Genomic DNA, 144179 nt, shown 5'->3' with positions numbered 1-144179 from the left:
AGGAGCGAGGACAGATCAATAAGAGACACTGAGGCAACATTCACCGTTTCATCAGCCAACAAGAGGTGAAAAAGTAAATCCCAATTTATTCAGTTTAGCCTCACAGCTCATTGTTAAAACGGATCAAAACAACCACAGAAATTTCTCAAATGACTTCTGCAGGATAATCTCTCTCTCCAGTATTGATCTGTATGTTCAATATGTTTCAAACACACAGTTTCTCCACAACAGAGCTAAATACAATACTTCAAAGCACTCCAAAGAGCATTTTGCAACGTTTTAATGAAGCAACAACCTTTTTGGAACATTGTTCTTTGACTGCAAAGCACTTTGTGACTGTTGTCTGTGAAAGGTGCTATAAAAATAATCTTTGCTACTAAACAAATGGATCAACAGTGAAGAGGTGGATTAAGCTGCAGACATCTGTTGGTTATTTTCTTAATTAATTGATTAGTTGTTTGGTCTATATACATGTCAGAAAATGGTGAAATATGTTGATCACTGTTTCCAAAAGTCCAAAGTAACATCCTAAAATGTCTTGTTTTGTCCCGATCAACAGTCCGAACGCCAAAGATATTCAGTTTACTAGAAGATTTGGGAGCCTCTGAGCAGTGCTGAACTGAAATGAGAGTCAACCTCTGTGTTGTTGCCAGGGAAACTCCTGATAACGTAGCTCCTTTAAGGAATAAGGCAGCGCGTAATGTGTGTGCTTGAGCGAGTGGAGAGAGCGAGCGGCAGAAAAGTGATGGTGGATGTGAGCGGAGGAAAAGGTTGGCAGTAAATGTACAGTACAGACTACAGTATATAACTTAATAAATGCTGCATCTTCTCGAGACAAAGGAAAGTCTCATCTGTTGTTTCCCCAACTGCTGGAAAAGTGAAGGGTGTTAGCCCCGAAGTTAGTGACAACAGGTTAGCTTTACATTAAACCTTTAAATTGGACCTGCCATTCTCATTTTAGAGTCAATCTCAGCTGCTAAGACAAACGTCTGGCGGCTAAGTGTCTCTCGAGTTTTGCTGTAAAAGGAATGAAAGGAAGAAGCAAGATTGGGGCTTTGAAGGTTTTCCTTAACAGACCTTCTCCCTCGATATGACTCTTTATCCTTTTTGCGGACAGATGCAAGAAAATTGAAGCCGATGATACAAGCAAAGACAATATAAGAATACAGAAATAACAAAGAAGGGTTCTTAAGATTCTGAGTATGTTTGCATTTTTCTTACACAAGACAATTGATTTTAAATAAAGTTTTAATTCCTTATATTTGTCCATGTGTTTCCAGGCTACGTTGGGAATAACACTTCTTGGTTTCATTGAGGAATTTGACCACAAAGAAGCAGATGAACTGATGAAAAACTACAACTTCCTTTTACATGATGTGACAAGTATTTGGTAGAGAAACAAGAACCATAAAAGATTGAAAAATAACAATGGATCATGTTAAGGATTTTGGGCTTTAGACAAGTAAGAACATAAATCTATAAACTCAATGTGAACTATAAAATCCTCCAATCAAACTAGGGGTAGTGTGGACCACTCTGCACTACACCAGTCTATAAATGTAGCAGCGGATATGGATTCAGCACTTTAAATGTTTCATCTTCGTTCATAACAGTGTTAAAAATGTGTCATACATGTTTTATTTATTAAGACATTAGATCAATCTTGGGTTCATGTCCATTCAACCAAAACTCAAACCAACTTAGTCTCTCGTACAAATTCTACTCGGGATGTGCAAGTCGATATGAAAACCAGCAGTCTACTGGGAGTTATGGAGGCTAAAACCACCATCAGGATAAATATTAAGCTGTGTGTGTTTGTTACAACAGCTGAAGATGCTATTTAACTACTGACAGAATGAGTGAATGATGATTGGCTCATTAGCTGTTGAAGGGTTTAGGATTTAACCTTCAGTCAGGATCAGTGAGATAAAACTCCTTTAGTCTCCTTGAGGAGACATCTGAGGAGACATCTGAGGAGAGAGGAAGGATGGAGGCAGAGGAGATGGGAGATGAGGAAAAAAAAAGAAAACCAATAAGGGAAGAATAAAAATAGAAAATGGAAGAAAAAAGGACAGAATGGAGCAGTTGGGGGAGAATGGTTGTTGTACCTCTGCTTGTCATGAATAATGTAGGTTAGTGCTTTTTCACCACGTGTTCTGTGTTGCATTGTCACACCGCTCAACTGGTTAGAGCATAAACCACAGATAAAATAATAACTATTATACAAGGCAACTGAATATAAAAAAAAAAATACTGCAAGACAGTACAACATGCCTTAATTGCTGAATTCTACTATGGTTTTATTTTTAACAACAATGAATGAATGAATGAATGAAAGTTTTATTATTGTGTCATGCATATAACTATAAAAACATAATCCATCTTGAGGCTTTTGAGATAATGTGTTGCATGTATCTAAATTAAGCTGCCGAGACGCCGTCCATCTCACTTCCTGGTTGCCATCCTAAAGCCCCTGATTGGAGAAGGACCCAGTCCAGGTCTCCAATCCAGTAGGGCTGGTTCAGAACCTGGTTCAGAATTTATTATTCTGAACCAGGTTATTCGACTATTTGTTCCTTTTTTTTTTTCATACAGACTATTTGGCAATCAGAAAATCTGTTGGTGTGAGTTTCATTGATGATTTAATTAAAAGCTATTTTGTGTCTCAATTGAATGCTGAATTTACCAGAAGGATCCTGATTAGCAAAATACTTTCAATTATTCACTACTTGTACGTTATATGTGTGGCAACAAGCAATGCTTTATTGAACAGATTTCTGAACGGGGGTCGGCGTTCAGGGTGACAGCGAAGTTCATGTAATATCGTAAACAAGCAAAATTAGCCCTCCGAGCTAACGACATTTTTTACCAACACTAGATATCAAACTAAAGCCAGACACTATATCGTATGAAGTTGCTGTGAGCTATAAATTCACCACTTCTAAGCCGAAGGTAGAAGATAATCTCAGAGCCTAACCGGGAGGGCCTCTCTTCCTCTGGGCAGCTCTCCTCTTCCTGCTTCCCTCTCAGACTAACCCTGGGTCCAGGTCCACAGCCAACAGTACCCGTTGAAGACATCTTCACCGAGCAGATGGGTCGACTGGATGTAGTGGAATGATTTTCCCCCGGAGAGCAGCATGAAACCGAGGAGCGCTCACTCTGCAGCTACTTCTGGGGACTGAAACGTTCCCTCAAGTATTTTTCACACTATGGTGATCGTAGTGTCGTCATGTATTTTCCTTAAATTCTACTATTAGTGCTAAAATACAGTTAAATTACTTCACACTGTGATCGCCTTGGATTTTATTTGCTTTATATTGCAACTTTGTTGGACTCCGAGTAAGAAATCACATCAAAAACAGTTTAAACTCTACAGAAATGGACAAGAGGTGTTGAATGCAGGCCGGAGTCGGTGTGGACTGAACGAATATAACACTCTCCTCTTCTTTAGTCGAGTGAGGAGTAGGAGGACAAGATCATCATCGCTGGATGTGATGATGATGATGATCTCCGACTTGTGTTCAGCGTCTCTGTCAACAGAAGCAGCCGTCTGTCAGAGCTGAGAGGACAAACTGCCTTCACCAGGCTGACTGACATCATGTCGACTCCACGGGAAGAAATCAACAGTGTTTGTGTTTATTAATACATGATGATGATGATGAATATGATGATACATGAATCAATATGTTGATTCATTGGCTTTATTTCCCTGCCCACTGTAGATACAGTGAGTAAGTTCAAAACACATATAGCTGGATGTTTGTGTCTCGTGTCAACACCCAACGTGGGGTGATAAACAGTAATAAACAGTGATAAACAGTGATAAACAGTGATAAACAGTGATAAACAGTGATAAACAGTGATCAACAGCTGTCTGTGCAGATTACGCTTCGTGATTGGTTGATGCCTTTATTTGCTGTGCGAAAGCTCAGAAAAATCGACCTGTTACGAAAAAAATTGTCACTTAATATAATATTCGTGTTCCGTGTTAAAGTACTCATGACAAAAACAGCAGTTCAGAAAATATACTGACGTGTGAATTGATCGCAGGAGAAAAACTACCCCGGTGTGTGAAGGTCTTTAGTCTTAATCTAGTTAAGACTTTTGGTGTTTTTATTTATTTGATCTGAGCGGCACCACTGGGCTCCTCTTCCTCTGTAGTTCACCTCTTTTATTTCTGTTATTTGTACAATTAAGTCAATTATGACCAATTGTTATAAAGTTATAAATAACTCTGTTTTTATGTTGCTTCCTTTTCCCCTGGAGAGCTGGGTCAGAACACAAACTTTGCTAACTTAAACACAAAACAGCCATTTGAATTTTTGATGATCTGTAAACCACAATATTTCAAGCCTTTGTCGAGCCATTTTATGGAAAATGTGCCCTCCAAAGTCATCATAATTTATACAGTACAATAAAAAAATGGAACTCACTTTCCACTTCACCCAAATCACACAGCTCACTGTTTTCCTCCTGAATATTTTTTTCTTTACCTGAGAACGCTGATGTGTGACAGAGACAGTTACCCAGGCAACCAAATACTCTTTATAGACTTAAAGTCTTAACCAGTTAAAAATGTGGAAACTCCAAACTGAGAGTTTTAAACCAGCCGACATGATGATAAGCCGACTGTCATAACGACTACGTTTAAAAAAAAAAAAAGGTAGCAATACACAAAAATAGCAGAGTAGACAGATCTAAAATTAAACAGTCAGCGTGAATCTGTCAACAAGCTGCTTCCAAGTATTAAAGTTTCCTGGAAGAAATGAGCTTTTTATCTTCACATTTGCAAGTCTAATGGAACAATAAATCCCCCCGAGTGGGATTTCTGTTGTCAGGTAAAGCCTACTTGATTTTACTCTTAACTGCCTGAAACTCTAAACGGTGCAGCAGCAGAGAGTCGAGAGCTTTTCCTGTTTCACTTCTATTATTTGCCATAAAGTCCTGTTGTCTCTGTAGCTTGTATATACTGAGCTACTCTGACAGCTATCAGTATGTTTCTGCACCAGAACCACAGACGACGACTCATTTTCATCAACTTGCTGCTTTAAAAGTAAAGTTTTTCCAACACAAAAAAGACACAAGACGTGTCAGACTCATCGTCAAACCTATGATCACAATGTCATGTATCAATAATATGAATGAACGTTAATAATAGAAATATATGATGCATTCAGCTTTTTATTGATTAACTAACATGTTCATATCTGTCTGAATGGATTGTTTGTTTCAGATTGTGAGAGCAAAGAGTTGTGATTCATTTTCTCCAGTTTTTTTCATCTTATTTTGATCGTAACTCCGCCGTCTATGATGTGTTTTATCCAGACTGCAGGTAGCTGTTGAGCTAACCCGCCACATTTACATTAATGTTGTTAAAATGTCAATTTGATTAAAGGACATGTTCACAATTTTTCAAGTGTGTCTTAAACCAGCAGTCAGGTGTCCATATGAACGGTGAAAGAGGTTTTCCTCGCTGTAATCATTCCTCCTGTTCATACTGGATATTAAAAGATCCTTCAAATGTGCTTTAATGGAAGTGATGGAGGCCAAAATCCACAGTGTGTCCACACAGTCATTTAAAAGTTGATGTGAAGTTTATATGAGGCTTCAGCAGTCTGAGTTAGTCATATCGAGTGGATATCTGCCATCTGTAATTTGTGTAATTCCAAAATGTTTTGTGACGGCAATAATGCTATTTGCTGATGAATTGATCACTGATCATCAGAGGATGATGACTGATTGAGGAAATTGCTTGAAATCAGCATTCCTTAGTCCAACAATTCTGTAAATCAGCTGTTTTTGTAAAACAACGCATTACATAAAGAGTCTTTTGTTGTTTTTTGTCATGTTAAGCAAGGCTTGACATAGTAATACAGTAATAATGCATGTATGAAACTCTTCCCTCAGGCTGTAGATTTAGATTACCCTGGTTCACATGCAATAGGAGTAATAACCGTGCAATAACCTTGCTTCATTTGCACATGTAATTTAGTATTTCAGAGACTGTCTTATTGTAGTATTGTGTTTTGCATATATTGTATATAGAGGTAGCTTTTTTATACTTGTTGTTTCTGTCTTTGTATTTGTGCTTTATTTTGTGGCCCTGACTGCAGGTCAAGTTTCCCATTTGGGATGACAAAGTAACTAAACTGAGCTGAACTATTGCTTATATTTCCTAATCACAGTGATAGCAAATAGATTAGTAGTGTGAATGTAAAACTTCCTCCCTTCAAGATACAAGAAAAACTTTCCATCGACCCAAATCTGACTGACATCACTGTGACATCATCTACTTACTGGAGATGATAATGTGTTGTGTGTGTGTGTGTGTGTGAGACACATATTAAATCTGACAGTGTGTAGGTGTCACAGCAATGTGCGATACACCTATTGAAGATGACGCTGTGTGTGTGTGACAGCATGCATGTTTCATAGTGAAGACTTATAGTATCAAACATCCAGGAGGACAAGAGTGAGAGTCGGGGTCAGCCGGCGGTTAACTGTCACTGTCTGTTAGTGCAACGACACGGAGCTGAGTCTCAATAGATGTATGTAACACACACACACACACACACACACACACACACACACACACACACACACACACACACACCAATTCCAGTTATGAAGCCACACATGCACGCGCCTTTGTTCTTTTATAGAACATGACACCAAAAAGAGAAAATATACATCAGTATTTCACAAAATAAAAGCACTATGTCACCATTGATAATTGCTAGAAAAATCTAATTTTGTTGTTTTCAATAAACCAAGAAATGGTTGCCTCGCTGTTTGAGAAACAAAGATTTATTGTGCTAATATCCCCGTTCAGTTTTGCTTTGCACCAGAGGAGAAAGAAGCAGCTTCAGTGCTCTCTGAATATCTAAAGCAGGATCAGCAGCAGGGTGGTCTGGCAAGAGAAACCACCATGAACATAAAGGTCACATATTTAATATTTAATTCCAGCAGCAGCAGCAGCAGCAGCCATTTGTCCTGTTTAAATGTCCTTAAGCAAGACAAACAGTCTCTGCTTTTTCACTAACTGTAATATATTTTCCATAGAAGCATCGGCTCACCATGTTAGATGTAAAGGTGCTCATAAAGGTGAGAACAGGAAGCACCTAAACAGCAGCTCCTCATAATTATATTTCACCAATATTTACATTAACTAACCTTTAACTGAGGGAGTGACCCACTTCCCACACCCCCAGTACCTCAAGGCTTTACATCTAAATGATTTGAGATTATTTCAGAATTCCTTTACAGGCCGATAAGAAGAAGAACAACTGAAACTGAACCTCTGAACAGACCTGAGGATAATTAAACCCGATCAAAGCTGTGGTGACTGACCCGAACTGACCCAAAAAGAGAGAAAACTCTAATTCTGCAGCTGTGGTCGCAACGAGCAGCAAAATACTGTGTAAAAGTTTTAGGCACTTAAAATGTTCAGAGAAGCATCTGAGAATGAGAAGAACAAGGAGTCCTGCAACAGATCTCAACATCATGGAGTCAGTCTGGGATTAACATGAAGAGACAGAAGCAGCTGAGACGCCGAAATCCACAGAAGAAGAACTGTGGCAACTTCTCCAAGCTGCAGGAACAACCGACCTGCCGAGAACCTGAAACACTGTGAAGGTGAACCGAGGAGAACTGCTGCTGTTTTAAAGGCAAAGCTGTTCACAACAAATATTGATTTACTTTAGGTTTCTTCTGTTTACTCAACTTTGTATCAAATTAATTGATTAATAAAAAACTATTCAGCATCTTCACTTTACTTTTAATGCCTAAAACTTTTGCACAGTTCTGTACTCTTTGTAGTTTTTACTGTATTTCACACATCAAAAAACAAAACCTCCATGATGATTGCAGCTTATAGCGAGTCTGCACGGATCCATGCAGGTATTAGATGTACTGACTTTTGCAGCAACTGAGTAACAACCTACCCGACCCCAATTTAGTTTACAATGTCTGAAAAACACACACACACACACACACACACACACACACACACACACACACACACACACACACACACACACACACACACACACACACACACACACACACACACACACACACACACACAGCTTGTAACTCACCACTTCCAGATCTCCTTCAGGGGGCAGTTTGCGGTTGTCTGCGTTGTTTTCTCCTCTTCCTCCTCCATCATTGTGACTGTTGGCCTCCTTCTCTTTCTGCTCAAAGTACTCCAGGAAGGACGGCTTGGCTGGCTGCATTGTCTCATCTCTCCCTGTGTAGCACACAATCGACATTTACTTTATCACAGCAGACGCACGGTGATTTTTCTGAGCGATGATGGAACTGAATTATATTCATAGGTTAAAACACAAAGGCACAAATACACGAGGAATTTAGTATCACAAGTGTATATTCTCTTGTTTATCTCACAGTTTCAGTGTTGACACAAAGACACACAGTGCTCCTGATGTGTAGCAGCACTGGACAGGAGGATGTAGGCTTAGTTGGAGTATTGGGCTGATTGATTTAAATATTTCTGTGTGAGGAAATAAAGGGATCTCACAGAGCACATAATTTAAAAAAGTAGGGCTCTAAAAAGGTATGTGGACAGGTGTCTAGACCCTTTAGAGGAAGTGGTCTTGGTCTGGTTTCGGTCCTAAACAAATTCTGGAGCGGTTCACTTTTGTGGTGGCAACGTGATCAGACCTCGATCTGATCTAACTACTAGACGTACTGAGTGAAATCAACAGTAGCTAGCAGCTAGCCGGAGACTGAGACAAGATCCGTCCTGGACTAACAATGAAGTGTGTTGTTTTCTTGATATTTGGGCAGACAGGAGCGTGTGTTTACGTTTTCGCTCAAACCCGAGACATATCTAACCAATGAGAGGAGAGAATGTTGATGCATTTTGGTTCTCTTGATTTTTTTCCTTTGTGAAAAGAAACTGAACCAAGGGGGGAAACGCACCAAGTTTACCGACTTATCCACTGGATTTGAACCAGGTTTAGAAACACCTGTAGAATCGGCATTTAAACAGCGACTATCCTTCAACCAAGAGATCTGAGTGCCATGATGTCAACATGCATCACCAGTTCCTGAATGCCCCACGGTAACTGCACTCTAACATAAGCATGGATGAGTAAGCAAAAAGAAAATTTCCCTTCAGGGATAAATGAAATGTTGCATTATTAAAGCAGCAAGAAGTACAATAGAATAATACATCTTTGCTAACTTGATAGAACGGGTTGATCAATACTAATGAGTCAGTGACTACATGGTCAGATGCTGTCGTTTCTGGTTGTTGCAGTTAAAAATGACATAACATATCACTGGTCTACAAGACATATTGGACCCAGAGAGACAAAGACAGTGGGTCAGATTTTAATGTGTTACTGTGAGTGCACATAAAACCATTAAGATGCACCTTACTATCAGTTTAAGTTGGTTTGGCTTCATCTTGAATTGTTCTAAATGAATAAAATGCAGCAATATTAATAACGGTGACACATTCTTGAAGGCAACAGGTATTCATGATGGCCTTCCAGTAAATATTCTATAATCAACAACTATAATAACGGTGCTTCATTTGATTAAATTAACAGGGGTGTCGAAACTCGGGTGTTTCAGCTTGTAGAATCCATCTCTCTCAGCAGTCACATTATTCATAATGTTGTTTTAATTCATTTTAATAATTAAACACATTCAGACTGGCTGCACTTCACCTCTTTTCATATTTCATAATAATTACAAGGGGGATTTAAAAGCATCATTTGAATAATTAACATTTACAGTGTCACATCATTTAGGCTAAATACTGAAATGTTGTCGGCAACATTTCCTCTCCCAAAAAACACAAATAATTTTAAGATGTTAATTAGGGAGGTAAAGACGGACAGTTTGCTCTCTTTAAATGCAGAAGTAACTTTCACTAAGAGAATTTGAAATTGGACAGCGACCCAAAATATTTTTATTCTTGAGATTTTTTCGTGAAATGTAAACGTAGCTTTTTGTAATGTTGTATTTTCTCTCTGTGAATGAGTTCAAATGTACTTGGATAATAAAGCTGAGTATTACACTAACTAATTTACAGAATATGATAATATAAGTCAATCAATTAGTCCGTCGTTCGAAAAATCTGCAATTTTAATATTGCATCTTATCATGTTGCATCCTGAGCTTTGAGAAATAGTGATCGACATTTTTCACCATTTTCTGACATTTTATAAACCAACTATTTGATTAATAAAGAAAATAATCATAGGATTAATCGATGATGAAAATTATTGTTCGTAGTAGCCCTACAATATCATTATTAGAAGAGCACAATCAACAATCTGCACAGTTGAAACAAACGTATTAACACAAATGAATGTACCTAAAATTAAACATGAAATTGCAACAGATATCCTGTAAAATACTTGAAAAATAACTTTATTTCATGAACTTGTAGAGAGTGTGAGTATGGTAATGAGTGGGGGGATGTACTGTATGTGTGTGAATGTATATGTATGTGTACATGGAGAAGGCAACAACTACATAAATAATGAGTGTGCTGAGTGACTGAGACAATACTTGGTTCATTGGACAAATGAGAGCGTCAGTGCAGTTCAGTGTTTGATTCATGGCCTTAATAAGCTGCAGTGGTGTTACAGAGACTGAAGTTTCCACAGTGTATACAGACCTCCCTGCTTACATACAGCCGCACCGCTAATGGCCTGAAAAAAAGTTGGTGTTTCTGCCAAGCAGCAACTACCACGGCGAGGATGAAGCCAATGAGGAAGTGCCTTCTACCTCTCTAGAAATACTATCAATCAATGTTTCCAACAAGTCATTATGGTCTCAACCTCTAAATTCAGGCTGTCTAATAAGTATGCTGGTCGTCATTGGGTGGGTGCCGCTCACTGTTCCCAGTAAGCTAGCGTTAGGTTGGGTCTGAGGTAGCGGAGCATGTTTCCAGAGTGTGAAAGGCAACATCCTGCACTCCCTTATCTGGAAGGTCCTGACTCCAATCCAAACCCACAGGTAACGTCACACCTCGCTACGTACATCTTCATATACAGTCTATGGTTTCTGCTACCAATTCACCTTCTTGACTTTCTATTACTGTATATTAAGTTGACCCTTTCACTGTTCATTTGTAATATGTAAAAAAGCAAGAATGTGTTCTTCTTAGCCTTGTTTTAATTTGAGAGTTAAGTCCTTTGTTACACCACTGGAAAGGGAAAAATCTGACCTCATACCAAAAGGAAATTAAATATGATTTATGTGTGTGTTTTATGATCACAGACACATTCATCTCTTTTGTTTGCTCCCTCCAAAGTTCAGAGTATAATAAGAATCCAGGACCAGGAAGGGTTTCAGTATGTTCCAATATGCCAAATTTAGCAACGTTCAACCCTGGATCTACAGTTCCTCTGCTGGGCCGCGGTAGGTATTTCGGTAAATCTCAAAGTATTGGATTGCACTTAATAGGATCTTTAGATAAATTCCTTGAAATGTAAACGGATGTGAAGATGCATGACAAAGGAACAAAAAACATGATACGTCATAGAAAGTTGCAACGACAGCTCCAGTGCTGCTTTGAATAGATTCCCGAGTCTCTGAAACTATTCTGGAAGAAATATAAACACAAAGTTATCCAAAAGATATTCTGTCATTGAGTGTTTTGATGATGGTGCTGGTCCTGTATGTACATATTATTTTTCTCCGTGTGTGTTTTTTCTTTTGTTACCGAACTATATCATCATTATCTCCTGCTCTGTATTCAGATGTCTAACAAACACACTGTGATCCTGCTGCTGCTTGATGGTCAGTTTGAACAGAAGGGTTATTAGTTGTGGCAGCATTAGTATTCAGCAATAAATAGTATTCAGAATCTGTGCTACAGTAAGTGTTTCTATAAAGTGAAAGGTTGCCATTGCTGCTGATATATTTAAACGTAAACATAAAACCTACCTGGCTTTTGATTAGAACATTTTATGGTCATTATTTCTTGTATTTATATCATTTGTTTTACTGGATTCATGTTTTCAAGTGTTTTATTTCCTAATATCTATTTTTCATTGTCTTTTATCTGTTCTTATTCTTCTAGTTCTAGTTATTATGGTTCTTATTTCATTTTACATCTATTTTATTGGTTTTATTACATTTGAATCTTTTTCCATTTCTTGGAAAAAAATGTCTCAAATGTTTTTACTGTTTACATTTATTATGTCTTGTTATTTGCTTCTCAGTCACCTGTAAAGCATTTTAAAATTGAACTACCCTGTACGGAAAGTGCTGTACAAATAAAGTTTGATTGATTGATGGATTGATGTAATAAAGCTGTTGATCTCACTGAGAATCAACACCCCGGTCTGCTGCTCTATGTAGCTTTCAGTCATTGGGTTTCGGTTCATTAATCAATATAGCGGACTCCTAATGTCCACTGACTCTCTCTCATGAGTAATACGACCAATCCAGAGCTAAAACACCAGTGAACACTGGACTAACATTCAACCACATAAAGAAAGACAAGTGGGTTGGCGATGTCACGTTAGCTATGAACACTTGATGAGAATCGAGGTTATGTTGCCCCCAAGTGGTCAGAAACTACTTAATGCAACTTTCTCCAAGGAAAGACGATACGTTGTCAAAACCTTATAATTGTAAGAAACAAATAGACATCTGGTGACTATTTATACTATGTGTGCATTCTTAGCTTGGTAATGATATATGAGAAACACTGTGTGGTCTCTCATATTAGCTCACTTTATATTACCCCAAACATCTCATTGCTGATCTTGTGTGTAGCTCAGTTTTTCATTCAAGCACAAAACCAATTAAAGTATAGTATTCCCCTTACTGAAAAAAGAATAAGTGGCTATTTATTCTCCGCTTCGGCTGCCAGGTGCCTCCACACTTGATAAAACTGCCAAGAGCACGGAGCTAAGAAAAGTCAGTGTTTAAAAAAACATACAGCCACGGTTTTCCCAATATGGAGTTTTTTTCCCCCAACATAATCAGATGAAAGACCCATAAAAATCCATGATGTAATGTCTCTTTGATTATAGTTTGTTATCTACTGTTGTTGGGTAACTTGAGCAATTATCTGACTGGTCAAAGACTCTTTCCAACTGTGCTTCATATTCCTCTAAACTGTGACCTGCTGTGCTTTGTTGGTTGCTATGCCAACCCGTGTGGAGAAGAAGGAGCCAGTAATGTTTCTTGTGTCTTCAGTTTTTTATCCTTCTGCATGTATACATTAAGAGAAGAAGAAGTGTGGTATACGTGTATTCATAACTGTAATGATTAGCATGTTAGCTGTATAAATGTTATGCATGTTGCGTAACAGAAAGATGCCCTTGCAGTTATTAAAGGATAAAGCTGCTGATATTCTATATTTCTCTTGGAGTTTGGAGCCAAACCAACAATGAACTGATCTACTAACAAGTGTTGTGTGTGAACCCAAAGCCAGATTTATCTTATTCCTCTGTGGAACATGTCACCCAGTGCAGCGGTTTGGCTCATTGATGTATTTTTAATAGTTTTTGGACAACAACTGAGGTCTATGGCACAGAAGATAAGATATATCAGGCTTTGGATAAACACTCTGCACATGAGATTTGTTGACAATAAGAAAAACATAGAAAATCAGCAGCCATATCCTTTAAAATGAGATGTTCTACGCTGTAAAAATGTGCACACACAACACAAAGTTCTTCGTTTAAGGTTTTGACAATCTCACTGTTCCTATATTAGGAAAGTTGCTGCATTTCCTTCTTTCTTTCAGCTAATCTCAAAGTTATATAACTCAATTTGAGAAGGCAGCTTCTGCTCAAACAGGCTTCTTTCCAAACACCATACAACCACAACATGAGCAGGTGTTCCACTGGTGAGTATTTAAATGTTCTCACGCGCCTTGTTAGCGTTTTCAAACATGATTTTTCGCTTAAAACTTCAGCCTAAGACATCACTCAGTTGAGCTCTTTGACAAACGTAAGGGACACTTGATCTGCTTGACCTTACATGGTACTGGTTCAATTTTAATGTAGCCTAGTTTAAATGTTTCATAACATCCATCATGAACACTTGAGATACATCAAATTCTTGAGCAGATACTCAAACACATCCTGACCCAAATCATCCACATTTGGTCCGAATCCCATCTGTGTAAACGAGAGACACGCATTTAATGAGTGAGAAATAAAAGCTGTACTTGATGAACCAGACTGATAACTAAAACAGCTGGTGACTTCACAGACTACAGAGTGAACTAAAAACAATAAAGAAATAAGAGAAGAGTTGTATGAATACTTTTACTAGCCTGTAAGTGAATATTCTAGTTTTTTCTCACAGCATCTGTTTGAGAGACAAAATGAGTGGAGGTGAATGACGCAAAAGGGTTCAATCAAATTTGTGACATAATGATTTACCAACTGACCACTGCACCCACACCCAGCAATTCGCCTTTTCATAATCATATTATTATATATTATTGTTAACACAGCATGGTGAGGAAATGGAAAACAAAAGGGAGGGTTTTTTTTTCACTGGAAGCAATTAAGATAATTTATTGCAACTGGGTGAATAATTTTAATATCGAATCTATGGCTGCACAGACACTTAAAGATTTGGAAAGGCTGCCTGACTGGAACCACTCTCATCTGCTAATTAGGCCCACGACAAAAAGATTAAAAAAAAAGACATCACTGTTTGTCACCCACTGATAAGCTCATTATTTTCTTTTCTTTGTTCTCTCTGTTGTGTCTTCTCTGACCAATCAAAGCAGGTCACAGCAGTCATATCACTGTAGGGAGCAGTCACGGTGGTGTTAACTTTGAGTTAAAAAGTGTAAATGCTGCTTTTCTCTTCTGAAAGTTTCCACGTTTAAAATGGTGAAATGAATCAAGCTGGCTCGTATTTTTCAATAATACAGAATTAAAGAGGACCTATTATGCTCATTTCAGCTCTACTAGAGTAGCTCTGCATGATTCAAAATTCAAAAAACTCCTGGTTTATCTTATACTGGCCCTTTATGCAGCCCCTCAATATACACAGTTTCTCTTACACTCCGTTTTAGCTCCTGTCTCTTTAAGGCCCGCCTCCCGATGAGCCCACTCTGTTCTGATTGGCCAGCTTTATGCATCAGAGTTGTGTAACTTTACCGTCATTGCAAACCAAACATTTCCTGCTTTACTGCTTCAAATTAAAAGCTTTTACATGACTAACTAATGGGAGACTTTTATTGTGAAGAATTAGCAGGAAGTAAAAATGTGTTCCTCACTGACTTAGCAGAACTTTGTTAGTGGCGCTAAAAACTGGTTGAAACAACAACATATGGAGTTATTTGTTCAGTGGATCGGTTAGAAATAATGCAGGGAGGAAGAGTACAAGCAGAAACAGCCACAGTGATGATGATGTTTGAAGAAGAGCTGCAGACAACCAGCACACCTCCAACAGGTAAACTACTTATTTTACTTTGCTGTGCTGGAGTCGTGGCTTGGCGTAACTACTCTTGTAGCGGAGCAGCGAACTCGCTCGCTGTGCACGTAGCAGATGTCCATATAATATCCATGAAATCTGTCACAAACTGACGTCAGCTCGCGCTGAAAGTACCGTTGGAAACTTAGCGTTCAGAGTAGGGATGTACAGAGAGTTCAGTATTTGTATTTGTATCTGTATTTGTTGAGGCAGCAAAATTATTTGTATTTGTGTTCGAATAAAAGTGGAAAGAGGCTTAAAAATCCTGTTTTTGCTTTTATTACACTTTTAATTTTAGAAAATTAAAGTGTTTATGAATAAACTACCTTACAAAGTAAGTCCCCAAACTGGAGTCTCCCAGATCATAGACGACTGTGCTGACTACTGAGTTAAAACTTTACTCTCACCTCTTTGCAGACAGACCTCTAACTAACAAATACTTTAAAAAATATTTGTATGAAACAAATATTCGTGAAAAACCCCACTATTTGTGCTTTGCTGAATAATGTATTTGTATTCAGGCACACCCCTAGTTCAGTCTGAAGCTGCTGCTTTTTGCTCACAGGGATTACTTCTACATACGTTTACCTCGTCAGTTGACACGTCGACCACTTTTAACATGAAAATCCGACATTGTGACATTATATATATGTCTGACAATAAGAAAAAGCATAATACATACCCTTTAATAATACACAGTAATACAAACACAACTTTGGAGCAGGCTTCAGTAGGATTAGCGTTAATTCAGCCTCTAAACCAGTCTGAACAAAAACCACCAGTTCAGAAAAAGGAAGTACATACACAGCTTGAACTTAAAGTGAAGGCTAAAGAGGAGTGGACTCTGGAGAGACTGCCATCTGCTCCTGCAACTTCCCAAAACAAAATTAAACTTTAATAAAGTGAAGAGATTCAAGCGCCGAGCAGGTGCAGAGAGCTATTACATATTTTTAACTAGAATCCCTACAGAGAGAGAGTAATAGAAAATACACTTCTGTATTTATTTTAAGTGAGTACAAAGTTCACTGTGCTGTTTGTACTTTTTAAGTTTCTACATAAGAACATCTCAATTAAAGACAGTGTAACAGCTAAATGAAGTCCTGAGGAGCAAAGCATTTAAGCATTTTAAGATTAAGGAACATAGTTAAGGCTCAGAGAGATGGGAACCGTTTTAAATAATTCATTTAAGTCAACGTAATGGTTTCCATCTACATGCATCTCAAACAACAAAAGGAAAGTTTGGATAGCTCTCACTTCAGACAGCCAGCTGCTGTTATATAGTATTTATGTGAGATACAGAGCTGGTGATCAACGTCACTGCTTGTCTTGTGATGTTATTTTGTGCCTCTGTGTCTCTAATTGCTTGAGAGCGACAGCAAAAGGAACAAACATTTTAAAATAAAAACAACCTAAAAATATATCATATGCTTAGCTGCTATAAATGTCTGAGACGGTATTTTAAAACAGCATAATACTTATCTCATTAACAGACTTCAGAGGAGATCACTACTGCTTGTTCACGCATCAAAATCACAGCCTGTGACTTAAAATTTGAAAAAAAAAAAGAAGCTGCTGTCAAAGTCACAGTATATCATATCTGACTCAGGCGAATTTCAGTTTAAAAAGGAGCATTTCACAGAGTTTCCAACCTTGTGATTTAGCTCACTAACTGAGAAGAAACGTATTCATATGTAATATCAGATGAAAGTTGTTGGTAAGCTGACAGCTCTTAGTGGACTCCGCTGTACGAGGCGGGGACCTGAAAATACGCCATCAATAACACAGGAGTGAGGTGTGATTATTGGATGTGCCACTAGGTGGCGTATGGCTACAGCTTGGTCAAAACTAAAATTGTGAAAGGGAGAAGATTTGCCACCGTGGAAGAAACGCAGGACACGGCATCAAAAGATGACTACAGGAAATGTTAACAGGAACGAGAGAAGCGCTGGACGAGTACATCGCATCTCTAGGAGAGAACTTTGAAGGGGATTAGAAAGGTACTGCTGAAACATTTATAATAACTGCCTCCACTTGTACATACTTCTATCTCTGATTCATCTACGACTGACCCAAACACAACTGTTGAACATCAGTAAACCAAACAGCAGCTCCATTAAGAAGCCCTTACTTTAAGATTCTGACAGACTGACATCAAAACAGACCTTTAACCTTTTTTTTTTTCCGATAAATCAAAATATTTATCTAAATAAACTCTATTGCAGCTGCTAGAAATACCTACATAAAAAAAAATCCTAAAAACTAAACAGGCCCGTAATAACATTTGATTTTCTCTTTTGGGCTGCAACTAACAAATATTTTCATTATTAATTATTCTGCCTATTATTTTCTCCATTAATCATTTGTTCTATAAAACATTTCTAAAGGTCATCAAGTTGATGCTTGTTTTCTTTGAGCTACAATCCAAAACCCGACAATAAATCTTACTGTAAGAAAAAGAAAAGCAGCTAATTCCCCAATTTTAGAAGCTGGAAGCATCATATAAATATTTAGCTTTTTTTGCTTGATAAATGACTTAAACGATTGACTGATTATCAAAATAGTCGCTGATCCATTTTCTTTCAATCAACTAATCATTGAAGCATCCATCTTTAACAAAGATAAAGAGATTTTTGGGTGGATTCTTAGATCTTACCCTGATGGTCACATTAGTTTATTAATAAATCCACCCTGATTGTGAATGAGTCACTGTGCACAATGCAGAGGACAATAAGAGACGAGAATGACAGAGAGGTTTCTAGTCAGTGAAGGTTGGTGGCTAATCAGTGTAAATTAAAAGGCTTTTTATTATTCAGTACCGTTTGGGAGGATCAATATCTCATCTAATATCTTATCTCGATCCTCAGGGCCCCTTCAGCATCAGACTGTGGTCATTAGCTTGGGACACACACACACAGACAAATCCTCAAGAGCACAGGCATTAAAGGACACAACAGAGATACACACACTCACACTCACACAAAACACACAACTGAAGGATATTGGGAGTACTAATGTAATTATGAAGTCTAAATGTTCCTGTGTTAATGCGGTTGATCCTGCCAGCAGTGGAGATCTATACTAACTCAATAATAGGACATCAGACCGGAGACAGTGTGTGTGTGTATTTATGAGTATGTGTGTCACAGATTTATAAGTTGTCACAAAGTCTGACCCCTAATGTTGAATCATTAGTTAAGAAGTCGAATCGCTTTTTTTTTTTTTTTTAGCTGTGTCATTATAGCACGGTAGACTATAAAATTTTACAACCAAGTCTCTAAATCACCAAAATACAAAACTGTAATTAAAATAGAGAAGGTTAACAGAGATTAGAGCGACATAGAGCAACCTGACTGGTTTCTGTTGGCAGCTTTCAGCACCGGTGCTGAAGGTTAGCAAAGTCGGCTAAACGACATTTGAATCTACTGTTCAGCAGCCGACAGGAAAGACACTCTGTGGTTAAAACTGAACTACGACCAGGAAACACACTTTCTGGTTGTCTTACTGCCTATAAATTAGGGCTGTAGTCTGCTGGTCGACTGGTTGATATGCTCTCGTCTGACTGAATTCTCATTGGTCGAATAATCTCTGTGTTATTTTCATAAGGAGAAAAGTGCTACATCAACAGCTTTCCAAGATTAATCCATTATTTCCTGTGGCGGGAGGGACACACTAACAGATTACCTGTGATTACTTGTGTTTTCACAAGTTTGAACTCGCCCAACCTAATGGAGACTGCTGGGTCTAACTGTACTCAACGTTTACTGAATCAGTGTCTTCTATAATTATCACAACAAGAACCCCCGTCAGGGCAAGAAAATATTTTTTGATGCCAAAAATAACGCCAAATAATAAAAATAAATAACGCTGCTCCGGTACGCGACTAATCGATTAGTTGAAGATTATGTACGATTTCAGTCGACCAAGATTTCCTTCGGTTGACTACAGCCCTACTATAAATCAGGGCTGTCCCCGACTCCGGATATTCAGTCGACTCTAGAGTCGGCATGAGAATATGAGGCGTATTCTCATCTATATTTATATTTATCTTGTTACATATATTTCATTCTTATAGGCCTTCATACTAAATAACATTATACATGTCTGTTTCTTTATTCAATACAGCATCCTATGACAAATATTAATGTCTCCCTCCACTAAACTGATATACCAGTCTACATGAGTCTCATGTTTTACCTGTAAGACTCGTGTTTTAATGCCGTTGTTCATCATTTATGATATGAAGGTGTCAGATTTCCACAGTCAGAGAAATTAAAAAGTGTGCATAATGGTATTAGTTCAGTTAAAATCCAAGTGCAGCACGGAGCGTCTCTCCTGCCGGCTGCTGACAGTGTTGTCAGGTGAAGAGTTAGTCACACTGGATTAGAGGAGGAGACGTAGAGACGCCGGGACACGTCTGTTTAAACAAGAGTTTAGCTGACTTCGCTGCATTTCACACCGGAGCTGAGAGCTTGGAGCAGGAAACAGTCGTCACGCTGTCCTCCGTTTCCGACTTCCCTCTCTCTGTTCTCATCATGTTTATGTATTTTGGTCATTTAGAAATGAGAATCAAATAATAAAAAATACAAGTTAACAAGTGTATAATGACATGGCTAAAAAAAAAAAGTAACGATTCCAGAGTTGACTTTCAGGAGGCAGTCCTACTGTAAATGTGATTTTTTTCACATCACAAATGATGATCAAAGGCATTAAAATGTGAGTCTTACAGGTAAAACATGACACCTGACATGCAGTTGTTCTAGGAGTTTAAGTGTGGGACGGCGGCTTTGCAGGTGTGCAGGACTTTTCTGTAACTGGGTGGAGATCATGAATAATATACTTCTCATTGTAGATAAGGTGTATTGAAGAAAATCATCAGTAATAATAAAAAACAATCTGAAGTTTGTCTGTGCTTAGTGAACAAAAAGTGAAAGTGTTTTCTAAAATCATACTCTGCAGACGAAGGTGTTCTTTGGAATCAAGGGCCACGATGACAACAAAGCACTCTGAGTTCTGAGGTAAAATAATGAAAAGTCTTATCTTAATATATTTATATTAATATTAAATGGCTCAGACCAACGCGTTTGGCCGGAAGGTGTCATCACTCCATGTTCAATATTCATAAAAATAAATGCATAGCTATAAGAAAAAGTAAGAACCACAAGCACATGACAAGCTATAATAGAGAAGTCAAATGGAACAACTTCAACCCAAGACGTTAAATATTTGACCTCAACTGGTGACTCAGCATGTGTGTGCATGCATCTGTCTGCATGTTCATGTCTACTGTGTTCAGCTTAAAGTCTCATGCTGTGGTTGTATATTAAGTGGGTGTATGTGTGTACATTCTGCTTCTGCTTGTACGCCCTGTGTGTGTATGTTTAAATCAACATCATTAATCAGCCGGTGTTGAGTCCACCAGTACGTTGTTACTCTGCAGGCGGCTCATTACACTGTGTTTTAACTACAATTATCTATGACTGCGTTCAGTCCCCAGTCACCATCCAAATGCTGCTGATTCCTGTAGGTGGATGTTACTGCTACTACACTCCAATGTCCTCAATATAAATCTCATTAGATATTGTGCAGGAGCTGTAATATTATGACAATAACTTCAACAGTAGCTTTGCTTACATCAGGAAGGTATAACAAGTGTTTAGATGCTCAGGGGTTTGCATTACTGGAGTCACACAGAGCAAACACACACACACATCCAAACTTAATGTGCTCTAGTGTCTCATTGGGGTTAATTCTTTGTGTATAAAAACAAACACATAAAACGCACCCACAGACTGCCAGCACCAGTGAACTGAGTCCAACTCTCATTACGACTCCTTTCCAAGTACCCGATACATCCAACGCTTACAACTCCCACACTGCAATAAAAAAAGAGACTCCAAACAGACTGATACATCGCTAACATTATCTCTCAAAAAATGACTCAAAATCACTCCAGCAGAGGGTAATGCATTCATTGTATTAAGTGGGACCATGACATAATTTTGTTGGATCTGCTGGCCACCAAATTATCAACAGAAGTTGCTCCTCCAGCCTGATATAGTGCCCGTTTGTCCCGGTAATTGCATTCACCTCCAAGGTTTAAATTCATTCACAGCTGTGTCCTTACTCAGGGACAGCTCTTCTGATGTCTGCAAACACATCATGATGGGTCTAATGGTTCCTCCAAACACAGCCAGGAAATGTGACAGATGCCTGAAATTTGAGGACACAACAGGTGCGTCCTTTGCAGCCCTCTAAAGCCAAAAATCCATTGTGAGCTGGTCACTCGTTTGCATCGGTCACTGAAAAATACATAAAACTAGACGGATCAATTAAAAGTTACAGCAACATGTAAATCATGAAAAGCAGGCAAAAAACCTCCAGTGTTTGTTCTTGTCAACAGTCTGGATAGATGATATACTACATACACTGTTAATCTAATAACACTGGGATAAAGAATTTTAAGTTATAAATATTTACCATCACAAATTTTCCTTCATTTGTTAAAGGTAAACTTTGCAACTCGTACTGTAAACTCTGCTACCACAGACCTTGCCTGAGTTAACCTCTGGTATTAAACACATCATCAAATGATCGAGGGCAAGTTCCTGGTGGTGCATCATAGCCTCTAAGAGACCCCCCCCCCACCCCAAAATAAAAACCTCTCTATGCAACAGAAAACCAGCAGATTGTTGGTTTTGAGGGCAGGAGTTGATGACCACTGATGTAGAGATTTTTTACAATTCTGAAAACCGTCATTTTGCCATAAGTGAGAACAGATATATAACACTGTATAATACACATAAACACATGTGAGTATGCACAGATATCCTCCAGTTCACAGGTATGTCAGTGTGATGGTCACGCTGCGCCCTCTAGTGGATACAAAAAGAAACTCTACAGCTGCACCTGTTTGATGATTCTGAGAACATGCAGCTGATTCATAGAATGATTGTTATTTTTATTAAGTGTTATCCTAAAGAACTTCCAAATCATTTAATGTCAAGGATGTTAAACAGGTATGAACTGTTCAATGTTTCCTCTGGGGGTTTCGGAAGAGTCTCAGCAGCCAGACATCTCTCCATTCTCCGTTCAAGAGCAGCTGAGATTGACACTAACATGAGAGTAGCTGGTCCATCTTAAAGGTCAGTCCACCTTAAGTGAGCCAGGTCAGGTTAGGCTAACCCATTGTTGCTAGCTTCGCGGCTAACACCCTTCACTCTTCCAGCAGTTGGAGAAACAACAGACGAGACTTTTCTTGCTCTTGAGAAGCTGCAGCATTTATTAACTGACACACTGTACATTTACTACTAACTGTTAACCTTCTGCGCCGCTCGCATTCACCGTCACTTTTCTGCCGCTAGCTCAACCACACGCTCACTACGCACACACATTACGCACTGCCCTATTCTTTAACAGAGCTAGGCTGCTCTTATAACAGCAGCTTTCACGTAGATGTCCTTTATAGAATGAACATGTGAAATTTTAGCAGTGGTGCTGCAGAATGAATAGAGGGGAAACACTGTTGTTAAACTGCTTAAACTCACTGAACTCAAAGTCTTCATCACCTGTTTGATATGACGAGAGCAACTCAGAACAGTGAACGGGTGAATCTTAGTAATTAAGGTGATTAAGTATTAAATCTGAGACATAACCAGTAATTTTTTTCTGACCATAGATTCAAAGAAAGCTTTACACTCCATCAGGAAGGACAAATGTCATGACAATTGGCGTGATAACTCTAGTGTGTGTCAACGGTGTAACTTTTTTTGTTTTACAATAGTGACAGCATGTTCCTCATGAGCTGGTTCCTCTTCCACTGTTTTCAGTAAACTGGGAGCCAATTCCTCATTGTCTTTGTCAGACGTGATGATCCACAGTATCTGTTTGTTGATTGATATCTGACTGACACTTTTTATCGTACATGATTGATCACAGGACAGGGCGAAATGCAAGGAGATTAAAACATGAGACCTGCATCACCTGCAAAAACTACATGTTATCTCATACTGCAATGGACTGTCAGTACCAGATGCTTCAAGTAGAGCTAGCTAGCGTTAGCTACCCGGCAGGCAGGGACAGACTAAACTAAGTAGAATCTGCACACTGTTCATTGGACTCATAACCAGAGATGATACCTCACAAACAAACAAACTGAGAGCTCAGATCAGTGTCTTTTGTCAGTATATCACTCTCGTGGTTGTGACCGATAAATTCACTATGAGTCAGCCGGAGCCAGCTAACCACACGGAGTCACGACACATCTTGTAAAAACAAAAATTCAAATTCCTTTGCTTTAATGCTCGGTCCTAATCCATCACTACTGTATGTGAATGTTCTTAAAGGGTCTTACTTTTCATAGTACCAGCTTCTTCCTCATCCTCATCCTCAGGGTTGATGACCATGGTGCCGAGCTGTGACTGCAAGGTTCCCGTGTCCTCGTGTTGGATCATGGTCCGTGCCGTACTGCCTCGAGAACTTGAACCAGCGGCCCGGATGGTTCCTGAGTCGCCGGTGCCCGCTCGCACCATGGTCCCCTGGTCAACCTCATCATCATCCTGAAACGCACAGGCAGAAGGGAAGTGAAATAATTGTCCTGTAAACTGCAATATAATTTCATTGAAATGAGCGTTTGTATAAGTTTCAGTTAAGTTAAGTTTCCCGCCTTTTTAAGTTCTAGTTACTTGTTTTATAAGTTAAATCAGGTAAATGAATGTAATACAGAAGTTGATGATGTTTTAGGGTTGTAGAACATTTGTCATCAATATCAAAGTGCTCAAAGAAAATTTAGCAACCATCTCAAATTCCGTCTTTGAACGCTTCTACAGCCTCGGATAACTTCTCCACTCCCCAGTTGTCTTTGTTTTAAGATTCTTTAAGTCTGTACCGAGTTGTCATCATCTTCTGCGTCTTGTTCTCGCTGTTCTGCCTCCTCTTGTCTCTTCAGTTTGATCTCCATGGCATCTGTGATTAAGGCCCTGAGGATGGAACTGGACTTGGCTGACTTGATAAATGGATGCTGAAAGGAGGGAAGACAAAGAAAGAGAGAGAAAGATTAAACTGACAAGAGAAGTCGACAGCTTCCGACACATTTTCTGTTTTCTTTATAAGCTGCTTTTGACTCATTTTAATGGCTCTTAACCACATTACAAATGCAACTTTTCTCACTACAATTCATGTAAACGTGTTATAGCCAAATTAAGATTATTATGGTGTAATATACGATTAACACAGCTACTGCAGAATACTCAATCCCGAATTTTCCTTGGTAATATAAAGGCTTGATTTCTGACCAAATACAGGCTGCCAAATAGTCAAATCAGTAGCAGCAGCAGGGTTATTACATCGTTACCTGTAGAAGCTGCGTGGCCGTCGCTCTGTTTTCTGGGTTTTTCACTAAACACTGGCTGACAAAGTCTCTAAACGGTTGAGACCACTGATCTGGGTTCCGAAACGTCGGGGGAGGGTTGGTGGGAATCATGAAGATGGCCTGGAAGAGGAAACACAATTCAGTACATTCAAGATGAAGGTGTGCAAGCAGAGACATAAACTTAGCTGATAATACTTTAATTAGTTGATTGCTCACACTCAAACTATTTCATTCAAACACTCTTTCTGTCTTCATAAAGCAAACTGACTCTCTAACACACAGGTTCTCAAAGTCTGACCCTCGGGGCCAATTTCAAACAGTGATAATTTGAGTTTTTTGTCTGTATGTCCACTGTTGTTCAACATATAGCAAATATCTGTGCATGAATGGAGAGTTGAGAGTGTTGGTGTTCCAGGAATATAAGACTGACAATTAGTGATGTCATAAAGATGATAAAAGTACATATTAATGGATTTTGTCACTCCTGTTATTATCTTTGTTCCTTGTCTTACTTCGATTTGGAGGATATTCATACTCTCAGTTTTAGAACTACAGTTCCCATAATGCTTTGGGGGAATGTTAACACATAAAGCGTTGCTATGGATTCAGTGAGTTAGCTGCATGCTACAACTTTTTTTTAAACTTGTTTTTAGCATACATTTGTTTATATTTTGTCAAATTGGCTCCATTAAAAGCATGCTGAGTTAAATATTATCACTTCCTGTTTGTAACGTACTCATGGATGTACAGATGGATCACTGCGATACTGTAGAAAACTAAAAAATGTGATGATTCTCATGCCTCGTGAATAAACATCCATAAATCCATAAATCATAGATAAGAGACGCTCAGAGCTTGCCTATCAGAGATGATGATATTCTCAGGAGGTGCAAGTCACACTGAATCTAAAAATATGTGTCTTGTTTGTTCAGATTTGACTTCTGATGGAGTTGTGACTCAAAGGAGAACAAGTTTTGATGCAAATTACGGCTCACGGCTCTCTTCTCTCCCCCCTTGGACTCCCTCGTGTCTCCAGAGTTTGAAAACCTCTGCTCTAATGTAACTACACACTCTTTCACACAGTACTTCCTCTTTACAAACACTTTATTTCTCACCTTCACATACTCACACACACTCTTTCACACATACACACAGATACTGTACATGCTGTCTCACCCTCATGGGATGTATGTCGGCGTAGGGCGGCTTCCCCTCAGCCATCTCTATAGCCGTTATTCCCAGAGACCAGATGTCAGCCACGCAGTTGTAGCCGATCTCCTGTATGACCTCCGGAGCCATCCAGAACGGAGTGCCGATGACTGTGTTCCGCTTCGCCATGGTGTCCTGATGTAGAGGGGTGGAGGGACAGAAAATGATTAACACTGTCAAAGCCCAGGGGACGAAGAGCATCTCAGGAACACAAGGACAGAGAATATCTTTACAGATCTAAATGGGCGTTTGATTTATGTAGCATGAGCAGCTGCACCATACAAATATTTCTAAAAGTATTGTGCTATGAAGGTGTGATGTCACTGTTGGAGATACTGAATATCACAGTAAAGACATCATCAGTCATTTTCATTTACTGAAGGAAACCATCCTGATCCAGACTAATTAGCAGAAGTACTGAGCCCACAGTACCCCATCAGCACTGCCACTGGAAGTTTTTATCATTGTTAAGGTGGCTGTTTACTCCTTCAGACATGCTTGTCAGACAATAGAAATTCCCATTAACCCCCCCACTCCCCTCCCCTCCCTCACCATTCTGACTGCAGGGGCTGTGAACGGCCATTTCTGTAACTTTACGAAACAGACCAGCTGATATTTCACACCAACTTCCCGCGGTTATTGGCCAATTGTGGGGAGGTGAGAGAGAAGTCAGGGTTTCAGCCTCTATAGCTCTCCTTTTTCTTTCATTACACAACTGTTTCTGTCACTTTACATATAAACAACAAAGTGCAAAACTATGACTGCACTGAAAATATGTCTGAAAATATGTGCCTTTATCTCCGTTCAGAGTCGTTCAGACCAACTATGAACACATCTGATTTCTGACGTGGTCGGACAACATGTTGCAAAAACTTGTTCTAATCTACCTCAAACTGACCTTTACACTCTCTGCTGATATTTCCCAGTAAGATGTCCTTTTAACTATTGAATGCAAACATTTTCTGCTGGAGTGAAAGTGAGCTGATTGGTTGACAGACATATTATCATTTCAGTCAGCCATGTTTTTTTAGTTTAATAGTCTTAATTTCCCTAGAATTCATAGTAAATTAGTTTATCTTAAGATGCTCAAAAACTAGACAGCTCTATCAGGTCTATTAGTTAGATGTAATCCATAAAGAACACTTTGATGTGCCTATTTGCTCTCTCCCATTAGGCTTATTACACAAAAATACAAACATATACATTATATTTTTTTCCTTACTGTGAGTTGTCCAGCAACTCCAAAGTCGGCCAGTTTGGCCTGACCCTCTGAGTTCAGCAGGATGTTGCCTGCTTTGATGTCTCTGTGGATTTTCCTCATGAAGTGAAGATACTCCAGACCCTTTAAGGTAGACTGCACGATGGCAGCTATCTCCTCCTCTGTTAGCTGAATCACACACGTAAAGAAGGAAGAGAGATACATTAGTCACGGCACTCAAAATCATGTAGAGTGTGCTGCGGTTGAGTGTCTGTCTCCCTCGCTTTGTGACTTCATGCATGCAGATACATCAAAACACACTTACAGGAGGTTTACGCTATACAAACTGTGCGTATATGAGTGTGTTTGAGTGTTACGTTACCGTCTTGCTGCGTATTCGGATGATATCTAACACTGATCCGGCTCCACAATATTCCATGACGATCCACAGATCGCTGTTTTTGAAGTAGCTGCCATAGTACCGCACCACATGGGGACTGAACACAGAAATGTTTTTGTCACTTAATTTATTTCAGCCACTTTAAAATTCAAAGTATTTCTGTTGCTGCATCAACTGATAGCAACATTATCATTCATTTGGAGTCATGTTTCTGTCCACCTGGTGAATCTAAGTCCAATATTCACTCTCTTTTAGCTCTGTTTTTGTTCTCCACCAACTCCTGAGGGAAATATCTGGCTCTTCAGCTGCTAAATGCTCCACTATGTTCACCAGCTAGTCTTTTTAGAGCTTCTTCTCTAAAAACAGCTGCCTGCTGTGACTGAAAACGACGCTATGAGAGCGCTGAGAGTGAACCAAAACAGTAAAGTTGCAGCCGGACAGATAAACAATGAGCTGAAACTCACTATAAAGCTCCGTAAAGCTGAGAGGAGCTGCAGAGTGGCTGATAATTCTCTGTAGGTTCATCACTACGAGCCACAACCAACACATTACACACTGACAGCTCAGACATTGTTATTATAAGAAATATTGATTATAGCCGCTTTCACAACAGAGCGTTCTCAACCTTTCTGCCACCATGTTGTCATTCATGATAATATGAGCTTCTCTATGATGCATTTAAGTGAAATTCACTCTGAATTGGTTCAAATTTAGTTCCTAATGGAGTCAAAATATATTCAAACATAAATTATATTTAACATTTTACTTCTTTCACGAGTCCTTGTATAATAGATATAAATGTTCTGCTGTACATGTCACACGGAACAACAAACTGAGGCATGTTTAATGTTTCAAGCTTTCAGTTTAACTTTTAAAATCCCCATCAGGAGGAGGAGAAGCTATCAGGAAAACCACCTAACATATAAAAATGTACCAGCTGACTCCTTAGTAAACATGAGTGAAGCTGCTGCCATCACAGACCTACACACAGGTCATTTGTAAGAAATAACATTAAAAACACATGAACACTCACAGCACTATGTGAACACAATGATGACCTCTAAAGTAAAACTGAAAGCTCAGGAAACCAAACTGTCTGTTTGAATATGTCTGCATAACAAATGCAGAAACGTGTAACTCCTACATGAACTCACAGCTGCAGTATCACACTGTAGACTGTAAAAAAAACCAAAACAGTTTCATCACAAATAACTCTGATTCTTTGGTACTTTTACCATATAGCAATGACACTGTTGTACATTTTATGGCAGCAGCAGTTGAGTGTGTTTGTAGCTGATGGGAAACCCCCCCAAAAAAACCTGATACACACTGTTTCTGATTCCAGTTTCCACTAATAATGCACTTATTGTTAGTCAGATGGAAGAAATGATTGTAAAGTATCCTAGATTTCATAAAATAAAGCATACTTTAATAATGTAATGTAAAAACTAATGACTGGTAAGCTTTAGGTCACACCAGTAAAGCTGTTTTTATGGGTTTTTGTCAAAATTAAGATCACATACAATACAAGTACCTGTTACACTGCTGCATGATGGAGATTTCCTTGATAATCTCCTGAAGATCAGACTCCACGGGAACTTGTTTGATGGCTACAATCTCCCCCGTCTCTTTATAATGGGCTTTAAACACACAGCCATAAGACCTGCAGAGACATACAAAGACAGAGCTTTAAACATGCTGTGTTGCCTGTTTGCGTCACATGTGACCAAAAAGGGTTTGGTTATGTTCAAAAGGAAGTACAACGTAGTTCCTAACAGACCACAGACCACCGTAGAGGAGAGGAGAGAGGTGATATTGTTTAAATATATTGCACTGGGTTGTTCATGTTCAAACTGAAAGAAACAGTTGTGTAAAGAATGAAAAAAAAAAAAGAGAGCTAGAGAGACAAACTCAAACCCCTCGCTTCTCTCTCTTCTCCGCACGTGTGGTTTTTGTCAGTTTTGCAAACTTTTTGCCACTAACTTTCCACTTTCAACAGATGAATGAATGTGAAAACAAACATCCAACCAGTGTAACGAGTAGGAAACACATGTTTGAGTGGACTGAGAGGTCTTTAAGTTGGTCTCAAGTGAACCACATTTACTAAAAAGCAGGTTTGCTACATTTTAATGTCCCCACCTCACTGCATTGACACACATAATTCTTAAAAAAAAAAAAAAAAAGCATAACTAAAATTACATTTATTACATTTTCATTCACTAAACTAGGCTTGTATGATTCAAACTGACTCAAACCAATAATTATTCTAATAAAGAGACTTAAAGTAAATCAGGATCAGGAGTCCAAACCTTTATGTCATGTTGAGCTTTTAAAGCATGAGGAACTAAAGGTTATCAGCCGTCAACATCTGTCACTTTAAGTGTCCTTTCCTGTCGCTGGTTTGGATTATGCTCTTGTCATTTTCTCACAACTTGGCTTTGGTCATTTTCACACGTTTTTTTGTTTTGTTTGTTTGTTCTCACCTGCCAAAGTGAACTAAAACGGAAGGAAACGTGCAAAGGCTCCAATAAACAACTTTAACTGATACGTGGATATTAGTGTGATTAACAGCTTAGCTTATGTTGCAGAAAGAAACCATAGAAGAGTTTTACAGAGTATGTTTCTTTAAACCGGAGGGTCATTAAACAGTGTTGAAAAACGACGGTGTCAGCTCTAACACACACACGCACACACACACTCACACACAAATAGCGTCAATCAGCCTCGCTCAGAACAGGAAGTGCGTTGAGAAACAGGATATGAAGAGGCAATGTTTATGTTGATGGGCACCAGAGAAGGGAGGAGTAGCATTGATGGCTCAGGGAGGGTACGGCGAGATGTTTTAACACTGAATCGAAGCACGCTCTTATCATTTGAAATATCTATAATAGCATTTCTCCCAGTCAAAACTGTATTCTCACTAGTCAGAATGGTAATTAATAACATTCTCAGTGGTAGAAATTGTGTTTCAAGATATCTACAACTTTTGTTATACTAGTCAAAAACAAATTTAAGATATCTAAAAATCCTTAAAATTATAAATAGCAACTTTAACATTTAATAGACATCCACACTGTCATTCATCCTTGGACAAATGACGTCACCTTTGCACCAACTTCAGATGTCCACCATTATATTTTTGCAACTCTTACTAGGAAAAACTCCCATTGAATTAGCTATATATGTCATAATGGCCATGGGAGGGAGAGGAGATGAGACAGATGGAGAGACAGAGGGGGGGGGGGATTGTGCCTCTGTGTCATCATCTGACTGACTGTGCGACTAAATGACTCACCCTTCACCCAGCTTCTCCAGGACATCAAAGACTTCCTCTGGCTGCTTGGTGAGGCTGTCCTCGCTCAGCTTCTTAAACTGCCTGTAATGACAATCAAGAGACGGATATGAAATGTTGAAGGCGGTGGCGGCGGCATGCAGATGAGAAAAGAAAAAGAGACTGAAAGAGTTAAGGTGAAACTTTTCACTGTAAAAAGTTTCGGATAACTGCTTGTTCCTCTCGTTATCACCTTCCACTATCTGTGTGACATAAACTACTAAACGTTTTCAGTCACAAGTGATTCACTTGTTGCTGCACATTTATAATGATTTTGTCCATTACACAGTAGAGCTGCAACAGTTAGTTGAGTAATCTATCAACAGAAAATAAAAGCAATTATTTTGATTTATTGTTTCAGTCATTTTTCAGGCAAATAAATACTTTAACTTCTCAAATGAGAGGATTTTTCTGCTGTTCTTCATCATATACGACAATAAATTAAATGTCTTTAGGTTTAAGACTGTTGGTCAGACAAAAAAGCTAAATAAAGACATCAGCATGTGGTTGAAGATATTGTAAATGGCATTTTTATAGAGTTAACTAAATGATTAACTGATTAAATGATTGGTGCATGAACTGGTAATGAAAATAATCACCAGTTGCTGCACTGTTGCACAGTAAAAAATAGGGCTGTAGTCAACCAAAGAAAAACTTGGTCGACTGAAATCGTACATAATCTTCAACTAATCGATTAGTTGCGGGTAGGTTTGGGGGGGTGTAACGGAACAGAGTGCACAGTGAACTCACAAACTCCGTTTTGCCTCTTCAGGTTAGGCTAACCTATTGTTGCTAACCCAATTCACTTTTCCAGAACTTTGGGAAACAACAGACGTGACTTTTTAGCATTTATTAACTGTTACACTGGAGTCTGAACTGTACATTTATTGCCAGACAGAACTTACCGCTAACCTTTTCCTCTGCCCCGCTCGCATCCACCGTCACTTCTCTGCCGCCTTTTCCCGCTCGCCACGCAAACATACTAAGCACTGCCCTATTCCTAAACGGAGTTACGCTACCGATATTTAGCGTTACTTTTGGCATTAAAAACTATCTTTTGGCCTGGCGGGGGTTCGTTAATATTATTACAGGAGAAACGCTCAGTAAACATTCAATACGTTGAGTAAACACTCAGTAAACGTTGAGTACAGTTAGACCCAGCAGTTTCCATTAGGTTGGGTGAGTTCAAAGTTGTGTTTTGAATACACCCCCATTGTTTTCACAGGTAATTTGTTAGTCTGTCCTTCCCACCGCAGGAAATAATGGATTAATCCTGGAAAGCTATCGATGTAGCACTTTTCTCCTTATGAAAATAACACGAAGATTATTCGATCAATGAGAATTTAGTCGGACGAGAACATATTGACCAACTAATCGACCAGAAGACTACAGCCCTAGTAAAAAACATCTCAGAATGTCAATATTTTAGACAGTAATGAGGAGTTAAACAGTATCACCGCCATTTATTCTTGTTTCTACAGAGTCTTCATGCGTTTATTGGGGGACGTGTTAGCTTTAAAAATCAGAACCAGGCAGAATATTTAGTTCATCCTCCTCTTGTGTGTCGCTGATCACCTTTTGTTCCCTCCTACAAAAACTTCTCCAGATGTCTCACAAGCCAAGAGACAAAAATAGTCTCAGTGCACAAGCAAAAATAGATCCAAACATGTCTTGGATGCAGTTTGTGACAAGCCTTTCTAAAGGGAAACTACAAGAAGACAGATGGAAACATCAAATTAAGTTAAATCAAAGACGCAAAGCTTTACTGCTGCTCCACTCTCACATATTTGGAGCATCAACTGTCTGATTTCCATTCAGAAGTCTGTATCACAAAGACTTGCATGTATCTATTGGTGCTTATGTACAATATTTAATCTACTTTATCAATGTTTCTCATACACAGAACTAATTTGGACATTTTTGCCCATTTGGACGTTGTGACTAGGATAATAAATCTTTGAATTGTCACATTTCTGTAATCAAGATATTATGATGTCATCTCGCAATATTGAGATTAAATCAATATATCCCAGCTTTATTTGGAGAGATGCACTGTGTTAGGTCATGAGTGAGTATTAACATGAGGTTGATTTGAATGTTTACATAAGAACAGGTTTGTTCCAGTGCTGCAGGAGCATTAAAACAGCAGTGACATCTGACCTTTGGGGCAAATAAACTCAATCAATCAATCAATCAATTTCCTGTTGAGTAATAGAAAGAGATGGGAGCTTGTTACAGCTGCCCTTCTGATTCTGACACTTTAATATCTCCAGATGTTAAACATTGTACTCCTGAAGAAATAAAAACTTAAACCACAAAAAACGAGGGCAGCGAGTCTTTACTCAGTCCTGCAGGAACAGAAAAATGGTTTAAACTTCTTTTTTTAATCTTCTGAGAGTCTCTGAAACAGACTTTTCTTGTTTGTCACATGGTGAGCTCATAACAGAGCTCATTTGTCAATAAGTCTGCAGCTTTCTTTTAAGCCTCTCTGGTTCAATTCAGGCTGCCCAGTGTATAGATAGACTTCAAGCCACAAGCCGCAGAAAACACAGAGAGTGGAGCATTGAAACGGTCATCTAGCGTAGCAGCCCATAATCTGCTTTTCAAGTGGACTCTGTGAACTTCTTCGGTTTCATGTGTGTATCCGCTGCGGCTAGAAGTACAGGACGTGCTAAATGTTTACATTACTAAAATTAAAATGTTCTTTTCCTTGTTTAACTACTTCTATTTTTGATAGGAATGCAGCCTACATTCAGTACAGACTGCTGCTTGTAATGTTCTTCTTCTAAGATAAGACCTCATTTTTAATACGTTTCTAATTGTTCCGGTTGAAGAGCGATTTGTAAGAACTTTCTATATTTTTAGAAGATGATTCTGTGAAACTTACAGGCTTCACTGGAACGCTGCTGCAATAGAAATAACTGGAAACTACATTGACTTCATGAGGAAACGCTGGATGACTGAGAGGACATGATAACAAGAGAGCTGCTGTGTGTTTAACCAGCATCCTCCTGATGAGTGGACAGAATAGGAACTCCTCAGTTCCTACTGTCACACACACACACAAACACACACACACACACACACACACACACACACACACACACACACACACACACACACACACACACACACACACACACACACACAGCAGCTCAACTGAACAAACAAATCACTTTCTAAAACAATAAACCAACAGAAAGTGTCCCCGCTCGTCTTTTAGTTTTCTTTTCTTATTTCGAGCGTCACCATTACAACTCTTCATTGATTTCTGATAGTTTTTATACACTGTGTGTGTTTTTTACACCTTTAACCTTTAAGTCTACCAACATGTGTGTTTTATTCTTACTTTAATGGCCAGTTTCAACACATTTGATTTATTTTATTTGTATAACTACCGAGTTTGTTCACAGAGGCCTATTAATAATTGTCATGGTTTTAACAGCACGTTGCCATCGTAAAAAATGTATAAACTTCTCAAGTAAAACATTTACCTTCAGGTTAAAAGAGCAGAGGTGTTATTTCACACATATACATATATAATGAGCATGACTACTGTTTAGTTCTCTACTAACTAAACTGATCATGAGATGACGTGTCAGGGTCTTGCCGCTTCTGCTGAACTATTTCCTGGGGGAGTCTCTAACTTGGGCAGCAACTAATGCTTATTTTATTATTAATTAATATGCTATTTATTAAACTTAACTGATAAATTGTTTTTAGTACTCAATGTCAAATGTCAAATATGGCATTATAATTCATCAGAGCCTCAGCTGACGTCTTCAAATTGCCTCTTTTGTCTGATGAACTCTTTACAACTCAAAGACATCCAGTTTCCTTTCATGTAGAACAGAGATAAGCAGGTGAAGCTCACTTTAGAGAAGCTGCAAGAAGCAAAACTTTGACAATTAAATGGACTATTAGATCAACTGACTGATTGTTTCAGCTCTAATTCTAATTATTTGGATCTTAGGTAGAAGTATGAACCTAAACCGCAGAATTAACACATTTAAAGAAACCACTGACAGGATTTTGAAGTCATTATACCACATTTATACTCCTGTCTTGCATTAAACATTTCTAAATTGTACTCAGCTTGTTTGCTGACTACCTACTGAACAACAGAAATACAGTTAGCAATCAGTCACATACAGGAGTACAAAATGATTAATGAATGATTAATTCCACCAATCTATGGACAGAAGATTAATCGGCAACTACTTTGATGAGCGAATAATCGTTTTACTCATTTTTTTAAAGCAAAAACGCTTCAGATTTGCTGGTTGCAGCTTCTTGAATGTGAGGGTTTGAAGTTTTTCTGTGTCAAACATGACAGTAAACAGGATATCTTTAGATTTTGGACAGTTGTAGGTTGCAGCTCTATATTTGATGGTTCAAGGTTCTCAAATGTACTCAAATATAAGAATTTGCTGCACTTCATGGTCTTCAAGTAATTTTAATATTTTGGGGATTTGGACTGGTGTTCATTATTCTTCACCAAAACATCATAAGTCTTTCCAGCAGCTTAATTTTTCTGCTATTAAAAACCTGTGCTGATGTCTCTGACTCCTGTCGCCATGGAAACCCACCTCAAAAACCTGAGTGTCTCCCAGCTCTTCTAATAATAATAATAATAACGATGCACTTAATAGGTACTGCACTTACACAGTGTTAAAAACATAACATAAAGAAGATGAAAAAACATTCCTGAATAAAAAGGCTTTTAAGCCCGTTTTAAAAGGGTTTCTATAGATACACACACCTGATGACCGATGAGCATGAATTACTGCGTCTGCTCTAATCTGATTTAATCAAACATGTCCAGATTAAAGCAGCTAAACCCAGATTTACAAAGCCAATGAAGGCATTAATTGGATCAGCGGGGCTTTGATAGTGACAAGTCCTGGGATTAAACACAACACGCTCTGTTAATTCTATAAGGAGGTGGCCGCTGTGGGAACGGCTGTAAGTCATGACGGATGATGACAAGAATAAATAATGTTTAAACTAAACAAATGTGGCAACATTTTCTGACATACATTAAGAGTGCTACGTCTTAGAGAGGGATTGGAGTGATAGTTAACAGAATATAAAGAAACACTGAAATGCTGGGGTTGTTCTTTTTGACTGCCTTTTGCTTTCTGTTTGCCTGTTTTATTTGTAGATATAAATGGGAACTGTGTGTTTGACATTTAGAGGCTACTATATATATATATATATATATATATATATATTTCTACTTATTTCAGTGTAGAGGATGAATAAGAAGTGGAAACTAGAGCAGTTACCTTTAGTTCAGACATACAGATAGATAGATAGATAAACAGATAGATAGATAAATAGATAGATAGATAGATAGATAGATAGATAGATAAACAGATAGATAGATAGATAGATAAACAGATAGATAGATAGATAGATAGATAGATAGATAGATAGATAGATAGATAGATAGATGCCACAGCAGCTACTTAATATAAATAAAAATATAAAAACAATGAGGTTAACAGGTAAAAGAAACGAATGCAATTAAATGTAATTACAGAAACATTTTCTTGAGGCTCCGGTTGCCATGGCAAACCTCAACTTCAGATCAGCTGCATTTCACTAATATTGAAACAAACTGCTTCTCATTCAGAGAAGCAAGAATTGTGCAAAAAAAAAAAAAAAAAAAACGTTAACTGAAGGCGGCTCGAAACAATTTAAATAAGACATCCGGTAACAGAAAGTTGAGATGTTTTACTGTAATTTTCTTTAAAGCCAACTCGTTTCCACTGACAGGCGGTTATGTAATATTATCCCCTCTAAGATATTTGGCAGATTCTCAGCCCATCGACGGGCTGCACAGGTCGAATCAATGAGGATGTCAGGTATCTAAACCCCGTGTGTTTTCATTCTTTAGCATAACGTTACCTGCGAGGGTGACTCCTCATCTGTACTTTGTCCTTGTTCTCCATGTTTGTCCTCTTCTGTGTTTTCTCGGGGGGTACTTTTCTAGTCGTCGGTGGTCAAACTTGACCGAGCAACGTCTCAAACTAGACAGTCGACGCTAACAGTAACAGACCGTTAGCAGCTAGCAGCTAGCCCGCTACCGCCGCCGCGGGAAACATAACGTCTGTTTCTCATTTTGTAAAACGAGCTTGACACACTGATCAGACGTCGCCCGGTTGTCGTGTCCTCGCCGCCGGGTTCATCCTCCTCCAGTGTCGGGACAACTTTGGACTTGTTTGGCAGACAAACGCTGTGTGACATCCACTTGAACAAACCAGGAAGAGTAGTGAAGAGACGGCAGGAAGGCGGTCCCGAACAAAGACCGCAGTACCGGACCGGCAGGGGGCGACAGATACACCGAGTACTGTAGACTAGTAACTGAGTACATTTACTCAAGTACTGTACTGTCAAGACAGTTATGAGGTACTTGTACTTTACGTGAGTATCTCCATGTGATACTACTTATACTTCCACTCCACTACGTTTCAGAGGGAAATATTGTACTTTCTACTCCACTACATTTATTTAACAGCTTTAGTTACTTTTCAGTTGAAGATTTGACACAATGGATAATATAACAATCTTTTAAAATACAAGACATTGTTAATTAAAGATGAAACCAGTGGTTTCCAACCTTTTTGGCTTTTGACGTCTTACAAAAAGCAGTGTGTAGTCGGGGTCACATTTCACATGTCTATGAGTTGTTAACAGCTCCACCAAATAGTGATTTTTCCCTCTAAACTTCTCACATGCTTTCATTTCAATAAATGTTCAAATGATCCAATATAAAGTAGTGTAAACTAGCTCCACCTCCAGCAGCTACAACAGTAACATGCTGCTCTAACACTGATGCTTCACTATTAATAATCTAATGATGTCATATATAATAATATATCAGTCAGAGGGACCAAACCACTACTTTTACTGCAATACTTTAACTACATCAAGCTCATAATACTTATGTACTTTTACTAGTTTAGGATTTTTCATGCAGGACATATATTGCTGTATTACTACTTTTCCTGAAGTAAAAGATCTGTGTCTACTTCTTCCACCACTGGTGGTAGGCAAATAGTGGCCAGTGGGCCAAATCCGGCCCTCCAACAAAAATATTTGGCCCCATAACGAAAGCTGAAGTTTTCCTCTTATAGATACATCAGATCTTTTACATGAGTCTTCATAAATCTACAGTAGATAATGATGTAAACACAAAGCTCATGTAAATTCCAATAAATATGACCTTGTAACATCTTCTAAATGTACATAATTTGGCCGATCAGAACAGATTTGTGTCAATAACAGTACTTTGAAGTCATGAAGCAGCCCTCTGTTTATTGTGTGCAGATAAGTTATCAATTACATTTCTATTCTTGTAATGTAACACAGAGGATGTTTGTTTATGAGTCATTTTTTGCCACATCAGAAACAAAATCAGTCTGTTTTATTAGCCATATTCCCCTATTTAACATTTATAAGCAGCATATAAACAGTTAATTCATGTTTATAACAGGCTATGATGTAGTTGTAAGCATATATGAGTGTTTATTAATGTATTTGTCAATTACTATTATCTCCTCCTGTGGGCATCTTGCTGGTATATAAACAGATAATGAATATATGCTAAAACAGTTGTAATAATGTTAAATATTTCTTAATTGTTAACATGCTGCTTATAAATGCAAAATAAGGGGATTGAAGTTACAGTGTTTCCTCTCTGAAAAGAAATGCTACTGACAGCTGTCAAAGATTTAAATATTAAAATGTAGATGGTTGTGAAACAGCTCCAGAAAAAACAGATGTTAAAACATTGCTTTCGCTCTTTGTGAGGTTTAGTAGGCAGCAGCTTCTTAAAGCTGCAGTTTGAGTGACAGTCAAAGGTGCATATTGTGTCGTATCATATCCTATTAGGATAATATATAAAGTATATTGATTGTGAGTGCTGTGTCCCTCTTCCTACAACATGTACTAAACCCAGAAGAGAAAGATGTTAATACTCTTCTTCTCCAGAGATTTTTAGAACTTTGGGTACCTGTCCATATTGTACAACAACATACATGTATAGTAGTGAATTTAATATTACAAGGTTTTTTTTCTGTGCTAACTAGATCAAATTGATGTAAAAAAAAAACCCAAAACAAAACACCATATGTGACAGAGTGAATTATCTCAGCAACACTGTAAAAAAAGACAAAAGGGCTCTCACATTAATAGAATAGTTTATTTCAGAGGAACATAACAGCATAGCGACGTTCACATCTGATCAGTTAATTACATCCAAAGGGGGCAAGAAGGAACGTCATCTTCAGAGCGGGAATGAATGACAGGGAAGAAAATCTGGAACAAGAAAAACAAAATCACAATTAGATATTAAAACATTATTTTAAAGTTAAAGAACTTGTCCTTTCTTGGAGTAACTCTACTTGTATGGTCTGTCTGCACTGCATATGAGGTACTGGTTCTTAATGGTAAACCCTTAAACCCTATGAGTCACTGTGACCAGTTCCAGTATCTAACATGATAGGTTAACACATAGGTTGTTTGTACCTGCACTGTCTGGTTCAGTTTAGGCACAAAAACCACTTGGTTTGATTAAGGGAAAAGATCAAGGTTTGTGTTAAAATATTCACTTGAAACCTGGTTACTACTTCCTTAAAGTTAGGCAATCTTTGTCGTCATAGCAACGGTAAACACTGCCCAACCTGCCTCCTCCTAATGAGGAAGTCACCTTATATAGACTTCAGCTGAGCTGCATCACTTCTCCAGGTCATAACTACTACGGCCACTAGATGGCGTTTATCACTCAAACATAACTAAAGGTCATCTTTGGCGACTGAATTTATATTTTACTTAGGAGGACGGGCTCCTTTAATGGGACTTAAAGTACCAGTGAAATCAAAATACATTTTCCCAGATTTAATCCTGTGTCCTTGTGTTAATGGTTCATTTATCTCTTGTTATCTGCCAAATGTATGCCAAAAAAATCAGTATCAGACTATTTTTTACATCAAAATAAGTCTTTTCTCTTCCTGTAAATGGTTTAAAATATTTGATGCAGTGTTTCTTTTGTAATTTTAATACAGCTGTGGTGCTTTGGGCAATAATTCAAGCTTTGTCTCATGTGTGTCACAGTTTGGGTCCAAGTTATGATTAAAGTTGAGGCTCTAGTGTTTTAAAGTGTTTTTAATAACTGTATAATCAAGTAGTCAGCATCTGGACTACACTTTAGTTTTAGATAACATTAAGGCTAAATTACATTCTTTATTTTGATTGAACATTTTCTGTTGCAGTGGTTGTAATGTTCTTGCACTGCTGCTAAATGAATACAGAGGAAACACTGTGGTGACTCATCCTGCATCACTCACATCCAATCAAATGTGACTTTGGGCGAGTAGCAGCCACATCGGTCATATAAAACCACACGTCAACCTTTGTGGGTCATAGTAGCTAACAGAGCGATATGGAGAGAGACAGGAAGAGATGTGGGTTTGGATATCAGTAGGCAAAAACTGTGTTTTCATTTCCAAAACACTGTGACTGCTGAGGTCTAATTCATTCATCTCTCCCTCGTCTTCCTCCTGAACTAACAGGTGAGGAAGGTGTGTGTGAAGCCAACAGTCCTCCAACTCTGTAAGACCCAATCAAATGTGAAGGATTTGATTTAAATCCCTCTTATAACTGTACAATGCTCAAATATTCCATTTCACTGGAGCAGAAGCTAAAGACGCTCTAACGTCCATTTTATTGGGACTTTAACGGTGCTCTGGTCATGAAGAAATAATGTTTCATCTCAGAAGTATTTTCTAATGCTTGAATGGTTATGGTTATCCATTAATCCAACCCCGTCGCTGGAAGACTCACAGTGGGTTTACTCCCCAGAGGGCCGCACGCTCTCGAAGATGCCGGCTTCCCTCATGGCGTTGAAGTCTTTGACAGCGTCGTACTGCTTGTAGAAGTCAGCGTAGGCCTGTTTCCTGGGCTCCGTCACTCCATACTGTGGGGAACAAAAGACATGTCTGTTTTATTCACAAGATAAAGATATTACTGAAAGTCACAAGAGAAAATGTTAAATAAGCTTCAAAGAGCCACAACTGGTCGTAGGATACGATTCTGACGAGGTATTTTAAAGAAAAGCAAAGCAGCGTTTCCCTCAGGAAGTTGGTTAGTGCTAATAAGGTGGACAAAAGATTAGCAACATCTTTCTATATTATGTCCAACACAACCATTAATTATGGCCTCAAAAATGACCACTGAGGTTTTTTTTGAAGGACTATTTCGCTTATTGTTTAACAGGACTAATAAACTGGCACGTGGCACAATACCTAATTTTTGTCTTCACAGTACAAACAACTGACATAACATCAAAAATGTTATTTTGTTTCTCATGTCCGCTGATGTTTAAAATGGTCAAGATCCTGATCTTAAATATTAATAAAACTGTGAAGTGTTCCCATCATGTCTGTATCTTTTCAGTCATAACTGCAGCTGTGTGTCTCTGCTCTCACCTTGAACCCGAGTGCAGCCACCAAGGACAGAGTGAAAGCGATGGGCAGGTGAAACCTCAGGCGCTTTCCCAGCAGCCCCCTCATCGCAGGCTTTGCAAGAGACATGTTGGATCACCTGCAGAAACAAGACGTCAAGACAAAAGTCCAGCTGAGTCATACAAACAATTCATTATCAACTAATCTGCCAATTATCTGCTTGATTAATCATTTAGTCTATGAAATGTTAAAAAATAGTACAAAAAATTGCATTCACGATTTCTCAGAGGCTACAGTGATGTTTTCAATTTGCTTGTTTTGTCTGACTAACAGTCCAAAACCTTCAAATATTCAAGTCACTGTCGTACATGACAAAGAAAAACAGCAAATCTTCACATATAAGAAGTTGGTATCATAAAATGACATTTTATTTTGCAGACTACAGGTAGCGGTGGTTGTGAATGGCTTGAGCTCCTTGTGTAAACACAGATAAAACACAATAGTGAAAATTTAAGATCAGTCAAGCAAAGTCTTTAAAGTTGTGCCATCTGAGCCAACGATCATTTCTTGAATTACATTCTGATGCAAATTGCAAAATGTAACTCGACTGAATGAATCTAAAGTCTAAAATTGAATTCTATATCTGAAGATGACATAAAACTTTGAATTTGGGCAAAACCAAGGTGACAGTGGACCGTCAATTTATGAGTAGTTGCTTTTACAATTTACCAGTATAATCATGGCGCATATTTTTTTAAAAATTAGAAAATAGAAAGTAGAGTGCTGACAATAAGGGAGGAGGGAGAGACAACGTGAAAGGTCTCCATAGCAACACTGCTTTTAGGTGGTCAGCCTTTAAAAATCCTGTGACATAATCTTCTGAACTCATCAATGAATACAACATTATTGACGATAAGGTCTTGGATGTATCAGGAATTTCAGCCCTATTATCCCAGAAAAAACACCATTAAATAATATATTATAATAAACACCACCAACATATTGACAGGTCAGGTGCTCCACAGACCTGCTGCGTACAAATTACACTTTCTGCTATCGGTGAGATCAAAATTTATGACACAATTTGAGTATTAAAGAGTCACAAGTTTTGGTTAACAACTATTAAAATCTGTGAATCCATTTAATGGACAGGTTCAAAATTTTATTTCTGCGCTGTAATCATTCCTTCTGTTCATACTGGCTATTAAAAGATCCCCTTCAAATGTGCTTTCAATGTAAGTGATGGAGGACAAAATCCACAATCATTTAGTGCAAAAATGCATTTAAAAGTAAATGTGAAGCTTATATGAGGCTTCAGCAGTCTGAGTTAGTCATATCAAGTGGATATCTGACACATTTACAGTCTTTTTAGCATCAAATTCCCTCTTTATGTTTCCTTGGACAGTGTTTCCCCGTTGAGCTGCGGTGGGGGTATAGTAACAAAAAGAGGGACTTTGACACTAAAAAGACTAACGCTGAAAGATATCTACTTGATTTGACTCATTTGGACGCTGAAGCTTCATATTAGCTTCAGATACACTGGAGGAATGATTACAACAAAAACATGTTTCAATGTTCATTTGGGCTCCTGACTGCTGTTTTAAGACAGATTAAAAAATTGAGACCCTGCCCTTTAAATACTACTGAGGCTCCATATTTGGTAACAGCTGATAAAATACAGTTTGTGAAAAAGTAGCTTAGATTCTGACCCAAAGGTAAAATAACATCTATGACCTTGAAATGAAATTCTCTCAAAATAGTGACTTTTCTTTTGTTCCACTTCCTTCACACATTTAGAGGATCGTGTAATAGGCATGACTCATGGTTGTGAGAAAATATTGATAACTGCAGGTATGATCATCAGTGGTGGAAAATAACTAAATACATTTATTCAAATACTGTACTTATGTACATTTTGAGGCACTTGTACTTTACTTACTACCAGTGGTTTCCAACCTTTTTTCTTTTAACGTCTTACAAAAAGCAGTGTGTAGTCGGGGTCACATTTCACATGTCTGAGTTGTTAACAGCTCCACCAAATAGTGATTTTCCCTCTAAACTTCTCACATGCTTTCATTTCAATAAATGTTCAAATAATCCAATATTTCACCAAAAATGAAAGATTAGAGAAAGCGAATGAATGAATATTTCTTCTCTGTCCGTCATTGTGTCCCTGAAGTCTGGTCGGCTGCCAGAACTGAAACCACCGTGTGACCTTTGCAGGAGCGTAACGTTGTGTGTCCTGGTTTAAACTGAGCTATCTCACATTATTTTATGTAACGTTACACATTATTAAGGATTTTTAGAAGAATACTTACAAATATTGACAAAAAGGAAATGAAACCCCTACGTTATATATAAGATATGAACGTACAGGCTTCCTCTATGCGGATTATGATAGTTTTTCTCTTCTATAAAAACATTAACAAAAGCTTTACATGGAAGATGTTGTTCTGTGTAGTTAACGGAACATGTTACACTTATTAGTCAGATACGTGTACCGTGCGCCGGTTAGCATTACAGAGGCATGCTAAGCTAACGTCAGCTAACGGCTGACCAGACAGAGATATTGGAAGGAAATGTCAATTTTCTACGAAATTCGTGAAAACCCAGAAGCTGCTATTCATTTAACAGTTCAAACGCTATAAATTAGTTAACACAGTTCGACGAGCCCGTTTAAACAGTTCAGGATGAGGAAATACTCACGGATTGGACTCACGACCTTCACAGAAAGCGCTAACAGACTGTGCAGCTACCGGAAGAGCTTCTACTGGTGCCTCCGAGGGACAAACCTAAATTCTGACAAAGCGAAGTCAGGGCAGATGAGGTCATAGACTGCAATGAAGCACAGGGGAGGACTGTACCATCAGGAAACTGCGTGGGGCCCCCACGCACTTATTGCAGTATAATATTGCAGTATTTCTTTATATGTATTTAGCATCAGGGGGTCCCAAACAGCTACAGATTGATTATGATGTTTAGATATGGAAAATCGATCAATCAACCAATCGATCAAACTTCATTTGTACAGCACCATAGTGATAGTAGGAACAGTAAAATAGGGTGATATAAAAGCTAGACCGAAAAACTAGATTAAATAGATTAGAAACAGAGACAAATAAAATCAATAATAGGGATAAAATATATATGTGAAAATACTGAATTATGTTACGATTCTAACTCATTATACCCCAAAATAACTTACAAAAGCCCCCAAAGCACCTTAACATTATGCTAATGTACATTTCCACTGAAAACACTGTACCACTACATTTACCTGACACATAAATGTTACTGGTTATGCTGTAGATTCAGATTTTACTCACAATATATAATTAATAAAATATGACGCATTTTTATTTATTAAACTATCCAGCATTATGTAAGAATTAAATGTTCCACCTTTAACAGACGTTAAAATCATTGTGCTGATAAAACCTCTTTTTCACTCTTTACTATATATATGTATAAATATATATACATATGTCTATCTACATCTACTTTACATGAGCTTATTTCTTTTATTTGCATCTTATATGTTTACATATATGGTTATTTCTTTATTTGCATTTTATTGCACTTGTTTATATATGAACTTGCACTTTCATTTGTTTCATGTATGGACTCAGTGCTGCCGAATATGTTCTAATGATTTGCTCTAATGTTCCTATTTCCTATATGTCATATTCTGTAAATCATTTTTAATCTGGAAAACGCTTTGAGCTTACGCATGAAAAGTACCAAATTATTATTATTATTATTATTATTATTATTATTATTATTATTATTATTATTATTATTATTATTATTATTATTATTATTATTATTACATGTTTTGAACCATTTTCAGGGTCCTTGTTGAAACAGTTTAGCCCTGGTCCAGAACCACTATAATACAGGCGACTAGAAATAGATTTGTTGGAGTCTAGAGACCCTCACACATATATTATACACACAAACACATACAGACTCACATATACACACTGTGTAACCACACATCATATTGTAGTTACACAGTCCGACCACCAGAAGGAGGCAGAGCGACACTGAACTGACCTGAGTTGTTCTTCTCTCCCTCAAAGGTTTTTATGGATCTGTTGATGACGTTGCAGTTTTTGTTTGCATGAAAACATTTTAAATTATACCTTATCTTGTCATTTTTTTTAAGGTTGAATGCACCATATGAAGAAAACATAATTACACTAGATATTTGCTTGATTATAATATTTTTCTTATGGCCTTTGTGGTTTTTAAAACAATGACTCAAGATGCACAAATGTGCTTTTAAGATGGAAATCATGTCTGATTTCAACATTCAGTCCTTTCAGCTGATAACCGACACCAATGTGCAGCAATCCGAGTGGAAAAAAGGTTGATTCTCAAAACACTGGAATTTCCCTGCAAACACAAAAAAATTATTTTCTGATTTAAAATTATGCAGTTCTGACTCCAGCAATGGTCAACATAAAAGAAAAATAAATGAATAAACATAAATAATTACACCGGATCCAAGTGAAATTACTTATTATTATAATATATCAGTGCACCCCAATTCATTGCAGCATTTTCTTTACATCTATTTAGCATTAATGTAGTGTCATTGGATGTAGGAATGGTTTTGGGTTCATATCTATATTTGTAATTTACTTCCATGCTCCCCTCTCTATTTTTACTAAAATCTATTCATTTATTCATCCGGGATAACACACATGAATTATTTATTAATATTATATAAATGTATCAGATTTTGCCTAAAGGCTCATTTTCATCTGCAGTCCCACCTCTAACTGTCTTCTCTGTGGTTGTTTAAATTGTTGCTTTGAATAATTGCACACAACACCTTAAAGTCCTCTGAGTTGTTAATATTTAATAATATTTTGTTTAGGTATCAGCATCAGTCTGTTAACCAAACCTAAAATGCATTGAAGAGGCTGAAATGTCTTCACATAAAGAACAAATGATAATGAAACAATATTGAATAAGTGTAATTTACTGTAGTTTCAGTGTAATATAATTATATTTAACTTATAAAAATCACATTGGTTCAAAGTTACGTATGAACATAGAAAGACAGTGAATCAAATTATGCAGAAATTTAATACATTTACAATCATTTTTGAAGAGATTATTTTGTTCCAGGTCTTTTTTTAACAGTGGACACATGACATCACTCCTGTTAAAACACCACTCAGAGCGGCTTTATTAACATGTTTTATTGTACAAAATACTGCAGACTGTTTACAATTGAGTGGACAAGCTTTGCTACACATACGCAGTAAAAAAATTTTTAAAAAAGAGTTTAATCCTGAAAGAAAAATGCGTTTATGTTTGCAGTATCATGAAGCAACACAGAACAACATCCAATAAACTGTAACACTGAGAGCAAAGATTAAGACTCACTCACCATTTTCTTTCCATAAAGTGCATTTAACAAGGGTGAAGTACAGACTTCTTCACTTTGACAAAGAAAAACATGGCAACCTCAGTCTTTTTTTTAAAAAAAAAACAAAACAGAATTTATTTATAGGCTACATAAACAAAACTGTATCAACAGTTATTGGAAGGATAATCCATCAATCACTGTTATCATATGAAAAACCTCTCTGAACGTCAGCTTCTGAGGAAACTGAGACCACGATGCATGTTGGAGATTATTACATGTTTTTTTTAAGTATTGTAAACCAAAAGCTGGTTTCTGAACCCAAAGAGGAACATTTATGATTCTGTAATACGTCATGTCAGCAGATCATCTAATTTACTTTTTGCAGCATTGTAGTTTTTTCAATCACTGTTTGCTCCATTAAAAAAATCATTTCCACTGAACACCTGATATGTGAGCAGGAGGAGCAACGCTGTGATTGACTTGCACTGTCTGTACGTACAGATGCAGTTTTTATTTCGTTGTTTGGAGTTTATTTTGCGTTTTGAAGTCACTGTTGACCACAAAATCTTTAAGAACATGTCATGTACTGTACATTCAAAAACATGTAGGCCTGTCTTTAATGGTAAGAAAACCTACAGCACTGTTGTCATTAACACCTTTAGTGCCGTCAAGAACCCCTAAACTGACACAAAGCAGACCACAGACCCCCATCTGATACAATTTTTGCTTTTAGATGTGTTATTACAGACAGTTTATGAAACCCATGACCAACTTTTTTGGTGGGAACCCCCTCACGGACCCCTGGGGGTCCCCAAACCCCACTTTGAGAGCCACTGTTTAATTCTAATCATGCCTCTACTGGAGCCTTCTCGCTCTCTGCTGCCCACTGACATAATATCACCATTGACATTAATATGGCGACTTTGAATTCAGCAGCTATGGAGCAACATTATCATTCATTTGGAGTCGTGTTTCTCACATTCTGCTGAATTTAAATCCAATATTCACTCTCTTTTAGATGTTTTTGCTCTCTATCAACTCCTGAGGGAAATATCTGTCTCTTTAGCTGCTAAATGCTCTACTATGTTCACCAGCTAGTCTACAGCTAACTGTGCCTGTTTCCTGTTTGGTGCTGAGCAGGTAGTGTACAGTGGCTTTTTAGAGCCTCTTCTCTGAAAACAGCTGCCTGCTGCAGCCGAAAATGACGCTATGAGAGCACTGAGAGTGAACCAAAACAGTAAAGTTGCAGCCAGACAGTCAAACAATGATCTGAAACTCACTATAAAGCTCCGTAAAGCCGAGAGGAGCTGCAGAGTCTGGTAATAATTCTCTGTAGGTTCATCACCATGAGAAATCTTTAACACATACATGTGATCCATTGTTAATATTGATTATCACCACTTTAAAAACAAAAATCAATCAGGCTGAAGTTATTTGTTACCTTATCAGACGGTAAATATCTGAGCTATGCGTTTCTGGCTCTTCAGCTTTTTTTACGATTCAAAGAAAACACATTCTTCTGAAGCAGGTTGATAAATTACACAAACATTTTTTAATCAAAGACTGTCACTCACTTCCTTGACTGTGCAACACACACACACACACAGTCAGACACTCACACACACACTCCAGTCCAGTTTTCACACTGTGATGCCAAAAAAAAAAATCCTAAACCTTAACTACTAATGAGACATGAGCTCTGACGTGACGTTACCTGACACACAAAAAAGGACACCTCTCTGTAATCTCACTACATGTATGTGAGTGTGAGCGTATAAAAAAAATATATGAGAGACAGAATAACACGGTTCAGATGATAACGATGACAATGCAATCCATTGAAAAATATAGACATGATCTGTAACTCATTTGATGTCTGTATGAGGGCCAGTGAATGAGTGTGTGTGTGTGTGTCTGCCAGGAGAAAGTGTAGACTCCAACGAGAAACAAGAAAATAATCAGGTTGTTTGGATTAGGAGGATAATTAAAGCAACATTTCTCTGTTTTTCTGGAATCTGTTAAATCACAAAGTCCCTCTGCTTTGCTTATTTCTTCTTGTGTTTTCATTCTTTTTCTTTCTTCGGTCCTTGTCCAGATTTTCTACCCGACATAAAGCGACTGAAAGCTGGACTTTTTTAGTGTGTTATTTTTCTGTCTGTCCGTTTCTTTCTTTTTAAAATCTGTCCTTCTCTCTTTCAATGTTCAGAAATACAGAGTAGAGGCTACAGTATGTTCAAGATTTAAGTGTCGCCATGTCCATCTTCTGGCGTTAGGTATAAAAATCGATTACTTATATGTTAAAAAATTCAGTCTGCATGCTGTTACTGTTCCCTTTCCTTACAAATGACTGAAACCAGGATGTCCAATGTCTCTCTTAATGGCGTCATCATTTTCCATTTATTACACACAAGTTTCATTTGTTAACAATATACACAGTAAGGAGTTTTGTCCTGTGTCCACTTTGTCTTTTCTCAGACGTCCAAAAACCACAATCAACTTTGTGATTCTAAAGTGTCTTTGAGTTTGAACACAGCGTGGTCCTGTTTGTCCAGTCGCCTGTTAGCTCCCCTCACCGAGTCCGACCAGTCCTCCCACTGCAACAAAACCAAACGTGGGGAGGGGAACAGGACACCAGAGGAGAGTCACCTCCTGCTGTGGCTCATGATCTCATTCCAGCTCTTCTACAGCTGTCAGTCTGGATGTTCTGGATGATTTGACACAATACTGTTTCATGATCTCCTGAAGCCACTTTCATGTTCCACTTGTAGAAGAATTAAAATGCACATTTTACACAATCATCCATTTCTTATTCACTTGAACAGTCTAATACTTTCTGATATGTTCATGATAACATGAAACTTTGCTTGATTTTTAACTGTCTGTGATCTGTGTGCATCAGCCTTGCTGCTGGTCAGCCAGTTTATTACTGTAACCTTTATGAAAAAAGCAAAATAAAGTCAACAAGTTAATATAAGCATCCTTAAAAGAGCCTCTAAAACATTATCAGACTCATGATGGACAATAAAAAAAGAGTAAAATTGATGCAGCAAAACCAGAGATATCATCTGTTTTTATTCCAGGCATTCTTCTTCCTTGTCACAACCTGGCGCCTACATTACCCACAATGTAGTGTGACCACCAACAGTTCAGTCAGACATTCGGTTGTGTTATGCTAGTTGTGGCTAATGTAGCCTTCAGCTGAGATGAGGAGCTACAGAGGTCTGCTAACCTCACTTCTTTCTGACTCCACAACCCCAGATTTTCTTCTTTTTTTAAACTTGTAGTCTTCAAACCCAACTGACGCTGAAACAAGTGACATCAATTGAAGCCTAAAACTATTTTTACACATGCTGTAGAGCCTCCCAAACACCTGGAAACAATGAAAATCTATGGAGTTCCTTTTTGACACCATCATCTGTCATATTTGGTTCATATATTTGCGTTTTCATGTCCTTCTCTTTACCAGCTGCCTCTGTAAGCCGACAGCAGCTGCAAACGTTGACATCATTGGCCCCTGAATCACTGAACATTATGCACCACTCCTTTCTTTCACAGCCTACATGTTTGTCCAAAAAACTCCCCCAGGGTTTGTGTGCATCATCTCTGATTTGTACAAAGAGTATGATGACGTTAGAAAGACAGTTTTTCATGCAACAGAGGACAGCGTGATATGATCTTCTGCCAACAGAGTGACCAAATTTTACTGAAATCACTCCTGACAAATGAAGTTAAAAAAAAAAAGAAGAATTAGCCTGTAATTATTAGACGTTCTCGACACTATCAGGTGCTGGACAAAACCTACAGGTCAATATGGTCGTATCTACTAACTGCAGAGGTATTTTGAAGTCTATGGAATGAATGTATAACTGAAGAGATGTTCCAGAGTTTCACATCATCAGGAAAGCGTTTTGGAGGGGTGTTTGAAGGGTTGTACCATCATGATACCGGAGGGTCTGGCGGGTGTTGTCAGAAGTCGTAGGGCCGCACCATCATGGAGGTGGACTGCAGGGAGTAGCTGGGACCTCTGAAGTGATGCCACTTGATGCCGTTGAGCTTCCTGATGTTGTGGCCGATGGTGTAGTAGATACCGTTCAGGTTGGAGAAACCACAGGCGTCGAACCACCAACCTGATGGCCAGAGAGATACAGGGAGAGAGGGAGATGAGGAGTAGAGTAAAAAAGAAGGGAGGAAGGAGTTGAAAAGAGGGAAAGATGAATAGATTCATGGATAAAGGTAAGTTAGAGTTCAGAGAGAGGGAAGAGAAGTGAGGGGAGGCAGGATCAGGGAGATGAAAGGATGGAAAGGTGGAATGTGAAATGAAGGAAGTGCAAACAACTATAAACGTTCAAAAGACACCTAACCTTCAAAACATGATCCAACTACTCTGTTCCTCTCAATCTGTCTCTTCATCTCTGTGTGTTTCTTTATCTGTTTCTCTCTCGTCACATCTTTTCTTGTCTTTGTCCAGTAGTGGAAAGTAACTAGGTAGTACATTTAGTTAGTTCTCAGTACTTAAGTACTGTACTCACAGTAAGCACAATTTTCAGGGAAATGTTGTACTTTTTGCTCCACTACATTTAAAGTATCTGGCAGCTATGGTTGCTTTGCAGATTCAGATTATTAATATGACCTATAATCAACAAATAAATGATTATCATAGATTAAGATGACCGGCAGAAAATAAAGTAGTTAAAATTAGCTCCACCTTTGCCAGGTGCAACATTAAAGTGATGTAATTATAATCCAATAACATAACATATATGATTCTGAAATGAGTCATTCTGCATTATGAGCACCTTTACTATTCTCTTATTCTTATTCACCTCTGTGACTAAGATTTGGTAAAGTACAGGCAACTAAAACTATGTAGTTAAATTGAGAGAAAGATGATTTTCATGCTTAAAACAAACATTGACATCAACAGTGATCTGAGGTGTCGAAAGTTCACTATGTTTTGCAGCTGTTTAAAAAATTGTGCTACTTCCTTTATTATTCACACGACCACAAGAGGAAAATGCAAACATACTTTGTTTTAATCACTCGGACATAAAACCGCTGATTTATTTCTAGTGAGGATTCTTCTGACAGAATAACACGACTATAAAAATCACAGCGAAATGAGGCAATAAAATGACTTTTACATAAACAAGCGCATCTCAGTAGACAGCTTGTTGAGTTCATGACACAATTAAAAGACATGTGGCAATGCATTTTTAAATCAATATGATTTTTTCGCAAGATTTCTCATTATTGGCAAATTTGAGTGCAATTTTCATACTTAGACGTCAATTTCTTCCTCGGGGAAATGCTGTGAATCAGTATGCGGCTGCTTTTTGTTCCTATCTTTTGTTTTTGTTAATTACACAACTATTTTTCTCCTTTATTTTTGTCCTCCCACTCTGTCTCCAGATCTTTTCTTCATTCCCACTTTGTCCATTTCTCTCTCTCTCTCTTTCTTTTTCTCCCTTTTCATCTATGTCACTCTTCCTTTGTGGGTTTTTTTTTTTTATTCCCTGTAAATTGCAGTAATTTTAACTGACTCACTGACTAATGGTGACTATCGGAGTCTTTTCCTCAGAGAGCTCGAGGTTTTGCCGGAACGATTAACGTAATCGGCGATCACAACCCATCGAGGGGGGAGAGGAGGCTGCGGAGAACTAAAGAGCTGTTTGTTTTGGCTCTTCGGGAAAATACCACATAAAAATTTTTTAGAATTATGATTCCGCATGACGTATTTGCTGGTTTTGTGAGATTTATGACAGAGAAATATTGTTTAATGAGTATTTAATAAACTCCCATTTAGAGCTGTGACAACAAGAAACTATTTTGATCAATTCTTTAACTAATCTTTTAAGCAGAAACACAAAAAAAACTGCCAGCTGCAGCTTCTCGAATGTGAGGATTTGAAGCTTTTCTGTGTCACACATGACAGTAAACTGAATATTGTTTGATTTTAGGCTGTTGATCAGATAAAACAAGACATTTGAAGACGTCACCATGAGGTCTAAGAAATTGTAACAGACATTTTTCACTATTTCCTGACAGATTTCGTCATAGACACAATGGTTAAACTGTGAATTTTCCTCCAAGGAAACACTGTTATCATTTTTGTGGATCCAGCCTGTGAAATAATATTTTAATGGAAAAATGTTTCTTACCATTCTGTGAATTAGAACACTGGTTTATCTTAGATATATTGATACTATATTGATCTCAGGGGGAAATTCAAGCATCAATGCAACAAGATACAGAAGATTTCACACTAAAAGTCAGTAGTAAAAATAAAATACAGAATAATGTCAGAGACAAAATTGATGTGTCTTTTCTGGGAACAGTACACTTCCACCTATTGTACATTTAAGATGTATTTGACATGAAGACGCTGTAAAGGAGAGACGTTACCTCCGGTGAGCATCAGGGCACATTTGCAGTGATCACAGTTGTCGTTGTCCTGATCTCGGGTGCTGAAGCCGGTCCCGTGGGTGGCCAGGCTGCTCTGCCTCCCCGCTGTCCCGCTGTAACCTCTCAGATACAACCTGAGAGAGAGGAAACAGCTGGATAATAAACTGTACTGTACTGCGGGTGAGAAGTTATACATGTGCAGTTTATGTACATGTGTGTTGAAAGTGTATCATTATGTGTAAGTGTATGCACAGACACTCACCAGCCACTTTATTAGGAACAGCTGTGTGATCTAATTCAATCCAATACAGCTCTGCCATAAATTCTCCTTTATGTTTATTATTGAGGAGGTGATGCTGTACTGGAGGGTGTTATATTGAAAAGTGCTCCTAATATTTTTCTCCCTACATGCATATAAATGGAGTAGACAAACATATTTCTGTACTTTTATATAATTCTTATTCATTTCCCAAAGCACGAAACATAATTGCTGCCTGAATTATAATCACAAGCAACTTTTTTTTTTTGAGGAAGTACAACAGTTTTGTACTTCGTTTGAGGGGGAGGAGGAGGAGGTGGTTGCATACAAAGTGAAGGAGTGTGACACTGAACACATCCTGAATCCTGCGTGTAGTTTCCCAGATAGCAAATTTACTGTGGACCAGATCCGGCCCTCATACCGCGTGGAGTGATGGGCGATCTGCTCCTGTTTCCCAGATCTGGGCCACAAGCAAGCCGCACGTCAACCAAGAACAAACCAGATAAACCAGAACTGGCCCACATCCAGAATACACATACCTGAGAGCACCGCATCTTTACCAAAAAAAGGCTCACATTTGATTTGGGATATTTGCTGCTTTACATGTGGGCCATTTCAGACTCACATCCATTTTATCCGGGCCAGAAGAAGACCAGCAGTGCTGCATCATTGCCTGAAGGTTGGTTTAGGCAACAGGTTTAAGTTCAGGGAGAGATAGAGACAACAACCTTTCCCTTATCTTGAAAGCATCCTGCACTGATTTAACATTGCACTACCTGTGTGTGTATATGATAGGGATGCACAGAGGGCCCAGTATTTGTATTTGTATCTGTATTTGTTGAGGCAGCAAAACTATTTGTATTTGTATTCGAATAAAAGTGGAAAGAGGCTTAAAAATCCTGTTTTTGTTTTTATTACGCTTTTAATTTTAGAAAATGAAAGTGTTACAATAAGTGTTCATGAATAAACTACCTTATGAAGGAGGTCCCCACACTGGGTCTTGAACTGGAGTCTCCCAGATTATAGACGACTGCGCTGACTACTGAACTAAAACTTTACTCATTGCCTCATTGCAGACAGACCTCTACCTAACAAATATGTTTTAAAATATTTGTATGAAACAAATATTCATAAGAAACCCATTATTTGTGCTTTGCCGAATAATGTATTTGTATTCGGGCACACCCCTAGTATATATATTACATACATTATGTACAGTATGTTGCTGTATGTGTATATAACAGTTACCTGTACTGCTGTTTCTCATTGGCCAGTGTAAATCTGTCATAATGGGAGTGGGCGGGGTTTCCCTCCCAGTCCCTCAGCTCCACTCTCAGAGAGTACTGGCCCTGACTGGTCAGCAGATACAAAACTTCATTCCCCAACCAGTGCTCCCCGAACACGTCCCCGAAACCCTACAGGAGGGGAGGAGGAGAGGTATCGTTATAGTTTGATATTATTCTTTTTCTAACCTTTATTTCGATCGACGGCTCTCATCGGACGCACGGACCATTTTGTACTCCCTCCAGCTCCTCTGGAAGTCCACGCTGCCGTTAAACCGCCTCTGGAAGACCGTCCAGCCTCCGCCACTCGTCTCCATGTCACAGTACACCTTCAGGAGAAGAAAAGAAAAGAAAGAAAAGTCTGTCATTTTTACAAACAGCAGCCTCCTGTATCCATATCAGCCTTAAATCAACTTAAAACTGATTCAAACCAACAGGCACAATATTAATTGGGAAATAAATCTGCTTCTTGTAATAATCCTTAATTATCTAAGTAATTTCATAAGGTGACTGAAATGATTTATGTTAATTATAAAGACAAATAAATGTAAGAATAAACTGCAGCTTGTTCTGACTTTTCTGTTTGGTATTTTCAGATGTTTTATAAATAGTTTTTGAACTGAAAAGCTCAAACACATCAGTGTCTTTAACACACTGAGCCACTGTGGACTCCACCTACCAAATACATTTTAAAATGTACAATAATTGAGTTTAATTTGTTCTCATCATTTTAGGACAGGGGTCACTTGAAAAACTGGATGCCTTTACTGTACACTGATTCAAATCATTTCTCCTCAGTTTCACAGTGTTGTGACTCTGCTGAATGTAGAATGTAAAAACTGAATTAGCTTTTTGTTTTCTTATGAAACTGGCACCAAACAAAACACTTTTTGTGGAGCAATTTGTGTCAAAAATATAGTGATGTATTTATTTTTTTGTCAGTATATCTCAGTTCTTGAGAGACTAATTTCTTACTTTTTAGGCGATTCAGTTCAGTCTTTATCGGGTCGACAGATTCTCCAACGTTAAAAACACATAATGTGTCTCTTCTATAAATCAGTAAATGAAAATGATATAAAGACAAGCTTTGTTTCGTACAATAATTACAGTTATCAGGTTATGATTTAGTGTTGAATGTGTTTGTTTGGATAATGTAGTGTTTTGCATTCATTCAAAATTCAGCAGCAAGAATTTTAACCAAAACTAGGAAAAGGGAACATATTACACCAGTATTAGCGTCATTGCACTGGCTAACTGTGTTTTTAAAGCCCAAAAAGGTCTCGAGCACCGTCATACCTTCTAAGATTGCTTGTAAGAATATGTTCCAAACCGTTCGCTTAGGTCGCTTAACGCTGGCTCGTTAAATGTGCCACAAACAAAATGCAAAAAGTTATGGTGATGCAGCTTTTTGCTGCTACGCACCAAAGATCTGGAACAAACTCCCGCCACATATTAGACAAGAAGCAGCTCAAAACTTATTTTTATGGTCTTGTTTTTAATTAACTCAACCTTTTATTTGCCTTTAACTGTTATCAGCTTATTTACTATCTGTTTTATCTTTTTTATCTCATGATTTCCTTCTTCTTACTGGTTTTAACAGACGACATCACATCACCTCGATTCTGGCTTCTCTCCATTGGCTCCCTGTTGGTTTTAGAATTGATTTTAAGATTTTACTGATCACTTTTAAAGCATGTCTGGGTCTGAAGCTCCAAGCTACATAACAGATATGCTGACCCTGCACGAGCCAACCCGCAGCCTTGGATCCTCAGGTGGGGCCCTTTTGGCTGTTCCAAAGTCGAGGCTTAAATCTAAAGGTGCTTTTTCCATCAGGACTCCTCGACTTTGGAGCGACCCGTCTGAGGAGATAAGGCTCGCAGAATCAGTAACTTCTTTTAAATCACTTCTTAAAACCCATTTTTACAGACTTGCTTTTATGTAATGTTGTCTTTTGATCATCTTTCTTTTAAACTTTTTATCATCTCTTCATTGTCTTCCTTTGCCTTTGGCCGCCATCTTTTTAAGGTCAGGTCTATTTTCTGTTTCATGTCTTTGCTTTGCATTGTGCTGCTTTTGCTTTGTCTGTCAAAGCACTTTGTAAACTTTGTTTTTAAAAGGTGCTCTAAAGTTATAAAGTTATTATGATGATTTTACCTCCTTTTATCCTCTTATCTCTTTTTATCACTGTAGTTTTTTATTGTTTATTATATTTATCTTTCTCCTTTCTTTTAATATTATAAAATATCTTTTTTTTGCCTGTTTGTTTTTTGTTTGTACCTCTTTCTGTAAAGCACTTTGAGCTGCATTTTATGTTTTGAAAGGTGCTATACAAATAAAGTTTATTATTATTATTATTATTATTATTATTTGTAGTTGAGCTTTGAAACAGAACTTTTGAACACAATGATCAATATGATTGAATTCATGTGTAAAAACATGGCTGCAGGTCAGATTTACCTGCACAGGTTCAGTCTTGTTGCCGATGTAGATGTGATACAGACCACTGACAGAGTGACCGGCCTTGTAAGCATCTGCACAGTCTCTCCACATCTGGTTCCTGGGGGGTGAGCCTGCACACACACACACACACACACACACACACACACACACACACACACACACAGAACGCATTTAAGTCTTATTTTCATGTAGGCTGTGGATACATGCGGTTGTACAGTATGTAGGTGTGTGTACCTGTAGTGCTGGACACCATGGTGATGAGTGTGTGGACAGACTCCATCAGCTGAGCCTGCTGCCTCTGCAGAGCCGTGGTGTTGCTGCTGGCGACTCTCAGCTGCTTCTCTAAAGACTCGATGGCCGCCATCTGAGTCCTGATGACGGACTGGGAGGGAAAGATTTACTGCTTACTCACTTTTTAACAACAATCTACCTCTGTTTTGTTAAAGCAGCTATAATCAATATTTTGTAATGATAATATATGAGCTGTCAGTGTTTAATGTGTCGGTTGAGGCTCGTAGTGATGAACCTACAGAGAATTATCAGAGACCTTAGAGAGCTTTATAGCAAGTTTTAGCTCATTGTTAATCTGTCCAGCTGCAACTTTACTGTTTTGGTTCACTCTCAGCGCTCTAAAATAGTCTCTCTGCACACTTTGATTTGTAGAAACATTTATGAGGTCAGTGACTCTCATAAATGTAAAATACATGCTGATTAAATTGTCATAAAAACGTCCTGACATAATAAAATGAGTGGACACACAGACACCTGCTGGGCTTGACGACGTGTTTTATTAATTGTACCTGCAGTCTATTTTTCTCCTCCTTCATGTCCTCCATCTCTCCTCTCTGCTGAGACTCCAACATCTTAACTTTACTCTCCAAACGACTGAAAGACACACAAAGAGAAAAAGGACAGAACATTAAACACTTGATCCACAGCAGATTCAGACACATTCAGACTTTGTGTGTGAAACTGCCCAGAGTGCACTCTTCTTCTTCTTCTTCTTCTTCTTCTTCTTCTTCTTCTTCTTCTTCTTCTTCTTATAGGTAGCTGCTTAATGTAAATAACATGATATGACAGAGAGATATTTACAGATGAGCTACAGTGGAATTTGATGTCTTACTGATCTACAATATCAGCAGTAATTAATCAGTTCATGATAGAAACAGCAGGAACATCGACTTCTGCAGTCCCAGAAATCAAAATGCAAAGCTGTGATCATTTAAACATCAGTCTCTCTGTCCATGCTGACATTTTCTCACCTTGTTAAACTTTATTTCTACTTTACTTTACATTGCTTCTCCACCTGCATACATGCAGCTCAAACAACGGCTTGTTAGCATCTGGCTGAAGGCATTCTGTGTTGTGCAGGAAATCACTAAATTACGAAGAGGAAGAGGAGGCAGGTTGAAGGAAAGTGGGTGAACCAAAAAGTAAACAACTCCTGGAATGTGTCATCTTGTTTAACATGAAGACTGTGTGCATTGCCAGAGGGAGGACACAAATCTAAATTATTTGTACAACAAATCTGTGTGTAATGGACCAGAGGTTGAACTCCTGAGTTACTCCCTCTCGTTAGAGAAGCCGTAAAACAGTGAAATATAGATTAATAACCCGACCATTATTCTTTCTGTCAGAGCAGACTGCAGTCTAACGTTATCTGTGCAGCTGAACCAGCAGCACAGCTGCTGAAAATAGACTCCAGTCCGCAGTTAGATCAACAACGTAGGAGCCAAATTAATGAAACCCGATGAAGGAGTGGCAGCGGCTTCAGAGGAAAATATAGGACACTGAAAGTGGCTGAATGTCCAGTTCACACTCACTTTTCTGGCTGAGTGCAGCAGCGGACAGTGTGCGGTGGGGGGTCTGCATGAGTCAGGTGGGAAAATGTGTCTTAACCTCTGTTTGCCAGAATAAGTCACAGTCTCTAACGCTTTTCATCAAGTAAATGGCCGACATGTCAAAAAGCTAGATATATAGACATCACACTGGTTACATCATGCTGACGTTATTATATGTTCAGTTCATGGTGATAAACGGGAGGAGTTTGCTGTCGTTACTTCTCCAACCAACGAGCTGCTCAAGTAACAAAGGAACATGTGTGAAAAAACAACTCTGCAACATTAAGCTGAATTCTGGAAGAATCTTTATCTCACAGACGTCTTCTGGCAGCTTCATCAGTCTGATTTACAGAATGTGTTACAGCTTATATACACTGTACAAGGAATCCTCACCAGTCATCCAGTCAGAGCTCGACAGCCTCCAGAAGATGAAGCAAACCAGCAATCAGCAAATCTTTCTGGAATTTATGCTTAACGAATGACTAAAATTACTAATCGATTATTAAAATGTTTGATTTTTCTGTCGATAAACTAATAGATGAATCATTGCGGCTCTACTTTTTTGTTGTGGACCACGTGGAAGTCTGACATTTTGATATATTTTTCCAGCATAATTTAAAACCTGAGTAGATGTTTAAAGCTGTTATATATTTAAAAAACAGCAAAACCTTTGTTATATAATCAAGACGACACTTGTTTTTCACACATATTTTATGTCCTCATGCATCCAAAAAATTGTCGTTTCCTGCAGCAAAATTACACTAATTCTAGATGTAAAGGTCTCGATGCAACAAGCTCAGCTGAGAAAATGTTTCCTGTTACAGAAAGTGAAGAGAAAAATGTTGTGAAAATGGAACTGTTCACACATATAAATATATATTCTCTTTTTTAAAAATAAAAACTGAAATTGATTTTTCCTACATCTAAATATTTATTAACCTTTAATCAGTTATTATACTGTACAATAAAATATTTACTTCATAAATACCAGACCAAAGATTTCTGATCAGTCTTAGTCTGAGTTTAGATGGTATAAGACTCTCTTACAGCACGTTAAGACCCAGAGATGTAATATAATATCTGTTAATATAATATCTGTAGCTTTTTTTAACCTGCAGTCCAGTTTCAGCTGAAGTGTAGCTGACAAGAGTCAGACATGACCCTCCATCATTCTCATATGTGCTGCTGTATCGTGTAGCTCTTTTACACTTGCGGGTGATATTATTTTACATTAGTAGGTGAGACTTTGGTCAAATTAAAAGCTGAAACACATTATCAGCTCCTGGTTTTGATCACTTCAATATGCTGACCTGCACGTGAACGAGGGAACCTAATTTAATGTGATGTAGACGGATGAGGAGTCACTGATTGTTGTGGTGCTGCGGTTTGTACCGCGTGTGTGTGTGTGTGTGTGTAGATTTAAGAGTTTGCACATGTCCCCGACCACATGCAGACAGTGTGTATATGTATGTGTGTACATTTTACTGTTTGCACCCTAATTACAGCTGGAAATGTGTGTGTGTTCTTCATGTTATTGGGATTTTAAAAACATATATTTTAAAGCATAAGTCTGGTGATTTTCTATATTTTTCCAACAAATCTCATGTTTGGAGTCAAACCAACAATGAACTGATCTACTATCAAGTATTGTGTGTGTATCCAAAGCTTGATATATCTTCCTCTGTGCCGTTGACCTTTGTTGTTGTCCAGAAACTATTAAAAACACATCACTGAGTCACATTGCTGCACTGAGTGACATGTTCCTTCATTATGAAGAGTTTGGACACGTTAGTTTGTTTAGAAATGACTCAAAAGACAAATGACAGCGATCAAGTTTTCAATCTCCAGAGAGTAGTTCTGTGTAAGACGGACGCCATTGAGCTTTTTATAGCTGTTTATAGCTTCACTAGATTGTTGTGCTACAAATCACAACCTCAGGACTTTGTACTATAATGTACATTGTAAATTTACTAAAAAACTTACAACTTTTTTCAAGAAATTACAACAGCATTAGATTTAGTGATAAAACTGATCAAATAAATTCAAGTACGTAAAGTAGGATAAAATTAAATTAAATTAAAAAACAATAAAAACATGGATACAAGATAAAAGTATTTTTTAAGATGAGATTTAAAAGATGTTACTGACTCAGCCAACCTGATTATTACTGCCTTACCTCACAACCACAATGTTTCTTTCTTTTGTTTGTTTATTTACTGTCATGTTTCTGCATTTGTAAGATCATTTTCACAAACTGCTGTGAACAAATTAAAAGAAATAATACGTTAAAAGAACAATAAACCAGAATTTGAAAAACTAAGCCGTCAAAGTTTTTTTTCCAAACAGCCTATTTCTGTTTAAATGCAATTAATGAAAGTTACGACACTATAAAGCTGCACTGTAAAAACCAGTAAACCAAGAAATGAAGAATTTTGAGGGTCATGAAATCCAGTTTTTTAGACATCACCTGACTTAATGGAACACGATTTCCAGTCATTTAATGATGTTTTAGTAGTTTTGTGAGGCCATAAATGTATTTTAGACTCTGAGTTCTGCACACAGTTGTGTAAACGAGACACAGAAACTCAGCAGTGGAGCTGCAAACTGGTAACCTTTGTCTTTGTTTATCTGGACAGACGACTGCTGGTGAGAAACTCATCTGTTCATACATGTTTCATAACAAAACTGGCAATGTTGAAACTATTCATATCAAGTTAAGTAGTCTTTTGGATTCTACAGACGTATTTATTTATTTTGATGCTTTTATTTTGGTGTGATGATGCAACATTTCTAACAGAAACTGTATCACGTAGTGGATCATCGGCACATCGGCTTGATCTTCATCCAGAGACAGTAAATCCAACTTGTTCCAATGAATTAATTCACTCTGGTGTGTTCAGAAAATAATCAGAGCCAACGTTCTACACAGCAGCACCAAGATATCCAGAATTTTAAGTCTCGAGTTCAATAAAAAATTAAAATTAAATGACCTTTCAAAACCCTTTAGATTATCTCAAGTGTCCAATGTCACCAAAGCATGTGGCTGTTTGACAAGTGGAAAAAAAAAACACACACACACACACACACACACACACACACACACGCTTACACTCAGTTTCAGCGTCTCTGTTTGTATTATATCTGTTACTGTAAACAGAGAACACGCTTGATAATTACTCTGCATGTTTCAGCACACACTGCACCGTCCAAGTTCACCTCACAATGAAGAATAGTAAAAATATTGTGATTCCAAATATTAGTCGGTCTCGCAGCAACAGCTGTGGACGTATTTCCATCTTCTGTAATGACTTGCTTGTATTTCAAATACTCTCACTGTCAAGTTGTGAAATCACTGATAAGCCTCCGCTCAGGGTCGACTGATATTTGGGTCAGGGGATTATAACAAAACGTGTTTTTATGGAAAATCACAGAAATGTTACTGTTAATGAGGTTGACTATAAACATAATAAACAGAGCTGCAGTCAAGACACTTGAGTTGTTTCCAAGATCAACTTCACACAAGTTTGATTTAAAAACAGGGAATCAAATTTATCAAACTGCTCAAAGTGAAATTTTGGATTTACGTTAAATTTTTCACTTTTACCTGCAAATTTAACGATTTCTCGAATGTCTTTGGACTTAAAAATGCTCTTAAATTTAAGACGCCTTGTCTTACATGCCTGCAATAGAGAGACAGAGGAGAGGACAGATCATACAATGTATTGATGAACAATATGTTATCTGAAGCAATATTCAATCAGTTCAGATTAAAGTCATTTTATCTCATTATTTGCTGCAAAATGCACATTTGATGGAAAATCCTCATGAATGCAAACAACAAAAATAAAGCTTAGATTTGTTTTTGCACTTGTAAATGTGGCCCTAAACTCTACTTATTATTTGTTTTCTCTGATATTATTATGATCATTATCATATTCCATCCATATGTATATATTCATATATATTAAATTGTTAATTACAGGTGTTAATTGCTACTGGAGAAAGTGAAGATTTCACACAAAGGCATAAAAAATTAGAAACAAATTAAAGTCATTTGCTTTTGCAGAATAACATGTCGCTGGATCGATGATATAGACACAAGTAAATAATTCAGACTGTAGCTGCAGTAATTATTACAGGGGCAAAGGAGGAAATCAGGTGATGTTATTACAGAGCGATAAAGTCTCAAAGTGGCAGGATGAGTCAACAGATCATCAGATTTTAACACGCTAGATCACCCTCCATTTCCTGTTTACAACATTTCTTAAAGGTTACCCCTACTCTTCACTTGATGAATGTGTTTTATCAAGATGCCTTTTAGATGGTGTGACATCAGCGATTGTGTAAGTTTACTCACATTGTGCCACACGGCTCTACTAAGATCTTTGTCACGATCTGTCAGACCGCACAACATCCGTCTGCAGCAAAAGTCACATAAACTCCTTTTTTGTTTCACCTCCATCATTTTAATTTTTGTGGATGTATTAAAGAGAATAGGTGTGTTTTTTCCCCATAACTTTATTTAAATAACTTCACGTACAGCCTGTCTATTCTGTGAGATTTCATGTCGTATTCTGATTGGTTTGCTTGTCATGAGTCATATTAGCAGTCAATCTGTGAGAATTTGGTCTTAAATTTCTGACTCAGGCCGTTTTTGGTCTCCAAAGACTCAAATCTGTCGACACAAGTCTCACAGTGAGATCCAGGAGCAGCGTTTTGGATTGACGACCAAAGGTTTCACCACTTTTCTTTCACAGCCCAGAATCACACAGTGTAAAGGGGCCTTAAATTGGCTCTTTGAGCATCATTGAGAGTCCCAAATCAAATAAGTGTAGCCTTGCATATTCCAACAATTATTTTTCTACCTGTTCTTGTCTCGTAGCCGGCTGATCTCGGTCGTCTGCAGTAACAGCTCTTTCTCCAGCTTGTTGGTGGACAGAGAATTCTCTAGAAGCTGAATCTCAATCCGAGACGTGTGGTTCAACACCTGGTGGAATGAATCGCATTAAACCCACAAAATGAGCTTCAAGTGACAAAATCAGCAAATGAGACTGAATCCGTCCACACATCAGTTTCATGCACTGTAAAACACTCGTCACCTTCGCTTCGACCACGTTGATTTTACGTGTCTGCTCCGCTGTGTGCGTGAGGAGGTTCGTTCCGATCTCCAGCATGGTGGCCGTCTGGTTGTGAACAAAGTGTGACGGTATGTTCGCGGTGTCCGACTTTATGCTCCTCTGAATGAAGCTCTCCAACTGCAGAAAAGATACAAACAGTAGAAAGTATATGATGTGATAAGATAGGAGAAGACAGATACAGTGATTTATTCCTTCATTAATAAAACAACTGTCACATGTGTTTCGAGTCTTTCCAGTCTAATTCTGAGCTCTGAAACCACCCACTCAGTGCCCCCAAGTTCCCCAAATCAAACATGTCAGGATGTCTGGTATATAAAGATGCAGGTCTCTCCATCTCTGGGAATATCGGCCGATGCCAGCTCGCACTGCCATGCCGTGACCTTCAACCCCTGACAAATAAATAATCCATCCATCCAGCCATCCATCCGTCCCTCAGACTCCACGTCCCCAGGATATCACTGCCACTGAGAAGCACAGGCAGTTGATAAATATACCACTGGACCAACAAACAGATTGGCCCCAGTGGGACGACCAGTGAGGCTGTTTGATGGGTCACCGGGAGGGAAGTTCAGGCCACAATGACAGATCACATTTGAGTCACTTTTCTCAAATGGATTTCATCACAAAACTTTATTTGTGCTCTTAATCAGGACATTTTAAAACATCTTTAAACCTGACGAAGATCAGATTTAGGTTGTGTATCTAAAATGTTGTGCTTTAAAGTCAGTCTGCAGGTGTTTCGTTCTCATCTAGTTATCATTTTCACTTTAAATACACATTTCTTGGATAATCTGTAGCTTTATCTATCAGGTGATCAGCGTAAAGATGCCAAAAACATCACTGTGTCCTCATTATAGTTTGTTCACTCTGTGTTTACATACATTTATTAAGTGGCAGCAGGCAGGTAGCACAGTCTGAAGATGAGAATATATAAACTATGTAACTACACACTCAAATTTTGCTAGCTCCTCCATCCCTGCATATCTAAAAAACGCAACGTGGCCTCGTGACCATGCAGAGTGTGACGCGGTGTTTAGGGGACACCGCTCAGTGTAGCATGAACAGCAGTACAGTGCTGGTAGTCAGAACTAACCAGCCACGAGCCGCTGCTGTCAGACTCTCGCTACCAGCAGCTCTGTGTGAGATGACGATGTGGCAGCTGATATATTCAGCTAAACTGAATTTTCAAATCCAAGCAGACAGAAATAAGCACAAACACAATATGTCTATAGTGGAAAAAAATCACCTGTATTAACATCATATGGGTGGGTTAGGGTTAAGGGTTAGGGTAAGGGTTAGGGTTAGGGTTAGGGTAGGGTTAGGGGTTAGGGGTTAGGGTTAGGGTATGGTTAGGGTTAGGGTTAGGATAGGGTTAGGGGTTAGGGTTAGGGTTAGGGGTTAGGGTTAGGGTAGGGTTAGGGCAGGGTTAGGGGTTAGGGTAGGGTTAGGGTTAGGGTTAGGGTAGGGTTAGGGTTAGGGTAGGGTTAGGGTTAGGGTAGGGTTAGGGTTAGGGGTTAGGGTTAGGGTAGGGTTAGGGGTTAGGGGTTAGGGTTAGGGTAGGGTTAGGGTTAGGGTTAGGGTAGGGTTAGGGGTTAGGGTTAGGGTTAGGGGTTAGGGTAGGGTTAGGGTTAGGGTAGGGTTAGGGGTTAGGGTAGGGTTAGGGGTTAGGGTTAGGGTAGGGTTAGGGTTAGGGGTTAGGGGTTAGGGTTAGGGTAGGGTTAGGGTTAGGGGTTAGGGGTTAGGGTTAGGGTTAGGATAGGGTTAGGGGTTAGGGTTAGGGTAGGGTTAGGGTTAGGGTAGGGTTAGGGGTTAGGGTTAGGGTAGGGTTAGGGGTTAGGGTTAGGGGTTAGGGTTAGGGTTAGGGGTTAGGGTAGGGTTAGGGTTAGGGTTAGGGTTAGGGGTTAGGGTTAGGGGTTAGGGTTAGGGTAGGGTTAGGGGTTAGGGTTAGGGGTTAGGGTTAGGGTTAGGGGTTAGGGTAGGGTTAGGGTAGGGTTAGGGTAGGGTTAGGGGTTAGGGTTAGGGTTAGGGTTAGGGTTAGGATAGGGTTAGGGTTTGTGATTATGTGTACAGTGTAAAAAAGACCTTTACCCCCTCCAGACATGCATTAAGACGTATAAAAATACTCAGCTTTGAACAATATGTGTGTCTGATGTCCTTCTTCCTCATTAAAGTCTCCCTCCACTCACTTTCTTTTTTTTTTTTTTTTTAAATAAGCTGAATACATTTGGATCTAAAATGGTTTTTAATTAGTTTTGATCCTGTATGTATGGGTGTTTATGTATGTATGATGTCTTTATTTATTTATTTTCCACTGTTCTATCACTCTGTAAAGCACTTTGAATTGTTTTTGTATGATATTGTGCTACACAAATAAACTTGAACTTGAGTCTAGGTTTGACACTCGATGAAGGTTTTCTGCTTCTTTGATAAAGTATACAAATCCTTTCTCTCTCAGGAAAACCTTCCTGGATCTGCATCAGAATGAATCACTCATTCCTCAGCTTAACTTTTCACCAAATATCAATGAAATCTGTTGACTAATTCTTGGCGTTCACTGTTCATCCTGCAAGCTAGGAAACAAACTGACAAACATACAGGAGGTGGTGAAACGCAAAATGTCGGAGAACGCTCCTGAAAGCCGGCCTGCAGCCTGATGCTAAAGACTGTTTGGCTGAAAGGTATTTGTTATGACTGCTGATTCATTTTTCATTATCTTCCACTTTCACCAGTGTTATGTTTTTATGGTTTTATTTCTTTCAACCACTGATGTTATCCACATTGACTGACTTTATCATATTCATCATTCTTCATGCATGCTGACAGCACTATTACTCATTTTCACTACCCAATTAAGCTTATTCAAGTGTTATTATGTTTAGTCTGCTTCAATTCAGATTCAGATTAAACAAGCATCGCTCTGTTCAATCAGAAAATGATTTTACGAGAGGCGAGATACAAATCAGTGGCATCAGATCCAAGTGGCTTTTTGGAGTGTGAGTAAGTAAAATGGGCTAACCTGGAACAAAGAGCGAAGAAAAAAAAAAACAAAACAGATGTTGTGACGCAGCGAGAAGTTAATCAAATAATCAAACAGAGAGAAAATAGCTGGAACGAGCTGATTTGTTTCTCCCTCCTGCTCAGCTTCCTGTGATGCTGCACAGATAAACTCTGATGAAAGCCAGAAACTCCACCTGGCTGACGCACAGTCAAACCAGTAGAGACAGAAATAGAAACATAAAATAGCTGTTGGACTGACAGTATGAACAAATATATTTTATGTGTGTGTGTGTGAGAGAGAGAGAGAAAGTGGGAGGTAAAGGAGGAAATAAGAGAGAAGAGAATTGAGATTAATTGAAACAAGAAAATCAAAGTTCAGCAGGTTCTTTTTTTGGACTTTTTTTGTTATTTTTTGTTGAGTCTCCGGAGACACAATGTGCTGACTTTTTAATTGACCCTTACTTCCTGCTGTAGAATTACAACTACACACACCCACATGCACGCACGCACATGCACACACACACACACACACACACACACACACACTACATGAAACCTCTTCATACAAACCAGACACACACAGAAACTGGCATTCACTCATACACAAACACAATTAGCCGTACGCACACACACTCACAATTATAAACTATACAAGCCGAGCTTGACCAGCGAGCTCTGGGAGAACGCGGTCAACCCCACGTATGGAGGGCTTGTTTCTGAGATGCTAACTCAAACCACATGTTGGCTTCACTGTGATCTGGCCCTCTGGGTGACTTCACAGAGAGAGGGGAGGGGGGGAAACCGGGTGACCAAACAGCCCCGATAACAAGACTGACGCACAGGCAAGTAGCACCGATAGAGATCTGGGGTAACAAGTGCACTGTGTGTCGCTGGAGTGTGTCGGGATCTGAGCTGGCAGCTCTGGACTTGAAGGGGACACTGAGTGAGTGTGTGAGGCTGAACTCACCATAAAAGTGACAGAAGTGGTCGTTTGGGCAAAAAGTTAAAAACCAGAGACAGAGCCGTGATACTGCAGGGAAAAGTGAAGTTGTGGAGTGTTAACGGGAATATAAGCTGCTTTTTGTGATTTTCTGTTATTACTGTTATGATGTTGGATGTTAAACACGTTCAAACTTCCAAGACTTCCGCCTTCTCGTTAAAAAGCCAGAGCTTCAGCCTGCTTTTAACGTTCAGTTCCCCACCGAACCAGGACGGTCCAACCGCAGATCTCACATCTGGGGACCTCAGGTCTCCGAGCCAATGGGAAGAGAGTAGCGTCCCCAGATGTGAGGTGCGTCACTTCCTTAAGCGGTCTTTTTTTTTTGTAAGTTTTATTTTACTAGATTTGCAAACAGTCACATTTCTCTGCTCAACAGAGTTATAATAATGTTTTTGTCATGTAAAAAAGTAGCTAAATATTTGTTCTTGTTGTGTGTTTGGTGTTTATATCTGCCCAGTAAAACCTAAACATTTACCTGAAGATTCTGTTACCTTCCCATTCTGAGCGAAAAAGAGTTAATTTATCTGTAAAAAAATAAATTTGCTCATGTACTTTTGTGGCAGAAAAGGAAGTGATGGACCTCACGTATGACCCTACTGTCTTCCCATTGGCTCGCAGGCCTGGGGTTCCCAGATGTGAGGTTTGCAGATGGACCCTTCTCTACTGGACTGACGTCAGATTGTTCACACATGTCCACCGATGGTTGTCTATTCTGTAGCCTTTGTTGCTGACGTTGTTCCATGTGTTGATCGGGTTCTCATATTTCGGATCAGAATGGGCTCAAAGACGTATGGATGTATTTGAGAAGTTGACATTTGGAGTAAAGAACAGGACATCCTATAGCGCTACGTTACTATTGTTACTATTGTTCTTGCTGTGGATGTAGCTACAGCTGGCTGGCAATGTAGAAAAATGACGTCCACATTCTTAACCCTCCTCTGACTGTTTCTCTAAGTGGTGAAAACAACAAGCAGAACATCAGACCTACAAGAATCACCAGGCGAATACGAGATGTAGAGGTCTGGAAACAGGTTATGTCTTCATCTCACTGAGGTCGCTAGAAACATTTGCAGGTCATTTTTGGGACGCACTAACTTATGTTGTCAATTAGGTATGAGGACGTTTTGATCAGTGTGCGTCCTTGACCAACTGAAACCTGGAAATCATGTCAGAGTGTATCAATTCATCAGTGCTGGAAGAGGTGAAAAGGCAAGTTCACTTTCATATTTCATAAAATGACTAACAAGGAATGGGAAAAATGCAGTACATACAGTACTGTGCAAAAGTTTTAGGCACTAAAAGTAAAGTGAGAATGCTTACAAAAATATTGCTATAAATTGTTTTAATTTATCAATTAACTTCTTACAAAGTTGAGTAAACAGCAAAAACCTAAATGAAATCAATATTTGCGGGGAGCAGCTTCTCCTTGGTACACTTTTACAGTTTTTCATGGTAACTTGCAGAAAGGTTGTTATAACCATCCTGGAGAAAGAATGATCTCCTGTGGATTTATTGTTTAGGCCGTCTCAGGTGCTTCTTCATGTAATCCCAGATTGACTCCATGATGTTGAGATCAGGGCTCTGTGGGGGCCAAACCATACCATCTGTTGCAGGACTCAATTGTTCTTTATGACTTTAGCTGTATGCTCGGGGTCGTTGTCATGTCATGAATAAATTGGGGACCGATCAGACACCTCCCTGATGGTATTGCGTAATGGATAAGAATCTAAACATCTCGGGTGCCTAAAACTTTTGCACAGTTCTGTATATAAGTATATAATATATCAGTATAAAATGTGTGATTTTTAATATCCTCTCTTGTGAAAGAATACCCTAAATAAATAAAGCTTAACTAACTAACTAATAGGTTTACAGATTTAAAATTGCAAAGTACTTAAATGATCCTTCGAGCTCAATACTGAGCAATTCAACATTCCCTCGACATTGAGACACACACCACACACGCACACATTGCTGAACCATTTATTGTGGGTTTGTCTGTTTGTTTGTTTGTGCCCCCACACAAGTCATCATCATCATTATTTAAAAACTGAACCAGAAGTCCCTGAGTGACAGTAAACCACCAGATCCTGCTTCTGTTGCATAACAAATTCTATTCATTTGATTACATTTCTTGATTCCACTGAAGCCTTCAGTTTATGCAATGATATAATTTGACTTGGAAAAAACATCATGACTCGGTCAATTTGAACAGAAGATTCAAGAAGAAAATGCACATGCATACTTGCAGAGCTTGTTATTTTCTCTAAGTATCAGAGAGCCCAGATGTTTTGGCTGAATCTCAGAGTGTTATGAACCAGCACAACGAGCCAACGGCCTCAGGCTCCGTTTCAGATCACCGCTCCACTTGACACACTGTAGGGAAATATCGCTCTGCACGGTGCCTGACCTGAACTCTCTCTTTATCTCCTCCTCAATACCCTCATCAACTTTCATTCACTCTCGCTTTATCTTTTGTGTCCCTCATGTATAAACCTTCTTTTTAACATTTTATTCAGAAGAATAATAGTAGAGATACAAGACTTGGTGATACTGCTTAAAGGGGACAAGCACATTTCCAGATCTATATTTTCAATCTGGAGCTCTACTGGAATATCTTTGTATGATTTCCAGTTAAAAACTCCTTATTTATCTTAGACTGGTCCTTTATGCAGCCCCTCAGTTCAGCCTCTGTCTGAAACAGGCCGTTTTAGCTCCTGTCTCGTTAAGGCCTCCCTCTGTTCTGATTGGCCAACTTCAAGAAGCTTTCTCCGGCTCCAGAAGCAACGTCAGCAAACCATGAAACATGAAACTACTTTTTCTCGTTCTTTACTTAAAATTTCAGCTTCTCAAATACATCCGTACAAGTTCAAGCAGAAATCCGAGAGTGGACAACGTGAGCAACACACAGAAAAACCTCAGCGAGGTAGGCAAGGTAGAAAAAAAATGTAGCAAATGAAGCTTTAAGAGCAGGTTGAAGCCCTGACTTTTGACTTACAAGGAACATCTGACATCAGAATAGTATATAAATAACAGAAAAACACAAAAAACACAACATGTCCAACATGAGTGACAGATGCCATCTAGCAGCTGTAATATTTATGACCCGGAGCAGTTCATATGATATATATATACATACAGTATGTGGACAGATTTCCTCATTCAGAGGAAGTCGGTGGTTGGAGGAATTAAACCAACAGCGGACTTTGCCACAGGAGACCACTGTTCACTTCCTGTTTCCAACCACAAGACGGGACGTTTTTTTTAAAAACTGTAACTACTATTGTTCCCTATCCTTAACACCATTGTTATTATTGTTGCCATGACAATAAAGATGGCTCAACTTTAAGGGAATAGTAACTTTAACCCACACCACATGTTCCTCAACAAAGTGATCATTGTAACCCAAACCATGATCTTTCCCTGAACCTAACCACGTGGTTTTTGTGCCTAAAACTAACCAGACTTTAACCACAGCGTTGTCACATCATAAAACCTCATTATTGTTCAACAGTTATGTGTAACGGTTTTAGAAAGCACAGACAAATGATGTCTGTACTTGGTTGTTTAATTTGGAGGACTTGTTGATTATCTGACATTAGCCCTTTCTGGAAGAAACAGATTTATGGACTAAATTCATCTACAATCCACTGAGATTTAGACAAGAGGCAGCAACAAAACAGCTGGATAAACTGTGAAAACATGCAGGCAGCATGGCCACATTTATAAAAAAAAGGCAAGCTAACGTAACATTATCACATTAACATTACTTTCAGTCGGCTATCTTTGCTGTTGCTATCAGAAGAAACGAGTCAGTTCCAGGATTCATGTCGGCAATCAGCCATCTAAATCTTTCTCTAGATGTTTGCTCTGCAGCTGTGATGTCCACCTTCGCTGACAGTTAGTTGATAAGTTGTTTAAAACCTGTCTCTTCAGTGATGTTATGAAGCTCTGTGCATGTCTCTGCACTAAAGCGTGAGTGAAACTGTCTCTCTGCTTCTGGGCCTAAGGTGCAACACCTGTTGAACTTCTTCCCGCCTTTCTGACGCAGACACGAATCCCTAAAGGTCGCCTGGACTGATGAAGAGAGATTTCAACATTTCATTTCCTCATTAAGCTCTGTGAGTTTCATCAGTGTGGTTTGGGCTTCCTTACAGAGCTCAGGTTCATCAGGATAAGAAATGCCACAATGTGGACAAGGAAGAAACTTTTAGTATATTTTATATTCAGATTAGGACTGATTTAGAGGCAAAATTAAAGAAAACAGAACTGTGATGAAGTAAGAATATATAATTGCTGTCAAGTGAAAACCACGTTTCTCTAAAATGTTTTGTTTTCAGGTCGTATGTTGGGCAGACACACAGTCCAGAATTTCATTTCTTTGAAAATGACTCTTAATATTTTATTCCTGCAACAAAAACAAATCTTTTACTGCGACAGAGCTGCAAAAATGATTTGATAAATTGCTTTGTTGACTGATAGAAAATTGGCAACTATTTCGATAATCAATTAATCATTTCAGTCATTTTTCAAGCAAATGTTCTTTGGTTCCAGCTTCTGAAATGTGATGATTTTCTGTTTTTCTTTGTCATACATGACAGTGAATTGAATATCTTACAGTTTTGGAAAGTTAGTCAAATAAAAAAAAAACTGAAAACATCACATTAGGCTGTGAGAAATTATGATTTTTTTCACTATTTTTTTAACGTTTCAAAGACTAAAAGAGAGTCATATTTGAATCAACAGCTACAGGATCTCTGTGAGGTTGTACTTGAGCTAAACGCTAACATCAACATGCTAACCTGCTCAACATGCTGATGTCAGCAGGTATAATGTTTACCACGTTCACCATCTTAGTTTAGCGTGTTCGCATGCTAACATTTGACAGTTAGTAATAAAGGCTGATGGGAATGTCTTTAGTTTCGCAGGTGTCTGAGTTTTGAAATCTTGACCTGATGGTGGAGCTAGAGAGCGATCAGGAAAGTCATTACAGTTGATCCTCAGGGGAAGGTGAATATCTGAACCAAATTTAATAGAAATCCATCAAATAGTTTAGAGTTATTGAAAAGATTTGGGGCACTCAAGAGGGTAATAAATATCAAAAAGCCTTTAATACGTCATGGCATGCATGTTTTTAACTATGACTAAGTAGCCATGAAGTATTAATAGCTTTTTAAATTTATTATCCTCTAGAGTGCCTCAGATCTTTTCAATAACTCTAAACTATTAGGATCCCCAAACCGAGGAGGACCAGAGGGATTCCTTTCTACACCCAAGCAGCACTCCATGCATCTGGTTTCTGACTGTCCATCAAATAGTTGCTGAGACATTGAACTAAAAGCCAAAAATGTCAAACACATGGTGCTACTGGAGGAAAAGTCAGAAGATCCGCTAATGCGAAGTTCAGACTACACAATATTTTTGTCTGATAAGATGTCACTGTGTCAAATTAGGTGATTATAGTCATAAATTCTTAACGTGACTCGGCCAAGAGACGTGACAGACGACGCCTTGATAACCGACCAATCATAGCTTGCCGTCTTTCAAGACCTGTGTGATGTCATCGGAAGGAAGTGCCAGGTACCAACTTCCAGGAACGAGAATATAAAGAAACAATGGCGTCCGAAGCATGAACCTTTCCTCTGTTTCACAGCTCCACCTCACAGTTCGAGCAGCACCAACAACAACGTTCCTCTTCCGCTTCGGTAAGTTTACTGTTCTGCGTTCTGTGCTCCTATTGGTCAACGTCACAGAACACGTGGAAGTTCTTGTTTTTAAGATGTGGCATCAGTTGTTGTCTGCTATGAAGCACTACATGGCATAAAATGATCAACTGTAACGCCTGATTTTGATGCCATTTTCAGTCCAACACTCAACATCTGTCAGGCTGTTACTGAGCTGATGTCGCGTAGTCTGAACCTGGCATGAATCAGTAGGATTTATCTTCTAGTTACCACAAATATCTGACAATCCATCCAATGGCTGTTGAGATATTTTAATCTATGTTAGAACCAGAAAATGATACAAATCAAATTCCTTACCGCTATCTTGTAATATCTAGAAATGTTAGTTTCATAAGATTCTGAGCTTTGTTGTTTCTTGTTCTGACTGTGAAAACCTGGAAACCATCAGACTCACTTCATACCACATTAATTTTATTTCCTTTTAATCTATATATCTCACATAAAACATTCCTGACGCCATGTCTATCATACAGGGCAGATACTGATCATATGTAAGTGTTCCTGTGTTTTTTCACCTGTCTGCGTTTTTTGTGGACGTTCCTTTTTTTAGCTTACATCGTAAAACTGACCTGCTGTTTTCATTCCCCACGCCTCATATGCTCCATCTTTAGCACATCTCCTGACAGGTGTTTTCTAAAACACCAAACCACTGCGGAGATGCTTAACACATGTTCCTCTGGGGAGATATTTGAGAACAACGCCACGACTATGCCCAGGCTGATTTTTATACTTTTTTATAGGATTGTGTAATTTAAAGAACTCAAGTGGCAGGAGATGAAGTATAAGAGCAGTACTCTGTCAGTCAGGATCAGGGTCACTCTGGTGTCTTTTAAATCCTTCGTGGACTTCACAGTTTATTGTTTTGGTACCATGCAGCGAGTGTGATGGAAAAATCTCCAGAGGATGACGTTCATTTTAGCCCTCTTTAACAAACCCTAATATGTTTATTTTGGCCGTCTGCAAACACTGTCACGCCTTCAAAAATCTCTCTCCGAGAATGTGTGCAGCCCACAACTGTGTAAATGTTATTGATATGAGTGTAATGACCAAGATGATGAAATTTGAAACTTTTTGAACATATTACTCAATTTATTCAAACCCTTTCTTCATGAGTTTAACCCTTAATCTATATTAAAGTAAAGTTATGCTGGATACTTTCCTTAAATACCTCTCAGGTCAATCAATAAAACTTTTATTATTATCTTTATTAGAGTGGATATTTATGCATCTGTTTGAACAGTAAGCACATGTTCCAGTGTTTATTTCCAGCTTGCATTTATAAAGCGCCTTTCCAGTCATCTGACCACTCAAAGCTCTTTACACTACATGCAAACATTCACTCATTCACGCACATTCATACACTGATGATGGAGGCTGCTGTGCAAGGTACCAACATGCTCATCAGGAGGAATTTCTAATGCTAATGCTAATGCTAAATAACACACTGATGGCACAGCCTTTGGGAGCAGTTTGGGGTTCAGTATCTTGCCCGAGGACACTTCAACATGCGGATCAAACCTCCGATCTTCCAATTAGTCTTCCTCCTAGCCACAGCTGCCCCCGAGAGGAGAATCAAACAAGAAACAGATGCAATTTTAACTCTCACTTTATCAGTTTTGGTTTTAATGCTCTTTATGGGAAAGCTCATTTTGTGAAAGAGGTAGGAGTGGGAAAATAGTGAGGAGAACCCAAGTTAGTCCTGTTATTTTGAATCTTGTTCCCACAGGAGCACTCCTCATCAGACGTGGGCCAAATACAAACAAAGCATTTCCTACAAAAATTTTTACCGAGATCCGACAAGTAGGATCAAATCAAATCCTCCCTGTTATGTTCTCGACAATCTACGGTCAGCTAAGTTGATGGTTGACTCATCTGTGGTCACTAGAGATATGATTTCCCAAACATGAACACTCATGATTGTGGACCAAAGCACAAACAAACTCCTTGAAACCAGTAGCCAACTTATGTGAAGCCACTCTGTGTTGAATTAATTTGTCCCCCAGTGGTGGTACGGGTCATGTGACATCTTGGTATCCGGATAGATTTTGTCATATTGGGCTTTTCCACCAGAGGAACTTTCCCAGAAGACCAAAAACCTTTTGAGGAACTCAGAAACAAAATCTAAACACAATCTAGTTCCAGTTGATAAAAGGTCCCTGCTGCTCTGAGGAAGCAGTACTTTCTAATAGTTCAGGACCTTAAAGGTTTGCAGGGCTGATCATCGCTGATTGGTCAAACAGTTCTTAGTAGTTCCTCTGGTCTCATAGTGAAACTTTTGGGTCAAAAAGTGCTAAAAAGGCTAGAAAAAAGTAAACAGGTAACACTTTAAGCATTAAAGCATTTATAGCGTTTATACACAGTATATAAACAGTTAATAAATGGTTTATAACACACTATAATGCAGTTGTAAGCAGAATTAAGTGATTATTAATGTAATGATCAACATTTCTGACGTCTTCTGTCAGCAAACATAACTGGTTGCTGCTGTAGAAACAGATAATGAATGACAATATAGTAAAAAAACAGTTGTAATAATATGAAATATGTCTTCATAGGAAAAGTTATATTTGTCGACTAATACTGTACATTAATAAACATACAACAATCTGCTTACAACTACATTATAGTGTGTTATAAATCATTTATTACATGTTTGTATACTGCTTATAAATGTAAAACAGGGTGTTACAGCTGTATGTGTTGCCTGTATTTTTTGTCTCCTTCCTCTCCTGTTTGTTGCTCAGCCCAGGTCATCTACAATCAGTCCACAACGAGGTACACCTGGCCCAGGGAGGAAGAGCTTAAATGTGTGGCAATCAGAGGCTTTTTGATTGTGGACTGCTGGTCTTGCCTCTCTGCCTTGGATTTTGTTATTTTAGTTTTTCTGTTGTATTTTGATTGTTTATTGCACTTATTTAGTGTTCTTGTTGTTTTGTATCTTTTTGTTAATGAATCCTATGGCTTGGGTGTTTTTAATAAGGTGTTGGACTTTTAAATTGGGCAAATGGGGGATTGTTGTTCGTCCCATAGGGCCGACCAGGGGTGGGGTGTAACAAATGGGGGCTCGTCCAGGATTGAGTCTACCAAGGGTGGGGTGTAACAAATGGGGGCTCGTCCAGGATTGAGTCTACCAAGGGTGGGGTGTAACAAATGGGGGCTTGTCCAGGATATAGTCCACCAAGGGTGGGGCGTAACAAATGGGGGCTCATCCAGGATTTAGTCTACCAAGGATGGGGCGTAACAAATGGGGGCTCATCCAGGATTGAGTCTACCAAGGGTGGGGCGTAACAAATGGGGGCTCGTCCAGGATTGAGTCTACCAAGGGTGGGGCGTAACAAATGGGGGCTCGTCCAGGATTGAGTCCACCAAGGGTGGGGCGTAACAGGGGAACTTAAAGTAAAATGTTACCCCTGAGGCGACCAATCACACTTCAGTTGTGCCACCTGTTGCCACACTAAGACATGAAAGAAATTTACAGACAAGATTTCTGAATCTCCATTTAAGGTTTACTTCCTTGGTTGTTCTGGAGCTTTGGTTATATTGTCATTTTTAGTGTGATACAGTCTAAACCTCCAGAACAAGTGAGTAAGTGGACCTTGAGTGGACGTTGTTTTGTCAACTGCTGTTTCCAAGGTCCAGAATGAACGATCAAGCTCAACATTTCAGCTTGTCTGCAGCCACTTCTGAATTTTTGAACTGATCTGCAATTAGATTTTACAACTTGTCAAACTAATCATGCTGGGACCGCATAATTATGTATTTAAGTAATCCACATACAGAAACTTGTCAATCTTGTCTGAGGGAGTTTAAGTTGTTTCAGCCAAATCAGATTTTCACTTTTTACATCATAATTCACGTAAAATTACTGTTATTAACGATGAAGTCACTGCGGTGATAGGCCTTCTATTCCCACCAGGGACACCAGTTCTAAAAATATATTTACTTAACAATATGAAACAAACAGAAAAGACTTCCTGTGTCTGTAATATATATATCACAGCTTTATGTGTCCGTCTAACAGAGTTCTCTGTTGTGTCACTAACCTAAATATTACAGTCTAATGACCCTGTAACCGTCTGTGTGTGTTAGACAGTAAGTATGTTGAGGAGTCACAGCTCTGTGTGTGTGTGTGTGTGTGTGTCTCAGTTGGACTGCAGGGTCACCGCTACACCCCCGCAAACGAGCCACGACAAATATCTCAATCATCTCACCACAATCAGGACCAGATGGGCTAAGTCAACACAGCAGTGTGTGTGTGTGTGTGTGTATGTGTGTGTGTGTGTGGATACAGACATCCAAGACTGCAAGTGTGAGTGCACATGAATGCATATACGTGAAGGAGTGTGTGTTCTGCAACTTACTGTTGAACTAACAGTGTGTCTGTGTGTACATACGTTTTTCTTATCTGCTGCACTTATTTTAAATCTGCATTAACTGATGTTTTGTCCACCAGTTTTCAGCAGCAACATGTAGTGAACAAAACACTGACATCATATTGTCACCTTTTAAGTTGATGTGTTGAACTTGTCAGCAAACAGTTTCTTATTTCCACATCTAGCAGTTACGCAGAAACATTATGATTCATCTGGAGTCGTGTTTCTGAGTCCAGTATTCACTCTCTTTTAGCTCTGTTTTTGCTCTCTACCAACTCCTGAGGGAAATATCTGGCTTTGTAGCTGCTAAATACTCCACTATGTTCACCAGCTAGTCTACAGCTAACTTTGTCTGTTTGCCATTTGGTGCTGAGCAGGTAGTGTACAGTGGCTTTTTAGAGGTTTTTCTCTGAAAACAGCTGCCTGCTGCCGCACAGAATGACGCTATGAGAGCGCTGAGATTGAACCAAGACAGTAAAGTTGCAGCTGTCCAGATAAACAATGAGCTGAAACTCACTATAAAGCTCCATAAAGCCGAGAGGAGCTGCAGAGATGCTGAGGTTCATCACTACGAGCCACACGCAACACATTCTCACACACTCTCGACTCATACATGAAAAATACAGCCTCTTAATAGGCGAGTAAAACTACTTGCTTAATGTCAGGCAAAGATCTGTTTCATATTCATAAAAGGAACCAATGTTTCTTTTAATGGAATCTTGAACTCAATCCATTTTGTGTCTCAACTGGAAAATTAAACTCCTTTTACACCCATTCATTCATCCACCATGACCTCCACATCATTTTGAGAGAAATGGATTCAAAGAACACAAAACATCTGAGAAATTAATCAGAGCATGTAATAACAAATCTAAAAAGTTACAACAAACAAATCCAAGGCTCACTGAGTTTTGTTTAACTGGATTTGGTCAGAAAAGCAGGTTGATTTAAACAGATTTTTACTCAAATTTTAAGTTCCCTCACATCCCAGTTTTTACTTTTCACTGAGTTTACAGTTAACTACTTCCTGTTCCAACAAGGGCAGAAAAATGGAAAGAAAATGTTACTCAAGGAAACAAAAAAATGTGCCTGTAGTTTTGTTTTATTGTTGCTTTAAAGTCTCTAGTTTTATGAAACACTGATTAATGGGTACATTTAAATAATAGTGAAACCAGGAAGATGATTGATATATATTTTCATACATTCATTTAACCCTCACATACTGTTCGCTCATTATCAGTCTCTATTCCAAACTTTTGAACCACAGATCTATTTTTCATTAATAAATACCTTATCAGTCATTAATAAATGGGTGATTAATCCTTAATTAGGCTTCCAGGAGAGCAGAGTGTGTATTCTTTGTTTGTTTATGGAGAAAAAAACATTTACAGCCACTATATTATGGTCCAATGTAATTAAAACAGGGGAACATAACAGCCGTCATGATTTAAATGAATGTTACTGAATGTAAAGAATGCAACTATGTTTGTGGTTGGTGATTGTTGATTTTTTTAATAAAAGCAGAGCATGTAAGGGTTAAGAGGATTGGTATTAAAACAACATTTGTCATTTTTCCGTTATTAATTTCACTCGAGACAGTAAAAATTAGCTTTCTATAGTCCAACAATTTCACATTTGTTCAGAAACATTGACCAGATCCTCTAAACCTGCTCCTTGGAAGACTTCTACAAAAATACTCCCAGAGTAAACCTCCTCAGAGGGTTAATATTGTGCAAAATGGATCCTTGGTGAAAAATATTCATTAAGTTGTTTTTCCTTGTGTCTGGCTGATGCATAAAAGGGCAAAGACACAGCAGGAAGAGAAACGTCTGGTTGGGAAAGAAGTTTTTAGTGAATTACTGCAACAGGTCAAGGCCACAACCGGGTCCTGCTGTGTGACGTCTGGTTGAAGGAATATGGTCTGAAAATGGCCCCATAGGAGGTTAATGCTCTTATGTAAAAAAGAAGGTTTCAAAACCATCAAAAGAATGCAAACAGAGAAGAAGTTTGATTGGATACCGTGATACTGTGTTAGCTGCAGGAAAGGTGTTGGATAAATAAATGAAGCTCAGCGGCGTACAGATATCTAAATCTCTGTTGAGAGACAAGTCTGTAACATTACCTGTATGTCCTAATCTATTTACTATAACAATAAACAAAGCCGGTGTTTAATGAAGTATTAATGGCTGGTGTTGTCATAGCGCTCCTCTGTCTGCGTGTTTGAACAGATGGCGTTGGATGGACGCCACTCGACGATGGAGTCATTTTACCGGATGATAGACAGTTTGTTTGAAATGAGTTTAATAAACAAGAAGAAAAAGTGACTGCGTGGTTGTGGATGTTTGGTAAAAAAAAAGAACCAAAATGACCGCCTCGTCCTCTTATCAGTGCTAAAACATTTATCGAACACTGATGAGCTTTCATTCCTTTGCCATGACGAGTCAAACATTCAAAGTGTCGCCCATCCCCACCCACACACCTCGAATCTAATTTTCCAGTCAGTGCACGCATCTCCAAAGATAAAGGAGTTGGTCTTTAATGTGAGAAGTTGTGAGGATGTATTGTCACCACAGATATTTAGTCTTTATATCCCAGTGTTCACTACAGAAATCATGTAAGGTTACGACTAAAACTTTACCACGAAGAAGAAGCAGACAGGAAAACTAAACACTAAATTGTAATTTTATCTACCTCTACTGTTTGTTGTACAACCCAAATTTCCTGCCCTGGATTTGTTTTTACTGTTATTAAAGTTATTGCCATTTCACAAGAGCTTATAGAGGAAGACAAACAACTTCCATCTCCAGCAGCAGGAACATCAATTTGTTTAGAAGAAATGGGTAAAGTTATCACGCTGACACCTATCAATTTACAATCTATATTTACAATCAAATGACCTCTGGTGCCTGTTTGGATGCCTCTTTTTTTGTCCAGTTTCTACCTGTTTGTCATTAGTCCAGACATATAAGATTTAAATGTAACAGTATTAACTAATAATGCATAATCGATTAATTCTTCTTGAGCTCTTTTAAAACAGAGAGGATGAATACAGGTGGTTTACAGGTGTAGTAAAGTGCTGCTGTCAATCACCAGATTAGATTTTCAACCTGGTGGTTGTAAACAATTTCCCAGTGAATCCATATTATATGATCCTCTAATTCTACAGGTGTCATATTCTGGTGTTTTTGTGATTTTCTGTCATTTATTGACTGTTCTGATATCAGATGTTCCAAAACTTGAGGTGAATGTCTGTAGAAAAGCTGCCTGTTAGACAAGACCCAGGTTTCAGATGCCCTGAACGCTTCGTTTCCAATGTTTGTTTGTTTTTTTAACTTTCCTGACGAGATGACTTCAACTTATCAAGCTCATAAACAGCCGTCCGTTCTGTAGCCTTGGTTGCTATGGTTGTTGCTAAGGTGTTTCCATGTGTTTTTCATGTTGTCCACTCTCATATCAGATCTGATTTCGACTCCAACATGTACAGATGGATTTGAGATGTAGCCTCCGGAGCCAGAGGAAGCTTCCTGAAGCTGACCAATTAGAAGAGAGTTGGCTCATCAGGAGGCGGGCCTTAAAGAGACAGGACCTAAAACGGCCTGTTACAGACAGAGGCTGAACTGAGGGGCTGCATAAATGGCCAATATAAGATAAATAAGGAGTTTTTAACTGGAAATCATGCAAAGATATTCTAGCAGAGCCCCAGAATATAAACATAGAGCTAAACATGTGTAGAATATGTCCCCGTTAAGGTGAAACTAAAGTAAGTGCATCTGCAGTGTAGCTATAAGTCATTGCATTAAAAACTCTAATGTCTGCACATCTGTAGAAATCATTTTGATAAAAGTTGAACCAGAACAAATAGACTGAGTGAACTTGTTTTCTCCTCCAAATTTGGTTTGTTAAACCTGTTTTCCTGCCTCAGTGTTGTCAGCATCTCATAAAAACGTCCTCATGAAGTTTTAAGACCTGAATAGTTGAAGTTTATATTGGACTCATTTGTTGTAAAGTTGTGTTTTATCAAATTACACACAGAAAACTGAGGACAAGGTTATATTACTCCATCATAGGAGAACTATAAAGCTGCAACCAACTATTATTTTCATTATCAGCAGGTCTGCCAATTACTTTCTTTAAAAATCGATTGATTGTTTAGTGTATAAAATGTCAGAAAGTAGTGAAAAGTGACAATCATTATTCCCTGAAGCACCAATTAACATATTCAGATGACTTGTTTTGTCTAACCAACAGTTGAAAACCTGCTGACTGCTGCTATTACTTTGCATATTTTCAGTATATTATTCCCATATTGATTTGATTTCAATGTGTGATGCTTTTTGTTTTTTTTAATATCCGATTGCACTTGAAACTTTACTATCATGGGAAACTGGAAAAGTTAGCAAATACTCACATTTCAAAAGCTGCTCCCAATTTGTCATGGTTAAAAAAGGACTTTAAGGATTAATCAGTTATCAAATTTTCTGTGAATCAAGTAATCCATTCTGGAGTACTACCATGTATAAAGAGGGTCAATAGGGGCCCAACCACAAACTTTAGTCCCAGGGATCCATTGGTTGTTAATCGGGCTATGAATCTTTCCCATCTGTCCTTCTTCTCCTTGTACTCAAACTATTTTAGCCAAATATGCCCCCAACAGTGATTAAAATATGAAAAAGCTAAAAAAAAAAGAAGATTTTAATATGTCTGAGTCCTATCAGGGTTTTGGTTTTGACTACCGGCTGTCCCCAAAGAGCCGAGGACAGAGAGATGAGAGCGGAGAAAGAAAGTTTTGAATTCACTCGTTTTAGGGGCGATAAAAAGGGAATGTTTGAGCCCCTCAGTGGCTGTAGTGCTTGGCCTCACGCCAGGATATGTGTGTGTGTACAGTGTGTGTGTGTGTGTGTTTGTGTACAGTGTGTGTGTGTGTACAGTGAGAATCAGAGAGAGAGAGAGAGAGAGAGAGAGGAGAATGTGAAAGAACAAGAAGAGGTTTTCCAAGAAGCTCTGCATGTTCGTGGTCTGTTTGGCACTCGGCCACAAGTCACTGGGAATCTCTCCCTCCTCTTCCTCCTCCTCCTCCACTCCTCCCTTCCACCACTCTCACCCCCTTTTAACTTTCATCTGTTATTCATCTAAAATCTCTCCCACCATCATCACATTCATTCACACATCTACTAACCAATCTGTCCTCGTTCCCTCCATCGTCTTCTTTCCATCTCCTAAAAAATCATTCAGGAGCTAAAACGGCCTGTTTCAGATGGAAGCTGAACTGAGAGGCTGCATCACGAGCCAGAATAAGACAAATAAGGAGATTTTCACTGTAAATCATACAGTGCATCTGCAAAGATATTCCAGCAGAGCCCCAGAATATAAACATAGACCTGCAAATGTGCAGAATACGTCTCCTTTAAGGAAATAACTTAATTCATAAACATTTACTTTATATCTCAAAGTTATTTTTTTTCTATACAATCTGTCACATTTTTAACCCAGACATAAATATTTAGCTTATCACTTTTTTTTTGAGATTCTTTTTTTAAAAATTATTATTTTCTACTCAAATATGTGCCCAGGCATTCAACAATACAATCTATTTATATTTAATATTAATATTTAATAATATATAATATAGTTGTATATAAAAATTCATGTTGGTACAATCTATAGGTACGTATATATATATATACCTATATACCTATATAATACCTATATAATATCTATAATTGTACATTCTTTTGCTCTAAAAATCCAGTGGATATGTGAAATAAAAATACCTGAAAATACAGTTTTTGACATCACATTAATAACTTTTGCCCAAGTCTTGTATTTTTGCACCTTCACGAACAATAAATATGAATACCTTGAGATTCTTTACATTTTCAAAAATATTGTCATATTTAGAGTCTTTTTCTCTTTCTTGTCGTCCTTCTTCACGTCTTTTTGCCTTTTTATGACTCAGTCCTCACTTTACCTTCAGCTGCCATGGTAACTAAAATCTCCCACAATGCCAACTCACAGCTGTACAATGATGAATGATTCTTTAAACTGGGATTTGAAAACAAAATGAGCCACCATTTACTCTCTCAGTCACACACACACACACACACACACACTGAGGAGTAGTATTTTATCACCGTCCAGCTGATAACAGCCTGTCTGCTCTGCTGACAAATTCTGTGGCCTTTTGAACAGAAGATAAATCTCACTTACAGTCTCTCTCCGTTTCCTCCTCTTGGCGTTTTGTCATCTAATGTGTCTCAATGTCTGGCTCGGGGCCACAAACTTGGCTCCTAGATACACTGAACAGGGGTCTTTACTTCACCAGTTGAGGCGTTCGGACTCACAGCTCGAATATGTTTCATTAAAAGCAGAAATCTGTGAGTTTGTTTCTATATTTTTGATGTGAAGTGTTTCTGGTTTTGGTCTTTCGAGATCATCTGTACATCAAACAACGAGGGAAGAACTGTAAGATGTCTTTCTGCCTGGATTTCCTGATGATGATGTTTGACTTTTCACTTTTTTTTGTTTCCTCAGTCATAGTAAATACGCAATTCTTCTTCTGTTGCTGCCAAATAAACTTTAAATGCATAAAATCTGTACGCAACGCTACCAGCTGTCAGGTGTTTTTTAAAAGCTTAGAATAAAGAAAAATATCATGGTGTCTATCTGTGTTGTCTATTCTAAAATAATAATAATAATAATACTTAATATAAAATGTATTGTGCTTCACAAAACATAAAAAGACAGATGCAAGAGACAGGAAAATTAAAAACAAAGTATTTTAAAAAGAGATTAATCAAAGACAAAATTAATAGTAAATAAAATGACAATTAATACTGTAGGTGAGGTTAAATATAGTAAAGGTTTCTAGGTAAAAGCAATTTTAAAACAATGATTTTTAAGTTTTGTTTTAAAGGTTGTAGGTGACATTCACGTTCTCAGACCTTCAGGGACTGTTCCAGAGTTCGGGGGGTGAACTATGAGCTAAATAAAGCATCTTGTAGGAGTCCTGAATCGGGGACAGGACTAACAGGTGGGTTTTTTCCCAATTTGCTCATCGCAAAAAACGTTTTTACGCTTGGATGAGGTGGAAAATTTGAAGTATAAATAAAAGCTAAATGTGACAAAGTGCCATGGAAACAGATGACGTACAGGAAGCATATGACTTAAATGTCCGTAAGCTCTTCATTTCTGAGCAGCGTTCAATAGTGTCTGTATATCTGACACACGGCTGTTATTAAAACGCTTCCAAAAGAAAGAAGCTGTGATGTTAAAGATTCTCCATTTCCATCATGTCCATCTCTCTCTTGTTTCCATCGCTTCAGCTTTGACTGTCGCTCTTCTCATTACATCTTCTTCTTATTGTGGTTCTTTCTTTTATTGATTATCTGAAATTTTGGTTAAAATTTGTGCTACATTTGGATGGAAACCTGACTAATGTGAGAGTCAGCAGAATGCTTTCATCTGTCTGGGGGTCAGAGCGAGGTCCATGAAGTGATAATGAGAAAGACCCTTAAAATAAAAGTTTTATAGCTTACAGCCAGCTGGTTTTGGTGAGGATCCTGGCTGCAGGATCCTGGCTGCAGCGTTTTGAACCAGTTGAAGATGTTCTGAAGTGATTGAGACCATAAACAAAAACATGAATACGTTTTTCACAGTTGTCCCACAAGAGAAATGCATATATGAGTGCAATTATTCTCTTTATGTTGGAGCAACAATACAGCATGCGGGCATGTAAAATGTAAGACTTTAACTAGTTGACAAAGGTAACTAGTAGGAGGTGAAAAGGTTTATCATCAACAAAAATTTGCATATTTTACATGACATCAAAAAAAAAAAGTTCAGGAAAACATATTTAGATTTGTTTCTTTTAAAATAACTCTACAAATTTGCTTCTGAATACATATTTGACGAGCTAGAAAGAGAAAAGTTTGTGCGTCTAATGCATTTTTCAGTTTTATATTTATAGTTACTGCTGGTTTTGGTGAGGATCCTGGCTGCAGGATCCTGGCTGCAGTGTTTTGAACCAGTTGAAGATGTTCTGAAGTGATCGAGACCATAAATACGTTGTCCCACGAGAGAAATGGTGTGACTTTAAAACCTTATAATGCATATATGCGTGCAATTATTCTCTTTATGTTGGAGTAATAATACAGCAAGCAGGCATGTAAAATGTAAGAGTTTAACTAGTGGATAAAGGTAACTGGTAAGAGGTGAAAAGGTTTATCATCAACAAAAAATTGCATATTTTACATGACAAAAAAGTTTGGGAAAACATATTTAGATTAGTTTCTTTTTAAATAACTCTACAAATTTGCCTCTGAATACATATCTGACGAGCTAGAAAGAGAAAAGTTTGTGCATCTAAAGCATTTTTCATTTTATATTTATAGTTACCGATTGGTAACACTGGTAAACACCACACAGGTCCAACAGTACACTGAGCTCTGGCACCGTTTACATCAGCGTCGGTCAGGGAGGAAAATGTTAAATGATATCGGAGAGTAATGGAGGGGAAGGTAAATGTTTGTTCGGGCCACACAGTGATGTGATCACTGATGGTTTTGTCATCTGTTGAACTCCTGCTGTGTCAGATTTCCTTAACAGAGCTGTGGAAATAAAACAATAAAACCAGAGATCTGACCCAGAAACGTAACATATAACTTTACTGCTTCTGGGATTGTGTGTGTTATTTGAGGGATTTCTTTTTTTTAATTATAATTTTTTTATGACATTTCTAAATCTGCAGAGCTCCATGTTAAATATTTGTGTAGTGTAAACTGTTAATGTCTAATTTACCGCCATAAAACTCACTCATCAAACTCTCTATGAGAAATGTTGAGGAAAAGCAGATTTACACACAGTTTGGGAGCTGATGTTGTGTGTGTGTGTGTGTGTATCTTTAAATGTTGGACATATGTTGATCCACTCTGGATGTTAAACAGAAGTCATGTTTTCACGATGCACAGCATGAAGAATGCTTCTCTGCAGGATAGATTAGGTGAGACTGTGATGAATTTGATTTTAGGGCAGCGGGAGTTTAGCGGAGGGCAGATCTGTCCTCCAGAGGAGACGCTGCCTACAAAAATACAAAAATGTAGGAGCTTTATTATTTAGCTTTATTATTATCTGACACTATACCATGTACACAGCACCTCTAAGTAATTAACCACTGTTTAACAAGAACATCGAGGTGTAGATGCAGGCTGCTGTATCATTCCAGCACTACTGGGGGTAACACTGTGTCTGCACCTGAGGCTTTCAGGTTGAGTGTAGTTCCTGCATTTTTGGAAGCGCCCACACAATCGCTGTAGTTAGAGGGAAACTTGAAGTGTAAATACATAATAATACATGTCAGGTTACAGGTGTATAGTACGAGCCATTACGTGGTCTTTGTAAACAGCTGTGTTGATTAAAATTTTAGTGTATCTTTCCTGTCAGAAGTGTGAAACCGACGACGCAGCTGAAATGCTTTCCATGTAGACGTGATGTATGGGAGAGTAAATGTGTAAACGGATGCATGGGAGCGCTGGCTGGAAAACCTGCTTTACAAAAACAGTCCTCTCCCTGGAAAATGCATTACACTCATTTCCACCAAACATATCAACCTCCGCTTTGGAGCTCTGAATAGATCACAGCGATTGGGTCTGCATATTGTGTTTACCGTCACAGAAAAGGTATAAATCTTCTGTTTAATGTACAACATTGGCTCTCTGCGTCTCTCCTGTGAAAGGCTCGCTAACATTAGCAGCTGTTAGGAGTGAGAAACGCAAACAACGATCAGTCAGTGCTGTGGCTGCTCATTATCCAAACAAAATACACCTAAGCGTCCTGGCTATTTCGCCACGGTTGAAGAGGAATCACAGAAGTTTGAAATCCAAGCAGACACATACAAGCTAGTTTTTAGCTGTTTCTACTCAAAATATTCACCTGTATTAACATAATATACCAACAGTGCAAAATCAATCAATAAATAAATAAAAATCAGTGTGGACTTCATCTTTGAAGTCTCACTACTCTCAGCATTGGCACCGAGTGGTTTTCTTTAATCACGTCCTGCAGAACTGTCAAATATGAAAACAATTAACTGGGAGACTGGACTGAGAACAATGGGTAGTAAACTGGATATAACTGTAAAATCGACTATTTTCGCCAAAAAAATCTCTTAAAGGATTAAGTGTTAGTGATTTTTATCTGTTTTTTATAGGTTTTGAAGTTATAATTTGAGTAAGGATGGAAAGAGTTTGCTCACTGTAGAGGGACATGATTAGAAGCAAGTGTCTGTCATTTAGAAATAACAGATCTCAGCAAATCTTCACTGGCTTCTAAGATCTGAGTTCTCAATACAGAACAAACAACTGTTCTGTGAGATCTAGACAAAGATGGTGAGTATGACATCTAAATAATCACGTATCCCTTTGTAGCTGTTATCACTTATACTTGTTTATTCTGAAGCATCTTGTTTATTCCTTGTTTCCTTTGTTGGATGTTGGTGGTCTGTTAGTCAGAGAGATGACTGTTTGCTTTACCGCTGCAGCCGGCGAAAAGTCATCAAATCTACGGGAAGGAAGATGTTTGTTGAAATACACCTGTCAGCCCAAATTACAGAGTTGAACTGCAGTGAACTGAGACACCAAACAGTCAGTTTACTAAACCTTTACTAACCTTCATCTCGGTTACGTAGACTTCTGTGTCCACAAGATAAAGTAACTAAAATTTAAGTTTGAATTCCAAACCATTTCCACTTCCATCTGCTTTGGTTAGACAGCAATGGCTGGCCACACTGGCTTGATAGGCAGTATCTTCTTGAGCTTTTTTTTCTCCATTTTTTCTCTGTTAAAGAGGATGTATCATACACATTTCAAGACCTATATTTACAATCTGGGGCTCTACTGGAATATATTTGCATGATTTACCATTAAAAACTCATTATTTATCTTCTACTGGTCCTTTATACAGCCCCTCAGTTCAGCCTCTGTCTGAAACAGGCCGTTTTAGCTCCTGTCTCTTTAAGGCCTGCCTCCTGATGAGCCCACTCTGTTCTGATTGGTAAGCTCCAGCAACTACAATAGTAGTTAGATTTCTCCAAGCAGCAACCTCCGGGGCTGTAAAATGAAGCCAATGTGGAAGTGCCAAAAACTGCAGTTCCTTGAATGGCCACTTGAGGCTCCAAAAGCGAGTCAATCCCCACAGACCTCCATGTTATAATGCCCAACTTTACAGCAGAAATAAACATGTTTACAGCCTGGTACAAAAAATGGTTTTGGTCTCTAAAGCTAATTTCCCTTTTCATGACAACTGTACGGGGGGTGAATTTTTTTTATAACTCACCCATTTAAATTTTATTAAACCGTAAAGTTATGCATAATGAAGGGCATGGCTGCTTTGAGTGACAGGTCCGCCAGCCGCTAGGTGGCTTGTTTCGGCCATTCGGCTCGCCTCTTTGCCCATTTTTGATTGACTGGGAGTTAGGCAGAGTCACGTACTGCCAAGATGGCGACGGCCAGAGTGGCTCACTTTGAGCTTCAAAACTGCTCTTCAGAAACCAACGGGTGACGTCACGGTAACTACGTCCATATTTTTATACAGTCTATGGATTTCACTTATTTTTCCGGTTCTTTACTTAAAATGGAAACTTCTCAAATACATCCGTACATGCCTGAATCTGATCTGAACCATGCAAATCGACAGCACGAACAACAGAATCAACCACAAATCTACCAGCAAAGACTACAGAAAGGACGGCTGCTAGTGGGTCTGCATGAATGATCTCACGTTGGTTTGATGAATTAAATCAGAGATAACTTTGCAAATGAATCATTCAGAGCAGGTTGACGCCCTGATTTTCGACTTGCAGGCAGCATTTTACATATGTTCATCAAGTTTTGTAACTATCTTGTTTAACATCATCACAGGATATAAATGACAGAAATAAAAAAAAAGGCTACGTCCCTTTTAAAAGGTTTTTTGAATCGAGGGTTGAAGGATAGAGGATTTATGTACAGATCGTAGAGCCCTCTGAGGCTACAATCTACATGTGCTCAGGCTAAACTACAGCAGCTGGTCCAACTGGCTTGATAGGCAGCTTCATCTGAATTCTGTGGCTCAGTTGTCCAACCACCATCACCGTATAACTGCTTCCACTAGTCTTACCAATAACCACAAATTAACAACCCCTCTGGTATGAAAAACTCCTCCAATTACATCCCTTAACCTGTTTTACCATTATTCATTAACTTGTATTGATTGTGACGGTGGTGATGATGATGCCTCAAGTAAATTTTTGTTTCCTGAGAGCTGGACATTGTTCCTGCAAAAGCAAGGTACTATTGAGTTTTTCCATTTTTTTAAGTTTTGTTTTGGTAATTTTAATAACTTTATTCCTAAGTGGACAGTAGAGAGGTGACAGGAAATGAGGGGAGACAGAGGAGGAGTAATGTGCTACGAAACTGGGGACATTGTGATCAGTTTATAGGATATAAAGACGCCCAAGTTTTTACATTTTTGAAACCACTGAGCACCACAAACAAACTTCTATTTACTTCTGTTGCACTGGGGTAGGCAGAAGTTTCAGAGGCTGATATATTAAAACCTCTGCACATAAAACCAAAATCAGCATGGTTGGCAGTGGAAGTATTTTCTCACTTACTTCTATGACTAAACATGCAGATACATTTGGTCTTTCTGTGATTAGGGTGAACTGAGCCTTTAAGCCTGCAGTGGAGGCGACGCTGTGGGCCGAACATCCACTTGATACCGACACTTACTGTCCAGACACGACCTCCCCTGAGATACTCAGAATGTGAAACACAGATACCAAACCTCTCTGCAGTGTTTGTTTCCCCCATCAAGAGAAGAAACACTTCCATTATAGAAAGTGCCACAAGCAAATCAACAAACCAAGCATCCTGCAATACACAGAAAAATTCAGTGCACAAAACATGTCAACATCTTCTGCCCAGACATGCTGTAAACACTTCCCCTCAGTTGTTTGTTCATATGGAGCAACAATTTCCCCCCAAAGCACACTTCATATTCTCTGTCCTTAACTTGTAATTACATGGAGGTGCGGGGTTAAGGCTACATTTGATTGCGCCAGCAGATTCCAGCCGATTAATTACGTGTTATCATAAAGTTAGGACTGAGCCTGAAGTGGATTTTCTGTTTTCTTTGCAATTCAGATGGTGCTGGCTTCCCCCAAACTGGGCCTGAGTGCTTTGACCCGGCTGCTCAGAGGGAAAGAGCAGCGCCGGGCCAAAAGGAGAGATTCCTCTCTCAGGCTCACATAAACAAACTCAGAATGGCCAACGGCAGGACTAAGAAGAGAGTTGAAATACTGAAATACAGTCAGAAGTAATGTCACCTAAGTTAAAACCTACTCAAGTCTGAGTAACAGGACTTATCCTGCAAAATACACTCAGCTTCTCTCAAAAATACTTGTTATAATTGATGATTAATATTCAATTTGGAGAATTTTTAAAAATATTTCTCAAAAAATGTAAAGATTAGGGTTAGGGTTAGGGTTAGGGTTAGTTTTAAGGTTGGTACGTATGTTCTCAGTACTTATAATTGAGTGGACGTTGCATTGATTTAGGGTTTGAGGATTATAAAAGAAGAACTGTGTGAGTACTTTTGTTCTTTTAGGTACTCTTTGTTACTCAGCACCTGCTGACTTATAACAGCCACATGCTGCACATCTAATGGTGTAAAATGTTCCTTTAAGAGTAAAATCAAACATAATCAGGTGACAGTAGCATTTATTAAGAAACAGAACATAGTTAAATTACTCTACAAGTCCAGTAACTAGTGATGGATAATTTTATCATTTAGCACCACAGTCTGTCAGCAAAATAAAGCTGCAACAATGAATTGATTAGTTGATCAACAGCTTTATCATTAATGCCAACTGTTCTCTGTTTCCAGCTTCTCAAATGTGACGATTTCACGATTTTCTTTGTTATATATGATCACATTTGGCTATAACAGGCATGTTTTTTTTACTATTTTCTGACATTTTATAGACAACCTGATTAATAGAGGAAATAAGATTAACCGATAATGAAATTAATGTTGCAGCCGTACAGCACAACATCCCTGAATCTATCACAGCAAAGACTTTCGACTAATATTTAATGATATTTGTCTAATAAACGAGTTCCAGGTCTCTTCAGTCCTACGTCAGTATCCAAAATGAGTTGAATATTAATGTTGAATAACAGAAGTTTAACCCAAACTCTTCCTCAGACATGGGTGCGATAAACGTAACGTTTGATCGTGCAGAGGAACAAAAGTGTTTCTCACCTCTGATTGGTTTGAAGTTTTCTCCTGATGATGTTGTGATTGACGCTGCTCAGATTTACTGACTAATAGGTGAATCTTGCTAATGGTTTACATTGAACCAGATGTTATATGATTGAAAAAAATGTTGACATTATTCTCAACAATGTTGTGTTTGTTATATCTAAAAAACAAAAAAGTTGCATAATTGTGTATCAGCTGTGTGATCGTTTCTCTGACAGAAATGCTTCACTCAGTGTGAATCCTGAGTCCTGCTCGGTCGTTGGGTGCCACAGCGCTTATTTGTGACGCTCTAAAGGTCTCAGTGTGTTAAACTGTACAAATAAACATCTCTGAGCTGATGATGTGCCGTCTCACATGTTGGTACAGTGAACTGACCTTCAGCGATGAGAAAGAAAGCAACTCTATGAGGATGAAGGTCTTTGTTCAACCTCTCAACTGTTCTCCCGTCACCTGCTAATAAGAAACAGGAAGCTTTCAAAATAACAACATAAAATCAGTTTGCTGGCTGCTGAGATTACTGACTTTCAAAACTTGTTCTTAAAACAAACTCACACATAAATGATCCAGCTGTGTGAATTTTAGAAAAGATACGAGCAAACACATTCCAGTCCAAAACTGTACTGATAAACCGGTGACCACTTTTCATGGTGATATATTACTTCTTCATTGGACGTCTCTATTGGATTCCTGCAATGTTTAGCTAGCTTAATTGTAAATTGGCTGCGTTTATATCGTGGATTTCTACCTTATCGGACAAAGCGTTCACACACAGATGGCTGTGGAGCTGCTATGAAAGGTGTCGCGGGTTCAGTGTTTTGCTGGAAGACACTTCGACATGTGGACTCAGCCACTGCGGATCAGACGCCATCAGACGTTGTTAGTTGTTGTTGTGTTGAGGAAATTACAGTCAGATAAGCGAAACGCCCTCCCACACAAGTGGGTCAAATAATGTCATTCAATACCAATGGATCCAGAAGCCATAAAAGTGTTTATTTTATATTGTTCATACAAACAGTATCCAGTAAGCGCTTATGCACTGCTGCGATTTCACTTGATCTTATACATACTATGTACTTACTATTTCTTAACTTTATTTTTATTCTATTTTATTCATATTATTATTATGTATTCTGTGTATTCTATTTTCACTTTTATTTTACTTTCATTTTTATTATTATTATCAAGTTGTTTTCTGATTTTCTGGAAATTCGGTAAAAATTTGCGCTACGGTTGGATGGAAACATAGCTAGTGCAGTGGGTGAAAAAAATCAATTCAGATAAGAACTGCGATTCTTATCTTCTACAATTCATAAATGCCAAAACTTGATTTTCTGCTTGTTAGTTAATAATGTGATGTTGAGGAAGGAAAAAGGCAGAACCGAATTGTGAGGGCATTGCAGCACCCGAACCGTCTACAGCGCGCACACGCTAGAGTTATCTTCTAGTTCTAGTTCGAGAAAGGCAGCTTTTGGGCGCATTTTTTGATTTAATGACTAAATAATTACCTTTGCAAGACAAACATTAAGTATATTGTGAACTTTCTACACTAACATTATTAGCAGGGCAGAGCAGTGAAGTCCAGCAGTAACAAACCGTCTGACCAGCGCACACTGCTGCACTTAAACCACTTAAACGAGCTCTGCAGTTGCTATGGAGGCGTGCCAGTAGGGGTTGCTATAGCAATCGAATGTTCAACCGAAACTAACCACCGGGGCAGAACGGTCCACAGTGAATCCTTCAAAGCCTCTGAAAACCAAAACTAGAGGGATTTACTACCAGATAAATATACTGTATGTGCCACCGTGGCAGTGAAACTCTGCACTAAGACAACATCAGTGAGGTAATTGGATGTGGTGGGGCGGAGGCACATCAAAGTAAAGGATGCTAAATCCAAACGCACAGAGTTTGTACTGGAATAAACACGCCCGTCTCACTGCGAATATGTCTCTGATTAAACTCTGATTAGTGTCACACGTGTTAGCTGGAGCTGTTCCTGGAAGGATTACACTGCATAAAATAAACATCTGCAAAACTATTTTATCCACTTCTGCAACAGTCATTAGGCCTAACACCTAATTCACTGTTTAATGTATATATATGAAATATAAAGATCCAAACCGAAGAGTGTTACTATTTTCTTCATGAAGGTTTAAAACGTCCCCATAATCCATTAAAACAAACTATTTATTTATTTGTTCTCTTGACACTTTTACTAATACATATTTAAACGTGATGAAGTGATATTTTTGTAGTTTTCTTTCTGTCTATTGTCAATCCGACACAACATTTTCTTTGGATCAGAGAGGCGAAGACAGTTTGAAAGCAGTGAATGTTTATGACAAGACCTACTGAGAGAACCAGAGTAATGAAATAATGGTTTTTCTAATCCCACTGGAGTGTGTGTGTGTGTTTATGGATGGCTGTGTGTTTATGGGTGGGTGGGTGGGTTTGCCTGTGCATGTATTATTTAAAGCATGTGTGTGTGCACGCTCATCATTACTGAGCAAACTGCAAGAATCTATTCTATCCCATTGTACTGTACGCTATTCTGCATCCGCTGATATTCACAACCATGCAAACCAAATCGCAACAGATCTCAACCAAGACATTGGTGGTACGGACACTACAGCCTCATGTCACGTTAACACATTCGCTCCCACAGCTGGCACATTGCGGATACTGAAGCCCGACTACTTCTTCTGTCTGTTTGCTTTGGGGCGTCAAGTGAATTTGTTGTGTCACTCCATCCTCCATCATCAAAACTCCAAATCAGGGAATATCTTTTGGAAGAATCATGTTCATCCCTCCAGTAGAGCTCTACAGATGTTCTATATCTATGACAAAGACATATTGAAGCTGTTCTGACTTCAGAGGATCCATCTGGTCAAGGTCAAGATTACTTTTATTGTCTTCCGTAGGAGAAAACTGTCTTAGATTAATTGCTGCAACATGAAACATTACTATTATCTGTATTATCTTATTATCTAAGCTCCGTAGAAACATCTTTTCATCCTGCTATATGTATGAATGTGTGGTCTGAATGACAATAAACTTGAACCTGAACTTGTACAATAAAAACACATTAAATAAGAGAGCACATGCAGATGCTGGCCTGAGATAAAATATAAGTCAGTACAAAGACATTCACTCTGTTGAAAACTACAAAACCACTAAAGACAAAACATCTCAAAGCAAACACACTTCAGTAAATAAACTACAAACAGACACGTCTCACTTACAAACAAACACACAATCTGTGAAACCCTCTAACATTAATCTAGTGTTGACAGTGACGCTGCGGAGGCTCTACAACACGCTTGTCTTGTTTATATTTTAAATTACAGCCTTTACTCATTTTTACTCGTTATTCAGCCTCCTCCTCTGCCGTAATCACCCAGGTTGCCTCTTGAGAATCAATTAAATGAGTTTTATCTTCTCTGTATTATCTACTACTTACATAATTGGACCTAATGAAGGCTGAATAAAAGCAGAGCTCGCTGCTGCTGGCATTGTCATACAGCACGTAGCGCTAAGTGGTCTGAATTAATGGCAGTAGCTTAAGCACTCGATGACAGGTTGAATAATCATTACAAACACAAACGGCACGTACTGTATTACTCTCCAAAAGACGTCAGTGATGAAATATCAGTATCCATCTTGGGAACTGGCAGGCTGTGTGTACGTATGTGTGCACATGTGTATGAGTGTGCGTTTGATAGCGTTTAATTTGTACATTGTTACATGTGGTGATTGATTTTCACTCATTTAAGCACATATTTGGCCTGGGGCATCAAATACAATCACTTACTGCTCATAACCATGATTAAATAACATCATGTCCTTGTTTGATTTGGCCACCTGTCTTGGCAGCAGAGAGAGATTTCATCAAAACTCCGCTTCTTTATCCAGTTTGAAATTAACTTGAACAATTTAATGCCGTCTTCAAATCAGTCGAAACAATGACGAGATACAGCGCTGAGGGATGTTTTCGCAGCAGTTGGTGTTGAAATGCGAAAGAGTTTCCAAAGTTGTTTATATGATATTCTGCTGTTGAGAATATTTCCGTCATCCACAGAATGTGAAATATCCCACAAGACGAGTTGTAGTTGTAAACAAATACATTAATAAACACTTCTGTCTGTTTACAGCTACATTATAGTGTCCTATAAACCATTTATTAGATGCAAAATTATAAGAGCTACAAATGAAAAACTTGTGCCGAAAGGCGACTTTTTTGTTTTTAGAGAAACTTTACACTAAACCTACTTTTTTGAGTTAGTAAATTATACACAGTCACTTTTAAGAATTGATCCTGGTCCCAGTTAATATAGTTTTACAGCAGCAGTAATCATAAATGGGCAGTTTATGCACCAATGTGAAGTTATGACTGAACTACCCTTCAGCTACTGCATCACAAGAGCCAGGGAGCTCAGACTGAGCAGGATAAACGTTAAAGTAAAGTCCATAATTTGTGTACGAATTCTTGAGTTATAGCGAAAAACGTGTTTTGTGAGGTCACAGTGACTTTGACCTTTGACCACCAAATTCTAATCAGTTCATCATTGAGTCCAAGTGGATGTTTGTGCCAAATTTGAAGAAATTCCCTCCAGGCGTTCCTGAGATATCGTGTTCACGAGATAAGACAGATAGACGGACGGACAACCTGATGACATAAAGCCTCCGGCCGCGGCTGTCGCTGGCGCCGAAGAATAAAAATACAACTTGTCAACAAATCATCCAAATTAAATGACAGAATATGTTGTTTGTTCCTGCACTGGTTTATTGAAAGATCATGGTTTGGGTTCAATTAAGAACTTAAAAAGGTTAGGAAAATATTACAGTTTGGATTAAAATGACAACTTCCCTAAGGTTAGATGACTGTTGTTGTCTGGTTACAATAACAACCATGTGATTAACGTTCAGGGATGATTGTGGTCATTCATGGTTTTGAAAAAAAAAAAAACAGGGTTGATTTGCAGCTGGAAAAGGGAAATGAGCAGCAGTCTCCCACGTTCAAGTCAAGTGTTTTGTTGAACAATCCATCCACCTCAAACTCCTCTCTACGTGACCTTTGTCACTTTATATTCACGTCATTTGACTTCCTCCTTTAATGTTGTTTATGACTGATCCTGTCAATTTTCTTGGGAGGACATTGAGTCACCAGTCAACAGTCACCAATTTAATTATTGTTGGTTAATAAAATCACTCTGTGCCTCACACACACACACACACACACACACACACACACACACACACACACACACAGATTACATGCTCTATTAACAGCTAATCAATCTAATTTCTGCACAAACACATCCTTTCATTTCTCTTACAAACACACAGCATACACATATACTGTACATGAGCAAGGACCCTCATTGACATAATGCACTCTGTAGCCACTAACGTTAACCTTAACAATCACAAAAAAAATGCTTCACCCCACACGTTACCTTAAACTGAACCTAAACCCGGTTCAAACTTTAACCTCAACACCAAGTCTGAACCTTCAAACAGTCCTTTGAAGTTGTGAGGAATCACTGAAACGTCCTCAGAATGCAGAAATGTCCCCACTACGATGGTTTAAAACTGAAATGGTTTAAAACAATTACATGCTCCATTAGCAGCTAATCCATCTGCTATTTTATGTATAAACACACACACTGTCCTTCCTCTTCTCTTGCAAACACACACATACATATACTGTACATATGCACATACACAAGCAAATATTTCCTTATGTACACACACACACACACACACACACACACTGTGTAGAGGCAGCTGTCAGAGCTTTACTGGGAAAGTTGCTGACTGTGGGTTTGTTTCTGTTCCAGCTGTTCTGCTGACAGCAGCGTTTCTCTGGGAAAAGCTAATTGACAAATGGACCCAGTAAATATGGACATCCAAAGGGAATCACTACAGCTGATTACAGAGGGACTCTAATAATGTGTGTGTGTGTGTGTGTGTTTGTTATTGAATATGCGATCAGTAGACTGTGTGTGTTTTTTACATATGTATTTATACTTAGTGTGTCTGTAGCTGAGACTGTAACAAAGTGTTTAACTGTGTTTTTATACATGCATGTAATCACGGTCACTCAATGTGCAATAGATCAGCTGATTAGAAGTGTCTGTGTGTGTGTGTCTGTGAGTGTGTGTTTATGTAACCTATCTCAGTATCTGGGTTTAATTAAGTGCCATTAAAAGGTCTCAAAGATTTTGGAAAAATCAGTGAGACGAAAAGCAGCTGCAGAACATAACATGAGAAAATTATCAGAAATTATGTTATGGATTTGTTTATGAACTCACTTGTGTTTAAGTAAAGTATTTGCACACTGTTAACAGAAGTGAGACAAAACGTTTGCTGGCTAATTTGCTTTTGTTAAATTGGATTTAAAGAGGAATTTCACTGCTGTCTGGGTCACGTATGTGTGCAATTATTTTTGAAATTGGTGCCCTATGATTAGATAAAACTGAGTAAAAGGCTGTAGATTCCCCAAATGCTCTGAGAGGGAAAATCCTACAACCAGAATGCATTGCACACTGTCTCATCCAATATAATATTCTGTGAGAAAACAGTCTGAAAGTCTGTCATTCCTATATCAACTTGAAAATCGATAAAGTCGCCCCTTTAACAGTACTTCTTTGCTCAAAGAAGTCATCTAGATGGTGACACAGGGAGAAGGGAGAGACTGTGTGTGTGTGTGTGTGACAGCTGTGATGTTAAGCAGCTGGTGTAGAGGCAGATGAAGAGGCTGCGGTCGATGTGACGTCCTGCAGCTAAGCGCTGCTATCACCGTCTGACTGTCTGACAAACTGATAGAGAGAAACACTGGCCACCAGTATGTGGACAACCAAACATAACCGTGATAGCTGAATGTCAATCTCAGTTGTTGAACATCAACTCATTCCAAAACCCTTGTCGTTCATCTGCAGCTCTAACAGCCTGCACTGCTCTTGGAAGACAAGATGTTGGAACACGGCTGCAGCCACAAGAGCATTAGTGACGTCCAGCAGTGATGTTGGGTGATAAAGTCAGACTCACAGTTGGTGTTGGATGGGGTTGAGGTCAAGGCTCTGTGCGGGCCAGAACAGTCAAGTTCTTCCAAACTGGAAACCATTTCTTTATGGAGCTTTCTTTGTGCTCATCATTGTATGTTGTGGAATAAAGATTTCCCTGAATGGAAATAAGGGGCCTAGAAAAACAGCTTCATTTAAGGTTTAACTAAAAACACAATTCCACGTCTTCAGCTAGAACGAAACACAGACGCTTGACTTTTAACCAAACGTTACTGGTTACCACTAACTTTTGGAGCTGATTTTAAAATTTTACTTATTACATTTAAAGTACTTCAAGGGCTGGCTTCGAGTGACATTGCTGAATTTATTGCTCCTCTACGAGTCAGAGTGTCAGATCTGCCCTTCTGGTTGTTCCTTAGTCCTGGTTTAAGACTAAAGGGGCCGCTATATTCCTACAGACGTGTCTGTCAGATGGTCCAACAGCTTTGGAAACCCCCTTCTTTGGATCTGTTCGGAGGTGAAGAAGGAGCCAGGAGTTTGAACTTCTCTCTCTAGCTCTCCTTCTTCATTCTTAACACAACTATTTCTGTCACTTTTCATATGAACAACCGAGTGTAACGCTACGATGCCTTCCAGGAGAGACTGTCTGAAAATTTGCGCAGTCATCCCGGTTTTTACACGATATCGCAGCCCCCTCCCCTCTCTGTGACGGTCAGCTTTTCACTTCGCCTTCAAGTGAAACTGTTCAGAACGACTATATACACATTTTATTTCTGACGTGGTCGGACAGCACGTTGTAAGAACCAGTTCTGAGTGACCATAAACCAACACTAAAGGTGACAGAGAAGATCTGAGGCTGCAAAATAAGTGACATCTTTTAAACTACTCCTTAAAACTTACCTTTCTAAAAAAAAAAAAGCTTTGTTAGACCAAAGTTTCCATTTCCACTATTTAATCTGTTTTATTTATTGTACTGTTTTTATCTGGTTTTATAATATTTGGGGTATTTTATTCTCTATACCTTTATTTACTGGATTTTATTTAACTGTGGTGCTAAATAGTCTTATGAGGGTTATAAAGACTGACCATATTAGACACTTTATTAATCTAAAATTTAATGTCAGCAAATGTAAAAACTTTCTGCAACATTCAGAACATTTCATCTTTGTTTTCTCCATTCAGTTTTTCTCTTTTAATACATTTAGCAAATGTATAGTTGTAATGGTATAAATATGATATAAATCCAGTTCTTCTTTCACCCCAATCTACTTCTCTTCTCGTCTTTGTTTCTCTGTCTTATATTTCCTCTCACCTCCCCCTCCTCCCCTCCATCTATCTAAGCTAACTTTATCTCTTTCACCCTCTTTGTTCCTCTCCGTCTCGCTTGCTTTGCTTCACTGAAGTGATTTATGGGTTAACAGGCGACTTGTCTGGAAGTGTTGAACTATGTCTTCCACACTACTTCATCCTCCTCTGTTTTTTTTGTCTCTTGTCTCTCTGTCCCACACACTCACTCCCACCTTCTGTATCTTTTTACCTTTTCTTTTAGACACTAGAGCCTCCTTTCACTTACTTTGTCTTTCTTTCCCCCTACACTCATAGTGAAAGCAAAACACTTTGTTTTAAGTTTTAATCAAACCTTTGATCCCGATTTTACCGTAACTAAAGTTAGTCAACCCTTCAAACTGCATTTTGATTTCCCCGAAACAAAATTATCAGTCTGACGTTACCCACAGATTTCTGGGAAGAACGACAAAGACATACTGGGATGAATTTAAATTTTTGTAACCATGCGTAACCTTTTAAGTTCAACAGCTCAAGCACTTTCGCCAAGCACTCCTCAAGCTACTCTATCATCAGCATCACCATCCTCATCTTCGTCTCACTCTTAAGAAGCCGTATCAGATAAGGAAAGCTAAACAGAAATCATCAGTCATAAGAAAAAACTTCAATAAAATCATGTAACCAGGAGACCTGCTGATATTTAGAACATATGTAGACTTTTGAATATTGTCCACAAATGATTGTCTTTGTCATGGATCATGTTCATTGTTCCAAAAGAAAACCCATTTCACATGGAGGAAGCAATTTGATGACAGTTTCATAATTATTGTGTGTTTTAAGTTGAAACAAGATGTGAAATGTTCTGCACATTGATCTTGAGCTGGCGCAAGTTTTTTGGTTCTTTCAAGTGAAGGATGGTTTACGGCAAGTGTCCATACAGTGTTTTTCTCTGGCAGAAAAGCGCTGGCAGGGTGCTGGGGAGCACTGGGATGAAGCCATAGACCCTATAAAAATAATGGACGTAGCCAATGTGATGTCACCTATTGGTTTGCGGACTCCTGTTTTGAAGCACCGAGTTTGGCATTTTAACCATCACCATCTTGGTTTTTTTGGAGCCAGAAGTGATGAAAAGTTACCATATCTGTGATATCGAGAGCATTGAGCTCCCCAGAGTCCAACTACAACACCTCACACACCGCCGTGGAAGCAACTTATCAATCACAAGGTTGTCACGCCCTAAAGCATACCCTGATTTATCATCTATTTTACTCTAAACGGGACCATAATTTATAAAATGAACATCATGCTGTGCTAAAGAAGACATCAAACCAGCGATTGAGACCATAAACACATCAGGAAGATGTTTACTGAGGTAATAAATCAAGTGAGAAGTAGGGTCGTTTTCTTATAGACTTCAATACAAACAGATTTCTTTTTGGAGCCAATAGAGTTGCCCCCTGCTGGCCATAAGAGAGAAAACAGGTTTAAGGCACTTCCACATTGGCTTGACTTTTCGGACCCGGAGATACCCACCTGGATGAAAAAAACGCTGCATGTGGGTTTTGTTTCTATGACACCCACTCTTCTTCTCCTTCTCAACCTTTCTCTCTTTCCTATACTTGTCCCTCAAGTATTTCCATTTTGATTGGCAACATTCACCTATTATCAGATAAGTGACAATATGTAAAAGGAAGCAGATTGACATTAGCTAGGTAGCTAACTTAACGCTAACGTTAGCCTACGTCAACAGAGGGTCGATGACACAGCTAACAACAAGCCTACAACACATAGGATGATAAAAGCACAAAACTCACCAGCAACAATCAGTGTCCGGCCGATCTGCTCCCACAAATGGGCTTTTCTGTCTTTGTTACGATAGTTTCTGTCTGACATATAAAGCTCAGGATAGACAGATACGGCCAGAACAAGCTTCTCCTCCATTTTATTGGTTACCAAGGTAATATATGGTTGGTTGCCTCAAAAAGAGCGACAGTGACGACGCCAGTGCCCTTCTGAAAAGTTCAGGGACATTCAACTAAAAGCGTTCAGAGCGGCCGCACAAAAAAGTCGAAGCACTAGGTGCAAAAGACGCTAGGTGCAGCTCTTTTCTCTCTATGTGGCCGCATGCTATTAGGATACAAGCCCTTACTTTTTTGGCACAGTTTCAGTTGGTAGAATTATGATAGTGTTGAAGTTCCAAGTGTGGAGCTCATTTTTTCTCCTGTTAAGAAAAAATATAAAACAGATTTTTACGTAATTGATCTGTTATGGTATTTACTTTTGTGATTTAAAAACCTGTTTTATCTGAAAGGAAAAGTAATTAGCTAAACAGAATGAAATGTCACTCTCTTTAGTACTAATACTTATAGTGAATTGCAGATACTTTTCTTTCTGTCTTTCTTTCTTTTTTCTCACTATCAGCTTGTTTGAAGTGTGTCTCCTGCAGTCAGTCAGATTCAGTGTGTTGATAACAGTCCAGTAATCAGCTGTAGTGATACAGAAGGCCGACCTGGCTCCCACTAAAAGGAAACTCCTGTAAACTGGTGTGTTTCTGTTTTATCCTTTTCCTCTTTACAGGGCAGTTAAAGCCGTCAGTAACCAGGTCTGAAAATGAGCCACATGTGGTCAGATGGCAGCTGCAGCGAGTTTATCCTGCTGCCTGTGATAGCAACACAAGAGATGCACAGAGTGGCAGCCAAAAAGGCTCATATATAGACTGCATCTCCTGCTTGTGGCAGTTTAGTGTCTGTAGTTTGGTGACCATTAAAGTCAAGTCAAATCAAGTCGATTTTATTTATACAGTGCCAAAAACGCTATCAGTAACACAACTGGCAACCAGAAATGAGACAACATGCTTACTGCAGCATGTTACAGAACTTTAAGTTATAATCCTAAAGATTTTTATGAAGTCAAACCCCATTTTGACAATTTTTCGTTGGATTTTTTTTTAGCAATAGGTATTCAATGTGTTTACATTCTGTAAGTACTGCGCTCTATAGTAGTTTTTATTGTTAGTGGTGGAGTCTGCCGCTCCCACGCAGGATTCAAATCATTTATCTACATGAGGGATTTACAGGAAACAATAGAGAATGCCTTTCATTCAATTGTGGATCATGGATCATATAGCTCGGGATATTTCTCAACCTCAGCAACTAGTCTCTCCTCATCCATTGTTCAACACACACAAGAGACAGTAAGAGGTGCGGAGAGGATGTCGAGCTCACAGGATCGGAGGAGAAGAAGAGCTGTTTTGACATGCGCCATTTGGCAGTGGTGTATTTTGGCCTTAACGCTGCATCACAGCTGTATTAAGTTACCGCTAATGCTAACACAACATTTGCTGCTCCTTCACATTATAAGCTTTCAATTGGCTTTTATTATGACACGTTCACAGTAAATTCCAATAATTTTGTCACTAAGGTTAGCGCTGACCACAATCACTCATTAATTTATCATCATTTACAAAAGACAGCAGTCATATTGAGCATTTGTTGTCAGTGGATGAGTTTTAAATATTACAGTGAGTAATCAGGTCAATGTTGTTATTATTATTAAGTGACGCAGGTTTGGTTGGCTGCACTGTAAATACATTATTACATACATCTTCTGGCAGATTTCTGACAAAGTAGCAGCTCAAAGAGTTTTCACTACTGTTTAACCACACTTTCTGTTACCACCAGCAACACCATTTTAAGGATTAAACCTTTAATGCTGATGTCTGATTTTCTATCTCATTTCTTCTGGTTATTTACACACAGACATGCTTTGTCATTCAGTTACTGCATCAGCGTAATTTCATACTGCTGGATCTCCAACATCAGCAAAAAAAAAAAAGAGTGATGTTACACACCACACATTTTTAATGCTGTTGATGTTGGATAAAAAAAATGTCTGCGTTTTAACTTCAATTCATACTGTTTATTAAAATGCTTTACATCTAGATAAACTCAGAAATGCTGAGTCAAGCTGAAACTTGATTCCTGAACAGTGGGAATGTTGGATCCAGACAGTTTTACAGCAAAGGTCACTTATAAACAGGTGACGAATTAAAGATCAAACCTGAATAAACAAGTTGGGAAACATAATGAATGCAGATGTTTCCATACAAGATATGATGGCTCAATGAGTGTTTTGATGACTATGAAAATGATGAATCAGAACTAGTTTGTGTGGTGCAATCCTAGTCAAGCATAAATCTGTACTTAGTACACATTGAGATTATAACTAGGCAAACTTTCAAACAGCTGCTTCAAGTGGCCTCCTGAGGCTGGTGGTTGAGCAACACTTTCCTGAGACACATTATGTTAGTTTTGTTCTTTCATTTGTCATCCATCTGTGTGTATTTCATATATTTGCTGAACCATCTTAGACTCAACAAGTTATCAGTTTTACCAACTCTCATGTCATATCAGATCTTGCCGCTCCCACGTGCCCTGCAGTAACCTCACTGCATGAAGACGTAAAATGGAAAATAGTGCTATATAGTAACCACACATCTACGATTGGCACAAAACAACACTGTCAAATGAATTCCTGCAGTAAAAAAAACCCAGCTTCTGAGGAATGTTGCTTCAAGAAAATTCAAGATTAATTCAGTAGTGATAATCATATCACCATGTATGGATGTCTACTTAGGTCATGTTTTTGTGAATGACGTCTGTATTAGTCACATGCACAAGAAAACACACAGCCCCCACAGACACACGTAAAGAAACACACACTAACCGACTCATGACCACAGCCACTTCCCTTGTGACTGCGGTTCCTGAATTAGGACCACTTTTATGTTTTTAATTTCTACTTTTATAGCTTTTTTTCTCGTAATTTTATTGATCTTGTGCTGTTATGTTGTGCAGTTCAGTACTTTTTTTTTTTTTATTCTCCTAAAATCATATAAAATGAGACGTAAAAAAGAGTGAAATCAACAAAACAACAAAATAATGACGCCTTTTGTTCTGAGGTTTGTTTGTGCTCGGTATCACATTTCCTTTATACTATAGGACAGGACTTACAAATACTGAACTACTGCAAAGCTGCAGTGAATAATAGAAACATATGTCTGTGAAAATCTGGCCTTTACATTATCAGACCCTAAACCACCAGCTCTTCAGCCAGCACACAGCAGTCAAACCTTTTTATGAGCTGATTTAAAACACCTCAACACACTCCCACCTCCCCACTGCAGAGCTCCATGAAACACAATAAAACAGCCTGCTGCGGTGAAAACCATTTCCCAACATTCCCAACAGGGGCATAAACTCTGAGAGTATCCCCAAGACGAAAACCTATTAACGGTTTATTCAGACTTTGGGGAGCAGTGATCAACACTGTCATGAACATCAGAAGAGACTGACGAACTTGTTCTATACGAAAACAAAGTGAAAATGTGATTTTGGGATCTTAGGACTCTCAATCACGATATTAAACACCAAAAATATATCTGTGCTGGAGCAGGTGAGGCTTCAGGGATGGAGACATCAGCTATGATACATCTTTAACACTGCGATTTGAACCCTGGATCCTCTAATAACACTGTGAGAGAGCACAGAGAAACAGGTGGAGTGACACGCGATCAAGTGGATCACAGGCCTCAAATTCACAAAGTCTGAAGTTCAGATCCAATCACAACTTCTTCAACCTCTCAGGCCCTTTGGTGGGTCCAAGAAGTCAGGATAAGATAACAAAGCAAATATGTAGAAATAACGTATAAGATATCTACAATTGCTGCAAAGGTCAGTCGATTAACTGACAACTATTTCTATAATCAGCTTCTCAAATGTCGTGATTTTTTTACTTTTCTTTGTTATACGTGGTATTAACATTAATATTTTGGGGGTTTTGAGCCGCTGGTCAGACTAAACATGACATGTGAAGACCTCACTTGTGACTCTGGGAAATTATTTGTGAATTAATTTTCACTGTTTCTGACATTTTATAAAAATAAACATCATATTAATTGATAACAAAGTATCATTACTTGCAGCCCTAAAATATTTCACTCATTGTGTTGGAACTGCCAAAAAATCTATCATGATGTCAAACAGTGTGGAAAATGTTTACTCTAACTTAAGGCTGCTTATGGGAAAATGAAAGATAATGTTGGAAACACTGGAGTTTCTTATTAATGATAATACAAGTTTATTTCAGGAAATAACTTGCACTGTGTATATTTAATATATTCAAGGGTCCATAAAACAACTCTGTTCAGAGTTTAAAGGGTAATTCAGGTTGATTATAAGTTGGACTGTCAGTGGTGTCGTGTTGTCTTGATTGGTGGATATTTTGTGTCTGATTATATATGAAGTTTATGGATTATGAAACGACGGGTTAAACAAATTTATTTTGAGGAAAAAATGAACCATAAAATGAACTTATACTAAACTATAAAATCACTATCCAAACTGCTCACAGACTGACTTCTTGGTTCAACTTTGATCTACCATATTTGTGACTATTACCAACATTTCAGGCAAGCTCACTTTCATCTTAACCTCCAAATAAAGTGGATTACGTAATCTGGCATACTGTTGCTTGTTTACAATCTGTCTGATTATCTGACTGCTCGTGTTTCTTGCTCCATCTGACTTCATTATGAGGAGGTCGGCATCTTCCCAGAACTCAGTTTTTACTTTGTTGATTACAACGTTCTTATATATTAAATTGTTAAACCGGAATTTTCCTTAGAAAGAACACATTCGATGAGCCAAACAGACTTATACATGTTCACTTTTAACGATGCCTTTAAAACCAGTTGCAGCTGAATTGTTGGCAGTTGTGTTTAGACTGAAGGAGGCAGACTGGCAGATAATGGCTGTCATTAGGCAGTTATTAGCGCTGTCAGTGGGGTCTGGTCCGAGCCGTTTGATGTGTGGCTGTAAAGGATGATGGAGCACAGAGCAGCAGCAGCTCGGTCCAGGTGTTTCTCCAGACTGAGGTCAAGTGGTATCTGTAAATACTCCTCAGTGTAGACGGTTATTCTGACAACGGGAGTCTGCAATGTGGGACAGTATGAGGCCAAATGCTGTCAAGTTAAAAGGGATTTTTTTAGCCAGAAAAATCTGAAAAACACAAACATCTGACATGTAAAAGTTTTAATGTTAACATCAAACATCAAACATTTACCACTTTAGCAGATACGCAGCAACGCCATCATTCATTTGGAGACGTGTGCGTGTTGAATATAAATCTAATATTCAATCTTCTTTTAGCTGTTTTGTTTCTACAAAAACTCCTGAGATAAAGTTTCTGTCTCTTTGGCTGCTACAGTAGATTCTCCACTTTCTTCACCAGCAAGTCACTAACTTTGTCTGTTTGTCATTTGCTGTTGGCAGGTTGTGAGCAGTGAATCTATCAGAGCTATTTTCCTGAAAACAGCTGCCTGCAGCTGCTGGAAACAACGTTATTGAGAACTGAGACTGAACCAAAACTATAAATGTGGGTTTAAATCAAAACAATGTGTTTAAAGGAGACTAAAAAGATCAGTGATAATTATCTATGAGAGATCCATTTTCAATTATTCGTTTGATTAATTAGTGATTAGTAGAGCTGTAAAGTCAGTTTATGTTATTAGCTCACTCTTCTGTTGGGGCTTAAAAATCATTAAACATATACAAAACATACATAAAAATGAAATAAACAATGTCTAGAGCTGTAAATCCCCAACTAGAATGTTTTAAACTGGTGTACTGGACTGAATATCTGTATAAATGACAAAGAAAAACATTAAATCATCACATTTGAGAAGCTGACACCAGCTAATTTTGGCATTTCTCTTTTAAAGAATGACTAAAATGATTATTAAGTTATGAAAATATTTAATTTCCTGTCAATCGACTAATGGATTAAGCCATTAATCATCACTCATAATCTTTCCCACATTTAAAAAACCCTTGTCAAACTTTTCTACATGTAACATACAAATGTTCAGTATTTTTTTTGTTTTCACTCTGCTGATATTTTGCTGAACGTTTGTGAAACTCTAGTTAAATTATAATGAAAGCATTTACCAGCTACAGTGTTTCTACTCCTTTTACATACTGTGCGTGTTGCATAAACTTGCTTGTAACTCATAATGAGGCACATATAAAATTTTCTAAAATTTATGATGATATTTCCTTTCCAATCTAAGAATGTACGTGTTCAACAAACCACAGAAACTCCGGCGCTTATCTGACATTTGACATGAAACTGTGGATTTAACCCTTTACTCTCCTCAGGCTGCTGCAGTTTAAGGTTCAAACACATATCTTGTGCTGTCTCTCTCTTTAAAATCCAATTTTCTCCTTCTTATCCCGTCAGGTTTCTTTCTCTTTGTGTCTCCGGGTTATCATCAAAATAACCTTTGAGCACATCAAAGCATCTTATTGTAGCAGCAGCAGCAGCAGTTGATAGTCGGGCTGTGATCTGACCACAGCGGCTTTCCTGTTTCTCTCTCTCTCAGGCGCAGGTCCATTTGAAGTCAGTCATTTGGCAGAAAACTAAACAAGCCCCCTGTTAACTACCTCACTTACTGCTGTTTACAGACAGAGTCTCTCGAAAGCCGCTGCAGAGGCCACACGGCCCCATGAAAGTAAAGAACGACTGAGCAAGCGGGGAAACTTGAGAAAAACAACTTCACACTTTGAATCGGTGTTAATATCACTGTTTTAGAAATAAACTGCTCATTAATCCTCATGTGGATGTGATTTTTATTGATATTACAGCTAAAGGTCACTTCACCTCACACAAATCCTGTGTAGTAATGCCAATAAGCCAATTTTCTTATCCTTACAGAGCCATTGATAGCGAGTTCAGTTTATCAGGATAAATCCCCCGCAGCTTTTAAAATGTCTGTTGTTTTTTTGGTTTTTTTTTTGCCACAATAGCATGAAGGCTCTTTGGAGGATAATGTTGGTGCAACACTTTGATCCTGACTGAAATATCTCAACTATTACATGTGGAGTTACAACAATTAGTTGATCAATCAGTTAGTTGAGAAATAGAAAATTTATCAGCAACTAAAATAGTTGTTGATAAATAATCAAACATGCAAATTACCCCTCAATAAAGTCTCATCTTATATTAATTGTTTTAGATCATTTTCAAGCAAAAGTGCCAAATATTTCCTGGCTTTAGCTACTTCTTTAATGATTTGTCATATATGAGAGTAAACTGAAAATCTTTTGTGTCTTTTGGTCGAACAAAAAAAGATTTATGAAGACGTCACCTTTGACTCTGAGAAATTATAACATTTTTCAGTATTTCCTGACATTTTATGGACCTGTCGACGGATTAATCGATGATGAAAATAGTTGCAGCCCTGATTGAATACATTGCTATAACATTCTGTAAGGACATTCATGATGAATCTGACTGACTTTGGTGATCCTCTGAATTTTCCTCTTGCGTCACTATGAGGTTCACATCACATTTGAGTGAAATGTCTCAACAATTATTGGATGGATTTCCATGAATTTTATAAACATGTTCCACCCAAAATGAAATATAATCCTTTTGGTGACCATATCTTTTCCTCTTATACACCCATTAGGTCAAAATTTAAATTTGTCCAATATCTTGGTTTATGCAAAACTAATAACATTCCCATCAGCCTCAGCTGTACTTTGCATTTAGTGCCAATTAGCAAATCGATGGCCAAAGCACAAAACCTCCTATCTGCAGAATTTTCTGATTTGCGGATTTCACTTTGGATGATGAGAACAAGGAAGGCTGCTCATATTCAGTCTGTGTGCAAGATAATCCCGCCCTTCGTTGTGACAGAAAAATCACACAACAAAACAAAAGCACAACACAGAGTCCCTGGGTGTGTAGAGAGGCTACAGCACGAGTGAGTTACACAATCACTACTGAATTTAAGGAATTCTGACCCTAGTATACTACAATGTAGTAACTATTACATTTACTACATCTTTTTACCTGAAAACAATTTTATTTTTAATTCAATTTTAATTATTAACTTAGAGCATCGTTTTGTAGAACCTCTTCCAACTTGCACCAAGTGCAAAAGCTCCTATCTGCACTTTGTGAGGCATTAATATCTATAAGACATAATATAATAATATAGTCCAAAAACAGTGTATTATGTATTGGGTATCCTTAACAAATAGCATTGTGCAAGAAAACAAGTTTTTTTAGTTTTCTCAAAAAAGTGCATTTTTCAGATAGGAGGTTTTGCTCTTCGGCCATCGACATGTTGCTCATTAACACGCAAAATTAAGATGATGAACATCGTAATCATGATACCTGCTAAACATCAGCATGTTAGCATCGCCACTGTGACTGTGTAGACTCTTACTCTTGGTAACTTACATATTGCTATCAAATAAATGTACTATATGCTGGAGTGTGGTATAAAAACTAAAACAGCACATTTAGCTGATGCTCTTAACAGGCTGCTGGTGAGAAATCAGGTCAGTTTTGACAGATCACAGCTGTTCGGTTGATATTGTCACTGCAGTCCAAAAACAACGAGGCGAAACGTCGCCGCACTAGATGCTCCTTCATCTTCGCCGCAGTTTGAACCTGACCAAAGTGAAGGACTCCAGCTTTAAGATCTGATTTGTGACTTCCTGAGCTCTGAGAGAGAACATTTGCCACTAGTGACCGCATGAGAAACAAAAATATTCAGAAGAATTTGAACAAATGGAGTCTACTGTGTCTCAGTTTCAAGGTTGCGGGAATGGGAGATTTTTCTCTGGTACAGCCGGACGTCATGACTTAGACACGGGACAGCTGCTTCTGTTGGAAAAATGTTGTCTTGTGCAACTTTTCATCTCTTTTATTGTTTCAAAATACTTACATTTGCATGCCGTTTACAAGGAGAACAGAAGTTATGTCCAGAACAGCCTGTGTATGCATGTAGACTTGGTTTGTAACAAACGAGAGCTGAAACGATTGGTAGATTAACCAGAAAATGAATCAGCAACTAATTTCAACTATTTCAATTAAACATTTTAGTCATTCTTCGAGTGAAAATGCCAAACAGTCTGTGGTTTCAGCTTCTCAAATATGATGATTTTCATGTATTTTCTTGTCTTATGTTATAGTTAACTGAATATTTTGGGGGTTTGGACTCTTTAATCAGACTAAACAAGTAATTTGAAGACGTCACTTTGGGCTCTTGTAAAAAAAACACAAACGGCTAAATACATTCATCCAGGATATAATCATCAGTTGCGACAACTTACAAGCTTAGTAAACATAACGGGAGATTCTTTATGCTTTTTTGTGTTGTATATGACAGTTTTCTTGACCTGTTTATATTGTATTTATTGTTTTAATGTCGCTTTAATGCTACAATCGTGGCCAGGTCTCCTTTGAAAAAGAGATTTTAATCTTTACCTGGTTAAATAAAGGTTACATAACAATTCTATAAACTATAAAATAGTATTCTGAAGATCTGGAACCAAATTATACAGAAACATTTCTCTTTTAATCTGAATAGAGATACAAAATCAAACCAGATTGGAATAATATCTGCCCCCATGAGGATGAATTTATGTGGAAGTTAATTTACTTCAACCCTAAAAACACCTTTAACTCTATGATGCTTTGGTGCTATGGCTTTCAGGAGTGGGGGGATAAAAGAGGAAGGAGGTGAAAAAGGAGAAAGGTAGGGACACAGAAACTGAGACAAAGACATCAGAGCAAAGAAAGAAAGAGGAGACGCAGTTATCTTTTATCTGAATTGAATTAAAGCTCTGATGAGAGGACGGTGGTTTGATGTTTTGGAGTCAAAGAGTGAACAGATATGGAGGGCAGACCCTGACTGAACCCTGAAGGTGAAAGGTTAAAGGTCAGCCCTCTGTCTCAGCTCTGGACTTGACCCACGTCTCCTCTGAGGTTTAACAGCGTGGGTGGTAAACACACCGACACACACACGTATGCATGCAGGCTCTTATATACACATTAATCTCACACGTATCGGCTTGTTGCCGCTGGAATCTCAGTGGTTTAATCCAGTGAAGCACCACTCTGAATTTACACTCTCTGCTGATTAAAATCTTTCCAGTAAGTAATTCAATCCCTCCTTCAGCTAGAGAAGAAAGCACTTCCCAGACAGGATCAGCTCTGGTGGGCAGCAGAAATAATGAAATTCTTCGCTCCATTTACACTGGAATGTATCTAAACCCGAGAAATGTATCAATCACAATCTGTTCTGCTGTGCATCAAACTGTTACGATGAGGAAATCTGATTTATTTCTTCAAGCTCCGGGGATGCAGAGTTTGTTTCTAAGGAGAGTAAAGCTGCATAGCAACCACACTCGCTGGGCAAAAACAAAAGAAATTGAGGATAAAATGACCTTTCCAATCCTCTGTCTGCGTCACAATTATTGAAATACTTAAGGTCTGAATGTATGAATGGTTTATCTATTGTTCTGCTGTTTGTTGACCCACTGATGGCTGTGTTTACATCAAATCTATGAATACATTTCTCACTTTAAAATGTAAAACAAATCAAGGCTTCAATCAGTTAAGCTGCTTATTATTTTCCCAATGAATCACTTACTCTATAAAAAGGTCAGAAAACAATGAAAAATTCCAAGATGTTGTCATCAACAGCCCGAAACCCAGATATTCAGATTACTGTCAAACAAGCAGCAATTCCTCAAAACTGAGAAGCTGGAATGAGAGAACGTTTGGTATTTTTGCTTGATGGATGATTCAAATGATTTTTTACAGATCAATTAATCGACTAATCATTTTAGCTCTAAAAGAGACGTTTCTTTCACCTTTTGTGAACATCTTAGAATAAGTAATACTGCTACACTAATACTAATTTAACATGAAGCTCACTTTACAAATGTCATCTAACATCAAATACATTATATTAATTACATCTGTCGACATGGCCGAGTGTGATCAAACACTAAATGGTGTAGAGCTGCAATGATTAGTTGATTAATCGATTAGTCGATGCCAGAAAATAAATCATCAACCATTGTGATAATTAATTTATTGTTTTGAGTCATTTTTTAAGAAAACATTTCCAAATTCTCTGATTCCAGCTTTTCAAATGTGAATATTTTCTGGTGTCTTTACTCCTCTGTGACAGTAAACTGAATATCTGGTTTGTGGACAAAACAAGACATTTGAGAACGTCATCTAAATTTTCACCTCTCTCTGACATTTTATAGATCGAAAAAAATAATCAACAGATTAATCGATAATGAAAATAATCATTAGTTGCAGTCCTATGTGGTGCATTTACTGTTACTGTCTTCACACTCATCAGGTTGCAGCTGTTCAGTTGACATTCACATTGACGTCTAACTTCATCACTTCAGAAGTTAATACAGTCCAGTATATCCATGTCAACAACAAGGTTAAACACTGCTCGGCCAACAGTGTTGTACAGTTACAGGTGGAAAGTTCCAGATTTTAATAATAATTTGTTGGGTTTAACTGTTCTGTTCTGGAGAGCCAAGAATTACAAAGTAAACTCCAGTAATGTAAAAAACAAGTTTTACTTTGTTCCTTCTTTCCTTTCAGAGGCCAATTTGTAAGTTTTATGATAAAGAAAAGATGGTCACCGTCGAAATTAGGAGGATTGGAGGAAAAACTGAAACTGACACTCAACTCATCAAAAGAGCTGCTCATCTGAACAGTTTTCAACACAAGTAAACTTACGTTTACTTCAGGCCTGTAGCTACCATTGAGGACACCAAACTCATGTCCTCCATATTTTTTCTGGGTCTTCTTTAATTTTTTAATACATATATTTCTTAAAATGTTAAATGAAAGTGACAAATTGCTAAAACTACTTAGTTGTATGGTGTGTTATGAAGGTTGGCGTCATCTCGCCAGTGGAACTGAACAGCTTTGCGTGTGCAGCTCGTTATGTTATTTGATATACATGTAACGAGTTGCACACGTACAGTTCGGTCCTGTCTTTCTATTCACTCCATGGGCGAAGAGGCTGTAAAGAACAAATCCCCCAAAAAGCTCAATGATCTCAGGCCAGTAGCACTTACCTCACTGGTGATCAAGTCATTTGAGAGGCTGATTGAGCAACAGCTAGTGTCATAACTAAATACCACAGACACAGTATTATTTTGCAGTCCAACTTCCTTTAATAAATCACTTAAGCATGCAGGCTCACCGAGCTCTGCAGAGAGAGGACCACCTTGAACAGCTCACACACACACTTTATCCTTTCAGCTTCTGCCCAACACAACTGTCAACACAAGCACCTTGCGTGCAGTCACACTTTTCTGTCTGTTTCCTGCAAGATTATTAATAATAATTCCATATATGGTGTCATGCCAGTCTTGTACAGCTTCCAGTTCTTGCATTAAGTTCCCCTTTTTTCCACCAATCGCTTCTTAGAACCACGGTCAGCGTGTTTCATGCACTTCAGATAACCTTTTCTGCTTCTTCTTTCCTAACAGACTGGGCATTAATTTGCCCACACAAACAAGGTGCGAGACATGTTGGCGAGACGTCTTACTTAAAAACAGAACAATGTGGTTACAGCATATAAAGGTCAATAGAGTCATGGTGCATCATGTTCTTTAAAGACAAAACTGATCAGCTGAATACACTTCTACACTGGATTAATGATCATCAGAATATTAATATAATAATAGAGTATTTTCTCCAACAATGCACTTCTAATATCATTTTTTCCTCCACGCTAGGATTGAGGGGTTACTAGACTCCATGTTATCTGCCTATAAAACCAGCAGGCCACAACTGCCACTTTACTTCACTATTTGTATAAGCACCTAGAGGGCACAAAAACTCATACAAGACTTTTATTTATTGACTTTTCGTCTGCTTTCAATACAACCCAGCCTCTCATTTTAGCCAATAAACTGCTGTCTCTTTTTAATCTTGATGTTAGCATTGTTAGATGATTTCCCTAACATGTAGCCCTGAGAAGGTCAGGGTTAATGGTGCCTCGTCTTCCACTGGAGCACCACAAGCATCTGTTCTTTCCCCTTGACTGTAAATCCTCTATACCAGTGAGTCAGTATAATGATGACACATCCTTAAATTCGCTGACAACACTGTTATCATCAGTCTACCCCGAGACGGGGAGACATCTCATGGGTCTGTCGATGATGACTTTGGTGACTCACTCTGGTGTGACGATCATTTTCTGAGGCTGAATATTACTAAAACATAAGACATGGTGATTGACTTTAGAAGATCAGCATCATTCCCACAAGACCGAGGTCAGGGAGTAGATATAGTTGAGAACTACAAGTTTCTTGGCGTCATTGACAAGAAACTTAACTTTGATGTGAACACTGCGGCAATCTGTAAGAAAGGCCAACAATGACTGTATCCTGTATCCTTTCCTACGAAGGCTTCATGTCTTGACTGTAAATTAATGGTGCTATTTTATAGATCTTTCTTTGAGTCAGTTTGAACCTTTTCCAAAACCTTTTCCTTTTTTGTCCAAAGCAAAAAAGTCTTGGCGACATTGTTAAGGTGGTTCAGCAAGGTCATCGGCAAGCAGCTTGCCAAACGTCTTTTATCGTCTGGTCTTAAGGAAGGCAGGATTGATTTTAGGGAGTCCAGACCATCCTCTCTTTAAGGCATTTTATCTTCTCTTTTCAGGTTAGAGGTACAAGGTTCCCAGAGCAAAGTGTAATAGATTTCAGTTTTCCTTTTTTCCTAGCACTGCAGCATTTTATCTTAATCCTATACAAAATCCATCTTTTTACAGATATTATTGTTGTGCTGTTATGTGTGTACTCTCCTGTACAAAACCCATATTTTATTGATTTTATTCTTGTACTGTTTGTACTGTTTATCTGTGCTCTGCTGCAAGCCAAATTTCCCCCAGTGGGACAATAAGTTCTGAGCTGAACTGAACTGAACTATGTTACTGGTAATATGGATGATACAAATCCCCTCAGATCATTTAAGAACAATATAGAATGGCAATAATTGTTGTGTTGTGCGTTAAGGAATTCCAGCAAGAGACCTGTAGAGCATAAGTTCACAGTCTTTATTGCTGTCAAACTCCACTGTCAAGCAACTGAACCTCACTGTAAAAACATCAGACACGCATAGCCGCCAGAACTATTTCCTGTCACTAAACATGTGTATCTTTCAAAATAAGGGGCGCTCCGGTTATATAGCCTACCTCTAAAAGCAAGATTGGTCAAAGCCATGAATGATAGGCCTGTTTATAACCTTCCATAGACTATATTCCACCTGACCAACACACTCAAAACAAGTAACTGTGAGTTACACCACAGGAACAGAAGCAGCAACTGCTTTCAAGGTCACGGTTCTCTGGTCCGCCAGAGAGGGAAGGCAGAGCTAATGCAGCAGACTTGCTCTTCAGCTCACTTGTGTGTGAAGTGGCGTGCTGTTTTTGTCTCTGCTAGCGTTGCGTCACAGGTGCCAACTGCAAACTCACCGACGTCACACAGGCGACACTGTTTGGATCTCTGGGAGGTGATGTCCAAAAATTCATCTGTAGTTACAGCTTATCGCCATAGGTACCGCCGAAGAGAACAAAAGAGATCTTTGAGATTGTTACTTTAAATCTTTATAGTTTATTTCACAATGGAGACTTCAGTGCTCTTGCTACAACACCGACTACAGCTACGTCACACTATTTTCATGTTTGGCACATGATAAGTTTAGCTCAAAACCAAGTGTAAACAACTTTGGTTAAACTTTAAGGCTATTCAGTTACAGAAACCAATTAATCACTCGGCTACAAAATTTTCAGGACACCAGTCTGCTTGAAAGGTTGTGGGTAGTGCTAAGGAATGAGGAAGTTGTAATTTTTTCCCTTGACATCATTTACAGTACGTTTCGACTTTGTGGAGGCCATGATGGATATACCCAACATTTAGAAAGCAAAATAAATCTGCTGTTAACTCAGCATTCCTTCTGTGAGAATTATGATTCATATAGGCTCTGACTTCTAAAACAGAAGCATTATTCACGCTGCTGTTCTCACTCTTCTGTAACACTGAAATGATTCTAATGATGATAAATGGGGACTCCCCGCACACAGATTCCTTTGAAAAATGTTTTCTTTCACCAACTTGATTTCAGGGATCAACATCACCTGCTGCAACCAAATCACTTCATTCTGCACGTCAGCAGGAATCTGACCGAATAGTTTAACTTTCAGATGACAGAGCGACTGCAACAATTACATAACCAAATAAAGGTTGTGTGGTCTGTGCACAGCAGAGGCTAGTGTATTAGTCATCGTCGTACATCTGATCATCACCACAACACAAAACCATGTATTTCAGATGTTTTCCACTGCATTTTTTCCACAGCAAAGCCCAGTGACAACCGCAGTCACATAAGGAATGATTTATCTTGATGTCTGAGTCAGAAACTGTCAATTATGTTGTAGATCCATTTTGAAATGTCTCCACTAGGGATGCAAATTTAAGCAATTTCTTTAACCGCCAGTCAGTCATGTTAACAATCAATAGTTGATTAATTGCTAACAATATATAAAAGACTGGACGCTTTTCCACACTAAAAGCATCATTAACCGCTGACGTGACCTGCATGTTCGACGCACAATCAGAGTAGATTTGGAATATAAAGAACAGATTCAGTAAACACCAAAATACTTATAAATTAAATTACACAAAATAATGACTTCATTTAATATAATGGAGGTCCAATCAGTCACTAGTCAACAATTGGCCATAAAATCCAAAGTATTAAACAGCAAACAGCTGTACAACTTTAAGCTGCATTAGAGGACATAAATAAGTTCAGACAGGATGTGTTGGACACATCAGCAATTTAAACTAATGTGACCCATTTTTTATTAATAAAAAGTGTTGCAGCCTTCAACAGTAAATAACCTGCAACATTATGAATATACTGCATATAGGGTTAGGTTAGGTTACCCCCATGTCCCCACAACAGACATGAGTCTGATCAGTTTTATATAAGATAATATGCATACCTTATCTACATGGGGGAGTGGTGTGTGTTGTTCACTGCTGGAAACAGCTGCGTAGCTGGAACAGATGTCCCTGAGACGCACAAATACTGTCGCTCCAATTTTGTCGGTCCTGGAAATCTTTTAACATTTACTGCCACCATTAAAATGCATTTATACTCAAAGCAGGGGGGATGCTGCTTATAAAGTTCAAAACTTTAGCTTTGATTTAGTTGGAAACGTGTAATAACAGTCCCGGGGCCAGATGCATAAAACTCTGGTCAGACTCATGACTGAAACAGTTTGTACGCACAAAGCCAGAAATATACATACTCATTGTTTTCGTCAGATTATAAAGCTGTTTTATGTTTTATAAATCTCAGTCACTGAGGAAGGGTGCAAATATATGAGCCTCATTTCCACTCCCACAATTAGTCGTAAATGGATGACGACACCCTGAACCAGCCATTTTCGTATCGCTTCGCCACCTTCTCCGCCAGTTTATTTGTGCGGTCAGCGAAAACATGTGTAACTCCATCTCATAAAACAGCAGGAGGCTCCATGTCCCTCATCTTCTGCATTGTTGGTTAATATATTTTAACCTATTAAATTATTAACAACGATTCAAACTGAATTGTTTCCGCAGATCTGGCTCCAATTCCAACGTAGGACTCGTAACCAGAGTTACAGCCTTCGCTTGCTAAACAAATTTGCTTTATTTTTATTTTCTTTTAAATCACATTTTCAGGCCTAAGGTGTATCATAACATCCCCACTTTGATTGCAGCTGAGAACTTTTCATGCATGTCATTCTTCACCTCCCCTGATTTCTACCACCTACCATTCAACAGTTTGTGTCGGTGGTGGGAAGCCAGTGAGGGTTCTCGTCCTTGTTACCGCACCAGGGACTCCTACTGGTTGGTCTGGTCGCCTGCACAGTGGTGCTGGGGGAACCTGCCACATGTTATCCAGTGAAGCTCATCACTGGCAGGTGAAAAGAAGCAACTGGAGACAACTTACTGTGTGTCTGTCTGCAGCCTCCACGGGACAACAGAGTTAGCAGAGACAAAGACGGGAACATACGTTTCAAATAAGACGTAAATGGTAAATAATAGTAGAAACAGGAATATTTTCAGAAATAAAAAGTAGTAGATTGGTAAAAAGTACATGTTCAAACCCCCTGGAGTTGAGGTTCTGCTCAAATTTGTGTGAGATTCATGAGGAATGAAAGAAAGCTGACTATGCTTTAGAAAATGTCACTTAGAACTTCATCAGACATCAGTTTAGAATAAATAACATGTTTTCATGATTAACGACTCACACTTGATCCTTCACAGCTGTCATAAGTGCTCCGTTTTTCATGGCAACATGTTAATGACATTCTACTGAGGTACTTACGCAGGATAGATGCAAAATAATGATGGAGCAGGCTTTTACAGTTACTCATTATGCACCGTGGAGTCACAGTTCTACTAAAACCACAGATGGAAGAATTATAGATTGTTAAGACAACAGGAGGGAAAGAACTTTCTGCTCCTCTGCTGATTAAAACCAGCTGCCACTCATCCAGAGTCATAACCTGAAACTTTGATCTCTGTCCTACAGATCAACCAAACAAGAAAATCGAACCTGTTACTGCACACATGAACACACACACACACACACACACACACACACACACACACACACACACACACACTGTGCACATACAGCTGCAGAGGCACATATACCTGTCACATCTGTTAAAGGAATCCTGAGTTTCTTCGACAAAACAAAGCATTGATTGTGTTTTACAAACTTATTTCAGTATTTCTCTTGTCTATTGAGAGCTTTCAGGGCTTAAACAGTTCAAGATGGAATATACATCAATATCTCACAACCACACACACACATACAGTTAATATGTCATGACTACCACACACTCCACCATATTCTTGTGTGATGTTCAGCCTCCATTCATTGTGTGTATTTAAATTCTGCTACCACCTGACGCACCCAGTGATGTCCCCAAATTTCCCTCTTGGGGTTATTATCTATATAGCCCAATATCACAAATCACAAATTTGCCTGAAGGGTCTTTACAATATATACAGCAAAACAACATCCTCCGTCCTTACAGCCTCAATTCTAACAAGGAAACCCCCCTTAAAAAACCCTTTAATGAGGAAAAGATGGAAGAAACCACAGGAAGAGCAACAGAGGAGGGATTCCTCTTCCAGAATGGACAGACAGGAAATAGATGTTGTGTGTGCAGAGTAGACCAAGAAAGCAAAAATTACAGTAAAGAAAAACAGGATGACAAAATGATAGATAATAATATCTCCATGACTGATTAATGGATAGACATTTTTTACTACACTGTGGTTTTATTGCATCAGTTTTAACTGTAGGGTCTGTTTTGAATGTGGGAACACACCTCAGCATCTAAAATAAAAGCTCCTGCACGCAACCTACTAGAGTTTGGTTGATTAATTGATTAGTCGATCGAAAAAAAAATTAATCAGCAACAACTTTAACAATCAAATAATGATTACAGTCATTATTCATGCAAAAATACCAAACGTTCTTTGGTTCCAGCTTCTCAAATGTGACAGTTTTCTGTTTCTGCGAGTTGAAGACGTCACTGTGGCCTCTCAGAAATAGCAAATTTTCACTATTTTTAAACATTCCATTGATTAAATGATTAAAGGATTAATCAAGAAAACAATCGGCAGCGTGTTCGATAATGAAAATAATCTTTAGTTGCAGCCCTATGATCTACTGAACTTCACCATTTTGGTCTGTTTGTGTGTTCTCTATAAAACTTCAAGAACCAAAATTTTCATGAATGCTTTCATTTTCCTCAATAAAGATGCTGTAGTTGTAAACTTGAATGGAAAGTTCACTCTCTGCTTGTTCTTTTTTAACTGTTTTGTTTTTTTCTCCTCAGCAGTAAAGTTATACTGAGGTATGCAAAGAATCTGCGCTCATCAAACAAGAAGAAAAAGAGACCTTACCTTCTGCAACCACTGCGTGTTGTTCTCCATCGTGTTCTGCAGATGCTGCAGTTTCTGAGCCGACAATTCGCCGTACATCGATGGCGAGTCTCTCTGAACGACACTTGCCCCGCCACGAGAGCCGCCATATTGTTCAGTTTGTGACGTCGGTCCTGTGCCCTGACATCCGTCCAGCTCCGGCAGGATGAAGGTGTAGCTGCACTGCCCGTGTTGGATTCGATGAAACCTTTTTCTCTTCTCCGCACCTCCTCCCGCACCACCGCCACCTCCTCTTCTCTGGCCTCTTCCAGCTCCTCCTCGATCCGTGTTCGCAACACCGGCTGCATCAGCGATGACCAACAAGGTCCAAAGCAGCAGAAGCACCAGCAACCCGCAGCTGAGATATAAACCTTTCATGATGCTCTCTTCAACTATTCTTTAAGTGTTTTCTCTCAGTGCAAAGAGGGTCAAGAGAAGCTCGTTCACACTTTGACCCTGATTCACTTCAGGAAAACATCTGTGTGCAGGATGCAGCAGGTTGCAGCAGGAGTCTTTGCACATACCACTCAGTCCCAGAGGTACGAGTCTGCACTACGTCACTTTATCTTGTTCTGTTGAATTCTAGAGAATCACTTAACGTTTTTAAATGCAGAAAGAGAAAACAACACCTATTCTGTGATCTCCACTTCCTTCTTCACTTGTGGTGAAGATGTGCATCAGACAACATGGGATTCATCTCCTTTCTTCTTGTCTCCCTCCTTGGGTCTTAATTTTGCTCTGTGGTCAGGTTGCTCTTCAGGATGGGTCCATTGGCTTGACCCTGAGCAGGTCTTTTATGATTTTCTTGACATTCCCTCCTGTTCTTAAAGTACTAGGTGCAGGTCCAGACCCACTGAAGGATGGAGAGAAAGCAAAGTGGATAAAAAGAGAGGAGAAGTTGATTTGGGCCACACTGGTCTGAACAAGGATGGGAAATAGCGAAAGTCCAGTTTGACTAAGAGAATGAAAGAAATGTTTAAAGGACAAATAAAAGCATGAGAAAAAAAGAGAAGATTTAAAGTTGAATGTCAATGTAAGATGACTAAAATGAACCTCTTGATCCTCAAATGTCCAGGAATAAAAGAACACAGAAGAGAGAAAAAATAGAGTCTTTTTTTCTTCCCATCCTTCTCTGGTGGCTCCAGTTTCAGAAGTGGCCGAAGAGAAATACTTCTGCCCCCTTCTTATCTGGGGCTGGCTGAGGAAACGAGGAATGAGCGAGGGAGGGCAGAGGAGGAGGAGGAGGAGGAGAGAGAAAAGAAGTAGAAGGAGAGGGAGGAGTGGAGGGACAGGAGACCTGAGGGAGGTCTAACAAAGTACCCTCTCTATTTGTGGGCTGAGAGGAAAAGAAAAGGAGGGAAGGAAGGAAAGAAGGAATTAGTGGAAGCCAGAAAAAGAAAAAGAGGAAGATTAAGGGATTGAAAAAGAGACAAGGGGAGGCAAAAAAAGAAAAGACAGCCAGATAAGAGAAAAAGACAAATGTTGAGAAAGAGAAGGCAGAAAAAGAAACTATGCTGATGACAGAGGAAAGACAGAAAAGAGAGAAACAGAGAGAGAGATCTGAATGGGGTCTAGTGGCTGCTGTAATCTTCCTTCCTGACTGATCTTTCAGTTCTGAAGTAAATCCTGATGCCTTGTATGGTCATTCATACTGAGTCAGCAACTGGAGGCTGGAGATTTCATTCTGTCCTCTAAACACAGCCATGCTCTGGGGCATCGTGGGAGATCAGGGGGCCAAGGCAAAACCGCGTAGTTCACGTACTTGTGGTTCAAAAACCAGCCGGATCTACCTTCTCACTGCCTCTCATCTGTCCTGCCGTTCTTCACTCTACATGGAAATACATACAAAGATTAGTTCCAGACAGATGGCTTGGTCCCAGGCTTATGAAACACAAGCTCAACATGTGGGGGACAATGTGAGTTGTCAGTTATTGAGTTTATTTGCACAGCGATAAAATGTTCTGCAGAAGTTGACGGATAAAAATACAGATAAAATTCTTTGATAAAAACAGAGAGATAAGAGACACACTTACAGATTTGTGCAAGAAGATAAAAATCCCAAATCTTGACTGATGTGACATCTGAACCTAAAGGACAAGGCTGGTGATTTTCTATATTTTTTTTTATTGTCAACAAAACTCATGTTTGGAGCCAAACTTATTCCTCTGTGCCGTAGACCTCTGTTGTTGTCCAAAAACTATTAAAAACATGTCGATGAGCCACACCACTGACCTGGGTAACATGTTCCTTCATTATTAAGGGTTTGGTCACGTTAGTTTGTTTAGAAACGGCTCCAAAGACTAAAGATTGAAAACATGATCGCTGTTATTAGCCTTTGGAGCCATTTCTAAACAAACTAACGTGACCAAACTCTACATGATGATGAAACATGTTACCCAGGTCAGCGGTTGACTTCTTTTTAATAGTTTTTGGACAACAACGGAGGTCTACGGCACAGAGGAATAAGACATATCAGGCTTTGGATACACACACAATACTTGTAAGTAGATCAGTTCATTGTTGGTTTGGCTCCAAACATGAGATTTGTTCACAATAAGAAAAATATAGAAAACCGCCAGCTTTATCCTTTAAAACAATAAAAAGGAAGCAAGCTAACAAAACAGACATAAAAGGAAGCAATAAAAGGTTTGTGTTGATAAGATCCACTGCAGGTCACGAGGACCCAAAGATAAAAGGATAAAAGATAAAAAGGTGTTCTCATCATCCTACCACCACCCACTTATTTATTCTGACATAATACAGTCTTATTTTCAGCACAGCCTGACCTCAGTCTACTGTTACTGCTGTGCTGCAGCATACATCTTCATTTTGGCGGGCCGGGTCGCTCACTTAATGTTTGCCAATTGGTCCTTTGGGGGAAAGCAAAGAGGTTACAAAGCGAATGGCTTCTGCCCCAACTAGAGATCATTCTCATGGGAACAGGAGTGGACAGAGAGACTGCTGCACAGAGCTGTGATACATAGAGCTGGCATTCCTGCTCAAAATCCTCCTATTGCACCATTATCTATTTGTGTTTTCAAATGGAAAAAAGTTACACTGTGTGATTATTTGTCTTTCATACAGGATATTCTATTATATTATAGTCCGGTCTTTGCATTAAGTCAGAAAGTACATTAGATTAAGCAGTTGCATATAAAATGACTCTCTTACAGTTCTCTCTGACATCTGATGTTCATTTAACTAACCATCATCACCCTGACAGAAGCATGAGCCAAAACATCTGAGTTTTTATCCTTAGACAGTTTGTGTTTAGGAAGTGGCTACTGGTATGAATTCCTCCATGTCAACAGTCTGTTTATTATTGATAAAGAATTAACACACATGCGCAATGGTTTTGATTGTGCAAGAACACGTGATCAAATTCAAATTGTTTCAAAATGAAGGAAAGTTTTTGCTTGCAGTTGATACATCAATCCTTCTCATAGTTTGGGTTAAAATGGTTAAGTTTAGGCACAAAACCCACTTGGTTAGGGAAAGATCATGGTTTGGGTTCAAACGGTAAAATGGAACGGAACTAAAATGCCAAACATGACAGTAAAAAACATGTCCAGTTAGTGGTCTACAAGAGGTCCAGTGTTGTGTTGAAGACTGTTCCCCCCTCGAATAATGTCCCCCTCCTGTTAAAATTGTTTTTATGTACCAATAGAACAAACTACTATTGGCACTGACAACCAGTCCAGACCAACAGCCTGTTGACTTCTGGCATCGAATCCCTTTCTGTTTCAATAGTCAGTAAATTATTGGACCAGTTCTGTAGCCAGTGCCTTTTATTTATGTATGAGTGATAATATATATATATATATATATATGTATATATATATATATATATATAATGAGAACTTGCACAGACAGTGCAACACAAAATACTAATTGTAATCGCAAACCCTAAAACAGCATGACACAGCAAAAAATATATTCAGTAATTACATATTGTACAAAAGTTGTACAGAGTAGCAGAGCAGCAACGATTAGTTGATTAGCAGATCGACAGAAAATTAATATGCAACTATTTTCATAATCAAATGATTCTTTTAGTAATTTGTTAAAGCAGAATTGAGAAACATTTGCTGGTTCTGGCAAATTTGAGGATTTGATACTATTCTTTGTTGATGATAGTAAACTGAATATTTTTTATAGTTTTGGACTGTTGGTTGTACAAAACAAGACATTGATATTTCACAGTTTAACAATAAATTAACATTAAACTTGACATATTATCTACCTATTACCCTTTTAAAGGTGAATTTGGCAAACATGTTGGCAAAAAGGTGATTATTTACACATCCACCTAGTTTATTTACACCCCTAGTTTGACTGGATTTTATGTTGTTGTGTTTGCTTTTTATTTTGTGTTTTACATCATCTGACCACCTAACCTACATGTAGACGCTGTAGCTACTACCAGTGAGTGCAATGCAATGTGGAAAATTAGGAGACCCCCAAAAACTTGTGAAAGGGTGGGCTAATGGTTAAGTTTCGGGACATTTAAGAGCTACGGTTAGGGTTAGGGAAGAAGTGACTTAACTCTTTACTCAAAAATGAAATAATCTATTAAATAGATACGAGTTTTCCCAATGCAGTGCAAATATTAACCCAATATTCCGGAAATCTGTAAAAGAAAATGCTAATTAATACATGTTTCCCTCCCCCACAGTTAGAGGACAGGCTTATCAAAATCAACAGTTGGTTTAGTGGCACTAATTCTTCAGTCGGTGCCATTAAACCATTGCAGAAGAAGAGGACACGAGATGAGGTCATTAAAAGACTGGCAGTCAAACTCAAGCGGGTAGTTCTGGGTCTGAAAAGTGAAGCCAATGTGGACGTGACATAAACCTGTGTTCTCTCTAATAGCCAGCAGGGGCCGACTCCACTAGCTCCAAAAAGAAGCTCGATTGTATAGAAGTCTATAAGAAAATGACCCCATGTCTCACTTGATTTATTACCCCAGTAAACACTTTCCTAATGAGTTTATGGTCTCAAATGCAAATTTCAAGTCTTCTCCAATACGGCATGATATTCATTTTGTAAAATATGGTCACATTTAGAGTAAAATAGATGATGAAGCAGGATATGCTTTATGATGTGGCTACATTATGATTGACAAGTTGCTACGTTGGTTAAATAACGTAACCATGGCGTAACCCCAGATTCTCAGAGTAGAGGTAGCTGTAGCTGTTGCTATTTTCAAAAAAGTCTTGTTCAGTGTTTGGTTGTACTAAAAGACCCTCTAAGGAGTCGGATGTTCAGTTTTTCCGGTAAGTACATTTTGTTTTAATGCTTTTAAGCCTGTTTTTTGCTAGCAAAAATTAGTATTAGCATTATCACCATTATAACCATAGACTGTAAATGCACCATGCTAACCAAGCTAGCAGCAAGCATTAGGGTCAGCTCTACCCTCTCGTCCAAACACAGTCACTTCTCATCACTTCTGGCTCTAAAAATCCAAGATGGCGAAAATCAAAATGCCAAACTCGAGGTTTCAAAACGGGAGTCCACAAACCAATGGGTGAAGTCATGGTGGCTAACCTGAAACAATGGAAACTATGTGGTAAACGGCATGGAAATATGATAAATATATTTATGTATTAATTTGAGGAACATTACACATTGTCCTCGCTGGTCCTGATGTTTTTGTCTGCTGGTATTTTTCATCTCTTCAGTAAAGAAGAGATTTTTCTCAACATTCTGACTTTTTTAGAATTTCTGGTGTATCCACTCAGTTTTCTTTAATGCAGAAAATTAAAAATGCGCATGAAAACAGGTCAATGGAACCACACTTTATGATTGAGTTCATTGAATTCATCCAAGGTTTTTGGTATTTTCTCTGTATGTCAATATTCTAACTTTCCATCATGGTTTTGTTGTTTTTCCCCCCCAGTCTGTATTTATTCCTCCACACACTAGTCAGCAGTCTGAACACCATGACTCAACATTTTTGGTTTTCACATACTGTAGTTTGGTGTTACTGCAGTCTTTAGACTTAATTAAAGTGGCTTAGCTTAGGTTAAGTGTTTAGGATGGGAGCCTCTCCTTAGATGAGGCAATTAAGAAACATCTACTTTTACTCTGGAGAGACTCTTTCCTCATCTTGTTAACATTTAACCTCAATGTTTGTACTAAATGTGGACAGCAGGAGGCTACAAAGTCTGTTTTGGTGGATGAGAACCAGAAAATTGATGAATTGAACATGAACATGAACATGAACATGGGAAAGTGCTCCTTTCTCTACACATTTCAATGGAATTTTTGATGAAGTCATTGAAATCATATCATATCAGATAAACGTAAGCATTCTCTAGTGTCTCTAGTCTCTATATGCCAAAAAAATGCCCATTTTGGTGCATTACAAAATTTCAGCTGTGGCCAATTTAGGATGCCAAGAAGATTACAACAGCATGCAATGAGGTATTTCTATCCTCTCCAGATCTGTGTCCTGGTGGTGTCTGTACTTTCTTCTATTCAGGCAGATATCGGGAATAACGGAGGGCACATGAGTCATGAACCCGCCCTTTCACCCTCCCTCTGTGGGAACGGACGGACGGATGAGGATCTGTTTTTTATTCCAGGATTTGATTTCAGCTATATCTGTTCTGTCTTTTTTTGTCCCTTTCTAAACTTGATGTCTGCCTCTTTATTTGTCTTCATCTGGATTCTTTCTCTTCATCTTTCTTATCTGCTGACAGTTTTTTTTTCCAGATACAAGATTACTGCTCCTGTGTGGTAGGAACCTACAGGAGGTGTTTGGGATGGGCTAAAATGGTCTAAAAATGCTTATTTTCTCCAATAATCCATTTATTTAGTGAAATAACATAATGTGATGTTTGCATTACACAACATGCAAGGGAAAACAAGAAAATTATTTCACTTTTTTTGTTTGGTTTGTTCACTATGAACTCATTCAAATCATGCATTCACTGACTATTTCAGTTTTCTATCTCTACAATGTCTCACTTTTTAATATTGTTTTTAATATTGCAATATTGTTTCTCATTCATTTATGAAGCCAAAAAAGGTTATTTTAGATAAAATGGCAGAGAGACAGGGATATAAAATAGCTATGGAGTGAAAAGGAAACAGACAAACAAATAAGGAGCACTGAGGAGGCAAAGAGATTTAGAGTGAAAGAAAAATACTAACAGAGAGAGAAAAATGGACGGAGAATGATTTCCTGTCATGTGGTTTCAGATGACAGAGTCTCAATGAGAAAATAGTGATCTTGGCTCTAACAAAGTTCAAGTTTGACTACAATCTTCAGAATCAATCATTGCCCGACATTGAGGAGAGAGGTCAGAAATGCTTTATGTTTACACTGTTGGAGTTATAAACTCTTTTCATTATTGATGGTAGTATTGTGATTATGGCAAAGACTCAACACATTGATTCAATATTTACAGAACACAATGTTAGGTTTTATCTCAGACCTCCTGCATTTTGTCTGCAGGCACCTTAAACACCACTGCTGTTGTTGTTGTTAATTTCATCACCTTGGTAGCTGCTACACAGCTCAACCCAGAGCTGAAAAGACCAGATTCATGGTGCAGTTGATTGAATTTAACTTCTCATTCATGTCTATGTGAAATAGACGAGTTGAATCTGTTTTAACTTTGACATGAACTCTGATGTCCAGTGTCATTGGAGAGAGAAGATGGGACTGAGCTCTCATGCTGTTGTTCATCATTTGTGATATGAAAACATCAGATTTCCACACAGTCAAAGAAATAAAAAGTGAGTGTCCTGGTATTAGTTCAGTTATAAAATCCTAGCATACCATGGAGCATCTCTCTTGATTGGCTACTGACAGCTCTGTCAGCCAAAGAGTCGATCACACTGGAGGGTAGAAGAGGTTGTACCAGCATCAACAAAAGGGGTTTCACGACTGACAGTTTGAATCAGCAGTATTTAGGCCTAATTGGTCTTTTCTTTTTTCTCCATGAAAAGGTCTGATGTTAGGGTCAGTACATCCCGAGCTTCAGCATCTTGCTCATTTCAGCACTTCAGCAGGATAGATGGTTGCTGATAAACGAAGGCTTGAATTTGAAGTTGACTCCTCTATGTGGAAGACTGTATGTATGTAAACACAACGACTGTACGGCACACACTGCATCCAGGGTGTGGATTAATGTCTGAACCTGATGGTGCAGCAGCTCTGTGACGGATGAGGTCATGACCCTCCTCACACTTTGTAATTCTCAGCACCTGCAAAAACACATGATGGGATGTAACCTGAGTAGCTTTTGCTCATTCATAAAAACAGACGGAGGGTTTTACACTACAGACTGAGTGGATAGAGAGATGGATGAAAGGATGACAGGATGAATGGATAATCTGTGCCAACACCCGCTGACCTGAATGCATTTCAATTCTATGTTGGATAGAAAAGATGACGGAATGGTGACAGATTTTTTAAAATTGTAGTGTAAAATACATGTTTTAATATCAATGTATCTTGAAAACTACGGGGATGAGAGTAGAGATGATTATGATGAATCATGATTTTAAAGGTTTGGCTTCTGCTGGTTGAAGAAACAATAAACCAATCAAAGTTTTGAAAGAGTAAGACTGGAGTCGTCATCTTCTGATGTAGCTATCTAGCTCCCTGGTTACATCCATGAAAAGTAGCGACTGAAAAATGGTGAAAAGCATGGATGAGATCAATGAAGTCTGTCTGCAGAAAAATCACTGTTTATTCTTTAAACAGAAGCTCCAATAGTCCAACTCAGTGCGAATCCCAGAGCCGAGGAGAGCAGCAGGTGAGCCAACTGTCAATCACAACTGTCAATCAACGCCCACACGGCATCATCAACATCAAAGCTAATATAAGTCTTCAAATCTTATTAACGGAGGGATAGTTTCCAAAATGACCACAAACACACTTATTAGAGGGCCTGAATTTAGAGATTGAGACCATGATGACTCAGTGAAAAAAAAAATTTACTTTGTGTTTCTACAGAGACGCTTTTTGAATGGGAGTCAGTTGGAGCATCTAGCGGCCGTCGGTGGCTTTGCACTTTTTCACATTTGCACTTTGTCGTGGTAGTCGCCGCTTGGTCTGAATCCCCTTCAGGCTAAAGCAATGCAGAAAAGTTTTGACCAAATTGGGTACCAATAATACTTTGTATCAGTAACTCTATAGAGTATCAAATGGGCTTCAGGCTCCAAGACATGAGAGTAAAGTCTATCACAACAAGCTGAGTTCCAATGTTTGTCTATGTCTTGTGTTTATCTTGAAGCGTTTTTCATAGACTTTGATTGTAGTCATTCAATTATATTTGTTAAACTTTTTCTGACTTTGAGAAAAAGATTAAAAAAGATTAAATACGTAATTTATCATTTTACATTAAAAACATCTCAAAGATGAACTGAGCAGCACTTTAAAGGGCCGAGGGCCTCAAACTGTCGACCGCAGATTTTATGGCTCCGAGCAGGGCCCTCTATCTAAAAGACTCATGACTCATTATGACGGTTTTGATCTTTTTTAAGCTTCAGTGATTCCTTCAATAATTCCAGGAAATTTTGTTGCTAAGTGACATTCAGCAAAACTGACAACTATTATTAAACAAAAATAAACCAAAACCAGCACATTGGCAGTGGTTTATTTGTGTAGTTTCATTCCACACTGAGCTTTCTCTTCATGTGAAGAAAGAGATGTAAATGATGTTTAAAAAACAAACAAAATATGGACTGGAAGGTGTTTTGTTCTGTGTCAGCAAAGCATCAGCTCTTCTTCAGTGTCCTTGCATAAGACGGCCGATATTCTGCTGCTGACCTTGACCGTACTCACGTCAAACACATATATATCCCACTCAGTACGTGGATAACGACATTTAGTTATCTGTAAACCCAAGACAAACTTCTTAAAACAGCACATTTCAATTCATCTTCATGAACTTACGGATTACTTATTATTTATTTTCATTTATTTATTTGCAGAAATAACAAGACACAAGGATTATGCTGGTGGAAACCAAAAAGGGCTTATTTATAAAAACATCTCACCAAAAAAGGAACCAATAACATCTCAAATTTATTAAAGACATGAGCACAACATACAGAAGAAAACAGACAGATGGTTGTGTACTTAAATGAAGCTGTATCGTTGTTGTTCATATGATATTATGACTAAAGTTAAAATATGGTAAGTTAAGTGGCAATAACTGATATTTTTATAACATTGAATGAGCTATCAGTGTGTAATGTGTTGGTTGTGGCTCGTAGTGATGAACCTACAGAGAATTATCAGTGACTCTGCAGCTCCTCTCGGCTTTACGGAGCTTTATAGTGAGTTTCAGCTCATTGTTTATCTGTCTGGCTGCAACTTTACTGTTTTGGTTCACTCTCAGCGCTCTCATAGCGTCGTTTTGGGCCGCAGCAGGTGTACACTATACACTCTAAGAAATGATTCATGTGGTTAGTGAGTAAAGCTTAAAATCAAGACCTTTTCAGCTTAAAAAATGAAGTTTGTTACATGTACATGTTTTAGTCGATTGATAACTTATTTTAAGAATTTGGTCAAAATGAAAATAAAGAAAACTGTATTAATTTAGTAATAAATTGATTTTGAATAAACATTTTTACATTCAGTAACAATTGAGTAAGTGTTAAGTAAAAGTATTAAGTTAGTGCAACTTGCATATGTAGTGAGCATCCTTTAAAAGCAGAGAACAACTTGTTTTGCTGCCAGAATGCCACAAGAGAGGGGGAGGACAAACCAGGAGAAACGAGTTTGCATCATTTAAGAATAAGTGAGGTATTATTTTTGCTTTGCTTCATTCATGACAGTTATCAACTCTATCAGCACACAGTGAAAATCGTTTTTACACAACACTAAAATTGAAATTACAGCTTGTCTTAAGCTAATTCTTTAATTGTAAAGTTTATAGACTTTTAGCTCACTATTGTCTTCAGAGCAGTTTTTATGTTTTGTTTTACAATGGCAGCTGAATGATGTTACTATGTAATGATGACACTGAACCTCTGTATCGTTAGCTGTAACACTGCAAAGGTAACAGAATCGTCCTAATTTAAAGTTGGTGCTGGGTTGATGAAGGTTTGGTCAGCAGCAGCTGCATCAGTGGGCCGTTTGGCATTCATGACTAAATCTGTAACAAATGTAGGTTATTACACATGTTTCAGTTTTAAATCGCTACATGTTGATGTTTAAGCCCTGGAGTTATTTTTGTCTGAGGTTAAAGTTGGTTAATTGAGCCACATCTGAAGAATATTCTGTGTCCAAGTGCAATCTGCAAACGCAGGCTGGGAAGCCGACACCACGTAGAAACACTGCAGGAAAAGTCAGTTAAGTTATGGTCATTTTGGAGCTGTTGAACTGTATTGTGTGGTATTGAGATGTTTTCAATATTTAGTCTTCCCTCAATTAAAAATAAATGGAGTGGACTAAACAGAAATGTGTCAGTATAATACAGTTTTACAACAAGCACAAAGCACAATCTACAGAATGTCAAAGTGACAATAAAATTGAATCAACACCTCTCTGAAGCCGTCTCAACAAAAACTGATTAACAGTCATGAAGGTAGGATTTAACGCAAGACTGTTAAAAACTGCGGTGGACCCAATAAACTTGCAACGTGTATGTTGTTCAAATCTATTTCTGATGTTTTCTGGAAGTAAAACAGATATGTATTTACAAAGAAACTTGGAAAACATGCTTCTATATTCCTCGGGAGAATTTGTGCAGCCATTTGATGTGTTTTTGCCAACACCAGCAACATTAAATTGATATATTCCTTTTCACATAGCGTATAGTGTTATTTTTCTAGTATATTTTTTAACATGCACAGAGAGTGAAGCATTGGAGTCAGTTCAGGGGTTCGGTCCTCCAAAATCCACATTAACATTTGGACTTCCCGAACGTATTGTTAGTTTTGGTTAAAACTCATTCGGGTCTGGATTTATTTATTTATTTGTTTGTCCGTATCGTTGGAAGTGGGCATGTTTATTTTGTGCACAGAGGATAGTATAAAAATTATTCACAGTTAAAAAAAATATTTAGACATAAGTTGACATTGGTTTTATAATAAACATTTTGATGATGAAACTGACGTTGCTGTGTTATTTATTTTGACTGAATTGAAATAACTCACTAAAGCTCAAACAATTTGCATGGACATTTCTGAGTAGAATGGAAGTAAAATAAAGAGGTCAGGATAGGGATTAAATTAAAATTAAGTTACTGTAACTCAAGATTTCCCCAATTAGGGATCAATAAAGTACATCCATCTATCTCTCTCTCTATCTGTAAGTTGGTTCAACTTAATTAAGCTTTTATAGGACAAAGCAAGTCATGTTGGTTGTACAAAACTAATTGAGTTAGTCTAACTATAAAAGTCTCATGGGATTTACTCAATAATGGCTGAGTTTCAACTATGTAAAAAGATGAATGCAAATGGCTAGATAGCCAGATATTTCTCTCAGGAGTTGGTGGAGACCAAAAACAGAGCTAAAAGAGAGTAAATATTGGACTTACATTCACCAGGTGGACAGAAACACGACTCCAAATGAATAATAATGTTGCTCTGTAACTGCTGGATGTAGAAATAAGCAACTGTTTGCTAACAAGTTCAACATATCAACTTAAATGGTGATGATATGTCAGTGCTGTGTTCACATATCTTGTTCGTGTGTGTTTGAATTCACTTCAGTTAAAAACAATCTGACCAGTTGGACATCACATCTTCTGTGTTTTCTTTTTTTCTCTTTCTTCCATGCAGTAAGTACAGCAGTATTCATTCCTCCACAGACACCATTTGTTTTTTTTAGTACTGTGACCATGGAAACGCTTTGATTAGCTTTAACTAGCCTGTATCGCCTCCTTGAGCACTGATATTGATCACATCCATCAGTGAGCGCATGTCGAGTATGTTCACCATGGTTGTGCGTTTGCGCTGGCTGGACTTTTGAGTAATTGCCCGGAGCAAGTTTGTGGTCTGAGTTTACATCCTTTTTCTTGGGTGCAAAAGGAATTCTGGGAAATGTAGGAAAAGACTTACTGTAGTAGAAACACAGTACAATAGGCAGGTTGAAGGAGAGCAGAAACATCTAAAATAAATTTATCCAAAAAAGTATCCATCAGTGAATGAGTATTTAATGGGTATTATCTCCTTAGCTCTTACAGTTCTGGCTAAAATGTACAATACTGTCAAGAGGGCAGTGCTTTTTCTGTGTTTCATGATGTTGTAATGTTTTATTCAAGGAAAATGTCTCAGTTTAGATACAGCAGCATGTAAACAAAACTCCTCATCAAGTGTTTCTGGCCGGGGGAAAGAAGATGAGACAGGAATGCTTTCAGTGAGGGAGTAAAAACATTTTTTAAAAAAAAAAGGTATTTTACTGCAGTTGTATCTTCAGAGAGACATTTCAGAAAGAGATTTCAAACACTTGGCATAAATGGAGGGAGAATTCCCACCATTAGTGATGATCATGTTTATACTGCGTTATCTGCTTCATTCTAACTGTATCACAAAAGTCATTCCTAAACCTGATAAGAGCAGCTATGAAGATTAACAAGGTCACTCAGTGAATTAAGGATATAGAAACACTTTATTAAAGAGGAATCCTCAAAGAAACTTTATCTACCTACTTTAGTGGTGTTTCAGAAATGATATATAGCTTTGATGAGGGTCAATGCAGCGTTATTTACTCTTAAAGGATGTACCTCATTATCAAGCAGTGACAGAGCATCTTCTCTCGTGGGCCAATCAGTGGCAGGGTTCAGACCTGTGGGCGGGATAAAAGCGTGTTTAACTGTTACAGAGTGGAATTTGCAGGAGGTCACCCTGCAGCCGGCAGTTACTGACAGGCTTTTAAATCCTGAGTAAACACACTACAGCTCCCCTAACTCCAGGGTAACATTAACCCTCATCAATCATACCTCACAGTAAAGCGCCTTAGCTCTCTTAACACATCATGGGGCATAACAACTGTGGTTCATGTGTTTCATACCATTACAGATTCTTTCATACAGTAGTGTAAACTTTCTACATGTCACACAGACCTTTGCTCTTTTATCATTATTCACTTTGGCACAGGATAAAGCATGAAGCGAATGTTTGATGCCAATTAAGAACTGTCTCCTTCTGTTCATCCTTCTGATCTTCATCACAATACCTTAACTGTCACTCATCAGACTTTTATTTATATATCCTAAAATCGCAAATTTGCCTTAGAGAGGTTCACACTCTTAACATTCACACTCTGCACACTTCTGTCCTGATCCATTTTGTTTCTCAACTGCACCTGACAAGCCAAAAGTAAAGGTCTTCACAGGAGAAATTATTTCAGTTTTGACACAGAGATTGGCAAAATACTCAGATTTGCTGAGCTCCGACACTAATGAATAGTGTATAAAACATTTAGGTAGCTTCTCATTTTGATAGTTAACTTCAGGACAGTCCTAATTAAGTTTACCAAACTTTAAGCAACACACAAATTGCAACATGCAGTCACCTCCTCTGTGAAGTATATAAATTAATTAATTTCTGGGAGAAATTTTGCTTTTATAGAATAATCACCAGTCTCCAAATTTCTTTGTAGTAAAGTTCTTTGAGAAATGTACAATGTACAGTGTAGTACGTAGTCAAGAGGTTGTGATATGTAGCACAACAAGCTAGTGAAGCTGTAAACAGAACCAACATGTTCCTACACATGCTCAGTGGCGTCCACCTTACACAGAACTACTCTCCTGAGACTGAAAACGTGATGCTGTTATTTTGTCTTTTGGAGCCATTTCTAAACAAACTAACGTGACCAAACTCTTCACGATGAAGAAACATGTCGGTGTGGCTCACTGACATGTTTTTAATAGTTTTTGAACAACAACAGAGGTCCACAGCACAGAGGAATAAGATATATCAGGCTTTGGATACACACACAATACTTGTTAGTAGATCAGTTCATTGTTGGTTTGGATCCAAACATGAGATTTGTTGTCCAAAAGAAAAATACAGAAAATCGCCAGACATATCTTTTTTTGCAAGTCTGTCTTAAAACAACAGTCAGGAGCCAAAATGAACACTGAAATAGGATTTTCTTGCTGTAATCATCCCTCCTGTTGATACGAACCATTTGAAGTTCCCTTCATAATGCATTTACAATGTAAGTGATGGAGGACAAATTCTGTGCAAAAATGTATTTAAAAGTTTATCTGAAGCTAATATGAAGCTTCAGCGTCCAAATGAGTCAAATCACGTAGATATCTGTCAACGTTACAGTCTTTTTAGTGCCAAAGTCCCTCTTTTTGTTACTATACTTCCACCGCAGCTCAACAGCTCATATAAGCCTCACATCAACTTTTAAATGCATTTTTACACTAAATGACTGTGTGGACACACTGTGGATTTTGGACCCCATCACTTACATTGAAAGCACATTTGAAGGAGATCTTTTAATAGCCAGTATGAACAGGAGGAATGATTACAGCGAGGAAAAGCTCTTTCACTGTTTATATGGACACTTGACTGCTGTTTTAAGTGAGACTTGAAAAACTGTGAACATCTCCTTTAAAGGTATACTACACAGGGTTTGTTGGTTGGTGTTTGTAAATACAGCATTCAAAGTTGGCCCCTGCGTCCCAGCTCGACCAGAGCGAGCTGAGAGAGAGAGAGAGAGAGAGAGAGAGAGAGAGAGAGAGAGAGAAGTGGTGGTCAAGCGAGCTAGAGAGTGAATGAAGAGAGTGAGCTGCACTGGTGAGAACAAAGCCGTGAATCAAATAAATAAAATATTATTTTCTGATTGTTTCACGGCAGTTACGTTCTAAAGCACAAATAAAGACGCCGACACCTCCGCACAACCCTGCAGGAAAGTGCAGCATTGCCAGATTTTGTGTGATTGCAGAGCTTCATCCTGTCTGCTGTGGCCTCTCTGCTCTGTGTGTGTATGTAGCTCAGCCCCTCCCTCGGTCAAACAGACACACAGGCCTGCAGCTCTTTATACATCCACGACACAGAGACAGAGAGCAGAGCAGAGCAGAGGAGAGAGACGGAGACAGAGAAGAAAGAAAAGTCCCAAACACAGCAAAATAATACGAAAATACAGGCATAGGGCAGAGTCTCTGCAGGTAAATACACCGTCACACACTTCTAGTGGCTCATAAGTGATGACTGAGATGGATTATTTTTGTGTGAATCTATACATTGTTTTGTTTTTTTTAGGAAAATCCTGAATAGTACACCTTTAAGCATAATCAGCTGGGACACATTATTGCATAGTGATAATGGTGTTCATAGCAACAAATACAAAAAAAAAGTTAAAACCAAAAATGAATACAACAACAAAACACAAAACAACCAATGCCTCCTCATTGTCTACAGTTCATCACTCAAGCCAACACTTCAGCTTTTATTCAATCGCTCTTGTAAAATGTTCTTCTCTAACCTGATGCGCCAGATGGTTTGTTACACAGAACCATCTGAGAAGTCGTCCTTAAAAACTGTTGGAAAAGGGCAGGCACTTTCAAAAAATACCTGACGGGTGACTGGATGAACCATCTGTGTATCACAAGCTATCACTTCTCACTTTCGTCACAACTAAACCACGCCTGTAGCTGCCATTAGTTCTAGGACACTGATTGGTCCAAACCCCTGGTGGTTCGCACCAGCAGATCGTAAATAACTAATAAATAACAATTAATCACAGCCAGAGTCTTTATGAACACCAATCAACTCTGCATGTGTGTGTGTGTGAGCACTTGGATTTGCACTATAGACCCTTACTAGTATAAAATCTCTATCTTATCTGTGTTTTCTTTCCAGATTGGCTGGCAGTCCCACCGATCACAAACACACTCATAAACCATAAACACACACTCAGCCATTGTTCCATGTTTCACTTGGAGCAGATGACACATGTTATCAGACTCCAAACCCATGGCATCAGCCAAAAACCATTAGCTTTTTGTGAAATAAGGCGGGCGTCTCTCCCAGTCCGCAGGGCCAAGATACCTAGAGAGGACTGATTGTCAGGAAAAATGATCTGTGTTATTAGCTGTGAGAGATGGTCTTAAATTTTACGTTTCAACACAATCTGATGATGTGTGTAGAGGTCAGTGTGAAGACTCTCTGGTACTCATACATCACAGGATGCTGCTTTAATGGTTTCTTCTGCTTCACACATTCACACACACTGAAAACAGGGTACATCTTCCCAACCAGTCCTGTAATTCGAAATACTGTCTTCCTTGTCACCTTTACTTTAACCTCTAGTTAACTGCTTCCCCATTTTGACTCCAGGTCCTTTTAGGCCACACACACATCTAACAGTAAACTTCAACCACATATTATATTTCCCATAAATGTGGCCATTGTGACTCCACAGCTCATGTTAACTTTGCACTCGCCACTAAAGATGTCTGGAAAGTCCAGATGAAACAACATTTAATCATCATTCATTGCTGTCAAAAATAATGTCAGTAATGTCATACTGTTTAATGAGCTGCAGCTGAGCAGCTAATTAGCTATGTATCCAGTGCACTGCAGTGGATTTCTATCCCCATCATCAACAGCCCCCCCTTCTGTTGTTTCTGGGTCATTGTTCCATCATTCTTCCGCCAGTTTAGGTCCATCACTTACAAAGAATTTATTAAAACCAATAAGCACATCATCCATATTATTTATGGTCTTATCATTATCAATAAAATAAAAATTCATCCTCTAATATTTTACTGTAGTATTCTTTCTTACATATCCTCATAATATTAGTTAACTTATTTTTATATTTTTTATATTTTCTGCCTCCATATTTCTATACTTTATGAGTAGAGATCTGTAGAGTAATTGTCTTTTTGCATTTTGTAGTCCTTTTGTGACTATCTGCATATTTTTTTCTGCTGTATTGTTTTATTGGACAGTTTTTGTCATACAATGATATTTTTAAAAATGTTACATATGCCTTGTCAGTATCTTCTTCTTCATATATTATTTTCCAGTTCTGTGTCAGTAATTCAATTCTAAATGCTTTCATGAATTCTTCCGTTCTTTCTCGTTTGTATTTGGATTTATTGGCATCCTTATTGTTCTTGTAATTACTGTCACAGACTAAAAAAACTGGTAAATGGTTATTAGTGTGGCACAGTGTGGTGTTATTTTACTAGGTCTAGTGATCACCAGATGTAAACTCATAATATTCATTGTATCTATAAACTCTTCGGCCATTTTGTGCTTATTTGGATTTAACATGTCTATACTGAAATCACCACAAATAAACATCTGACTATAAAGCAAGGACTCTGTCTGTGTGTATGTCCTTCACATATCTTCAGGACCATCCAATCTACTTCAAATTTTGCAGGTGTGTTGCTGAGGTCCCAAGGAAGTGCAGTGTCAAGAGCAAGCTCATTATACTCATTATAACCAAAAAAATATTGAGAATTATTACATTTTGATGGAGCATTTTTATTTTGAACGGCACAGCTTTTATAGCCTTTACGGTACTGGTTCAGCAGCCCAGGAAACTCACAGACCAATTGCATGTGTTGTAAATCATCTCTGGTGATGTGCAAATCTGTGCATTCCGGTAAGCACACAGGGGAGACATGAGACGAGAGACTGTCGGTCGGAGAAATAAACGAGTCACAGAAAAGTAATTCCACATGGCGTGCTCTAAAAAGAGAAAAGTAGACAGTGAAAACAGAGCTTTTAATCAAGAATGGACACACTTACATGTCCATCCTTCCCACGGGAAGTTCAAAACCAGTTTGTCTCATATGTTCCGAGACTGTGGCGATTGTGAAGCACCACTGTGAGAAAAAGCACAAATCCTTTGAGCAAACATACCCACTCAAATCTGAACTGAAGGCTGATATATGAACTGAACTGAATATGGTCGAGCCACTATATTTTAAGATGTTCACTTTTTCAAAAGCTCTCTGTTATGTAAATTATCTTCAAATGCAGCCCTTATTTTACTTGAAATGAGAAAAGAACATTTATTTCCTATTAAAGTACTTATTATTTATAACATCTGTGTATAATAGAATGTGAGTTTCTTTCATGTTGTTGCTGTATATACTCAGTCACACCTCACATCAACAGTATTCATTTTTCTATGTGTTGAAGCAGCGGCTGGAGGCCAAGCAATCAGTCTGTTCTGAACAGGCACATTTTCCACAGGCACTATATATATATATGTATATATATATATATATATATATATATACATATACCCACACAGACTTCTGTGGTAATACATTCCAGCACATCATCAACAGTTGTTGTCATACTTTCCACTACCTTATAATTGAAGCTTTTGTCCACAAATAGCCACGCCCCCTCCTTTTTTGTTCCTCCTATTCATATAAGTCAATTTGTATCCATTCAACTTAAAATCCACACTCTTCTCAGAGCTGAGCCAAGTCTCAGATATAAATATTACATTGAATGATTTCTTAAATTGACTTAACTATTCTTTGATGCTTTAAAAGTTTGCATATAAACTTCTGCTGTTAAAGTGAATAACTGACATTTTATGATCTGACTTAACCTTCATGTTGAACTGATCCGCAACTGTTGTTGATATTGCTGAAAAAAATAATTTTCAGGGTCAATATCATTCTCCATATCTTTTAATTTATGTTTGGTGTATTCAAAAGTTTTCTATCCCAGTTTTTCATAATCTGTAATGAGATGGACAGGAATGACATCTGTTAAAACTTGTCATGGTTGTATTTAGTGTCATTTACGTTCTGTGCTCTTTGTGAGCTGACATGAGTTCAGGTTCAACAGACAGTTTCTTTGTCTTGGTTGCTGTTCTTCCAGGTGTTGTCATCACTGATGCTTGTACTCTCAAAACAGTAAAAATGGACGGTGATTTAAAAATGTTGCATTTTAATCTAAAATAGTTTAATAATCAAATCTAATTAAATATGAAGTATAAGATATCATTTTGTCATCTTACCAGCAGCAGCGGTTTTGTGCTCTTGGCAGGGAATTCAGTGTGATTCAAATCCTGTGGGCTTTATATAGCTCATTAAGGGTGATACTGTAAAATACAACAAGTCATTCATTCACTCAATCATTTTTATAGTCATCACCGCTGTTGTTGGCAGTTCCCACATTTCCATGTGAAACTTTGTTAGCTTCTAGTTTGCAAGGGCGATGTTTCTATACATCTAACTCTATCTAAAAAATACCGTTATTTTCTTGCCACAACATGGCTTCACATACAGAGACCCAGACTGTAGGTGGGAAGGTGGCTTCTAGTTGTACAGATTTTTGGATGTAGATATTCTTCATTTTATTATTTGCCGTGTCTCTCCGCCTCATACTGTAAGTTGCTATCTGACACATCATGTTTGCATCAGGGGCTTTCTATGAATCTAGTGTATTCTTCCTCTTTCTCTCTCTTTCTCACCACTTATTTCATGTTTACTGTCGACATCAAGTAGCAATGAATAATGAGGAAGGAGTTGTGGTTGAGACAAAAAAAAAAGGGGGAAGGATAGACAGAAAGGTGGGGGTGTGATGTTTTTAGGTAACATATCACAGAAGTTCAGGAAACACAACACTTGAGATAAACCAACTGCAGAGTCAACACACGAGGAAATAACCAACTAGAGTTAATACTCGAGGACGAAGGATCTCAGCATCCAAGACCAACATAATGAAGAGCTTTCTTCTCCTCATCCTCTCACTAATGGCAGGTAAAAAGATTACTAATATTATGCCATGTATGTGCCTGTGCCCCCCCACTGTTTGGTGAAGCCGCAGCCCTCCTTTCGTTGCATATGTGCCTGCACATTGTGTAATGACAATAAAATTAAATTGAGTTATAGCCATGTCTTTAAAAGATTAACCATTCTCAACATATTCTGCTTTGTGTTAATGGGCTTCGCTACAGTCTTCAATATGATGAGAAAATCTTTAGCAATATACTGTTCTGTAATACTGCACAAATACAATACTAACAGACATTGTATTTTGGTCCTACTTGTCTTTATGTGCCTCTCAAAGGATCTTAACAGCTTCAACTGTGGATGTGTTGCACATTTTCTATTTCATATCAACCAGGACTATTTGAAAATGAAAGAAATATTTGATGTGAATAATTCCATTCAAGATTTATGATGAATTATAAATAACACAAATATCACAAAACGCATTTTTGATGGTGTCCGCTATATATATATATATATATATGTATTTTTTTTTTAATTTAAAATTATTTAATACAACTGATGACTGAAATCTGTAAAGTTTTATAGTGAACTGACAGCAACGTTAAGCTTTTAACAGCTTTATAATTAATAAAGGACACAGGCGAAAACTGACAAAGAAAAACAAACATTTATGGTTCTCAAATTATATTTTACTCCACTTTTACTCAGGTCAAACTATGCCACTGACCTTTTTGATTTTACAAAGCTCAAGGGTGAACACCTAGAATGTAAAACAATAATTAACAAAAGCAACTATTCAATGAACTATTTACAGCCTATTTCCCCATTTAAAACAGAAACATCAAAAATTTTATGGACATGTTTGGATGGGCATAACTACTTACAAGAAAGGGTTAAAACTAATTCTGATGGCTCATTTTGCTTGTTAGGTCCAGGGCTATTGATTGACATATTGATATTTGATTGATGTGTGTGCAGAGTTTGTTTTCACATTCATCTGCTGAATGAGGAAAGTTTTTCTGAGCTCAGATTAAAACTCAGTTTAATGTGTTTACGTAAGAGCATGATTTGTGATTTCACAACTAGTTTGTAACTTCCACAAGTGTGATGTGGAAACTTGAAGCCTCCAGTGCACAAACACTGAGAGTGAACTTTACAGTGAAGGAGGAGACATCTTGTGTCCAGCAGTTGACTTTTGAAATGAACCATATTTACATTTTCAGAGATTCTGGATTTTTAATGAGAGAAAAGGAAAAGATGTAATTTTAAGAATCTTTTAAATGTAACGTTTAAAGTAGAGATATAAGATATTGGATTTTTTTGCCGATATCTGATATGCTGATATTTCCAACTCACGGTGGCTGATTGAGATTGATCCGTAGTGTTAGAAAGACACCTGTTTTGCTCTCAGTATTAATCATTTATAACACAGTAGTTAAAGAAGATAATGAGTGCATAAAAACTCTGATAAACAGGCACTAATACATATATTTTTTTGACAATTTAAAAAAATGTAAAATAAAAATTCCTAATATTTATCAAGGATGAAATACAAAGTCAAACTTATTTCGATGTTTATCTTGAATCATGAAGCCACTGGGATTTGAAAACCTGACTTTGGCGACTCCTGGTGGTAGAACCAAAAAATACACCGTGGCAGGCTGCAGAGTTGCTGTTACACTGTAAAACTAAAAGTACAACAAAAAAATTATTTTATAAATTTATACTAACT

The 144179-nt window shown here is 38.3% G+C and overlaps 3 protein-coding genes and 1 long non-coding RNA gene across 5 annotated transcripts in view; 1 reads left to right on the top strand and 3 right to left on the bottom strand.

Moving 5' to 3' along the window:
• LOC121891140 (serine/threonine-protein kinase 4-like) overlaps positions 1 to 37266 on the bottom strand; it is a 42887-nt gene extending 5621 nt beyond the window's left edge. The window contains exons 1-10 of the mRNA XM_042403910.1: positions 36860 to 37266; positions 30911 to 30991; positions 29150 to 29278; positions 27598 to 27712; positions 27240 to 27404; positions 25985 to 26152; positions 24791 to 24928; positions 24326 to 24457; positions 23792 to 23996; positions 8100 to 8251 (exon numbers count right to left, since the gene is read on the bottom strand). Coding sequence (XP_042259844.1) covers positions 8100 to 8251; positions 23792 to 23996; positions 24326 to 24457; positions 24791 to 24928; positions 25985 to 26152; positions 27240 to 27404; positions 27598 to 27712; positions 29150 to 29278; positions 30911 to 30991; positions 36860 to 36903 — 1329 coding nt within the window. The 5' untranslated portion in view covers positions 36904 to 37266. The remainder of the gene's footprint in view (positions 1 to 8099; positions 8252 to 23791; positions 23997 to 24325; positions 24458 to 24790; positions 24929 to 25984; positions 26153 to 27239; positions 27405 to 27597; positions 27713 to 29149; positions 29279 to 30910; positions 30992 to 36859) is intronic.
• A 1868-nt stretch (positions 37267 to 39134) lies between these two features.
• On the bottom strand, positions 39135 to 44224 carry LOC121891149 (cytochrome c oxidase subunit 6C-1). The gene is made up of 4 exons (XM_042403922.1): positions 44122 to 44224; positions 41440 to 41554; positions 40796 to 40928; positions 39135 to 39271 (listed from the first exon to the last, which is right to left on the bottom strand). The coding sequence occupies exons 2-3, from the start codon at positions 41542 to 41544 to the stop codon at positions 40803 to 40805; spliced, it is 231 nt and encodes a 76-aa protein (XP_042259856.1). The 5' UTR covers positions 41545 to 41554; positions 44122 to 44224; the 3' UTR covers positions 39135 to 39271; positions 40796 to 40802.
• Positions 44225 to 48081: 3857 nt separating this feature from the next.
• Positions 48082 to 49596, top strand: LOC121891158. The gene is made up of 2 exons (XR_006094046.1): positions 48082 to 49071; positions 49274 to 49596. It is a non-coding gene; the product is annotated as an uncharacterized LOC121891158 (long non-coding RNA).
• On the bottom strand, positions 49065 to 123147 carry angpt4 (angiopoietin 4). 2 transcript variants are annotated; one of them, XM_042403900.1, is made up of 11 exons: positions 121782 to 123147; positions 64143 to 64298; positions 63909 to 64030; positions 58003 to 58087; positions 57437 to 57584; positions 57200 to 57312; positions 54970 to 55071; positions 54708 to 54874; positions 53201 to 53334; positions 50733 to 50925; positions 49065 to 49731 (listed from the first exon to the last, which is right to left on the bottom strand). In XM_042403900.1, exons 1-10 carry the CDS (start codon positions 122175 to 122177, stop codon positions 50765 to 50767), a joined length of 1584 nt encoding a protein of 527 aa, XP_042259834.1. In that variant the 5' UTR covers positions 122178 to 123147; the 3' UTR covers positions 49065 to 49731; positions 50733 to 50764. The 2 variants fall into 2 exon arrangements, with proteins under 2 accessions (XP_042259834.1, XP_042259827.1); XM_042403893.1 differs by having other exon boundaries at positions 49065 to 50925; positions 121782 to 122652; positions 122853 to 123147.
• Positions 123148 to 144179: the final 21032 nt, after the last annotated feature.

Source organism: Thunnus maccoyii, chromosome 3, assembly GCF_910596095.1.
Source record: "Thunnus maccoyii chromosome 3, fThuMac1.1, whole genome shotgun sequence".
Lineage (NCBI taxonomy): Eukaryota > Metazoa > Chordata > Actinopteri > Scombriformes > Scombridae > Thunnus > Thunnus maccoyii.
The sequence above is the reverse complement of the archived record's forward strand: the minus strand, read 5'-3'. Positions and strand labels throughout refer to the sequence as shown.

What these genes read in the sequence shown, in the direction of transcription:
- LOC121891149 (XM_042403922.1), bottom strand. Translation starts at nt 41,544, where the DNA reads ATGTCTCTTGCAAAGCCTGCGATGAGGGGGCTGCTGGGAAAGCGCCTG. An exon ending in TGGCTGCACTCGGGTTCAAG is followed by an intron (nt 40,929 to 41,439) that starts GTGAGAGCAGAG and finishes TGTTCCCCACAG; the next exon opens with TATGGAGTGACGGAGCCCAG.
- angpt4 (XM_042403900.1), bottom strand. Translation starts at nt 122,177, where the DNA reads ATGAAAGGTTTATATCTCAGCTGCGGGTTGCTGGTGCTTCTGCTGCTT. An exon ending in ACAAGACTGAACCTGTGCAG is followed by an intron (nt 55,072 to 57,199) that starts GTAAATCTGACC and finishes CTTCTCCTGAAG; the next exon opens with GTGTACTGTGACATGGAGAC. An exon ending in TGCCCTGATGCTCACCGGAG is followed by an intron (nt 50,926 to 53,200) that starts GTAACGTCTCTC and finishes TCTGGCCATCAG; the next exon opens with GTTGGTGGTTCGACGCCTGT.